This window comes from Zosterops lateralis, assembly GCF_965231275.1.
Source record: "Zosterops lateralis genome assembly, chromosome: 10".
NCBI classification, from domain to species: Eukaryota; Metazoa; Chordata; class Aves; order Passeriformes; family Zosteropidae; genus Zosterops; species Zosterops lateralis.
This window is the reverse complement of record NC_139770.1, coordinates 11,861,368-12,005,546: the sequence shown is the minus strand read 5'-3', so window position 1 is coordinate 12,005,546 and position 144,179 is coordinate 11,861,368. Positions and strand designations below refer to the sequence as shown.

At 43.9% G+C, this 144,179-nt stretch overlaps 2 protein-coding genes across 3 annotated transcripts in view; both read left to right on the top strand.

Moving 5' to 3' along the window:
- Positions 1-57,915: 57,915 nt before the first annotated feature.
- On the top strand, positions 57,916-116,916 carry MB21D2 (Mab-21 domain containing 2). Its single transcript, XM_083868661.1, has 2 exons — positions 57,916-58,988; positions 114,897-116,916. The coding sequence occupies exons 1-2, from the start codon at positions 58,778-58,780 to the stop codon at positions 116,159-116,161; spliced, it is 1,476 nt and encodes a 491-aa protein (XP_083724787.1). The 5' UTR covers positions 57,916-58,777; the 3' UTR covers positions 116,162-116,916.
- Positions 116,917-126,518: 9,602 nt separating this feature from the next.
- FGF12 (fibroblast growth factor 12) overlaps positions 126,519-144,179 on the top strand; it is a gene marked incomplete at its 5' end in the record, with an annotated part of 231,623 nt that continues 213,962 nt past the window's right edge. The window contains one exon of one of the 2 annotated variants that reach the window (XM_083868659.1): positions 126,519-126,577. Coding sequence is in view for 1 of the 2 variants with exons in the window: in XM_083868658.1 (XP_083724784.1) it covers positions 141,553-141,565 (13 nt within the window). Of the gene's footprint in view, positions 126,578-141,485; positions 141,566-144,179 lie in introns of those variants that run through there. The other variant, XM_083868658.1, reaches the window with a different exon arrangement.

Below are 144,179 nucleotides of genomic sequence, written 5' to 3'. Positions count from 1 at the left end.
GTGTGAATGTGCTCTCAGGGCCATGGCAGTTGTATGCTTTGGACTGGGACATGGCAACACCTCCAAAGGATTGCCACAGTCTGCACATGGCTCTGCAGATTTGGAGAACTCTCATCTTTGGCTTCTGGCAAAGCCAGGACCTCGTAACAGAGTCACAGACCCATTTGTCTTCCCCAGAGACCGACACGTCATCAAGCTGCGCATTACATTCTCCCCTGCATGGCAGGTCCTCGTCTGCTCTGGGGGGAGCACAAACTGATTGCCAGGGCTGGAAACCCTCCCATGTGTACCCTCTGGCCCTCAAGGACACTGGACAAACTGCTCTGGAGGAAGGCCAAGAAAGACGTGGTCTGTGTTCGCTGTTAGAAGTTTGTTGCCATCTTTGTGGGGACACCCCTCTGCCTGTGTCCGGATTGCCGTTCCTACCTCCTGTTGTGTGGTCAGAGGATGGGCCGGTATTTGGTGTGGGCGTTGGGCCTTTGTTCCTTATCCAGTTAAGGCTGCTGGAATCTGCCTGGACCCACCCACAGAAGTCCTTGTCGAATGTGCAGGCAAAATTGCAGTCTGTTGGTGGAGCTGAACATGGTGCAGAAAGGAAAGCAGACGTTGTAAAGTGAGGCTGGGGCCACCTTTTCCCCGTGTCCAGCAGGGCTCGGGTACATCCACGTACATCCATGGGATGCCCGTGGACAGGTGAGGGTGGCCAGCCAAGGGGAAGTGCTAAGCACAGCCACTAAAAAACACAGATAGGAGACAACAGTACCTGTGCTTGTCCCAGGTGATGGTGAGGTTGTTGTATGTGGAGGGCGTGTTGTAGTGACTGGTAAGGGGGCCGAGGTTGTAGGTGCTGGTGAATGAAAGAGAGTGACACAGTAGTGGAGAAGGTATGTGTGATAACAGATATTATGTTCCCAAATGGCGATGTTGCACACCTCCCATACACCCCCACACCATCGCCAATAAAGTGCAGGACGGGGATTCCACCGGTCTGGAAAATCTCTTCATTGAAGGGTTGGCCCGCCAAAGTGGTTTGTTATGTGGTACATGGCGTAATGTCTGCGCCATGTACTGCCCCCAGAACTGCCCCATCCCTTGTCTCTGAGAGCCAGGAAAATCAAAGGAGGTCAACAGGAGACTTACCACAGACAGTGCCAGCACTCCAGTCTCCCAGAGCAATGCCTGTCTCAGCACAGGCTGCAGCATAGGCTCCCAGGTCATTGCAGAGATGCTCTGTGCTGCCACCCGTGGCACACTGGTCATAGACACAGCTCTCAAAGTATGTCTTGGGTGGCAGAACTGCATGGCATGGCTGGAAGGGGCCGCCGAGGTGTGTGAGGATTGAACACTGCTTGTTAGCTGCCTCCTCTTCAGCAGGGGAGCAGGATGCAGGTGGTCTCAAAGCTGGGTCACACCTACAAATCAGACACACAGCCCTGAGTTCCTTGCAGCCTGTTGACAGCAGCCACTGCATTTCCTGACCTCCTGCCCAGCCAGAACCTCAGCGACTGCACTCCAGGTCCCCCACTAAGACAGGCCCCCAGGCTGTCACTTGAAAGGGTGGAACACCTGGCCCACAGGCAGCACTTCCCTCCCTGGTTAAGGGTGGACAGAAACAAACAACTGAGGCAGTTGCGATCCAAAGAGCTTAGGAAAAGCATCCTGCCCAGGATGTCCCTCAGAGCTGCCCTCTCCCACACTGCCTTCTGTCCTTCCTCTGCATGGAGGAACAAGGACTCACGGCCACTCATCATCCGGCACCATCCAGCTGGCTCCAAATTCGTTGAAGTCGGGTACAATCACGCCATCGGGTCGTGTGAAGTCGTCCTGCTGGCTGCCAGTGTACGTCCCACACAGCCCACAGAGTTTGCCCTTGTGCTTCTCAGACACCTTCACTAGCAGCTCATGGTCCCCATTGAACTGCAGCTGCAGGCCCAGCTCAGTGGAAACCTGCACGTAGGAACCGCTCAGGGAAACAGTCACACCGGGGGCAGGAGAAGCAGGCAGGGAGACCAGGGCACCGTTGATCTGGAGAAGGGGAACACACAGAGACAGAAGCATAAAGAGATGCTCCCCATGGACAGGTCACTGTTCCTCACCACAGTAGTGCCAGTGAGCCAGAATCTCTGCCCAGGCTTACAAGGGCAGCAGCAACTGTACCAATGGCACACTGGAAGCTCAGGAAAGTAGCCAAGAATCTGTGTCTACATGATTAGCCATATATGGCCCCATTCAGAGCCCCAACATGCTCTTCCACAAACATGCAGCAGGCTCAGGGAGTAGCAAGGTCTCCCTGGGGAGAGAGGGATGTTTTAAGGGTGTCCAGGGTGTCTGTTGTTCCCAGGTATATAAAGGAGAGGCTTACATAGACTGCCTTGTGCTTGTGCAGTGCAATGTGGAGGCCGTTGAGGGACAGTGCCACAGAGTTCAGAGCTGTCCAGCTCTGGCTGCTGCGATGTTCGTTGCGGGTGGTGACACTGAACCCAACAGAGGAGTTGTCACAGCCCGTCACCACGGTGTAGTTGCAGGAGCCCTGGAAGTGGTGGAGCTTCCCATCAAAGGTGCTGTAATGCGGGTCACCGTAGATGTGGCAGATGGCACTGCTGGCTGGGTAACAGCCCCTCTGGCCGTCCTGGACCTTGCAGACCTCGTCCTCGCCACAGGACAGGGCAGAGCAAACCATGTGGCCATTGGCTTCACACCGGCACTGGCGAGTGCAGTCCTCATTCACAGAGGATTCGCCTTCCTGCAGGCAGGGAAACACCAAACCTCAGTGTAAGAGGCAGGAAAGTAGAGGCAGAGGAGTGGCCTGGCAGGGATGCAAACCAGGGCAGGGTTTTCACTCACAGTGTAGTAGTTGCCCTCAAAGAGGCAGCCGCAGTTGGCCTCGGGCACACAGGTGTCTCCACTCAGGAGGAAGCCAGAGCTACATGCACAGCCCTCCACACAAGGCTTGGAGCAGTTCTGTGGGGCTTGTGGATCAGCACAGGTGGCAGGACAGCCGGTCATGCAGGGGTCATAGTAGCTGTTGGTGGGACACTGCAGGGCTGCAATGGGAAGGGGAAAATTAGAACGCTAATTGTGCAAGACTTGGACAGCCTTGGGGGAAGGGAAAGACCAAAGACTCGCATTGGCCAGAGGTTCAGAGCAGAGGGTGTGGCCCAATTCCCTTTCAGGCCATGGCCATGCAGGTACTCACGGCAGAATGTAGCATTCCTCCAGGGAAGAAGAGTCACACCAGCTGCCTGGCACGCATCAGCGTAGGCCTCCAGAGCAGCACACAGGAACTCCTGGCCACCGTTCAGGGCACACAGGTCATACAAGCAGGTGTCAAAGTAGTCCTGGGGGTTGATCACACTGTGGCACCTCTCAAAAGAGCTAGGCCTGGTGGTCAGTATGCCACAGAACTGGTCGGACTGGTAGAGCTTCTCCTCTTCTGCACTGCAGGGTGGTGAGGGGACGGGGACACCGCAGGAGGAGTCACTGTCTGTGACCTGCCAGCTCTCCCCCAGCGCATTGGAGTCAGCGGCTTGCTGCCCGTTGGGCATCATGTACTCGTCGTCTTTGCGGTTGTTGAAGTTGCCACACATGCCACAGGTCAGGTTGAAGTAGGTGGTGGGCACCTTCACCTCCACCGAGTGGTCAGCGTCGTAGGACACTCTGAGGCCGAAGTCTGTCTCCAGGATGATGTAGCGACCACTCTGGCTCACCGTGATGGCCCCTCCTGCAGCACTCACCGGCAACGTCTGCCGCACGTTGTTCACCTACGGCACACACACCAGAGTGGGCCCCGGGCCTGGCCCTGGCCTCCCTGGCTGCCTCGGCCCAGGGAGAGCAGCTGCCAGCCCAGGTATGACAAACAGCTGCCTGGGATGTCCTCACACCACAACACCCCTGGGGCTGACAGAGCTGCGTGCTGTGTTCTGCACTGTGCTCAACGCGGCCCAAGTTCCATATTTTCCTCTTCCTCCTCCACACCCTCCAGGAAGGGAAAACAAAGCAGTGCCCCCCCCGTGCCTTCAGAAGAACCCACCCATTCCTGGGACAAAGGAGGCATCTGGTATGTGCCAGGCCCCGCCAGCACAGCCAGCCCTGCCTGGCTGCTGCACCCCATGCTCATTCCAGCCTCACTGCATACCAGCACATGGCTCTTCTGCTGCTTGAGGATCACAATGCGCTGTCCGTACACCTCAACCGCAACTTCGCGCACGTAGGACACTCGGGTGCTCCCACGGTGCTCATTCTTGGCCTCCACATTGAAGTAGGGCAGGGAGGTGGTGTTGGAGCAGACTTTGGCCAGGGTGTAGGTGCAGTTGCCCATGAAGTTGTGCGTCACCTTGTCAAAGGTTTGGTAGTGGGGGTCGCCGTGGACGTGGCAGATGCCGTAGGAGTGTTCGAGGCACACAGGTTTCCCATTCTGCACCCCACAGTACTGGCCCGCAGGGCAGGAGGCATTGGAGCACTGGACTTTGCTTCCTTGTGCGGGACACGTGCACTTGGAGGAGCAGGTGTTGTCTGTCCAGAACTCAGAGCCCACGGGGTAGTGCTGCCCGTTGTGCCAGCAACCGCACTGCTGGCTGGGCACGCAGCGGTCGTTGTAGAGGAGGTACCCGCTGTTGCACACACAGCCCTCCACGCATGGCAGGCTGCAGCTATCGGGAGCCGTTGGGTCAACACAGGTGGCAGGGCAGGCTGCAGCACAGGGCTCGTAGTGACTGTTGGCTTCACATGCCAATGCTGTGTAAGAAAATATAATGATATGTATTAATATTTTTCAATTACTGAAGTATTGATATTTGTTTAATATAATTTTCCAATTTCTTTTCATATGTATGTGCACAACTTGGAATTAGCTGCATTTTCATGCATGCCTTTGTTTTCTTGCCACACTTGAATTTCTTTCGAGGTTTGCCTCTCTAAATTTCACTCAGAGAGTGCATTTCCTAGAACATGAAGATGATATCTTGATGTCTTGCATTGGACAGATGATATCAATGTCATGTTAGCTATTTATCCTAGACGTGCTATATTTAGTCTATTATTCTGGTATTTAATTCCAGAGATGTTTTAATGTCTTTATACTTTTATTTTTTAACTTCACAGAAGTCTTATATTTTATTAAATAGTCAGGATGTAAACGTACTCTATTCTATTCTTATATTTTGTTCCATGCATGACATATAACTACCCTTTATAATTAGCTGTTTTAAACACTGTCATATTCTGATCTGAGAAGGTCTGTCAACTGGAGCTTCCTGAGCAATCTCTTTTCAGCTTCCAGATATTTATCTGATATGAGAATTTCTAATGATATATTTTCTCATGTACTCTTTAGCCTACTTTTCTAAGGAGACAGGGATAATACAACGACCTTATTCTTTTCTCTGCCCATCCTCCTACTTAATTTGTCTTTGATGATCTACAGGAAATAAGTTGGTGAAGGCTGGCAGACAACAAAAATATATACAGGTTCATTAAAGGAAATACGTGCAAGGCAAGGAGGAGGGATCCTGCAAGCTCTTTCAGCAGAAAGAAGAGATGCAGAGACAGCTCACTCCTGCTTAGGAACCATAGAACCTCTAGGAAAGTAATCCTCAGTAACATCTTCAGCCTAGAAATTGCTCCAAATGGAGACTGAAGTCAAATGGGAAGCAAATTCAGACAAGAAATTAGGCTTCAGTAATTCCAGTGTTTTGAGACAAGCTTTTTAGTCTCCCCATCTCCTTCACCCCAGAAGGCACATGGGTCACTGAATTACTATGTCCTGTTCCTTTTATTGTTTCTAGTGGGAACAGATCTGTTGAACATTTCAGACAATAAAATAGTATTTAAATTCTGTTCTAAAAATAGTATGGATTGTTTCTTCTATAATATATGCCTAAATGCTTGAGAAATATTCTTTATTTACTCTTTACCAATACTCAAAAAAAAAAAAATCATTATTCCTACTTACCCCCTAGCACAGACATCTATTACTTCAATACTTGACAAATACAAGACAAATCTTTTGTCTTGTTCCTCTGTGTGTTTCTGTCTCTTCCACCTCTTCCCTACTCTCCCTGACTTCTCCACCCTGTAGTATTGTTACAATCTCCATTGTTTTACAACCTCTGTGCTTGCAATCTCCAACTACTTTTGACTTTAGTCCAGGTCTTTAATTCTAGGCTGGGTATCCTCTGTTGGCTCCTCTCTCATCTGAAACCACAAATGACTATGCCTATATGGGACACTGATGCTTTCCTACACATCCTATAGGAAAGAATGATCAGCACTCCCTACTCTTACACATATTGGAGTCTACCACTGATAGTGTTTACAACACTCTCCTCCCTTTATCCCAGATCTCCTGCTCAGCTTGTCAGAAGAGTTCCTCCTTCATCCTGCTCTTTTTGCAGAGAGGAATTCAAAGGAAAGGCCTCCAATTCTATTTTAAGATGGATTAGATGGAATTTTTTCCTTTCATTCAAAGCAATTGAGCTATTTTCACTAGCATTTTCCCAAAGGAATCAAACTGAGGAACTACATATAACTCTGAAATCTTTATCCTGATCAGTCAAGATTCTCAATGTTACATTACATGAATTCAAAACAGGGTTGTAAGGCTCTGTCTTCAGGAAATCCTCATTATACCCTCCTGACAAGTGGTAATTTTAGCAATCTTTGATACATACGGCAAAAGGTTGTATTTCTCCATGGTGCCAGCTGGACTCCTGCAGTTTGGCACACATCTGCATAAGCCTGTAGGCTTTCACAGAGGGCTGCATTGTCCAAGTGAAGTTCACAGAGATCATACTGGCAATCTTCAAAATAGCTCTGTGGATCAACTACTGAGTGGCACTTCTGGAATGGACCATTTGGGTCTGTGATCAGACCACAGTATGCATTGCTTTGGATTGTGTGTTTTTCATCATCAGTGCAGTTTGGAGTATGGCCATCATCTGGTGAGCACCTAATGTGGATGAAAAGAAAAGAGTTGCGGAAAAATTAATGGATCAACTTTGGATTCATTAGTACCCGAGATACTTTTGAAATCACATCTACCAAAACGACAGGTCTCATCCCAGACTAAACATGACATTATTTCCAGTCCCTCTATTTCAAACTCTTAGGATAGAAATTCAAATTTCAATATGATCTCAACCTGATAATATTTGAGAGGCTTGGGCGAAACCCAGATGTTTATTTTTGGCTTTCTGGTAAGTCAGGCTGTTTACATGGCAGGGGAATTAGAAAGTGAAAGCATTCAGAGCTCAACTACTCTCCTTAAATAACATACTGTGAAATAATTAGTAACGAGTCAAGTATCTCAGAAGAGTTGAAATAATGTCTTTGAGTATTAGCATTCATAAACCAAAACAATAACTGAAATCTTAGTGGGCACCTTCAGTGTTTTATTCAAATGCTAAAATGTACATTTAAATGTACAAAAGGAATTTAGCCAAGTCGGTGCTAAAACTCACAGATCACTCTCCCTATCTGGCCTGTGTTTGTATTTAACATACTCTTACTTTGTGTTTGCTCAAACAGCACTAGGGGACAAAAGAAGCCCCTGTGGCCTTTCTCTCCTATCAGCAAAGCAAAGCAAATGAGAAAGGCAGTGCCTCTCTTATGGGAGTGTTTGCTTGCAGCTGGGTGCCTGGGTTTCATAGGGTGGCTAAAGAGACCATTTATGGAGACATTACAAAATTCATATGTTTTTCTCATTTAATTAGCTGTTGTTCCTGAAAACCCCAATATGTAAGTAACCCTAAAACTCAGGCTCAGGGGTCCCTCCAGGTGTATGTAATGTGAAGATATGGGTGCTGTGTGTGCAGTGCCCAGCACCTGGCAGGATCCAGCCCTGAACAATAGGGACAAAGCACTTCCCCATGGTGAGGATACAGAGATGGTGCTGGCTCCCTGAGCCCAGCAGAAGCCTGAACTTTTCCTGAGGAATCATCATGATGTGAAGGAACAAAACCACTTCCTCCCTCCCTGCTCCAGCTGGACTCTGTTTGGACACAAAGTATATGTGAAGTAAGATTTGAAGGGGAAAGAAGGAAGGGATCAATCCCCTGTCCCTGGCACTGTTGAGGCCACACCTTGATTCCTGTGTTCAGTTTTGGGCCTCTCACTACTGGAAAGACATTGAATCGCTGAGCTGTATCTAGAGAAGGGCGGTGGAGCTGGTGAAGGGTCTGGAGCACAAGTCTTATGAGGAGTGGCAGAGGGAATTGAGGCTGTTAGGCCCTGGGAGGGGAAAGGCTCAGGGGAGACCTCACTCTCTGCAGCTCCCTGAAGGGAGCTTGTAGTGAGATGGGGAACAGTCTCTTTTCCAGGTGACAGGGTGAGAGGAAGTGGCCTCAAGTTGCACCAGGGAGGTTTAGATTAGATATTAGGAAAAATTTCTTCTCCAAAAGGTTTGTTGAGCATTGGAACAGGATGCCCAGGGAAGTGGTGGAGTCAAATCTCTGGAAGAATTGAGAAGATGCCTAAGTGTGGCATTTGGGGACATGGTTTGTTGGTGGATATAGTGCTGGGTTAAGTGTACTTGAGGACATTAAAGGTCTTTTCTAGCCTAAACAGTTCTAAGAGTCTAAGAAATTTTCTCTTTTTAAGCACAGTTAAATTTTCTGTGAAACTTTACCCAGATGCATTAAGTAAGACCACTGACAAGGATAGATTTTATCCCACATGTCAGACATTTTTGGCCTCCAAAGAAAAGTTGCATAAAACTGGTCATTGCGTAGCCAGCAGGTAAGACCCGACATCCTGGCAGGAGTCCTACCTGGAGTCGTTGTAAACCTGCCAACTGTTGCCAAGGCTGGTTGAGTTTGCTTCCATCTCTCCATCTGGGTTGAGGAAGTCATCTGCTTTTTGCCCGTTGTAATTTCCACATATTCCACAGACTTTAGACATATAGGTACTGGGAAGAGTGATTTCTGCTCTGTGATTTCCATCAAACTTGACTTGCAGCCCGAAGTCAGTTGTAACTACAACATATTGCCCACTGAGGGAAATATTGACACCTGGGACCAAGGTCACAGGGACCACCTGGCTGACCCCATTGACCTGCAGGCACAGAGAAGGACAAGTATTTTAAGCACTTGACAAGAAGCATTTAATAGTGACCCTCTTAGATTCCTATATTGACACAGTGAGCAGTAAGGACTCACTCTGTGCTAGTATATGTATGTATATGTGTATATGGCTGATGCAGTCTCAGTTCTTTCTACAGAAGTACTCCAATAGTTTGCATAATCTAGGGCTTGAGGCCATAACAGTGTGGCTACAACATAGCTTATAAGTGTGGTCTTGGTGAGTCAGACAGCTGGAAAAGTCCAAGACTGCAGCAACTGCCTACAGACCTACTCTTTTTTTATAATAAAAACAGTAAATAGAAAAAGGGGGAAAGGTATAAGAGAGAGGCTGTTGCACAAATGAGGGCATATCAGTTCTCTATGTCTCTAAAATCAGATGGGAAAGTTTCAGTGTACCTAAGAAGAGTTATGAAGAGTTAAGAAGTTATGAAGAGTTAAGAGTTATGAAGAGTTAAGAAAAGTGTACCTAAGAGTTATGAATGATAGACAGTGGCTTCCAATCATACCTTAACAGCTCTTTTTTGACCAAGGTTGATCCTGTAGCCGTAGACATCAATATCCACATACTGAACATAGGACACACGGGTGTTGCCTCGCCTGTGCTCATTGGCTGCTTCCACATTGAAGTAGGGCAGGGAGCTGTTGCTGTCACACAGCTTGGACAGGGTGTAGGTGCAGGTGCCCATGAAATCATGACGCTGCTTGTCAAAGGTGTTGTAGTGGGGATCTCCATGTATAGTGCAAATAGCTTCTGGAGACAGGAAAAAGGAATACATTCTCATTAACATACAGACACATCCCAAAAGCCCATCTTATTTTGTTCTCCCCTTCCACAATCACCCTAATTTTGTAGATTACACCTGGAAGAACTGAAACAGAAAGGGCTGATTTGTATGGCATAAAGCAACATCATAGCCAAATACCCATAGAAATTAACTGCAGCAAAGAAGCAGTACTGCCGGTAAAAAAAAGAAGGTGCCCTACAACCCATTGAGTATTATATGAGATTGGCTAAAATTACCTGTCACTGGAAATGGTGTAGGTTCTGTTGGTGTAGGTGTTGGTGGTACAGGTGTAGGGACAACCTCTGTTAGTGGAAAAGACAAAGCAATACAATGAGCTTTAACATTAGAGGGTGAACACTATCTACACATCGATATACAGGAATATTCACTTACTCTTCACCAGCATAAAGTTAGAAGTTCTTCAGTGAAGCAAGTAGAACTGCCTGTGTTTAAAACTGGGGATATGTGGGTCTTTTTAGCTCTTAGGAAAGGTCATCAGATTGTTTGTTAGATCACAGTGACTGAGCTTGGGCTCCTCTCGGGAGCTGGAAGTGTAGTTACAGTTGGGTGTGTGACTCCCTCTGGTGTGTGTTAAGATACATGAAGGTTTTACCGTCAGTGAGTGTTGGCAGGTGTGAGAGTGAGATCAACAGAGAAATTCTTATCTCTTGGAGTTACCTTTGTGCACCATCCAGTGGCTGAATCATGTGCTAATACAACTGGAAAAATGAAGAATTGCTCTCCCTAGCCCTCAAACAAAAAAAGGCTCCAAGTCTTTTTCATAGAATTTTAAATAAAATCATATGATCAGAGGATGTGGATCTGAAAGGAAATCTTTGTCACAGGTAGAGCAAATTTGAAACATGTTATGTCATTACCTTAGAAATATTTCACAGAGAGCAACACCTATTAAGACCTAATGAAACTTTCTATAAGTTTTTCAGAAAATTTCTTGGTCAATTCATATTCTGTATGTATTTCGTGCTTGTCAGCAAAAATGGATCCCAGCCATGCACAGCTTGTGCTACTCTTGGCTGATCTGTTACAAGGTCAGAGATCAAGCTCAAATTGCTGATTTGTAGTCAAAGCTGGTAGTGCAACTCAGTGTTATTGACTTGTTATTTCTTTTTGTGACATATGGTTGTACTGTGTATTTAATGAGCTTGCATGAACTGATATTTGCTGTAAAATGCCAAATAGAACATTTAATCTGGAATCCAAGACCAATGTGCATAGCCTTGTCTAGGTTTAGAGATGCACTTCAGACTTAGAAGTGAAGGTAAATTTTGCTGGACCTGGTGAAAAAGGTCACACTTGCAGAGAAAGAGATAGCTTGTCTTGGATGTTGGAGGTGATGAGGAAAGATTTAGAAAGAAATTACAGCAAAACACGTAACATTTGAAATGAAGTGAGGTGTGAAGTTTTTGCCATTTCTCTTTTACAGTTCAAAGTTCTGAAGGGTTGCTATATTGTGTATGGAGTAGAGTAATGAAAATTTGTGGTCAGCTTAAACAGAGAGAAGGAAGTAGCACAGACTTGGTTGCAAACACACTTACCACAGGGTCCATCCCTTACTCTCACATTGTCCAGTGCTGTATCCCCATACTCTGTCAGTCCTCGGATAGCCTCAAAAATTACCTAGACAGGACACAAAGTGATCCCTGCATCAGAGATGTTTAGGTAAACACAAGATAATTTCTCTTAGCATGTTTTCAAACTAATCTCTATGCTTTTTTGCTAAAAATAGCAATTGGGAAGATGAGGTTATAACAGTTCTCTTAGCTTCCTTCAGCTAAAGGAATATATATCCTGTAATAAAGTGAAGACTGCAGGAAACATCATCCTCTATTTCACTGACTTATAAATTATTTATGAGAATTAGTGGTCTGGATTCTTCAGACGAGTCCAATGCAGGTGGCATCCCAAAGTTCAAACCTTAAAACTCATGGCAGACAAACATGCATTTAATTACAACAGCTAAAGTCCTTGACTTCATGATAAAATTAAGGAAGAAAAGAAAAAAAAAGAGAAAATTAAATTGAATTTTATCCCTTAACTAACAGCACTAGTGAAACTAGGAGGTTGGTGGGTTCTTCTCTTAGTTCATTGACAGAAATCATAATGCCATTCTATTCACAAAATATAAACCAAGCAAATCTTGATTATATTTTCTAGTTTACATGTACAACGTTTTGCAGCCTGCCAGGGGAGAACAAGTGCTGAGATTGTACAAAGAAATATATTCTAAAAATATATTACCTTTATCTTTCTCTGTGTTGGAAAAGTGTGAGTGACGGCACCATATGTCCACAAGGAACTCTGGTTTCCCTTCCGTTGCCACACCACAGACTCCCCTGTGCCATCTTGGACAAGCACTCTCAGCTCATTCATCTCTTCTGATCCAAACATGTAGTACCAGAAGTCTATGCATATTTTTCCAGAAACTACAGTATCTGGGCTTTCCAGCCTGTTTGTGTCAAAGGGGATCAGATTACTCGCTTCTTGGTAGATGAAATAACCTTCTGCAGAGTGAAAAAACATCAAAATATTGTTGAAGCTTCTGATAACTTATTAGGTGTCATTTAAAACTGAAGTACAATCCAAATCTGGAAGAAATTAAGGCATCATTATCTGTGTAAATAAGCAAAGCAAAGGGAGTTTGGACTTCACATTACAATGGTTAACCTGTGTGGCTATACAAAGTAGAATGTGAGCCTGAGAGCAAAGCAAATATATTTCATCTCACAAGAACAGTTATTTTGGGGTCACAATTAAAGATGTAGGACCCTTTCAAGAGGCAGCACCTCCAGACTGATCCTCAGGCTGCCTCACTGATCTATGTTCAGTTTGCTCTTTGCTCAAAGTAAAATAAGGCAATCTTCTACACACTTTCTTTTGTGGGATGTATTTTTTCATAAATATTTTGGTCTCAAGATGAGTAAACCCCTGCCACAGGGAAAATTCTAAACTGTCAGCATTTTGTTTTGTCTCAAAATAGAAAGCAATGCCGATATTTCCTTGAAAGTATTTTTATATTTGACATTTTGATAATGTAGGAAATTTTTCAAAATTCAGAGACTTGCAGTACTTCTTTAGGATTCGAAATGCTTTAAGCTGATTGGTTCAATATGAAATCAGATTTTTCTTTACTAGGGCTAAAGTTTTTTGCTTCATGTGGGCTAAGATCAAAGTTACCTTTCCCCACTGCAGCTAAAGTCAAGTCTCTCCCATTTGACTATGGAAAAGAATCAAAAAAAAAAGAATGACCATTTCTGTATGGTGAAGTATGGCTCCACACATAGCATCTAACATTCAGTCATAGTTTTAAGTTGGCAAGAAAATCTAAGTCCCATTTAAAGTGATATGGTCTAGGTCAATTCAAAAAGCAGAACATTATTATTTATGTTTATCCAAGTAAAAAAAATTTCCATTTCTTCTTCCAACAGCTAATTTTAATTGTTATTATCAAAATAGTAAAAATGCAGAAAATTATTTAGCAACAATCCCAACTAACACTGTTCTAATCTGCTTACTGACTCTGACAGTAGCTGGCTTTTGTCTTGGGATAATTACAGGAAGCCATTTGACTGCAGACTGATCTCTCTAAATGGATCTGCTGGGGCAAAGATAGCGGTTCAAACACACAGAAATGGAGCCATAGATTGTTTGATACTGTGACCATGTTAGGCTCTAGTTTTTAAATCACTCATATCAGAGGTTTTGAAAAATACTCTTCAGTTTCAGACGTGGTTTTGTAACTAGCTGGTGTGAATTTTATATTGTGCCAGTGCAGTAATCATTACATTTGTTGCCATAAACTGTTATCAGTGGAATTTGGCCAGATGCCATCTCTTGAAAAATGATCTGTTCCATGTCACTATGTTCTCTATGAGGCCTTAAGCATGATGCAATTAGCTTTCTTTTACTTCCATGCACTGATAAAGATATCCAATCTATGATGGGCAAGCCAGTTTAATTCACTCCTGTCTGATATGATGAAAAGTCGAAGACAGGTGTCAGCATATAACAAACCAGCACATTTCAAAGGGCTTCATGAATCTCTTTTCTCTTTCAAAGAAGGAAGAATAAAGGTAGTTAATCTGCCTTCAAAAAAGGAAAATCAACAAGACCATGAATGAGCACTTACTTCCATCAGGATAGTCTCCATCAGGACCTGTTCCATCAGTTGGAGTGTCATGCTTGGTTCGTATCCACACTCCCTGGTTGACATTGCAAGGCTGGGTCCAGTCACAGAATGGCCTTGAATTATTGTTAAAATCACATCTGGTGAGGTAAGCTGAAATACAACACATTAAAGTGAGGAAGAGGAGCCAGCATGTCCAAAGTTTACCTTGGATGGTTACCAGCACTAATGCAAGCAGTTACCTGTTTCAGGATCCCATGTCCTCACGCCGCCTCTTGGTCTGTGTTTGAGCCTGTCAAGAGAAAAAAAAAGGAGTGAAGACCTTGTGAAATTAGTGACTAAAAAACTGTTTAAGAAAGAATGTTGGGACCTCAATTTATGCCTCTGGGTGTTTCATTGAATAACTGAATAGACCCAGGATTTCACCTATGTCTGAATTTCTCTTACCATATGGAAGTAACTCATTCATGGAAAATTCTGAGAGTGAGTCAAAAGTGAGAAGGACCCTCTGCTCTGTATCTCACTGAACTGGAATGATAGGAGTTCTACTGGGCACAGAGAGCTGCAGAGGAATGGATGGATGGATGGATGGATGGATGGATGGATGGATGGATGGATGGATACATCTCAGTTCAGACAGCACCAGGATAATAGCAAAGCCTTTCCAGGAACTTGCTCATGGCTTTATTATCCCCATTGTTGCTAAGCAAAGTGTATCAATGTCAGTAACTCAGTGCTCTGTGTAACTCAGTTAGTTGTTGGAAGGCTACATATATCCTTTAACCCATGCAAATCTCTCATGACACAAAGGTTCTACTTCATTCAGCTCTTCTAATTTACCCTGAAAATGCTGCAAAACAAAAGCAGTTACAAATGCACAGTCTTTGTGTGCTACAAAGTCCTGAAGAGATGAGTTGACACAAGACCAAAATCCCCCTGCAGATCACAAGATAAATGTCTCTGCTCTTTGGGTGTTTTGCATAGGGAAAGGATGGTCCCCAGTTTCTGGAGGCAGAGTTCTGTTCCAAACTCTGTGGTGTTCCCTCCTTAGTTATCCTTATTGTACTTGACACAGTATAGAGAATCTGTCCTTAAGGGAATGCAGTGCAAGAAATGTTTGCACTGCTCAAAATCCAAGCAGTGACATTCAGAAAACTAGGGAGATTAGGAGCAAATATCACAATTAATTTATTGTGAAGTGATGCAATGAACTTCAGCAAGCAACTGGAAAACAGACTGAGCTCAGGCTAAGGAGGAAAAAGGAATATGTAAAGACAGATAAAGTAAGAAAGTTTTCTTCATTGTTCTTGGATTTCTTCTTCCATGAGAAAGGGAAGCCATGACGAGTTGCCATTCAGTCTCTATTCAGTGTTATCTTTAAACAGTTACACATCAGGCAAATCCTAAAGCAAAGGTTACTGTAGGTATACTCAGAGTCAAGAGAGTTTTATATGTATTGTGGTTATTTGTCCAAATCTCTTCAGATGAGGCATTAGAAATCCACTTGTTACAGGTTTCTCTCTCAGACAGAAGCCAGAGCAGAATTAAGTAAACACAAATTGAAATTATTTCTTTTAAAAATTACATGGCTTAATTGTACAACATTCCACATTTCAAAAGGGAAGAAACACCCCACATTTTAGAAGTGAAGAACAGATATGTATCATTAACAGCTAAGCTTCCTGAATTAAACTACATTCAATAGTGTGCTACTTACCCTGTGGCATTCAGCACTGAAATACAAAGTAAAATTAAACTGTATTGTAAGTGCCAGGGGGTTCCCATGCTAGAAGACAGAGTTAAATCTTCTGTGTAGTGCAGTTTGCATAGTAATCCACCAGCTGTACTGAGCTGGTACAGCTCAGGAGAGAATGAGGATGACCTACGGTGAAGCAGGTGAATATATCGACAAGAGGGTGGAGGCGATTATAAAAATCTGTGCAACCACGTATCATGTTCCCTGGGCTGTCTACCTTGAGAAAGGCACCTATGAACTGGATACTCATACTCTGTGTCACTTTCTTTGACACCCTTAGCTGTTTGCTAGAGAAATTGATGTGATTTTGGAAATTTTTCTTGCTCTTGTATATTAATGGAGTCTGGAATCTTAAAGGGAATTTTTTTTCTGACATAGATAGCAAGATAATTTTTTTCCATTTTAAAACTCCTGCCCAACTTTTACCATTAGTCTAAGTGAGATTTCTCATTCTGACTGGATTTTGTCCCTTTCTGAAACTAGCAGTCAGCAGAGCAGATAACAAGATTTCAATTTACCCACAACAGTCAAGGTGTCAAGGGCATAATTCAGAAACTTGCTGAAATATTCCTGATATCATATCAGTCTTTTTAAAAATAAAGGTCAATTTTCTGGGCTTCCATGAAGTCTCTGTCAGTTGCTGGCAATACAGAAAAAGCAGGTGGATCATTCCCATTGATGCTTGGGGCTTTACTGTTCTGTTCTTTTGCAGCATTTCTTATACTGGAGTCTGCAACAAATAACTCAAAGGCAGACAAATTCCTACTCCACTTGGGTTTCATGAGTGATGAGAGTCAGAGGAGTACCATAAAATGCACAGTATTTCTTCGCACTGCCAAGAAATCCCAAACCATCTAAAAGGAGGATGTGTCTGGGAGTGGGCCTTTCTGTAAAAGTGGTCTCTTAGCTGCAACCACTTTCTCTTTTCTATTATATTCTGATAATTAAGATAGTTAAGCCTTCATAAATTAAGTCTAGAATTTCTTCAACTCCTTTTTGACTTCCTCATAAACAAATAACTAAGGAGGCAACTTACAGAAACAAGAGAAATAGGGGCAGATCAAAGGAGGCTAAGGAGAAATATAAAATATTTCAAGTTAGATATTAAGGGATGTGTTGACAATGGGTCTGCCACAATATCACGCCCCACACAAGCCCCTCCCAAGCAAGAGGGTAGATACTCATTTAACTGATAATAATCCCTCTCAAGTGCAAATATTTTCCTAGGGAAACGTGTGTACTTTTGCCAGCCAGTAAGGAGGGAAGAAAATTTCTGTGATTTAGAGACAAAAGAGGCTCATTACCTGCACAAAACCCTCGATCACACTTTCCAGTTCAGTTGAGGAGAGCTCAGTGAGAACACAAGTGACCACCAGATACAGATGCATTATGCACACTGTATTTTCAGCAAGGCTGAATGAATCCCTTTACCACCTGAGATGGTGGTCCAGCAGGTGGAAATGTGGGCAATAGAAATGCCTAGCACTGCAGTCGGGAGCAGGGGGCCTTCCATGTTCTCACACACTTTCCTTCTGCAGACCAAGGGTTTGCCTTGAAGCTGGTGCTGCTCTGTACAATTCTGACAAGATGTGAGCCCATCTTGGAAAGAAAGCAGCCCTCTGATAAACCCATCCATCCATTCACACATTCTTTGACCTCTCCTCATCCACAGCAGGTGTGAGGCCCTGCAGCACCATGAACATCTTCCCCGCTTTGCTATGTGACTTTTCCTGTGACTTTTCTGTCACTCCAAATTACTGCCATCTCAAGTATTCAGTGAGAGGTGAACTAGAATATGGATTAAGGCTTTTCAGTGAGGGACAAATATTAATAACCTCTTTTGCATGTGGAAAGGATGACAAGGAAATTACTTGCCATTTTATTCCAGTGGGATGTGAAAGTATCCCACATTCCTGACAGTCAAACTGATCACTTCACAGGCCTACTATTTCTCTCCTCTACTTGCATGCTTTGTGTTCTGAAGGATGCCTGGGACACACTGCCATTTGTATAAAAATACTGAACTGGACTGCTCAGAAACCTGAGGAAGAAATGCAACGTCTGTTCTTAATTGCTATTACAGTGAAGCTAAAAGTCTTTCTAAGGAAGGGCATTTGCAGGAAATCTCACCAACAGTTCATACTTTACTTCTGCCTTAAATCCAGGATACAAGTGCTGCACACCTGGTTGCTAATGCCTGTGACTGGCTTGCTAGTGCTTTGTACTGCTGTGTTTCATTCTGACAGCAGATTTCACTCCATCTGCAGCCAGCATTAGATACCTCACCTGCTGCCTGTTGACTGGGGCTGCTCATGGGTCTATTTGCCTTTAGGTGATACAAGACATTTTCCACATAAAATCTGCAGCAGGAGGTGAAATAATAGGGCTTGTCAATGATCGGTGTGACATACAACACCCTCAAAAAGACAGATAATACTGCATACAACTTTATTTCTGGCTGGTGGTCAGAAAGGAGCTCTTCAAGAGGCTCTCTTAATTTTTGCAGCATGAATTTATATCTCCCAGGAGACAGTATTAGCATTATATGCACACAGGGAGACAGCACAATGAAGATGATAACAAAAAAAAACCCAATCAAACAAAAGCTATACCAAAACCAAAAACAACATACAAAAAACCACCAAACCCCAAAACAAACACCCCCCCCCCAAAAAAAGCACATGTAAGATAAATCAAATAATAAAATAAGCAAACTCAGCAGTTTGCCCATTCTAGTGAGTGCTATCTAGTGCAGCTTTTGCTGCACAGTTACTCCAATACATGTAATTGTTCTCAAGTACCTAAATCTGGTTCCTCCCATTTTCTTGAATCTAAATGTTCTCTGATGAATAGCAATTGCAATTCGCTGTAGAGATAACACTCAGTCTGTGCTGTTTTAATCAGTTGACAGCTAGGAAGCTTGAAAAGCTTAAAGAATGGGGGAAATTACACAAAACCTCTTTCTCCTAAGGCATCAGTTTGAGGCCAGTTGAACCTCAAAGTGACACTACAGGAGGCTGCTACACTGCTACCTAGCACAAAGCAGAGAGGTGACTGCCTGATATGAAATGCTGCTGTCTTGTTGGGATGCACTTGCAGCATGTCTGTCTCAAGGCTTATTCTGTCTGAGGCTATAGCTAGAAAAAAGTTTAAATTAATTAACTAAATGGCTCTTAAATGGCAGAATTTTGTGCAGATTACCTTAATTTAGAAGACATTAGATTCTGTAGATTTGCATATAGAAACTAAAGATCTTTATCTGGTTTTCAGACAGTGTAATTGTATCTCATTGGACTTTGCACAGATCTAACTGCACTGGTTTTTTTACATCAATTTCAGTTTAATTGGTACAATTTGTGTAAGTAAAAGGATCCTCCTGTTGCTTCTATTCAGCTAATAATTTCTTCCTCTGTCCTCACGAATGACTGAGTCAGTTTTTGGAGCCTGTATTATCTCTGTCACTGTTTCTGGAATTCTCACTGACCTCTGGCTCCGTTCTGCCCTTACTGACGTTATGGGTGAGAAGGCACTGATAGATGTCCCATTCCTTTAGAGATCTCTCTATGCTGGACTCCTGTTGTAGTTACACTCAAGTCACAGCTCTGAAAAATGTTCACCAAGGAGTTATAAAGCAAACAATCAGCACCCATAAATCTATAAACAGATAAATTCAGGATATATAGAAGTGTAACTAAACTCGCTCTTGTACTGTTGAGTAATATATGGTGATAGGCTGATAGGACACAAAAAAATGTGTGTTATAACTGGATGTTTGTTTGATGAGTAAAGTAAAGTGTTTGTGTTCTGCTGAGCTGAGGCTGCTTTTTTAACTGCTGGCTCTCCCAAGTGAAGATTTAATTTGAAATTCATGCTGTCTCTTTCCTGGTCTGAAATCTGTAATAATTTTGGAAAAGAAATACAACATGCTAACTAGAGTACAGATGTCAGATTCAAATCTCATTCTCTTTCTTATGGTTTGAACAATGTAGGCATAACAGGAATAAAAAGATAGCAGTTTTTGGCCAGTATTTTCTGTTGTCAACTGCCTAGGGCCAAAATTCCTGAAGGCAAATAGTGCTCTTATACTGTGATCTAAAAGAAATGCATTTTCGAAGTAACATTCATGAGTTTATTCAGTGCTTACGAATGTGTATTATATGGATAATGTATAATTAGATCTGTAATTATTGTGGTCTTTCTTATATTTCAGCTGAAATACAACTCAATATATTTTATTTCCAGCGTACTGGGGCAAAGACCATAACATTCCTTCCAATTAATGCAATACAGAGGATTTGCTGGTATTCCAGTGGATATTTGAAGAAAGAAAAGACTGTAATAGGTAAAACTCTTCTTAGTTTGGGGGGGTCTACACTTATAATCATAGGATTACTAAATAAGTTCATAAAAGCCCAGAAATTTTCCAAGTCTGTCTCTTAATAATAGATAAGATGTAAAAGACAATTCTGAATGTGTGTTTTGGGAGTAGATCTCTGGCAGGAGGAAAGAGATGATATTTATCTCTTTAACTGCCTTCTTTATATACGGCTGGGGTTTTTTGGTTCAGTGATAATCTAAGCAACTGTGTCTGGTTCACTGGAGTTCAGTAATTTCATATTTGCACCTTTATACATTTTACATTTATTATTGCATCTACAGTACACAACAAACCCGTGGTAAGCAGAGACCACACCCTAATAACATTTGCTTTCAGAGGCTGAGTGCTGGTCATTATTTCTGTCCATGAGTTTGTAAATCCAAGTTACCTACAAAGACAAAGGTCTGATTCCACTATTGCACTCTTTCAACTTCAGTATTCTACTATTAAAGTTAGCGGTGCTGGTCCTAGTTCATTGTGATCTAAACAAATGGAGGTCCTGGCTCATTCTTTAAACATAACTTGTATTTCAGCAGCAGCTGTGTCTAAAATTAGCAGTCTCAGATTTGGCTTAATGAAGGCTGAGGTCTGAATTTTCAGCTCACCACTACATACTGCTTCGGTGCTGATGAAGCCTGCATTTGTCTCTTCTGTCATTAGCAGTCTGGCTTCAGCAAGCCTTTCACTTACTTGAACACAATTCTAAACAGCTCTCGGTGTCTATTTGACTACTTTTGCAACAGATCCCAAGTGAATTGGGATCTTTGCCTTCCAACCCAGCTCCTCATGAACTGAGTAATCCTGCAAGCCTCTTAACTCTTCTTGGTCATTTCACAAAGGATGACTTCTCCCTTCCCTTGTCTTCTGGATAAATCTGCTTCCTCTCAAGTTACAGTCCTAAGGTATGGTCACTTCTTACAGCCCTTTCTGTAAGACAGTGCTCTGAATATTAAAGGGTTCATGCAATTAAGCTATTATAATTTGTTACTATGATTGCTTCACAAAAAAATTCTAATACAATTTCAGTTGTATGTAAATTTATAGAGCTGTAAAATTATAAATTACTTAAAAATTAAGAAACCTTTCAAAATGTATTCATATGGCCTTTTCTGACCTAAATCCTACACTTCCCATGACTACTGGAGCTATTCAGTACTCTCCACAACCTTGATCACAGATAACTCCTGCCCACTCTACAGAAAAACACACTGAGAGATAATTGAGTTCAGCTAAGGAAAGTCTCAGTCCAGCAGCTCCTGCCACTTTTACAGTCAGAGAAACAGGAAAGTTAACCTGTTGCTCAGCCTGTCCACAGATCACGAGCCAAACCCACTCTGGATCCCAGCAAAGTATGAAGGTTGTGAAATGCGTTGCTACTTATACTTTGTTCTGCAAATTCTACACCTGGAATGAAAAAAATTGAAATGGAACTCGTGTCATTGATGGGTTCAGAGCAGAGTGATTCTGTTGTTTGTTTTGGAGTGAACTGTATGTACACAAGAATATTTGAGATTTGAGCTATGCAGGAAAACAAGGCTCATGTCCCTTGAAGTACACAAGGTTCCTTACCAGCAAGGCATTTACTACTCCAGGTGACACATGGGTGTGTTTACATGCACATAAAAACTCGTGGAACAAAGTTTAGGACATATAGCTGACCTCAGGAAAGAATTTTTTTTTAAAGTGAATGACTGTGATTGCCATTTTCAGAAACCAAAGACGGTTGGATGGCATTTTCTAATATTGAGTCCAGTCAAAGTGTGATGTTCTAGATAACATAGCTGTATTTTGATCAAGATAATATGTTTCAATTTGGGTTCTGCTGATCAGAATTCAAACTTTACATATTTCTTCTAATCTTCTCTGTTTACCACTGAATCTTAAAATCAAAGACATGTAGATAAAAGATGAAGAATGTCAATTACCATGATGTTGTAAATTGCAATGTTAATTATATATTTAAAAAAGCATATAAATTGCTTTTAAAAACTAGATAAAGAAATTATCTTTCAACCTTTAAATACAATATAATCTGTGGAGAAAGAGCGCCTAAAGCAGTGGGTATGGACCCAAGAGAGAAGCCAGAAAAGAAAGGGTTTGCAAAGCAGCATCTCACTGCTGAAAGAAAGAGCCTGAATGGAGGATGTGGGTTGTGAAATGAACATCAAACCACGGAAACAAATAGTTCTTGGAAACAAGGATGCCAAAGCCATGGCAATCAAGCCAGTGATTTATTACACACCTAGTTCTTGATAAGAATCACTGTGTTATATTCATAAGAGCAAGGGCATAAGAAGCTATTAACATCATTCAGAAAGATAAAATAATTTCTCCTTACAACAAAATCTTATATGATCTCAGAAATCTAGAAGCTTCTATAGAAATAACAAAATGCCACATGCTTTAATATGTAGAGCTGGAAAACTCTTTCACATGACACCTGCAGTGATGCCTCATTGAGAACAGATCTATCTACCATATACAATCTTCAGTCTTTCTTTTCTTGTGCATAAGAAAATAGAATAATAATACTACAGTTTGCAAAGCAGATCAATAGTTTCAGAATATGAAACCCTTATTTCAGGGTAGTATGCCCATATGAGTAATTGTATGAGTAAAATTACGGCAGTGTCTTGATTCATCTGGAATTCTACCAGTCAAGGTTCCCCAGTTGGGTAGGCCCATGGCAATGCAAATAAATTGCAGAATTATCAAAAAAAGAAGGAAGTTCTGAAAGTTACCTGGTTCACACCCTGCTTAAAGTCTAAGTAGTGCCAAAATTATATTAGGTTGGTCTGGCCCTTGTCCAATCAAGAAGGAAATACCACACCATATCTGGGTCCTTCTCTGATTCCTGTGTTTGACCATTCCCATTACAAAGACTTAAACATATAATTAGGAGTAGATACCTATCTTGAAATGAGCTTCTCTCCACACCTGCATTCAGCAATGTATGCAGAAGTGTCTATAAATGTGCTCTAGTCAGGAATGACAAATTACAGATCAGACAGATCTTTTTCTGATAGCCGAATCAGACAAGAGAGGACATGAGATTTATCTGGATAGTACATAGTTCTATACCTCTAAGTGTCCAAATTTTGTGTTTGTCTTCAGAAGTAATTGTGTGGTGGCTTAATAATCACAAAGCTCACAACTCTGCTTTTTCTTTAGTGCCCTAAGCTCTGAGCTTCCAGGTCACCATTGGGTTACATTTTCAAAGAAGTAGAATTATTCTCTCCCTTTTTGTTTGTTTGGATTTTTGTTTTGTTTGTTTGTTTGTTCTTAAGCAAAACGCCACCTGTAAACCAAAAACACTCACTTCATTTCACGATTTTCATTTTATGAAAATGGTTTCTTAAGACTAGGATAAAAATGGGAGAAGTAGCAAGGTTAGAGAAACATCCAAGTAAAGCTGGAAAACAGAAGCAGAGAAGACAATTTCCTTCTCACTGAAAATGTTGGTAGTGCACAGCTTTGGAGGAAAGTAAACCCATGAATTTTTCTTGCAGTTTTTAATAAGCCTTTTAGAGATGGAGTGTGTGACACCCTCAAGTCCTGGCAGGTTCTCTTTATTTCAGGCCTGCTATAGAAGCATAGCAGAGGATAATCTGTGAGAAAAGCTTTATGGAAAAAAACCCAAACCCTAAATAAAAATTAAACATACAAATCAGTTAAGATTTTACTATGGAAAATGACTTTCATTTTATCCTACAGTTACTCTGTTACTTTATGTTAACATGTAAATCCAGAAGAGAAATAAAATTAAGAAAATAATACATTAATATACTTAGAAAAATCTTTTAAGAAACCATAGGGTGTAAAATGTTGCTCTGGGCTGTCTTTGCATGTTGACATACAGAAACAGGTCTCTAAACCACTGTGCTCAAGGAACTAGGTGTAATAAATTACTGTAGTTCGTTTCACTCAGTGAAACCACATGGGGTTTCTCCTTATTTCTGATTTTTTTTCTTCAAGCTTATGTTTCAGAGCTGCTGCTTTGTTCCTGTTTTTCAGGGTGGAACAGTATGAGATAATAGAGCTTGCCTGACGTCACAGACTGGAAAGGAAACCTGGACTTTATCTCAAATATCTGGTCTGCAGGGTGAGTTCTTGTACCTTGGTCTCCTGCATCCCATGTGAGTCAGCCTAGATTTCTGGACTGGGGGCATTTAATTCCTCACAGGAAATGAGCAAGTCTATAGAGGAAAAGTGTGAGTGAAATTAACAGAGATTGGAGCACTGACATAATTTATAAAACATCTAGGTTTTACCAAAGTGAAACAGCGGCAGTGATGGAGCCTGTGGGCACATGAGAAGACTTCAGCCCTTAGGGCATTAAGGCGACCAAATTCCATTGTGATAGCCATCAAGGAAATGAAAACCTTTGTATTAGAAAGTGCAGTGAAAGGTGAGGCTTCTCTCCTTAAGGCAGGTGGCTGAGGCACTTCCAGGATTCCCTGGTTCTGGTAGGAGACGATGTGCTTTGGGAGATGGAATGGTCAATCACCCTGAGGACCACCACTGTGAGCCCCTGGGAGAGCTGGTCTTGCTCAGGACATTCCCTCTGCCTGCCAGTGAGCTGAGACACGTGCCAGAGATGCAGTAACAGAAGCTGGTGTTTACAGGGGGTAACAGAAGCAAGGAGTTGATTTTGGTACTCAAAACCTGAGCTAAAAAGGAGCCCAGCCTGAGGCCACTCTCTGGCCTTGCAGCAGCCCAGCCCTGCCTGGCTGTCGGCTGGATACTGGCTGCCACAGAGCCTCTGCTGTGTCCAGGCCTGGTTCTGCTCCCTGATCCCAGCTCCCCTCCCTGGTCCCAGTTCACCTCTCTGGTCCCAGCTCTCCTCCCTGGCCCCAGCTCCCCTCCCTGGTCCCAGGGATCACAGCTGGTGCATGAGGGGCCAGTGTGTGCTGCAGCCAACTGGGGTCTGTGGTGTGGTGCCCCCACTGACAGGGAAAAGGAAAGACCATGGATGGAGGCCATGGTGGGCAGGTCTCCAGCATGTCACACCACCTGTCTCCTCATAGGAAGAGACTTTCCAGGCTGAGGTGGTTTTACCTTTTACACAGTCCCCTGTAGGGCTTACACATCCAGGGCAGCCCCTGCAGTAATGCCATAGCAATTTTCTGTTCATGCCGTAGTTGCTCTTTAGTTTGGTTTCTCGTGTCTGGTCTAATTTTGATAAGTGTGAAATCCAGTTGCTGAGTAAGCTGATGGCATTGATTTCTTCCTTGAGTCCAAACTTCATTTTCACAATACCAGGTGTTAAAAGAAAGAGCTTTGTTGTGCACCGTGACAGCACAGCCTGGCACGTATCTGGCTGGGGTCCAGCATCTGTTCCTGTTTGTGTACCTGTGGAATTACTTCTTCATTGCAAGCCACCTTGTCTTTATGGCTGTACAAAGCTGTCAACTGATTTAATATCTGCAGATGAAATGAGGAAAATGAGGAAAGAATTGTTTCAGTTATCCCTCTAGATTTTAATGTTGGTATTAGATTTGCACAGGCCTGAAAATCTTGGGCTTTTTTGTTAAGTCGAATATCCAGCTACCATGGCCTTTGGCTTTTGATTAATTTCCTGAGATTAGATAAGATCATATTCATCTTTCAGACCAGTTCAATAAGAGTTTTAAGAACATCTTCTGGCAGGCCTATATTTTTCCCTATTGATCTTGATAAGCCTAGGAAAGGCCTCAGATCCTTTTGAGATTTCTTGGACATTTTGCAGACTCCAGACTTGGAATTCTATGAAACTGAGGCTAAACCTCCTCATTGTTTGGCAAACAATTTTTTTTCTTCACTTGCATATATCTTTAGGCACAGTCCTTTCTTCTGCTTCCTCTAAACTTTAGGGCTGAATTTCACAAATAATTCTCTCTCTGCACTAGATTGAAGCAAAACTCACAGAGTTAAACACCCTGGCACCAAAATTGTGGGCAATAACAGACGAAAGACAGTAATTTCTCCAATCTTGTTTGATGCTATTCCTGCTCATTTTGTCTCTATTATGTCCAGAGACCATCAGACACTGAGAAGGCTGCCTAAAATGAAGCAAGGGTGAAAGTGTGAGGAGAGGACAGGCATTAGGGCCAATTTGAACTAATGCTTGAATAATCCCTGTGCTCCACATCATGGCTGTGGTCAAACTGTGCTGTGGTCCTTTAATTAAAGACTTGCTGATGCCTTAGGCTGTAGAGATGTCTGAGGATGTTTTAAAAGAGAAAACATCTGTAGAATGGACATCTAAGATACCTCTGTGTGACGATTCACATGCTATGAATACCTGAGTAAACATGATAAGTAAAAATATTTTTACATGGTGTCTACCTGGCAGCCAGTACAGTTGGAAGTCAATGCAATTTTCTAGAAAAGCCATATCCAATGCACTGTGCTAAATGTTTTTGTGAGAATGTTTTAATTCTTGAGGAGTTCCTTTCCTGGCTGAATTATTTGCTAAACCCCAGTGGGTAACTGTAAACAAGAGATAATTTGAGTCTGGGTGTGGAGCTTTGGCTCATTTTCTTGGGTGTATGCTGTTTCATAGTCTGAGCAATGATGTGGAAGAAACCATAAAATCATGACTGATGGGGTGTTGAGATGAGACATTTATGGATATATTAGATAAGGCAACCCATAGAATGGTGCTACAGGGGTCTGTAGTGCTTGTAATCTACATGGATGTTCACTTAAGGGAAATACACAGCTCTGTTACCAAAATACAGGCTATAATTCAATGAGGTTAGCAAGGCTAAAGAAGTTTTCCAGTAGACAGGATATTCACAGTGTAAAATCAGCAGAATTCAATATCATAAACAGAAGGGCTGATCTGATTTGTGTCTGGGATTACTGAGTCAGCTGTCTCAGCTGTAATTAACTAAATGTTTTTGCTCATTGGAAACATGCTATTTAAATTTGGAGTCAAAGGTTCAAGAAACCTGCTGAAAATATTGAAATAATTTGGAAGGGAGCAGGTAGAAGAAGCTAAAAATATTGAAAAAATTATATTGTTGGATGAATAATATTCAAAAATGTTCTTAAATGGTATAATGCCTACAGAGAATGAGAGTACAGTGAAGGAACCAGCCTGAGTAGTTTTAAATTCTGTCATTATGAAATTACTTAATCTTGGATTCTATAAAGGCATGAGGTTTCCTTGGTTTGTTTTTGATTTTTTAAACAGTGTTTTTCATGTGATGAAATAATTTTCTTGTGTGTCATAATTTCCTCTCTTGTAAAAATTATCCTAAAAAGAGAAGTATTTCCTCAGCTTTGTAATGATACCTTAAAGTTACCAGTGACATGAGACTCACTAGCTCTGCTGCCTCATGGCATTAACTGGCTTTTATTAGTTCCTCACACTTTAGCTGTTTTAGTATTTGCAGATGATCTATTTGTTCTGCCACTGCTTTGGCCACTGCTTTCTAGGAGCAGAGCACAGCACTTTGTTCCACCTTCCTGAGCTGCCCTGCTGTTCCTGTCACTTTGACCAGGCTGTTGGCATTCTCCTACGTGTCTGTCCAGAGGTGTTGAGGCAGCAGCTTGATAGTGAAGAGAACTCAGGATACCAGATCTGGTTCCTAATAATTTACCTGTTTAATCCTTAGCAGCACTTTGGTGCCAGGTAAATGGGACTTTGTTCACATACAGCTGGTCTGGAGCTTGCTAAATGTACTTAAGGCAGCCAGAAGAGGAAATTCAGTTGCAGGAATCTGTCAAAACTGTAGTGAAGTTAAACAGATACGGTGTTAAAAAGCACAGTTCTGTTAAATACCCTTGTCTGCAAGCAAATTAGCATTACTTTTTAAAGAGAGGATGTACTATCATCTAACAAGAAAAAGGTCACTAGAATTTTAAAGCACGAGCCAAATGCAATTTTCGACTACTTTTGGTGCAGGCACTTTTAGATGACAAGTGTTCTGCTTGGAATACCCCAGAAAAGCCAAACCTGTGGCTTAGGTTCTCCTAAACTGTTCAGCTTGGCTATACCACTCATAAATAAAGACAGCAGAAGAGTTCTAATTTTAATTGCTCAAATTCTCAAAAGTAAGTGTTTGTTCTGACTGCCTGCATTTCAGGACTTTCAGCTGCTGAGTTGCTGATTGTCTCTGAAAACCAAGCTTCTTCAGGGTATTATTAACATACGCGGGAAAAATGAAGTATCCTGAAGACTCAACATGGTAAAATGGAAGATTATCAATTTCCACCAGTTATCTGTTGGTCTTTTAGGCTGCCCTTTACTGGAACTACAAATGTGTGTCTTTTAAATGTTTGTCCACATATAAAAATATTTTAACTCTTCACAGCTAACTAGCAATAATCTTTGGGACTTTGAAGATGCTGAAAGATGTGAACTCTTGTAATAGAAGTTCCATGTCTGGAAGCTGTATGTAGTCTCATTGTTTTTAATGACTTCTTTGAGTCAGAGGAACTTCCACTATGGGATGAATCAGTGGTAGCTGAAAATCTCTGCATTGCACTGCATTGTGTAGACATGTCTTGAGTCATGTTCTTTAATTGCCTCAGACTGTAGCTGTAAAAAGTACAAAGATGAGTGGAACACTCCAACAGGTGCCCTTTGACACTCCAGGACTGAGAGTGTTTCTATAAACAAAATCTTAGGAGTTGGCAGGTTCTCAGGTTAATGGTGCAGAGTAGAAGCTGAACAGGCCTGTAATCATTCCCATCTGAAAGTGATGAATGGTGCATCTTAGACAGCTTAATATTTTTAACATTTCCAGGTACAACAAGGTAGGGACCTTAGAAAGGAGCACCACAAATCACAAGCCCTTCCTGAAACCTGTGAGTAACAACTAGTCCCAGTACAGAAGAGACATACTCTGAGGTCTATATGGAGGAAAGATAATACCTAAAATACTCTGTAGGAGTATAACAGGAATCTATAAATGCTAATTAGGAAATTTCCTCAAATTTCTGAAAGTATTTTAAACAGAAAATTAACTTTTTCTTCAAGCTTGTTTCATCATCTCTATAGATTAGGATTCTTTGAGTGACTTATGGGGTGGTGGAGGACACTGAGCAATGAAATCTATCTATTTATCTATTTATCTATTTATCTTTTCTTAATGCTGCGGTTACTAAAGAAATACCACGGTTTTATTGTCCAGCTATTTCCAGCAGAAACCCTGAATCTTCCTCAGGCTGCAACAAGTGGATGGTGAAATGTGTGCAATTAGCTGCCCTCTGCCAACTCTTCAGCTTTGAAATACATGCCCTTTACTGAAGGCCAACTTGAAAGCTTCTTTTCAGTTAGATGTTGCAGTTAGGTACTAAACAGAAGACCCATGGTTAAATACTTGAAGCCTGTTCACATAGAGAAGGGTGGATGTTCCAGTGTACATCCAGATGCTGATTTTGCCATACTAAATCTGATACCAAAAAATGAACAAAACCTGGGGGCTGGAGAGCCAGAGTGGCTGTGCAATCACCAATCTAGTCTGGAAACAATCTAACTGTGCTCACAGAGTATAGATCTGGTAAGTCTGCTCCTAATTGTGCCATTCCAGTACCTGAAGGGAGTCTACAACAAAGGTGAAGAGAGACTTTTACAAGAGTGTGTAGTGACAGGACAAGGGGGAATGGATTCAAACTGACAGAGAGTAGATTGAGATATTAGGAACAAATTTTTGCTGTGAGGATGGCAAGGCACTAGAACAGCTTGCCCAGAGAAGCTGTGGACTCCCCATCCCTGGAAGTGTTCAAGGCCAGGCTGTATGGCATTTTGAGCAACCTGGTCTAGCGAAAGATGTCCCTGGCAGGAGGGTTGGAACTTGATTATCTTTAAGGACCCTTCCAACCCAGACTGTTTCATGATTCTGTGAAAACAGGATAAGAGTTGTCCCTACTCAAGGTAATGTTGAAGGGTGCTGCCTCCACCTTTCCAAATGATGATTTTTTAGTAAAGCCAAGTGTTACTGGTTCAGGGCCCTGAACAGTAATGTGCACTTTGGAGATCCTCCAATGCCTGCCTATAGCATAGAGACAAAAATCCTTTCTTTCTCTCATTTTCATCTGTCAGGACTCAAGGTCTTTCAGGCCCTGCCCATCTATCAATGCACTTTTGCACTACCCCATTTCTGACGTGAAGGCTGATCTTAGCAGGGACACAACCTGTGGGCGGCACTAAAACCTTGTCTAATTAATGTAATTTTCCTGTGTCCTGTCATGACTCAGTGAAATGCACAAGCCGAGCACTGACTTTGCTCTCAGAAAAATTTAGGTCCAGACCAATTCTGCCTTACAGAGCATCTATCTGCCAGTGTGTCATCAGAACAGAGATCAAGCAGAGTGTCTCCCCTAGACCCGCCCATTTGGGAACCAAAAGTATTTTACTGGGAGCCCTATCTTTGACTGTCACAGTCTCCCTTGATTAACAAGACTCTCTACATTGACAGGACAAAGAACACAAGTTATATTTTGGGTGAGACTTCTGTCTGTGGGTGGGATAGAGCACAGGTCATTGGGTGTGGGGAGCTTATTTTTGCAGACAAATAAATGTTAATATTTAAATTTGGCTTAGCTTGTTTCATGAATAGGAAAATGTTATACCCACAAGATGACTGAAATTTTCACTGTCTATCAAGAAATGATGCCAAGAGGAAAGGAGGAGATGAAAAAATTCATTGGCTAAAGATGAGCAAGGTACTCGGTGATTGCAGCTGAAGGTGCTGCCAGCTTCCACAAATCCTCTTTGCCCTGGAGCCATGCCAAACCAGAGAGCTGGAATGCACAGCGGAAAGAGCAGTTCCTTCCTAAAGAAAGTGATGCCAGATGAGGCAGGCAGAAATTGATTGCTACTGTGGGGCAGAGAGCTGTAGCTCTGTTATGGTTGTATTTCCATTCTGACAGCAACATGTGTGGTGGGACAGCTCGTGGCCACCTGTCTCTTTGCTGTAAGGATTCCTCAGGGATTTCTTGTGTGGTAACTTCTGAAAGAATTTTGCTGTCTGTTCAGAAACAAAAAACTTTACCATATGGCTGCTTTACAATAAATCAAGACACTTATCAATGTTATTTCTGTTGTCTGATGCTCACCGCCCCACAGTTCTTCCTTCGTCCATAATAGAATGAAAATATCTAAAAGTCTTACATCTTTAGGCTTCATTGACTTGGTCTTTTTTCAGATGGACTGGACAAAAGATGCATGTTAAACAAATTAGAAGTAACATCTGAGTGCACACAACTTAAACAGATTTGTTTTCCAAGTATAAGAGTTCTTTTATCACTGCTGGCACATATATTTCCAAAGTGTTATACTGCAGGAATTCTTATTCTAAGGCTTCTTTGTAGCAGTAGTTCAAGGATTAAAACCTGCTTCTTAGAATATATTTTTCTCTAAAAGAAATTTGTAACCATAAGAAGATACTGGCTGTATAAGCCTTTGACAGAGGTAGGCATTTTACAGACATTTGTGTAGTCAGGAAATCTCTCTCATGGGTCCCTGGTGGGAGACATCAACTCTCTCAACTAACCTCAGTTCTACAACCTTCCAGTTAATGACTGTTATGTAATAACAAGGAAACAAAAACACACCACCACATAAACGAGGCATATGACTATCCCAGCCTCAGCTGCGCCTGCTGATTCTGCAGTAAAGTTACATGATGTTGGATAGCACTGTGTCTATCACCCTGTAGAGGATAGGCCAGTGAGATTCATTCACTCACAGAGAAGTGGGGATACATGAACCAGCAATCTCCTCTGCATCAGTAGAGATGAATAGTCTCAGAGTAGGAGAAGAAGAAAATAAGATCGAGTCTCATAATAATAATGTGAAAGGGATTCAGCCCACTTCCAACTAGGCTCTGATCTCCCAGTATCCTGAACTGGCTCAGTGGGAATCTCTCCTGAAAATGCTGATGGATGCATCGTGAACAAAAGGAGTCTAAACTGTTTCCAGAATGTAGCAGGCCAGCACATTTTCCTGCAATAATGCTCAGAGACCAGCTATGAGAGATCCTTCACCAGACAGATTGTCCACACGTTTCACAGTGAGGTTGGGGAGTCTCACTTTCTGGAGATAATAAAAAACTGTCTGGATATAGCACTGAGTAACATATTCCAGGAGACCATAATTTAGCAGGGAGAGTGGACTAGACGACCTCCTGTGGCCCCTTCCAACCTCAACCATTCTGTGATAATGATTGTGACAGATGTAATAATTTTCATTTATCTCAGGCTGCAACAAAGCACATTCATTATCCTACAAAACCTGTTACTGTATCTCCTTCTGATTTTAATTTTAGACAAATAAAAGACCTTTCCACTGAAGAGGATTTATCCAAGATGATTTTAATGTTCTGGTGCATACTTGTTTGCCTCCACTATCTATGATTTAAGTTTAAGATGGACTGAAGTCTTTCCCCCAGACCCCCAAGAGCAATCAAACCATGGCCCCTGCTCAGCTGCACTGGGAGGTGACAGTGTGTAATCCCTGCTGACTGGGCTGGGACTGGTCACCACAGACCATGGGGCTGCCATGAGAAATAGCAGCCCTGCAGTTCATATCCTCTGAAAGACAACTCCCACAACAACAGACAAACAACCCTTTTTTACAAGAACTTTAGAGCTTTACAAGCTTGTAAATCACTATTGTATTTAGCTGGAAGATAACAATATTACTAAACTACTATATAGCTTCACCTTTGCACCTGCAATACTAGAGACTGACATTTTCACCAGCTGTAAAGTCAGTCTATTCAGTCACAGCTAAATTTAATTTTTAATAATAATAAAAAATTAAAATGCTCAAAAAGTTATGGACCTTTTTATAGAGCAGAATGAATTCTGAGCTCAGCCCAGTGAAAAAAAGTATTTTTCTGGCTTTTTCTAAGTCATAGGCTTCCAGTACACCACCCTGGGATGCACACTGACTACTCTGATGCATTCGTAAGAAACAAACAGAGCACAAAAAATCTGAATGCAAATGAGACTTAGCAGAGCAGATTGAATGGTGTCTCAGTCAAGACTTGTGATTCACACAAGATACAGTATTTGCAGAATGTTGCCAAGAATGCAGGAGTAGGTTTTGGACACCCACTGCTACAATTATGGAAATGTAGGTTCAGTTTTCCAAATCTCATTTTTTTCTCAGCAACAGAAAAAGAAACAGTGGTGTGGAGGGAGCCCCAAAGTGACCAAATCCTCTGCAATCTCAGTCTCTCTGCAATCACAGGAACTAAGGAACCATTGAGATACCAGTGTCCGTGTCCATTGTGTCCTATGCTAGGAAACAGAGAAAAAAAGGAATCACTTTTTCATCAAAGAGAAATCTCACTCAACTAAGTCAGCTTCCTCTGACTTGGGCACCATTCAGGCTGTTAAGAGAATGCCAGGGCAGTTTGTTACTACGTTTTGTGATTAGAACTAATTGGGACATGGGAGGGAGAAGCAACAGGGGAGGGCTTCTTCCTTGGCCAGAGGAAGGTAAAACCTCCCACAAATATTTTTGGTGTATGTAAGTGTTTATCTTTTAATGAAAAATATTCCCTTTATCTTCATTGAAACCACAAATGAAGTCCATCATTTAGTACTTTGGGAATGGCCAACTTCCCTTTCTTAAGGGTAAGGAGAGAGCTGATCACAATTTGTCAGAGGAAAGGAAGAACCTTATTCATGGGAAATTCTGAAGAGAATTTCTGTGTGAAAGTGTGTGAAGGGAAATGCTCCTATTCCTCTGCTCCTACAAATCACAGTGAGGTGTTCTCTTCCAGCATTTTAGAAGAAATAGAGCAGTTCATACTAGGCCTGCAGTAGATTTGTGCCTATCTGTTCCAAACACTTTCTACATAAAATTTCCTGTCACAGGGCATAATACAGTGTACATTTATTTCTCCTCAACAATATCCTACTGGAATTTGAAGTAGAAATGGCTAATGATTCTAATCATTCTAGCATTCTAGTCCCATGCTCTGAGAAATAAGCATGCTCATCCCAGAAGAGCTTGTGTTTTTTCCTCATGCTGCTATTTCCTGGTGAAGTAATTGACTTTGCATATCTTACTCAGCATCTCCTTGGCAACCTGGAACAGACTCATCTTGTCTTTGTATTACTAAGGCAGGCGCTGCCACACTCAGTAGCGGGAGCAGCGAGGAGAGAAGATGTGTCTGTAGAGGAGAGCGAGAGTGCCTCCCAAAGCCAGAGGTGCAAACAGCACCTGGAGAGGAGCCAGCACAAAATCCTCCTCACAAAGTCCTGGTGCTGCTCGTGACCACAGCAAACACTGCAGGAGACTGGATACTGAGCTCCATGCAAGCTGGCTACTTAATCAGAAGGCAGCCTGAGCTTTGAACACTGGTGAGGTAGACACAAAGAGTAAAAAAATGTAGGGCTTGAGCACCTCTCCTATGAAAACAAGATAAGAGAGCTGGAGTAGTTCTGCTTGGAGAAGGAAAGGTTCCAGGGAGACCTTACTGCAGCCTTCCAGTACCTTAAGAGGACTTTTAAAAAGAGAAGAATGTCTTTTTACACAGCCAGATAGTGTCAGGGAGGGGAAATGGTTTTAAAACAAAAGAAGAGAAATTTGGATTAGATGTCAGAACTAAGTTCTTTTATTCTTTACTCATAGGGTGGTGAGGTGCTGGCACAGGCTGCCCAGAGAAGCTGTGGATGCCCCATCCCTGGCAGCACTCAAGGCCAGGTTTGATGGGACCCTGAACAGTCTGGTCCAGGGGCTCACTTCCCTGCCCATGGCAGAGGGACTGGTACTAGATGATCTTTAAGGTCACTTCCAACCCAAGTCTTTCTACTATTATGTTTAAATACATTTGTAAGCATCAGTAGAACTCAATAATAGGGAAGAACATGGTTCTGTAGGAGATGGTTTTGGCACACTGCCTCTCTCCTTGCTCCAAACCCCTGGCAGCAGGCTGCCTGGGTTACTTGAAGTGGAATTTGTGTATGGCCTGCCAGCCAGAGCTCTGCTACTTTGCTAGACTGCACAATGTGAGTGTGTCAGAACAAGTTCACTGCAAGGGAAACTCTACTGAAGTCAAGAGAGTTGTACTAAGAACAAATCCAGCCCATCATTAGGCTTTTTTTCCTGGGTGAATCAAGTGCTGATGCAAGCAGGCACTGGTCCCACTGCAGTTGGCAGCAGTCTTTTGAGAGACTCAGGCCTGTCTATTCAATGCTGCCCTGCTCTAGGACCAGCAAAATCCTTTGGTGTTTCTTGCCATATGACGTTCCTTCTGCAGGGAGAGGTACTGTTAATTACAGGTATCACAAATGCTCATAGCTGTGGGGAAAACTTCAGAAATATGTCACTATGTTGATTAAAAATATTTTTATCACATAGTGATATTTTTATCGCTATGTTGATGAAAAAACGACTTTCCTGATATGACAAACAGTGTGGGAAACCAGTTTTGAGACATCCATATGCATTTATCAAAACAAAGTTACTACAGTTACTACCACAGCAGTCCATTTTGCCACTGATCAAATTACAGAACCATCCAGCTTATTTATTTATCTCATTCCAAATTGCCAAATTCTGTGGCAGCCTGGCAAGCAGTTATTGTCTTTCCCTTCCCACTGCTCCCACTGTCTCCAGCTGGAACAGCTTCTGGACTCCCATGCTGAGCTACTAGCATGGAGATCAGAGCAAATGGAGCTGAATACATGAGGTAGAGTCCAGGGAAATTTGATTTAAAATAAATAAATAGATAGATACATAGATAGATAGATAAATATTCTTTAGTGAAGAAATTCTTCTGGATGGCCAGCCTGAACCTGAACCTCTCCTGGTGCAACATGAGGCCATTTCCTCTTGTCCTATCAAAGGACTTTTCCAAACATCCTTTGTGGTGATACATTATAGAGGAGAAACCTCCAGCTTCCAAAGATATCTGCTAATAAGTTTTCAGTTGATAAGAGGTAGAAATCAGAGGGAGTGGGCAAAATAGATACTTAAGGTACTCTATGAGCTCCTCAGCAGCATCTCATGCTTTTGGAAATTGTCTTCTTAGCTTATTTTCTAAGATTTTCCCCTGGTTTTCTTCTGTTTTGCAAAACACTGGCTGAGGCAAATTCTGCAGAACCAGCCCCAGTACAGGATCTCTGTTGTCTGATATACCAGCAGAACTGCACTGCATCTCCTGGGACAGCAGGAACCAGCTCCAGGCAAATGGTAAAAATGACAGGCATGGTAGAAATGGGGATACCATTGGAATGGCTTTTTTTCTAGATTCCAGTGATAAATTTGGCTTTAGTATCTTCAGTGGTGATGGCCATGACGTTTTCCTGAAGATTAGTAATGCAAGAAGGAGTTTCTGTCCTTTGGTAATTATAAACCTGAAATATGGCTCACAAAACATGGGAAAAAACCCTTATATTTCCTGCTTTACAAAATCTATGGGACTTCTCATGCAAATATAAGTTAGAAATTATACCCATGGGCTGCACAAACCTCTTGTTTACAGGCAAGCTCACCCCTTGGCAGCAGTATCTCTAGGATAGACCCTCTGCAGTTATGTGGGGCTGTCACTACTGTCACACTACTCCAATTTTTTAAGAGCAAGAAATATATATGTAAATATTACTTTGTAAACAGCAATGATATATCAGAGATGGGAAAAATCATTGATGTGTATGTGTGAATGGCTGAGATTGTACAGGCTGATGTGCAGTCTTTGGCATTTGGGATTTCTGAGAGAATGTTGTTAAAAAGGGAACCTATAATTCAAACTAACTGTTCCTTCAGAGAGCAGGACAGAGGGAGTGGGAGTGTTCTCTGAATGCAGGGAAATTCAGAGTGTGTAATGGAGAGACTGCAAGGGGAACCCAGCCAGGTTTGATTATTCTGGTTCAGAACAACACAAAAGAATCAGTGACCTGCTGGATTTAAATGGTCAGTTTCAGTGGCCTGATTCTACCTTTTATGTTAAATCCCATCAATGCTTCTTTTACGCCACTTTACAAACCCTTTGCCTGATTGAGGCCATAGAGAGGAAGCCAAGCATGCACTGTGACTCAGGAGACACAACACTGATGATGTAAGGGAAACTCTGCCCACTCTCTCCAGGGCTGGTTTTGGCCCCAGACATCCAGATCAGTCCTGGGAAGTGGCAGCTTTCAAATATGTGCCAATTAATGTGTAAGCATCTCTCTTACCTATCTGCAGCCCTGATCAGCTGTTATACTAAGGGGCATGTGGAGGTAGGAAGCAAAGGAAATAGCCAATTGAAATACATTTTTTTATACATTTGAGTATACAGTGCCCAGCATGGGAGGAGTCCACGCAGCTCCAGCTGCAGGGACTGATAGGACAGGCTTGTGGGACACTGAGACCTGTTCTGCATGGTCACAGACAGGTTGTATGGCCACAGACAGATTGCTTCACTTTGCTTTTTCATATTTTTGCCCACCTGTAAAATGAGGTGTCTGCGCTCCAGCTGTGGGAAATTAGGGCTAAGAGCATCCCCTGAGTGAATGGGTACAGCTCCCCATAAAGCTGACAGAATTAGCTTCACACCAGCTTGAGTAAGGACTTCATCTTCCAGGAATTCCATTGCTCCATGCACTTCCCTTGACTCAGGCTCTGCATGGATAGGGGATTTGGAGTTTGCATTATTCTCTGGCTTCTTTTTTATTTTATTCACTTACATGAAATTTTATTCCATGTTTGTACATGTGATGATGTAAGTAAAGAACAAGAAATATAGTAGCATAAAATAGTAATTTCAAAGGACTAATAATTTAAATAAAGACAGGACAGCTGGTCTCAGAGGCAGAAACAAGACTTTGACTCAAGAGGCTTAGGCTGAGTTCCTAATTCTGCTGAGATCTATAGAGAGGCTGTGTTTTTAACTTTTTTTCTCATACTGTCTGGCCTCAAACAATCCAGCATTTCCAAGGCTGCTTTTATGAAATCTATTAATAAATGTATTAATTCACCTACTTCACTAAGTCTAGGATAATTAATTCCCAATGAGCTAGAGGAAACAACTTAGGTGTAAGTCGCTTTGCTGCTAAGAGGCTTAGAGAGACATGAATTTACTTGCAGATTTCTATATATGCATAAATACAGATACATTCAACTTCTGCTCACAACACAGGAGGAAAGGATGTGGCATAAATGCATTTTCTTGAAAAAGGATGAAGACTTTTGTTTAAGCTTTCCATAAATAAACTGAAAGCAAAGAAAAAAAAACACCAGAATTTCATTATTAAAAGGATTAATTTTCTAAATCTCTAAGGGAAAAAATGGAATTGTTCTAGACATGGGAATGACTTTTTTTGCTATTATACTTGCTACATTAAGTGTAATTGGATCAGTATGATAGGCTCATAAATATATACAGTTCTTGACTGTGTCTTTTTACATTTAATTATTTTTTGCTTTGTCATGTTTTGAATGCAAATATATGGCCAGATACACAGCTAATGGTGGTTATTTGTTGGTTTCAAAAGCAAGAGAAAGTATTTCCCTTGTATCTAAGTTATGGCTGAGTGGGTTAGAAGGATCCCCAGTTTATGAATGTCCCCTAAGTGTAGATCTCCCAGCAGCCTTTCTATTCATGAAATCTGTCTTTGTCACAAATAGCAAATCTTGGGCTGTAGAATATCACAATCTCATTATGGGATGTCATCCCATGGCACAAATACATTATTCTCAGTGGATTTACAAACATCATAGCCAACATTGCCACCTGGATGTGACAGATGTACTGGGTATATTTACACTGAGACATGATTTACACTTGTCAGGACAGTGGCAAGAATAGGCTGCAGAGAAGACTAGAAATACTGTTGGGAGAGTTTCTCCTTCATGGTTCCTTAGACACCATAATCCCTGTACTGAAGCATGGGGTGGGGGAGGGAGCAGCTCTCCCTTGCTTTTTAAGTTACAGCTGGATGTGGGGGAGTAATACTCAGCTCAGTGTTTCTGCCTGGAGGGCCTGAGCTGTGCCTTCCAGCTGTGGGAGCAGTGTTACCACTTACCTGTAAAAGGAACTTGTAGCATCTTTGTCAGCCCAGCCCATGGATCCTCCAGATGTATCTCAGGAGCTGAGGGATAATATGTGTGCCTGACCCAGCTGCAGGAGAGCTCAAATTGTACTGTGTGGAGTGTGCCTCAGTACCACCCTTCACTCCCAGGGGAACATCCCTCAGTGGCTCTCCAGGCACCCCTTGTGTGCCAAGGCAAACCGCCCTTGGCCACACTGTCTGCTCCCTACTTGAAGGCTGAACTATTGGCTTTGTTGATGCTTGAAACCCACCCTCCAGCTTTAGCTTTGTAGGACGTTACAATCCAGACCAGAGCTGCACAGGGAACTGTCCTCACAGCACAAGTGTCTGCATGGTTTGGGTACCTTTCCAGACACTTGTAGGTTACTGATGGAGACAGGGTATCCATCTTCCCTGTGAGTAAGGAGCAAAATGCTGACAACAAAAGTACTACCAGTAAGAACATGTTGGCTCAATACTGGCCTCTCTAAGAAGGAGAAAATATATGTCTATGAATGAAGGTAAATCAAACTGAAACAGGCAAACCAGAGCCAAAAATAGATGTGAGCAAACCTCCAGGGTTCTATGAGATGAGACAAATGAGAGAGGAAATGATCCACTTAGAGCTAGAGAAGTCCAGATAACATATTAGCCTGAGGGAATGTCTGCAGAGCTCTGTCACCCACAGAACCAGCAGGACTGATGGCACTCAGAATCATGGCAGTCTGTAAGGCCAGCAGGGACTCACTGTTTCAAGGGCACAGAGAGGAGACTTTCACTTCTTCTTAATGAAGGAGGTACTCAGAACATCCTTGCACATGCATATGGGGCAGGGGTGTGGAGTGCTGCTGCAAAGAGGACACACTCCGCTTTCTGGAGATAGGAGGAGTAGTGAGTGCTGCTCTGAGGGAGTAGGGAACAAAACAGCTTGGCTGGGATATAAGCAGGATGTGGAGAGGAGTGTGAGTTGTGAAGCTTCCCCCTGCCATCTCAGACAGGATCTGGTCCCTAAAAAGTGGGTTATCTTCAACCTTTGCCTGGGCTATGGACTACTACAATCCCTAAAACATGGTGCCCTTTCACAAGAACAGCAGGACACAGTGAAGTGCTGAAGAGAGCTCTCCGTCCAAAGCCAAGGCCACACTGGACCAATGATCCTCTAGCCAAGCAAATTGGAAGCATAGCAGAACAAAGCTGGCTTATCTCCAACCAACAACTTGCAACCTAATTTCCATTTCTCGACTATGGGCATTTCAAGCCCAAAGCCTTTCTGAGTAAAGTGTCTGTGAAAATTAGGGCCTTTACAATCCAGAGGGCTTGTTTATGGCTCAGGTCTGCATGAGTCTAGTGCTTGAATTTCCCATCTGTGAAATTTTAATGGGAGAGCTGTAGAAAGAAGAGAGTTCTGCATGGTTTTACAGTAAAATAACAGACTTATGTTTTAAATATGAGATATCCACAGAGCAAAATTACAGTCAAGTACAAAGTAAGTAAACTAAGAAATGAAAAGAAAATGAAAATTAAATTAAAAAAAAAGAACCCTGCACAAAAGTAAAAACCTGTTGACAGTTTACAGTTGTGCTCTTTTGGTCACCAGTGCAACTAGTCTGACTCCTTGAGCAGAAGTTAGGAAGATAAATGGTCACCTGTCTATTAATTTCTACTGGGGATGTCTCTATTTTTTTTCAAAGTTTGTGCTAACACTGATTAATTCTGGACTTGAAGTATAAATGAAAGTGACTCGACGTTTTGAAATGAAAATTCACACAGAAGAGAAATTGATACTGTTTCCTGTGCAATGGCAATGTGACATCCATTCAAAAATTATGCATATCAGACCCTGCTTCTCAGAGCAGATTTGAATTCAGTGTATAATTATGTTATTTTCCTAACCCAGGGAAATGGGAAATCACATGCCCACCTAGGAAATGAGCACCTCTAATGACAAGGCAGCTGCAGAAGCCTCACACAGACACTTCTACATCTCATTAGGTCAGACTTGTAGGGGAAGTTCTCAAAATTAACCTTCTGCAGCCAGTGTTGCAGCATGACTGTTACAGATCTCAGCACAGGGAAAAAAGTGGAGCTCCCATCCAGTCAGTCCCCAGTTCACAACTCCCCATTTGCCATCTGCTTATGCCAGCACAAGGCTGCTGTGCTGGGGCCTTGTCGCTGTGAACTTCATGACTGCATCCTCCCACACAACTTGGAAATTTATCTTGACCTGTTTCTCTTGACAGATGAATAAAATTGTTTCTGAATGCAAAGACACACAAGATATAGCTGTGAATAACAGCTACCCTTGATACCAGCATTTCACCTCATTGCCTAATCAGTCAGAAAGAGAAGTAGGGACTGTCTTCATGGTTAAGGCACTGAAATATTGATTCAATGCTGAATTCACACTTCTCCATAGCCTGTGTCTGATTCTAGGCAATTCTGCTCATCCAAAATATACTGACATTTACCTTCTCAAATCCATTAATCTTTAACTGTCCATGGGAACTCTACCTCTGAAAATTCGGGTGATTAAATTAGATATCCAAGCATGAGCATCTTTTGATTTGGTTTCATAATAAGGTTCAGGGTTGCTCAGAAGGAAACATTCTGCTTTTGGATTACTAGCACTTCCTTATTGGGTGAATCTAAAATGGCTTTTCCATTTTCACTCTGCAACTTACTGTGTTGCAGGCTGCCTTTCAAAATTTCACTGATCAGCAAGGCCTAAGGTTTCATACTACATTGCTGCCATAATAAGGGCAAAGATCCAGAGCAGGGAAAAAGTCCTGTGAAACTGCTTGTCACAAAGCTGAAAGAAATTACTGCTCCACTGCTCAAGGTTATCCTGCCTGCAGTGATTTCCAGGAGTCCTATGTATCCCCTTCTGTTAATCATAACATTCTGTTACTTCATCCTGGTCTATTTATCATGAGAATCCATCCATGGTAGAGTGCAGCCAATAAATGAATTTACCTTGACATCTTCAGGGGGTGTTGGATCAGCTCCAAAATGTACTGGTGGTTCTTCCTAAATAACGTGTCTTAACTTTGACAAGCAACTTTTCCAAGTGTCTCTGGTTAGTTAGTCTTCTAAAGCCTCCTTTTGGCATGTGACTAATGCACCAGAGCTTTCTGAGACCTTTAGCTGATTGAGGGTAGTGGCACTGCAGCCATGCCTCCAAGTTTCCAAGTTTCAAAATACACATTTTGTTTGGAGCAGGAAACTGTTGGTCTGAATTTGTTTGCACCAGGAACAGAAGTTTGACTATGAGGTTTATTGTCTGTAATATAAGGAAATGTTGTATTTATTTATGGGTTATAGACCTGTGAATAAATACATCATTAATGTCCATAATCTCAACAGTTATTTCTGCTCTACAATATAAGTGAAGCATTTAATGACAGAAATATGGCAAGGTGAGTATTGGCCTTCCATGACTCTGGTAAACTTCCTAAAGCTTTAACTCTGTGTGTATGTGTGTGTTTTCACTGTCTGTGGACAAAGCCTGGCTCTGTTTCCATACTTTTTAGTACTTGTCACTGAGAAGAGATGAGAATAATGTCTGCAAAGTTACCCAGCTTGGTCAAGGGTAATCAGACTCAGATATGGTGAGGCTGCATGACAATATCTAGCATGTCCCTGGTGCCTTGAGTTTCACAACAAAATGTTTGGAAATGTTGAATGTCACTGAAACCATGCCAATGAGCCTGAACGGGTGATACAGCCCTCATATTTCTATAGACCTTCCACATTAAAGGAGAAAAATAAAATAAACCTGTAATTTTCACTTTTCTGAAAGTCTCCTTTCCTGCAATACTAGGAATGTGATGCTGGGAGAATGTGGCTGCAGAATCCTCCATCTGTCATGCTGGACAGTACTATCTTGTTTCTGTGTTTCTTCACAGCCTCAAGCCTGTGTGAGAGCTCTCTGAGGCAGAGGCCCTTTTTTCTTTTTTTTTTCGGCACAGCATCTGACATGATAAAGTTTGAATTCATGACCAGCTGTCCTGAACTAGCACTAAACATTATGAGCAGTAGTACTGGTGGAATATGGGAAGCAGCATGGCTGTTAAACACTTAATACACTGAAACATGGTCTGGAAGTGATACTTTGGACCCTTGTCTTCCTTCCAGTTTCTCTTTCACTCCGTCAAAGTAATAAAATCTCCTGCCTGCTTATTAGGAGCAAGCTGTCTCTGCTGTTAGGGAAGATGTTGGTTAGGAGAGAGTAGAAGCTCTGAACTGATGTTCATTACCTGAATTGACAGAGCTGTGAATCTGGGTCCAGAGGGAGTGGTCAGGCCAGAACAGGCGAGGCCAGGCCAGGGGTGTTGCAAGGCTGTTTCAGTGCTCACTTAGCTGCTCTGCTTCACAAGCACTGATCTACTTGCTTTTTCCTTCATCTCATGCAGAGCACAGAGTGCAAGGGGACAGGTGCTCTGATTCTTGTGATGTGCTGAAGCTGATGACTCCATTTGCTCATCTGTGCAGCAAAGAAATCAGTCAGCTGAGGTAACATGCTAACATGCAGTTTGGCCCAAAGCCTCTCCAGCTAGCGTTGTGAGAATGGTTTTTGTTCTGCCACAATAGAGAGGAGAATTCTCATGTATATTTTAAACAGCATGCTGAAAGTAAGGCCTGATCTTTCTTGCTAAAATCAGGGAAATTTTATTGAACTCAGTGTAAATTGCATCTGAAATCCCTCAGCAATAACAGGATCAGGTCTTGCAAGCACTGTTATGCCTATAGAGTTAATTTCCATTAGCAAATTAATTTTCTTTTGCTTTTGTCTAAATGAGCCATGAGAATCCAGCCACCATTACAAATCAGTATACTAACACTGGTAGCATTGTGTTTTTCTGTCTACTGCTTCTCTCCCATCCTGAGTTGATTTGGACAGAAGTGACATCAGTCACATCTGGAGAGATTGCAGCCAGGGTAAGTGGATGTGGCAGAGGAAGGAAATTACAGAGGTACTGACCCAGCAGTGAAGCAGAGAGATACTGCCATCAACCAGTCCAAGAGAGAACTGTGCCCATCTGTAAATCTAGAGGGAGGGATGTGATTTTATGGTTTCATTTGTGATGCAAGAGGCTGTAAATTCATCTATAATCTAAAATAGACTAAAAATTTCAGCAGACTGTTAAGGGAGGATATGTCACTCATCCAATGTGCACATCCCATGCTCACATTAACTACAGAATATCTGATGGCTCCTGGGTGTGAATAAGACTGGCACGTGCTCTTGTGTTGTCATGGTCTACTTCATCATTATAACTACAGTTCATCCTATCCCTAATTTTGGTAACTAGGCAGGTAAAAATTCTTGCATCTGCAAGGGTTTGCATACACAAAATTGTGTTTTAAATTTGGAGGCCTCTTTTCACCCTCTGCTTTCACTGGAGAATGCATAGTTATTTACTGTTTCCTTCTGGGATGGAGGGCCCTCAAGTAGACAGATAAACACCTTTAAAACTTTTTTATTCTTGCAGGCTCACATAGATCTGCTTGAGGAAGCCACACTGCATGGGATGCCCCAGTATATTGTAGGCTGGTTAGAAAAGGCAAACTGATGTAGTTAGGGAAATCTGCTAGCAAGAAAATGAAATTTAACTTACCCATGACACTTTCACTGCAGGGATCTATATGGGGAAAACTGGTGACAGCTCTCCAAATTTTACAGTAAAACATGCTGGTGTTACAGAGATGGACAGAAGCTAACTGGCTGCTGACCAAACTTTTGATTTTAATACACAGTCTACAGTTCTTGGCATGCTGCAGACACAGCTTCTATTACTCCTTTCCTGCTGGAACTTGAGTAAATATACTTAAAACAAAGCAAACCAAAAAGTTTCAGTTCACTGACAGTAACTGAGAAAGGATAGCTTGAAGATCCAGGAGCTAAATTACCTGCAGAGAGCATGGATAGGCAGAGACACCAGCCACTGTGCATTGCAGCCAAAACATGGTCAGCCAGCTGCCTATCCAGTTCCATAACACCTCTGCATTATGGATCTGCCCACATCTGCTTGTCTCTTACAGACAATGCAGTGGGGGACAACTCAATACCTGGGCTAGGTTGGCTGAAAGGATGACTTGTTGTAGTTTTACCCATAATATTTTTCTGGTTTTTTGTGTCTATTTTACTCATTCCTCAGCAGCTGTTAGAGCCTTTCTTCTTCCTACTTAAAGTCTTTATTTTCTTCTCCTCTAGCAGCATGTTGTTTACATGCTCTGATCAGAGTAATCAAAGGAAGTTGTGAGATGCCTGATTCCTGCAGTTTGACTTTCTGCCCAAAGGTAGGCTTTTTCTTGAAGCCTTGAAGTAATGTTATACAGGCTTCCTCAAATCTTTTCCCCATAAAATGAAGAAGCTAGTTTTACTAAGCTCAAAATGGTGTTTGAAGTCAGATTGTAGCTGTTCAAACATCAGTGGGAAACACAAGCCTCTGCACTGAATTGATCACACTGGGCTCACAGCCAGTGTCTGGTGTCATCCACCTGCTTCACCTACTTCAGTTCAGAGCTCTGGGGATAAGAAATAAGTCTTTGGAAAAACCTCCTGCATGAGCATTTCCCCCCTTCCCCATCTGCAATATAAACACCTACCTGGACTTCTCAGCCCTAGAGTTGAGCACAAAGGAGAAAAAGGGCACACATTTTTAGACATCCCATTTTCCCCTACACTCCTGGCTTGAATAAAGCTTGTAAAAAAACCTCCTCTTGCTAAAGCAACAGAGAACCAGATTATGAAAGCCACAACATCACACTAGAGAGGAGTTGTGGACAAGTATTTGCCTTGCATGAAGGGGATAGGAAATTTCATTCTTAGCTTGCAACTTCTCTCCTACCCTTACTGGTAGTCTTGCCTGGTGCTTTACAGTGCTTCACAGGTGGACAAGCTTATAATTTCCTCTCCAAACTACATCATATGACTTGAGACACCACTTAAGGACAGGCATGAGCCAACCCACTACAGACCCACATGGGGTCTGTGCCAGACACTGCAATGCTTTTGTGTGCTAATATCCCATGTCTTCAGCTCAGGACTTAATCCAAGGAGGAATTCTTATGTTCTAATACCAGGAAATAGAGTGTAAACCCACAAATATAATTAATACTTCTCTGAGATATGTTGTGCAAATCCACATGGAGAGGACAACACTGTAATCTCTTTTGGTGTTATTGTACCCTAGTGCCCATAAGGAAAAGCAAATATCAACTTCAAATTAACTGTGATACACAGTGAAAGCTAAGTGGAGTGAATGAGGAGAGCCCAGAGATAAAACAGGCTGCTCTCCAGATATTATTCTGAAAATTAAAATGAGTGGATGGAAGATATACATCACAAAAATATTCTATTATACTCAGTGTACTAGAGCAGAACTTTCACCCCTTTAAACTCTCATTAAAATGCAGCCATTTTTGTTTCAAAGGATTAACATTCTGGCTCTAAAGAGAGAAGAAAAATGTGATTCATGGTGTGCTTGGAATTAGATATTGTTAATTGAAAATAACCCTAGGCACTTACACAGTGCTTTTCAGCTCAGAATCTTGGAACTATTTTGTTTGTATAAAATTCATTCATACAAAGGGACTGCTAAAAGACTAGTGCAGCAAAAATCTCATCAAAAAAGTACTGAGGGAGCTCTTGTATGCTTCACTGTACACTAAGGCAAACATCACTTATGGACAGAAGGTTTTTGAAAATGTGGGGACTCACTGTCACATAGGAACAAAATACCTGTCTGCAAAAATAGCAGGAAATTATTTATGATGGTTTGGCTACAGCTGAATAGGTATCTGTACAGCTAGATAAAATAACTCCCCTGAAAACTCTAGAAAAAAAGACACTGGCATAGTTTGACTTCTGTCTCTCTGAACAGGGAAAATATTCATTGTGAAGTAAGGACTTTGTAGCCTTGTGCAAACTCCTAATCAAAGCTAATGTAGAAAATAAATTATTTGTGATGGATTTTGGACACACTGAATTTTTTGAATGGTCTGAATCCTCCAGTTTAGCAGGGAGGTTCAGAGCACCCTTAACTCCACCATGGTCAAAAGCCACACCAAGATTCCCCAGAAGACTTCCACAAGAACTCCAAAGGCAGGCAGACTATTAAGGGACTTTATGAATGAAGGTCAGTGACTCTTAAGTCAGCTTCATCACAAACGTTCCTGCTTGGCAAGTGGGGGATCAGGCCCCCACAGTGCAGGTGCTTGTGTAAGGTCAGAGAACCTCTTAGTCTGGAGGAAATGAAAACCTCAAACCTCTTCAGTCATGTCCTTTTCCCCACTCTCACAGTATCAAATGAAGAAGAAGGGCCATTCATGAATTACAGCAATTTTATAAAATATCAAGCAAAAGCCATTAAATTTATCAAAAGCAGAATCAGCTAATTCAGAGAGTGGTCTATTTCCTTTGGTCTCTGGAGTAGTGCAGTGACTTTCTGTGGTGGTGCTCTGAAGATTTATGGTTTACTTGCTTGTGCATTACTGGCACTGATCACAGAATCACTAGGCTGGGAGAGACCTTCAAGATCACTGAGTCCAACCCATGCCCTAAGACCTCAACTAAACCATGGCACCGAGTGCCACATCCAGTCTTTTTTTAAACACATCCAGGGATTGTGACTCCACCACGTCCCCAGGCAGACAATTCCAGTGCTTTATCACTCTTACTGTAAAAAACTTTTTGCTAATATCCAACCTATGTTCCCCTTGGCTCTGTGAGAGAGCACCACACACTGAAAGGAAAGATCTGTTTGAAGTGGAGACAGCAGGATGACAATTTTCATGTGGTTAATTGATGCAGTAATTCCAGCAGGAAGTCTTGTAACTGGTGAGTGTATCCAACACCTCCAAATGCCCGCTGGGAAGCAGAGCTGATGAACATCTTTGATAAGCCATTTTCTGCAGGCTTTCATTCTTTGCTAAGGTAAGGGATGGTTTCTCACACACCTACTAGCCCAAATGACCTTTTTGTATTATCAGTTGGGGCCAGCCATTGCTCCTGGAAACAGGAATCGCTTCCTTTCACACTGTGTCTGGGAGGCAGCTAATGAGATAGGGAAAGATACAGGTACAAGACTTAGTGAAGACAACTAAATCCAAAGTGCTATATTCTGTACCCAGCTTTGGCTCTGGTTTCTCCAAGGAAGAACAAGCTGCATGTAAAAGGCCAGGGCTATTAAAGTACCTGGCTCTGAAAGGATCTGGGAATGAGAAATACCATACAGTAGAAGCTATTACTGCTGTCATTTTACTGTGGGCAGTTCACTGTCAGCCTCAAAGAGTGGTGGAGGAGAAGGATGGAGTGGAGGAAGCTGGAAGAAAAGCCATTAGGATGGGCAGAGAGGGCACTTCCTGGATCAAACTTATGATAGAACTATGGACAAATCTCTCACACCAGAAACCCAGAAAAGTCAGTGAAAAGGCTCTTCTTGTTGTTATCAAGGTCAGGATTTCATAGAGGTCTGACCTCAGCTTTATATAGTCCAAAGTACAGGTCACAGTCTCACAAAGGGAGCACCAACAAGGCATGGCACTGGAGTGATTTTTGCTTTTAAGCTCTTTGATATGTCACCATGGCTTTTATGTCTTATTCTACTCTCCTATGTGTGACCTCTTCCTAAGGCTCTGCATTGAGCTCCCTGCAGAGGTCATTAGTGCCTCTCCTGGGGCAGCAAATGTGGAGACAAGGGCTAAAACAACCACATGGGCTTCACAAGAACTACATTCTAGAAACACTGTCTCTGTCCTCAGATAGCTTTCCAAGCACATGATGGGGAAAACACGAGTGGTGTTTCAACTAGCACTCTGCAGCTCCCCAGATGTACCAGGGTTCTCAGAGCCCCAAGTTCACAGCTACACTGAGCCTCCCAGTGTTAATGGAATGGCACCTGCTGTTGTGTGCAATGCCTCCACAGAGCACACCTTCCCTGCCAGCCCAAAGGGAAGATGTGGCAAAATCACTGACACTCTGACTAGCAAAAGTTGGAGTTTGATGTCCTGTTATAAAATTACATACAGGGAGCCTAATCCTTGGCCCTCATTATCTCCCAAAATTAAGTGAATTTCCCACAGAAATGCAAGAAAAATCTATCTTAATAAACCTTAAGTATTTACTGGCTTTACTTTGCTTAAGTAACCAGGGGGAATTTAAACTGATCATTTGTTTTCCTCTGGAAAAATCCCATGCACTGTAATAGAGGAGATCTTGAAAGGCTTTTATCTTAATTACTGCAGAAAATTACAGAGAATTAGATCCTTTGTAATGGTTTTCTGAATCATCCTTTGGGATTTGATAGCAGGAATATAATTCGCTATTGAATCGTATAGACTAGTGGAATAACAATGGCTCTAGAAAAGTGTTCACTATCTATTAATGCCTATAGGGCTTCCCTATAAAAGATTTCTAAAAGCCTTTTATTTACAAATATTTCCAGGGGGTTTTATTATGCTGTTCACCTTTGTTTACAATGCACACTCATTAGAGAAAGAATAGCAAAAATAGACAGCAGAGACCAGTGATGTGGTTTCTGGTTAAAAGGACAGCATGAAATCACAGAAGACCATCTTCGTAACACTGTGAAAATGCATCACATAGCCAAGGAAGGCAGAAAAAAGCTAAGATTTTCATCCTGCTTAGAGTTACTGCTGGCAGACCCTTGTTCCCACATGAACCCTGCAGCTTCAGGGAGTTGCAAAGAACTTTACTTTGGATTACAGCTCCATAAACTAGCACAGTAAGTTGATAGAGGAATTTGATCACACTCTGGAAGTTTGCATGCAAGAATCCATGACTGCATGCGTAATACAGCAATAATTGATCAATTCCTTGTTTGCTTCCTTCAGCTGACCCTCAGCTGGGTCTTTCAGCTGCAATCACAGCTCTCTCCTGAGCAGACTGTGCTGTACACAGCCTGTTTCTTCCTCCCATAGTACTTGTTGCACTGACAGAAAAGGACTCCCTGAACCCTGTTCTGCACCCTCACTTCCACCTCACAGACATCAATACTGTAACCTAGAGAAAACTGGGTCTTACTTGTGCAGTGGTTTGCCACACAGATCTGGTCTCATTGTTAACATGCTCAAGTGTCTGAGGAATGCTTGCAATGGCAATGTGGTGGGGCACTGTCAGGTGCTTTGTGCATTTAGGGGCAATACCAAGCTCCTCTTCCTTCCCTCTGGTCAGCAGTAAGAGCTACACTTTGGGAGTTTTCCATTTCTGATGGGCATTTCTGTTCCTTTTTTGGTTTATGCTAACTGCTTTTGCTCTTCTCTTATATGTCTTGGAGGAAAAGACCTTGCTGAGTGTAGTTGTGTGCTTTTCAACAGATTTGTTATTTCACCACCTGATGGGGAACACACTGAATGGTCCCTGACTCCACATGTACTGCCAGAGTTACCCTGGGTTTAAGCAGTACAGCTAAGGCTGCCACGTGCAAGTGTTTGCAAATCTGGGAACGAGAGAAGTCACGGAAAAAGTCTTGGCATCTATCCTGAATTGCCCCTTAAAAGTGCCCAGCAGGGTAAATGGAAGAAGGATGTCAACAGCAACTTCAGAATTTGCTTGTTTCTGCAAAAAAAAGGTGAGGATAGAAGAGGAAACACAGTGAATTTATGTGACTTTCCAGGAGACAACATGCCAAGCTTTCACACAGGAGTCACAGAGGGATTTTAACTCTGAAGGATACCAAGGGGTTTTTTTGAGAGAAATTAGGAAAATGTTACAAAGGTATCCCAACACTGCACATCCATGCATTGAAAGTCCACATGACAAAAGGTGTTTGATAATGTCAAGCTAAAAGGTGCTTTTCATTTTCCAGGGACCCATTTATATTGCAGATATTCATATGCCAGCTCCTAACACAAAACACTTAAGAGTAAATAGAGATCATTCCAAAAAGCAGAAAATAGCATGCTCAGCACTGAAAGTGGAAAACAGATTATGTTAGTTATTAGATTTGTAAGTTGACCTAAAGCTAGAAAAAACATTCATGTGTGTTGTAGTTCTGAACAAGTCCTGGCTCACTAACAAGTTTCATGAAAAGCACAATTACCTTGATTTTCCATATATTTCTTTCCCTCCTCTCCCATTTTTTCATTATTTTTCATTTGCAATTGTCTGTCTTGGCAGACAGACAAGTCCTGTGTTCAGGACACAAACTCCTACTCATTATTACAGATCTCTAAAATATTTTATCTAACACATTTTCAGGCTGTCACAAGAATTACAGGAGAAATTTTTTTTGTTATTATAGATAACAAAAGATTGTTCCTGCTTTTTATTTATCCATCTCAGATTTTCCCTTTCTCAGATATGAACCCATGCACCAGCCAAAGCTGTGCTGAAAGCTGCTTCTCAGCAATACAAAAAAATGAGCTCTTAAAAATCTGTCTGCAGTGGCCAGATGCTGAGAGGTTTTTTAGTGAAGCAGGGCAGTTAAATACAGTACAGAGCTCGGGCCTTCTGGATTTCATTTTATGTTAATGTATTTTTATAGAAAGACATGAAAAAAATCTCTTAGATCTTCATACTAATGAAAAGAAAATTGATATATAAGACAGTGTGGTTTGAAAATCATTTACAGATTGGGGTATTCTAAAAGGAAGCATAATACTGGGAAAGGCAGAAGAAAGGAACTATTGGCTTTAAACATGTGAGCAAAGGACTGTTTCTTCTTTGTGTAGATGCTGCCACAGGGAATTGTAGCATTTCCTGCAAACCTCCATTTTCCCACACCTTTATGACAACTAGTAAGAAGTGTATTCTTCACAGTCTGCGTGTTGGAGTGTTTCTTGTTTTCAAGCTCAGAAAAATATCCATCTTTTACAGCTACAGCCATTTTACAGCTGTGGCACTACACAATGACCTGGAGAACTGAGCCATCTGTGAACTCCATGTGGGATTTGAACTAAGAATCAGTGCTGAGACTGGTACATTACAAGGATCCAAAAAGGTGGCAGGTATATCTAAATCACAGTTGCTATTTTACTGAGTTTGCTTGTAAAGTGCTGTGTTGGAATCTGCTCAAGAGCTGCAGAGTACAATGTGAAAGTTAAACTGCTGCTGACAGTCACCTTGTGAGCAGAGGGGTGGCTCGAGAAATGGTGTAATTAGGTCTTGTGGGTCTGTACATCACTGCAGGCACACACCCACTGGTAACACTTTTAAGCTCCTGGATGGGAAGAGAGTCTTTGAGTGAGGTCTCTGAGCATACAAGGAAATGAAACAGAAGTGCTAATGACCACTTCTTCATCGTGTTTATATCTGGTTTCCAGTACAATAGGGCCCTGATTATAATTTGTGGCTTTTGATATTATTGTAATACAAGCAATTAGCTACAAATGAACAACAATGACTAGACAAGCTATACATAATGCATAGAGATGTGTAAGGGAGCATGTCAAACTGCTTGTGTTCCCCAAAATGCCCCACCAAAATTTATTTATTACATATGGAACCAAACCCAAACACCAAATCTGTAACCTCTCCGTGTAGGAGAAATTTGCACATGGATGAGGGATTTAAAGTTCTGGTTTAATATCCCTGTACCAAAGCATTAACTCCAGTGCAGCACTGCAATGCTCACACTGCTCAGATACGAATCCAAATTTTACTGCTTGAGAAAATCTCAATATCAAAATAAATCTAATGACAGAAAATTAACAGGAATCCAGGAAATAAGCAGCAGAAATCTATACAAGCATTGCTTACAGAGGTCCTGAGCCAGCCCACTTAGAGACTGGTTGAGAATCAGGAGCTTGCTTCTTAGAACTTTACTTGAAAGCATCTGCTCTTCTTTTAGAAAATGTTTTAAGCATCCTGAGTATGGGTACTTTGAGGCTGGCTATGACAGATGCAATGTTATTGTTTCAAAAAATTTTAATGAGCACAGCTCCACTGCCATGTGGATGGCTCGATGCTGTGTTCTACTGACAGGATGCAGATCACAACTCTTCACAGGGGAAGGCTTTTTTTTTTTTTTTTTTTTTTTTTTTTTTTTTTTTTTTTTTTTAATGAAAAGAAGTTCAAGTCTGTCAAGGAACCAGTACACACCTTTTTAAAACTGTCTGAAGATTGTGGTGTGTGCTGGATTGGTCTGACATAATCCTTGGCATATTGAGATTGTGCCTGTAAATCATCTAGATTTTTAGCTACAGACACAAAATCTGTGGCTGGAGGGAGAATGAGGAGGGAGTAGATCTTGTCATTGTGTCTGGGAGACACCTGGGGGACACTAGGTGTTTAGAGGGGGACACAGTTGAGTATAATCCATGCTGGTTTGGCTAGCAAATTTAACAGTTGTGACCACACATGTCCCATGGGGACACAGCTCCAGGTGGTGAAACTAATGGAGTTCATGGGTCAGAATAGAGCTGATTTTACCATAAAAATGGGGGAAATCAAGAAGGAACTGTGAATACAAAACAGGAGCCCAATTCCTTGCCAGTTCCTGATCTCCAGAGTCTGTAAGTGTTGATGGGGCCCTGTGACTGCAGTTCCTCCAAGCCTTGCCCCTTTGAAGCATGTAAACTTGACTAGCAGAACCAGGGAAACATCATGAGTCCAGAGCTCATCTGAAAGACTCTGTGTGCCCTGAGTCTGGCTAAATCCAGCCTTTGCAGTTCCCAGCCTTGTGGAACCTGAAAACTGCTATCTGAAAGTGCTGTTTTGAAGATATTTTTGGCGTGTATGAAATACAGGCAAACTTTCTGGCATCAGAAGTAAGGGAAGACCTGATGCAAAGAAGCACAAGGAGTGCTATGGTGACATCATGGCATTCTGTGACATTCCAGTTCTGTCCAGGAATCCCAAAATGCCTTGCTACAGAACCAGACTAGGAACTGCTAATGGAGGGAAAGACCTGAAGAGCAGTGAAGCAGCTGAAGTACACTAGGATATCACCAGCCCAATGAAAGTGAGGTCCTGATTAATGTGGAACTAGGTTTGGTGCTTCTCTGGGCTCCCTCTTACTGGGACTGGTGCAGACCTGGGAATCAAGGTCCCACAGAGATAGAGTACAGGCAGAAGAAAAGGGAGAAATCTTGGCCAGGATTCAGCTGTCAATGGGAAGAGCACAGTTGACTGCAAAGCCAGTGAAGGAGAGGGAGGAGGATGGCACAGCAGGATCCTTGCCCTGCCAGTGAGCAACTCTCTCCATGTGAGCAGCTCATTTCCCTGTTCTGTCACTCTTCTTATCTGCACAGACAGCTTGTTCCACAGGCCAGGACCAGGTTTCTGCAATGCAAGGCACAAAGGACTCTTGAACAGCTTAGAAGGTCCTGCAATAATACAAAGCAGAAATTGCAGCCAGCAGATGGAGAAAATAGAGCACTTCCAGTCAGCAATTTTGTTCCTGGTAAAGTCCCATGCCACATGAAGCTTTGAGCTACAGCTGCTGCAGTGCTAAGTACAGAAAAGGGAGGTCTTTCTGGAGCCTACTTTTAAATTTTAAAAACTGGGTACAATTTCCATGAAATGAGGGATGAATTTAGCTCATTTTGCATCATGCTCTAATTACCAACTGCAGTGAAATATTCTAAGATGATGTATCTCAGGCTCCATCTTATTTCTGGATCTTGCTCCAATTAATTCTCTCTACCAGTCTACAGCAGCTAAATGAAATGCAGTGAGCATCAGGCCATGAGTTGCCTGGACTTTCTTTCTTGGTACCCTGGGCCAGTTGCTCTTCATAGCTACTGCAGTACTGTTTTGCCAGTCTTAGGTTGATTGTATTAATACTTACTTGCTATCCAGCAGTTTTTTGAGACAGCCTATTCAAATGTGAAAAGCTTTTTGAGGTCCCAGGTCATGCTACAGAAGTGAGAACAGTGATTTCTTCTCTTTCACATCATTTCTCTGTGGCCTGTTCTATTTCTGAATGCTGGAAGTGGCACTGAAAAGAGGATATCTGTTCTGCAAGAAAAAAGGAAGAGGAAGTCTTATTTTGAATGAGGAAAAGAGGAAGGCTGTTTGAAGGAAAGAGAGAACACATGGGAGAAAGGAAGGGTGAATGTGAGAGGGAGAGCACAGATTCTAGCACAGGTGATAAACAGTTTAGTAATCCAGGTTTTCAATCCCTATCCTCAATAAGGTGAATGTCCTCATTGGCAAGTCTTGGGGCTAGCAAAGCAGAGGCCAAAGGTTCTTTCCAGGTCCCAAATAACGCTCACAAGAGGGGCTTTGAGGATGCTGCATTTTTTCCACAAAGAGTTCAATTTCAGAAAGAAGAAAGATTTGGTAGAAAACTCTGGGCCAACCCTATTTGCAATCTCATTCTCATTTATTTGCTCAAGTAATCCCCAGTGCTTGATTTACGTAAGACTTGAATTAACTGTGTATTTATTCAGAGATCTCAAATTACACTGATGTGATGAGGTAAAATTGCAAGCTGATGCAGTTTCAAGGGTATTAACAAGCACATGATGGTGAGGCAGATCCCACTTGCCACTGAGGAATCCAAGCCCATTCAAAGGATTCTAGAGAAGGTGGTAAGAAGGACCTTTTACAAGTAAAACTGCTTTTCATGAAGGAAATTTTCTCTTAGCACTGAGGTTAGGTAGAGAGGTGCAGTACCTGTCAGAGACTTTTGAAGAAAATGAAAACTGCTTGCTTGATGCTGCTCTTGGTGAACAGTCTTGGTTTGAGCTCAGACATGGAATGAAGCAAATTTTTGGATCTGAGCAATTTTTGAATAATGCATGGTACGAGGAACAAAATAAATTCAGATGAGCAAGAAGCATGGAGCAGTTATGACCCTGATCTAATGGAATTTTTCTCTAAATATGAAGATGATTATATCTTCAAGCAGAGGTGCCATTAAAAGAGACAAACTGAAATTGCCACTGCTTCTGGTGTTAGCTGTTTCTGAAGTGTTTCTTGTTTCCGATAAGTGTCTAGTGAATTCAGGCAATGAAAGCTAGCTACGAAGATGGCACTGAATGGGATTTAAACCTGTTAAATGAAGAGGGAGGAAAATGATAACATTAGTCTACAGTTGATGTTGGTGGAGAGTTGATGTGACCCTTTGAAGGTCCACTGAAAGACTGAATCTGAGACAAAATGCTCAAAAATAAATGACTGGAAGTTCCAATACTGAAATCTGATGCAGCAAATAAGATGTGTTTATGAAAGAAAGCTATGTGGTCCATGAAGATTGTGGAGATCATCAGCTTGAAAAAGATGAGGCAAGAGAATTGGGGATGAAAACGAACTGGTAGAAAAAGGTCTGCCTGCTTTGCCTAAGTGGTGCCAGTGATGCATGCAGCAGACCTGGTGGTTTGCACTGCATGAAAGGGAAACAAGGATACCCACACAGCTAAAAATGGTTATGACAGGCACATAGGAGACTTAGAGGTGTTCAGAGATGGACAGGGCAGGTCTTGAAGTGTGTTGGGGTTCAGGAGCTACGGTGACTTCTGTGGCAGCAGCATCATCACAAGAGGGAGCTGTCCGCCTGTACGAGATTGTCACCCCGGCCAGAAACACTTCAGGCGTTTCTCAAACCCTGGCAGGGGCAGGAGGCAAAGGGTCCCGAGTGCTCAGACGGGCAGTGACCACAGCAGCCCCGCGTGGGAGGGCCCGAGCTGAGCCGGGCTAGCAGAACTGATCCCCCAGGGCAGGCCACCAGTGCTCACCGCTAATTGCTCTTCTGCAAGCCAGGTCCTGCATTGCGCTGCTGCTATCAGTTAATTGTTTTTTGTTTTTCTGTAGGCTTTGCTGGGGAGGGAGAAAAAGGAGAATGCTTGGTCAAAGTCAGGCAAGGTGCTAGTCAAAGGCTCATGTGACAAGGCAGCTGATCAGCAAGGCTCCGATGGTGAATGAAGCCGATGTGTGTCAGTGGGCTGTGAGCAGTGTCTGAGCACAACAGGGCCCGTGCACCCAGCAGAGGGCATGTGCACACACACACACACACACACACACACACGCACTTTCTATCTCCTGCTTTTACCTCTGGGACATCATTTCTTAGATAATGAGCATATCAGTGCCCAAAACGGTGTAAGTGGCTACAGGACAAAGCCAGAGGCTTCAGGGATTCTGCTTGAATGGCTTGTTATTTCTGTTACAGGGTCCAAACCTAGTCTTCTGCTGAACTTCCACTTCTGATCAAGGTAATAGTTCAAAGCAACATCCCTAAACTCAGGTTTAAAAACTGGCATCTGTATTTACAATGTATCAGGCAAAACAGCCTGTAACCTCTTCACGCTAAGCTCAGTTTCATCTTCCAATTATCTATCTGAATGCTCACACCCGATTTTGGTAGACACATTTTACCATAGTCTGAAACTGACCTGAAACCTTTGTTTCCTCCAAGAATCTTACCCATGCAGTTTGCATCAGTGGCATAGCATCTAAGTGCCCTACAGAAGACAAACACAACGTGTTTGTACATTCCCTGTGCAGGGAGACAGACAGTTCTTCCAGTGGATGCACTAAGATATGTAATGGATGGTGCTGTATACATTGAATGATGGGTCAAGGTACAGAAGATCAGGCTAAAGGGGAAAACCATTGCAGGTTGAAAAGTTTGAAGGCATTACAATTACGTATAGAACAAAAAGGTGTAGTCTTGTCGATGGGAGAAGCGGATGAAGATCAGAGGTCTGGGCTCCTTGCCACGGGCTACTTGACCTCAGACAAGTCTTCCGAGATCCCATTTCCCTTCCTACCCTTTGTCTGTGTGGCTCCCAGGAGCTTCCAGGCAGGGTTGGTCTCAAGAGCAACTGTTCCTTATCTTGCTCATTTTTCCTAAGTCATACGATAAAATAACTTCTTATATATATATGTATATGTATGTATGTATATATATGTATGTGTGTATATATAAAGCAACCTTCGATATAGTATAAGAAGCTAAAAAGGAATAAACACAGAATGCCTTGGGAACGTGTGGGAGGAACAGAGTTCACAGCCAGTTATTAATCCTCTTTCAGGACAAGGCTTTTGCTGAAGTTTAAAAAATCAATTTAAATTAAAAAAAAAAAAAAAAAAAAAAAAAAAAAAAAGATTTCACCCCGAGCCAGCGGTGTGGCTGCAGCCTCAGCACCCGCCCGCCGTGACGCCGGCAGCAGAGCACCCCCCCTGGGCGCCGGCCGGGCGCGGGCGGCCCCGCTGTGCTGTGCGCTGTGCTGTGCGCTGTGCGCTGTGCTGTGCGCTGTGCTGTGCGCTGTGTACTGCTCCGCGCTCCTCCCGGCGGGGCGGGCGGGCGGCTCGGCGGTGCTGTGCGCTGTATGCTGTGTGTACTGCCCCGCGCTCCCCCCGGCTCGGCGGTGCTGTGCTGTGCTGTGCGGTGCCGCGGGCGGCTCGGCGGTGCTGTGCTGTGCGCTGTATGCTGTGTGTACTGCCCCGCTCTCCCCCCGGCTCGGCGGTGCTGTGCTGTGCGCTGTATGCTGTGTATGCTGTGTGCACTGCCCCGCTCTCCCCCCGGCTCGGCGGTGCCGCGGGCGCGGCGCGGGCGGGGGCTGAGCCCGGCGGCCGCTTGTTGATCGCGGCGGCGGCGGCGCTCCGGGCCAGCCCCGCGCCCGGGCTTGCCACTACACCGCCGCTCGCCTTCTTCCATTGCAACAGTACAAACCCCTCCTTTCCCCCCTCTCCCTTTCTTTCCTCTTTTTTTTTTTTTTTTTTTTTTTTTTTTTTTTTTTTTTTTTTTTTCCTTTTGCATGAAGATGGCGGCGCCTCTCGCCAGCAAGGCAGGGTCCGCCGGCACCACCAGCAAGCCTCCCTTCCCGGAGCTGGATTTCCGATCGGGAGCCAGGGTGGAAGAATTAAATAAACTCATCCAGGAATTCACCAAGCACGATCAGAGGGAGTACGACGACCAGCGGGCCCTGGAGATCCACACGGCGAAGGACTTCATCTTCTCCATGCTGGGTAGGGCAGGGGCCGTGCGGGGCGGGGCGGGGGCGATGCCGGGGCCGGTGCCGGCCGGGGACCCCCGGGCAGGGCTCCCCCGGTGCCGCACCAGCCGACCCTTCCTCCGCGCCGGAGGGGCCCCGGGCGCAGGGCGGCTCTCAGCCCCCGGAAACTAATTTTCCCTGTCCTATCCAACTCGCCTTTGCCAGCGATGTATTCATAAGCACAGAGGAAAGGCTGGGTCGCAGAGCTGACCGGTGCCCGAGGAACACGCCGAGCCGGCAGGGCTGCAGGCGAGACTAGCCCGACCCTTTATTGTTGTTTCCCCCAACTACCGAGGCATGGGAAACACAGTTTGTTTGGGTTTTTTTGGTTGTGTTTTATTTATTTTTTCTGGACCGCTTATTTTGGTTATGAGAGCGGCGGATGCTTGTGCAAGAGCATCTCCCGAACTGCCTTTCTTGCCGGATTGTGGCGGGGAGTCTTCATCCCTGGGAAACTTTGGATCGCGGGCAGGGATCCTCAAACCAGGGTGAAGTGTGTGTTGGCCCTTGCGGAAATCAGCTAGGCTCTAGCATGACTAAGGCTTCTTAAGAGTAACAGTGGAATGACTAACAGCTCTGATTCTCCAGGTAGTCAGTTTCTGATAAATATATACCTTGAATTAACTAAGAAATCATTCAGACGAATAAGAGCCTTCAGGATACAAAAGGATGCTCTTTAACATGCAGATTAGACCTTGGAATCAGTCATCCAAGTTTCAATCACTGTCTTAAACATTCTCACAAACATTTTTGTGTAAACAGCTGCTGTGGCCAGTGAATGGTTCTTTGTAGCTCGGGGGTGCACATACACCCTTAAAGCACACTTGGCACAAACCAAGTGTATGGTCTGCATGTACACTCTGAATAACCTACATCACTTTTCTCATCCAGAAAACCAGAGCTCTCCTATTGCAATAATTATTATTTTCTGTATCAAAGGGTTGTCACTGTAATAGACCACTTCCTCTATAGCCATGAACATACCTACACCCTGTAATGAGAATCTACCTGTCCCGCTGGTTGTCTTGTAAGGTACCTGGATAAGTATGATTGCCCATTGTATGGGATTTGCACAATTTCATGTGTGTGTTGCTTTTTCACCAAGGGCTGGACAGGATATAGCAGACTAAATTTAGCCTGAGAACAAGGACAACAAGTTGAAAAGTCAGTAGTATGTATATTTATAGTTGCAGTTATAAATATTTTTTCCCTTCCCATTTAAACAACAACAAAAAAGATGTGGTGAAGCCATGGTTGCATCAAAGCCTGTAGGATTTTTGTTCTTGAAAACCTGATCTGGTGGAAGTCATCCAGTATTATGATCTGATACATTTTTCAATCAGGGCTTTAAATGACTGACTGAGGAAGCACGGCTGGATGGGATGGAGCAAAGAGGAGTGGAAAGAAAACAGCTATAGCTGCTGGGTGGCTAGCAAGTAGAGAAAGCTTTGTATGATCCTGTTTAAGCATTAATAGTCTTTACAGGGTACAGGGATCACAGAATTTCTTCCTGCCTCGTGTGGGAGAAGCCAGTAGAAAAAAGACAGAAGAATGAACTGGAGCATACCTTGTATTTCTGCAAATGCACCCTAATGCCTTGTTGCTCATGAAACAGGGAGCCTTAGGCTGTTTAGAAGTAACATAAATTGATGTGGTTGCCTTTGTTAATATAATGACTGTGAGATGAGTGTTCTTCAGTTTTAAATGTATAGCTAAACCCTTGGTTTCAACAAAAGCTGTATTTCTGTCTAAGTTGTACCTGATAATTTTCAGTAAGTCTTGTTTCTGAATAAGAGACTTGAGGACTAAGCCCAGGACAACAATGGAGATGGAATGTCTGATTTGTCTGCATTAGACTGAGAAGTTGTGTTCGTGGATCAGATCCTTCTTAGGGAGAGAAGCTCTTAAATCTAAAAGGATTTAACTTATTAATAAATAGCTCTTTCCCCTGTGCCTGATCCCTCCCATACGTACTGCTCTTATCTCGTCGGGTGATGATAGGAAAATTAAACATAGCTTTCCTGATTTAATTACACTGGCGTGTAATTGGTGGATGAATGATAGGTGAGGAGACCTTGTGAAGATTCTCAGATGTTTGTACTCTGCGTGGCTTTCCCTCTAGGTCAGACTTTGCTTTTAATTTGCATTAACTCTTTTTCATCTGTGTTGTCTTGCCCTGGCTATAAACAACTGAACTCTGGGAGATCTAGAGTTGGACTGGGAGAAAATTAGGGAGAGGTACTACTTGTGGTGTGTTTGTACAAAATCTTGTGCTCCAAGCATTAGAAGAGGACTGCAAATGACTTACCTCTCTGGCGGGGGAAGTGAGTATTTTCTGAATGTGGGTAGTTCCTGGACATTCACAGTCCCTTTCACAGTCACCAAGACCATATGGTCTTGCCAACACCCTACACCAAAACAACAGGTGTATTTTGGTGCCTTTGTTGGGTAAATTCCTCTACTCACACTGAGCTGATAAATGCTTGTTTCTTTGATTCAAGTATAATTGAGCTTCCGAGGAGGGAAAGACTGTAGGAACCAAGAAAAAGTGGAGAAAAGACAGTCTTGTGTGATGGGCAGAGGGCTGGCTAAGAGAGGCTGAGAGACCAAGTCTCTGCCTGCTAGTCATGGAAGGAGCTAATTACTTATTCCCCTGATGACTCAGTTTTGGGGGGTTTAGTGCTTAAAGAGTGATAGAGGAGTATTTTTATCAAATGATGATAGTACAGTCAATGATATTTTGATTTTTAAAGCACTTGCTGCCATTGTGATGGGAGGTGCATAGCCGTCACATTAAAAACCTTTTAAGGGTACCTGACCTAGAGAGTATTGTTCTTGCAGTACAAGGACTTTCAGGGAATTCTTTAATAAACACTACCTGTCTCTTTCTGTACAGCACCTAAGTAAAAAGTGCTTTAATGCACAGATGTGGTAGGCTTAAAAAACCCATATATTATGCTCTTGGGAACTAGAACATTGCATATAAAATAACTCCTTGAAATTTCTAGTGCCTATTGCTGCCTCAAACCAGCTCATGTTATTTGGAATACTGACTCTAGAATTTTATATAGTAATAAGAGAAAGGAAAAAAAATGTATAAATAAGTACAAACTATATAGAGCTATATTCTCCACTCTAGGTACACTTCAGGGTTCAGTCTTCTAGACCAGTTTTCAGATTCTTTGGGTTGATGTTTTGTTTCTGTTTCCTACTATAAGACTTCTCCACAGAGCCAGAAGACGGATACTTAGGACATTTCATGCCATTCTCCTGAGAGATCAAATCAGAGAAAGGACTAGTTTAAGCTGGTGCTAAAGTGGCCTTTTTGGGTTTTAAGGCCTCTAGTGTATCTTTTTGTCACTTCAGTGGTTACTACTGTGGGAAGTGCCCACCAGGACAGGTCATACTTGGAGCATTTGCAGCCAGCTACAACTTAGAGCTGTTGACAAGACCTCTAGAGAGCTTGTCTCAGCACTTGATACAGGAGAGGTAGTGATCCTATTCTGAGATCATTTCCTAATTCTCTGGTGTCTGCCTGGTGCTGCACTGGGTGTGCTAGCAAGTGTTTGTGATAGAGGCAAGTCTCAGAGTGGAAGCAGGGCTGGCTGGCATCAGCAAACGATTTCTGGTGCCAATACCAGCTTCCCAAATGGAGGGAGCTGCCCTGCTGAGCCTCTGCATCTGTAGGAAGGTTTCCAGCTGTTTCTTGGACTGGTGGGCCCCTAAAATGTGTGCTGTGGAGGTGCAGATTGCTGTGCTGGCAGCACAGGTGTCCTCACAATAGCTTGCTTTTATCAGCAGCTTCTACAAGGAAAGAATTTTCCAGTCTCCCCCTGTAGCTGAGGTCTGTGTAGCAGAACAGCACTGGCAGTGTGACTCTTGTGTGGGTTTGTGTGGCATTTTTTTTTCTCCCCTTCCCTACATGCCATAACTTGCTGATAAAATCTATTGTAGATTAGATTTCAGGCATTGTTTGAAGTGTTACCTGTTTGTCTAGGATACATCATGGAAATTCTCTGGTTCCTGTTGTAGTGTGGAGCTGATGAAATAGCAACAGGATTGGAGTGATCTCTCTAGGGTTAAGTCTTTTGTGTGTGTGCGCCTTCTCTCAAGAGAAGCCAATCATGACAGGAGCACACTGTACTCTGAGGCCTATGTTAATAAAGGCTCTCTGCTGGCATTCCCTGTGCTGCTGAATGCATAATGCACAGCTGTTAAACACAGCCTTACTCTATCGCAGATTTCATTTCTGCCTTCACTTGTGTTTCCTCTCCCTGCAGACCACGTGTTTCTGTATTTGCATTTCAGGCTGTGGGGGTTTCTTGGTGGTTTTTATTTTTCTTAATTGGGGGACAGTGTACTAAACAGGTAAGGTAAGCCTACGAAGCATTGGTAGCTTCTATTTGGTTGTAGCTGTCAGAAATCAACCAATTTCATCTCATTGGGGATTAGTTAAAAAAGTTTGGTGGCCTCTGTCCCTTTGTTCAGAGGGATTGCTGGTCCATATATGGGTCATCAGTGAAAATAGATTGAAAATCTTTGTCTCAGTTTGTTTTAAGATGCTGGAATTTTACTTGCTGAACTACTGTTTTGAAACATTACTCTGTGATGCAAAGTATTTAGTTTAATAGCCAGGAACATGTCCTAAGGGCACAAATTCTCATGGCAGGCTTGTCAGGCTGCCCACCGCCTGTTCCTTCAGACTGTGGAAATATTTGTAAAAGGTTTGGGTGAATACTTGCCAAGCCCAATTATGCAATTATGTTTTAAGGGCAATTTTATAATTACAGTGGAGGATGGTAACCAGGATACAGGAGTTGTTGAGGTTTTGACTTTTCCTTTTTTTTTTTCCTATGTGACTTTGTGTGAATGCTAAAATATTCGGGGCAATTCTAGTTAGAAACCAGTAGTTCAACTTTCTTTTAAGCAGCTGGCTACTTTTATAGGTGAAGCTAAATTAAAGATGATTCCAACATTGCTCAGGAAGGCTGGAGGATGTATTTTATTATAGCTTTAGTAATCTGCACATTGGATGTGTACTCAGAGATCTAGAATAGTCCATAGACAATGTCCAGTCTAGAGGAAACTCAGAGGGTAAAAGTCCTGCCTGGACTTCTCAAAGAGAATCTCCAAGCTGGTCAAATTTTTTGGACAGTTGGTATTATCTCTGGTAATTTTTATTTGACAAATGCCAGGTTTCTGCTTTGTCTCCTGCGCAGCTGTAACTTTTTCAGCTTTACTTTGGCCTTGACATGTGCACTTTTTCATATAGGGGCACCTTTAGGTGCATATCCCAGTCCTTTTGCTGCAAACATGGTTTTCCCAGGCACATATCTGGGATCTTCTTCTGTCCAGGTCAGACCCTGTTTGTACTCTGCAGGATCAGTTAGGTGAGAAAGTTCCAGGAAGAGATGTGCTTAAGGCCAAGATTGCCTTTCACCTCCAGACGAGGGGTCTTCAGTTGCAAGGGTTGCTTCAGCATGACACTGTGAACAGTGATTGAGATGGCAAATTGCACTTCCAAACATATCTGTATGAAACCCTGTGGTAGCAGCTGCAGGTGGAGGCTCTGGAATAGGCCTGTCAGGTTTCTGTGAGTGTAAGAAAAATGAGCTGCCATTGAGTCCATCAGCTTTGTCTGGGTGATGCTGATGTATGAAGTTCACTTGAGAAGCAAGAGCTGTAGATCTTTTGCTGTGAAAAGAGAGGCTTAAGAGTTGAGTGCATTATATAAGATACATATCTCCTGGGTTTTCCCAGCAACAGCTGAGGTGGGTTAAGTTCCATGTGCTAAAAGAAAACCTTTAATTCTGCCCATTGGTACCTTGGCCTGCTATCCTCTGAAGAAGGAGAAAATTCTTGGAGAGTGACAGTCCCTTCACGTGTACAACATACTGTGTTACATTTAGACTGTCTAATTTGTTTGCCTTTGGGGTATGAAACAAGCAGTAGAGTAGGTGGAATTCTGGGGAAGCAAAGAGGAGTATCTGTCCTGTTTTTTTCCCTTGGAAAAGCAGAGGACCTATCATTGGAGCAAAGCAGAAAGCAGCTTTGGAGGTTGAATTCACAGAATGTCCTTTTTTGGGAAAAGAGCAGTGAGCCTGTGTGGGAGCAAGGGTGAGAGAGCTGAAAAATGACCTCTAGCTGCATGTATCAAATTATTGGTCTGAGTCTTGTCCTGACAACTCCTAGAGTGGTGTGAGTTCATGAGCTGAACAGTAGCTTTATTGGAATTTACAACCGTATTTCATAGGTTCCCCATCTTTACTATGGATTTTATATTCTGTGAAGTTTTATGACTTCTGCTAACACAAACCTCTCTTACTGTCTGACTAAAATACAGGAGTCGGCTTTTCTTGGTTTTGTTTTTTGTTTGGTTTTCTTTTATTTTTTTTTTTTTTTTGGGGGTGGGGGGGTGGTTTTTTGTTGTTTTTTTTTTTGCAAATGGAACCAGAAGGCAGCTTATGAGACATTCAAAATAAATCTTTCAGCAGCAGCTGATGTTCCAATTGACAGATGCAGCTATGGATTTTGCTGTGTTTCATTAAGAGAACTCCACAGTTTGCTTTCATTTCTACCATTCTGTTGCATTCCCTTTTACTGCAAATAGCAATTGTCCTGGACAGAGTGGATTGATCTGTGCCTTAGTACTTCAGCCAAAAGGACAGGTCTCTGAATCATGTACTTCTGCATTAGATAAACTTTCTGCAGTTCTTTCAAAGTTCTATTTCAGTGACCATGTGGTTGTATAGGAATCATTCAGTTTGGAGCAGATATATTCCCTACTCTCCAACATATTTGACTTTTGAGCTTCTAATAAACACTTGATGCTAAGAAAGTTACAACAATCTTATTAATGCATTGTGTTTCAACTGTCAGACAGTTTGATTTTAACCTAATTTAAAGCATTTAGTTAGAAGGTTGTTAATGTATTTTGTTATGGTCAGGGTGGTGTCTAAAGGACAAATACCATTGAGTGGGGGTGATTGGTTGCTCTAAGGTTCATAATATCCATGTCTTTGACACAGCAGTGGTAGCTACTGCCACCCACTCATGTTTAGGGCTGTGGGCAGACATTTTCACAGCATTGGGTGGCTTCAGCTGGTAGAACAGGAGGTGGGTGGCATCTATTTCAACCTAAGAAAATCATTCTGTGGGTGAAACACTGAGTCAGAATAAGGACACCCTAGACCTCTGTTCTGAACTGCCCCCAAATTTATACAGATCTCTGCAAGTTTCTGAATATAATGATGTGTAGTAGGGCCTTGGTACTATGAGAAGCCTTCCTTGTCTCCTGTGCCTCAGCAGTCTGTGAAAGGTGGGGTGGTACTGGAAGAGTGGAACATTGCGGTGCTGCAGTTCTTCGTGGCAGGATGGTTTAATCATGCAGCTCTCCCATGTAAAGGGAAGTCTGGTTCTGAGAGTCTTGCCATGGAAAGTATTTCAATAATGAAGGAAAATAGTTGCCTTATCATTGGGTGTTGATCTAGTGGCTTTGAGATCAAGTAGAATTCAACCTCTATGAGAGAGGTTACAACCTGACCCAGTTCTAGCAAGTAATCTTATTTTGTACTGAACAGATCCCAAAGCACAACTGGGACGAAGTAATTTAAAGAATGCATCCTGTCCATAGTGTGCATACTGATGCAATTTGGCAGTGTCAGTCAACGTCTCTCAGTAGAAGGCAGCAGTTTGGGACAGAAGGCAAGGGAAAAATACAAGACATGGCCAAAACTAGAAATCCTGCCTGGATAGCCGTTAGCAGTGAAAATTGTTTGTTTGTTTGTTTGTTTGTTTGTTTGTTTGTTTGTTTTTGGTCCCATGACACATTTTAAAGGTCATAATTTAGGGGAAAAGTAGAGTTTATGTGTGTATGTCACTGATCTGCCAAGACATGGCTTGCAGTCAGACCATACAGAATTTCTTCCACCTGCTGATGGAATAAGAGTTCACAAATCATTTGGCCCAGAACTGCTGAGCAGCTAGAAAACACTTCGAGTTTCATCTGGTAATAATGAAGTCAATTCTTGCTTTACTGCATAATCTGCTAGGCAGTGTGCTTTTTTTTGTTCTAAAATGTCTTATCAACTCTTCTGTTCCTGTTCGTGGGATCTTTTGGCACTGCTCCACAACCCTCTCTCAAGGATGGATGTTTTTATTCAGTGGTGCATATTTGACCTGGTTTAGAAAATCAGATGCTGAGGTTGTGAAGGAGTGGTATTAAACATCTATCAAAAATGCTAAGACAAACATTGCAATTAGCTTCTGTGCATTCCGCTTCAGCATTTCTACTCTTTGCATTTTAATAGCCTGAAGAGCTGTGTCTTTGTGGTGCTTTGGGTGACTCCTCTTGGAAATGAATCCTGTGCTAATAGCTCTGCCTGTGTCCGATCCACAGGCACGTGCTTGGAGATATTTCATGTTTGTTTTGTACCTCACTAATTAATGTATAAGTTAGTGGTAGAACAGCAGGAAAGCTGCGTTTGCTGACACTTCATGAAATAATGATTTAATCCTTTGTGACACATTCCTGCTGAGTGTCAAAGCTGATAACTCTAATCTCTGTCCTGAGCTCAGAGCAACAGGAACCTGTTCTAGAGGGCATTTTGCATGATCTTGCAAGCTCTTGTAGGTACTTTGTGATCAATTCATGTAAACTTTTTTTGTACATTGCCACTCTTGAGTGTGGTTGTACAGGGTTGTCTGGCGCACTGAGGAATTTGGAGTTGAGAGCAAACAAAGGAGTCTGCTGCAAATGAAATAAGGGTTGTCCTGTCAAATAACATTTGTCTGCTTCAAATGAAATAAAGGTTGTCCTGTGAGCAGTGGGGAAATACCCTCATTTCCTTCTAAATGCACCTCTTCCTTTGCCAGCATTCAGAGCAAGGCATGGTTCTGTTGATCCAGAGGTGTTCCTTGACAGAGCTATAAACTAGTTTGGAAGGGGGAATGATGGACCAGGGGGGTCTCAATTCCCTGAGCTGGAGGACCATGACTGAGAGAATGATCAACTCCCGGTCAACCATGAAATTGTGTGGGATCTGCAGCTCCAGCTGGATCCTTACAAATCTCTGTGGCCTGATGGGATTCATCCAAGGATTTTTAAAGACCTGTTGATGTTATCACAAAACCTCTTTTAATGGCTTTTGAGTGGTCTTGGGAATCCAGAGAAGTCCTAGCTGTCTGGAAGCTGGCAGACATTCCTGATTTTCAAGGAGGGTGAGAAAGAGGACTGCAGAAACTACAGGTCTGTCAGGTCTCACTTCAGTGTTTGGTAAAGTTATGGAGAAGATTATTCTGGGAGGTATTGAAAAACACTTTGAAGACAACAAAGTCTTTGATCACAGCCAGCACAGCTGAGAGGAAAATCTTGCTTTTTGAATCTGATTTCTTTTTATGACAAGGTAACAACCTAATTACCTTTCTATCAGGTACAGCATCACCGGCCGGGCAAGGAAGGGGATTGTCCCCTCTGCTCTGCACTGGGGCAGCCTCACCTCCAGTGCTGGGGACAGTTTTGGGCACCACAGTAAGAAAGACACCAAACTATTAGAGAGCACCCAAAGGAGGGCTGTGAGTGGTGAAGGACCTTGAGGGGAAACTGTGAGGAGTGGCTGAGGGCACTTGGTCTGTTCAGCCTGGAGGAGACTGAGGGGAGTCCTCAGTGCAGGTACAGCTTCCTCCTGAGGGGAAGAGGAGGGGCAGGCACTGATCTCTGCCCTGTGCTGACCTGTGACAGGGCCTGAGGGAGTGGCCTGAGGATGTGTCAGGGGAGGTTTAGGTTGGATCTTAGGAAAAGGTTCTGCCCCCAGAGGGTGGTTGGGCACTGGAACAGCTCCCCAGGGCCGTGGTCACAGCACCAAGACTGGCAGAGCTCAAGAAGTGTTTGGACAGTGCTCTCAGGCACATGTGTGACTCTTGGGGATGGTGCTGAGCAGGGCCAGGAGCTGGACTTGATGATCCTTGTGGTCCAATTCAAACTCAAAAGATTCTGTGATTATGTGAAACCCACTCCCCTTCATTCTATGTGATTCTGAATCCTGAGTGTGGAAGCAAATCTGTATGCAGGGATAGCTGAGAAACTGCTCTGCAGTAGTTAGTCCTTGAGATACAACCAGCAAAGCTTGCTTCTGTTCTAGCATGGACTGTGAATTGCTGTTTAAAATAAACTTTCGGTTTAATGGTATTAAACAAAAAATGTGCAGCTCTGCAAATAGAGAAAGGAATGTCACTGTAACAACACTTCAGGGCCTCTGAAACTCATCTTTTGCAGTTGCAATACAGTGTGCTGAATGGCAGATCAGGTATTGATATTGGCCCCTTGATATAAGGCCCTTAAAGCTTGAGTTGCTGAAATATCTGTATTTCATAGACAGTAGGGCAACCATGTGCTAAGCAATCAGTAACTTGAGGAAAATAAGAGGAATGCAAGTCTCTCTGCCAGCACAGCATGTCTCTGACAAGCTGAATTAAATGCACATGTTTTTTTCCAATGAGCAAGCTGTAATGCACATCTAAGTGCATTATTGAGAAAAAGGAACCATTACAATTTGATTGAGCATCTCTCAGAGGCTTGCATTATGTAATAAGTTGTCTGTAGAAGTTTGACCCTGAACCTGCATTTTCTCTCAATATCCTGTAAATTTTTGTGGATATGTGAAATTTACAATTGAGGCAACAATGTTAGAGTGAAAATAATGCCTTTGACACAAGCTTATAACATGAAAGAAGGACTGTTTCTGTGCAGTTATTTTAATTGTTTTGGGGAGAGATTCATATATGCTATATAAGCACTTAGCAAAACTATTTTCACATTATCAGAGCTGCAGAGTTAAGTTACAAGCTAGTCTGGAAAATTAAAATTTAAAAATTATTTTGATCCTCTTAAACCTGAATTCTGGCTCTGAACTAGGGCACTCATGAGTTACTTTAAAAACTAGACAAACCCTCTCACTCCTTCACTCAAATCTCCTACAGGAGATCTGGAATAATCTTTTTGTTAAGCTGCTTCTTAAAAATTCAGATAAAGAAATCAGTGTTTAAAAATCTGCTCTTATACTGAGACCAGTCTTGTAAGACATTGCTTGTATATATATGAATCACTCTATTGTTCTGTGTATGTCATTGAGTTCTCAACTTTTAAGTAACTCTTTCTTTACCTTAAAATGTGTATATGCCTTTGTTTTATTCTATGTGGAGGTCTCACCCCCTCCCAACAGAGCTGTTCCAGTGTGACAGGCTTCACTGGGCCAAGGCCATCACTGCTTGGCGAGGACTGTAGGAGTCCTGTGGAAGAGATTTCTGTCTGAGGGAGACAGGAGCGAGGGAGACAAATGAAGAAAATCCCCAGACCCACAGCATGTCGATGGACCTCCTGTTGTTCTTAATTCGTGTCTGTAAATGGCTCCGGTTTCCGCTGTTGTGCACCAAGACAATAATAAATAACGATCCTTAGCATTTATATACCACAATTTTCAGTGTGTTCAACACACATTAACTAATTCAGCTGAGATGCACATATTCTGTGAGCAAAACTACTCTTCTTGCTGCCCAGGGGAACCTTTTTTACAGCTGGGACAAAGCTTTTCTTTTTACTCTTAACTGGAGCTGTTGGGAGGAATGTTCCAGGCAGGCCTGTGTCTTTCTTTCTGAAGGTTTTAAGCATTTGCATGTACCCCTGTTTGCACAGCAATTAGACCACTCCCAAGTCATATGTGATACTGTGGAAAAGATATGCAGGAGACTTGTCTTTGTATTTTGTGCCGCAAATGTGCAGACTCAGGGTTGATAGATTTGTGGTTTCAGAAGTCATTGAGTTAGCAAAGATGTGGCTACATTAAGTGTATCTTTCTGGGCTTTCATTTGGCCTTCAGGGAACAGCATCTCCACTGGTCCTTGAGGCTCAGGAAGAGAATAAGTCTCTATCAGTTCTGACTACATTGGATCATCACACCATGTGCTGAAGAGAATTGAGGATACCTGGTGATTTTGGTGCACTAGGTCTGGCATGGCTGCTAGGGCACCAGCCTGTCTTTTGGGGTAGGAGAAAGCTCAACAGAAACCTATTGCCAGGTAAGAGGTGTTTTGCAGGCAATTAAAGACATTATGCCCTATTATTTATAAACCTGAATCCCAAACATGTTGTTTTGAGTCCCAGACATGCACTGGCATGAATCTAATCTGTCTGGCATTTGACTCGTTTTCTGCCTTGGCATTTTGCATTTGCTCCCTAGTGAGAGGGAGTTTGATGCATCCCTGTTTGCATCTTCCAGCTGGGCAGGATTGCTTCCACATTTTCTTTCCAAGAATAGCACCATTTTAGCATTCCATTAGGGTGACTAGAGGATAAGCATCTTATTTTATCAGATCTTAAAATGTGGGATTAATGGTTTACCTTGGAAATAACTGTTTTGTAGTCTTTGTAAATTGATGCCTGGCATTTCAGAATGGCTTTACAGTTGTAACTCTTTTTCTGATCTGAATGGTTTAGTTAGAGCCAGTGGGCACACTTCTGGATTATCTCTATGTCTAATCTTTTAGTAACCTTCTGGTTTACAAGTGCTACCTGCAGGTTTGACCTGGTACCTGCAGGTTTGGCCTGAAACTGATTCTGCAAGACCATCAAGCATAGACTATAATTTTCCTATAAATGGTTGTATGAACCAGGAACACCATTAGCCTTTTAGTGACCTAATTACGCAGGCAGGTAGCAGTGCATTTTGAGATCAGAACCCTCACCTTGCTACAGCTCTTCCTTCAGTGCATAAGAGAGGAACAGCATGTTTCTTGCAGGTGATGATTTCTCTTTCAGTGGCTTTGATATCCTCATTTTGTGTTTGAAGGTAATGTGCAGATTGCTGGGTGGCGTCACTCAAAGTGACTGAGCTGCTCTAGCAGCATGTGAAGATGTCTCCAAGACAACTGATTTCCTGGTCAAACAGCCCATTGGCTTCTGCCACAAGACATTTTAAGGGAGCTGGTGAGCTGAAGGAGCAAAATATTTTTACAGTTAATTATTAGCACTGTAGCTGCCAAATGCAGCTCAGAGTCTAATGCTGAGAATGTACCTATTAAACACTGCAAATGAATAACTTTAAAAAAAGGGATTGTGTTATTTGATTAGCAAACTGATTTATCAGAAAACTTCTACCAAATAACAGGAATTAATTCCCTCCTTCACAGTTCTTTTCCTCCAGTTGCTATATGTGGAATTTAGGGACCTTCTTTTACTCTCACTTTTCATTGTTCTATGTCCCTGCTACCTTTCAACTTTGCTTTTTAAGTATTAGTGTGCCATATTTTTTCTAAAATATAAAAAAAAAAAAAAATCAAATGTTTGTTTTCATTTTCCTTCTGCTCTAAAACTCAGAAAGGTTTAGTGACTCCATTCAGTTCTAAAGTTAGGATAATAAAAGCTTGAAGCACTGGATTTCTTTCCCTGTGTTATCCCCTGCTCCCAGACCCCTTTGTCTCCAGAGAAGCAGTGTTACTGCACAGATGTAGAGCATTTTGAATTTTTTCTTCTGCATTTCAAATTTTAAACTCTTCTTCTGAAAATATTCCTATGCCCATCCTGTTTCAAAGTACTTGGTCCAAACCAAAATCAAAAATACCCACGTTTTTTCCTGCCCTCCTTGCAAGGCTTGGCTGTTCTGCTCAGCTGAACAAACCCCACGTTTGTCTTCGCTTTGGAATAAGAAACAAACAGGCTTGTTGATTTCTGCTGCATTATTACTCTCCTCCCTCACAGAGATGTAGTGGTTATCAGGGGTAGGGTGGGAGCTGCTGGCTTCTGTTTCCATGAGATCTCCAGGAGGCTGCTCCCGTGTATCTCCAGCCTCAGAGACAGCACAGGCTGAAGGAACATGAGCAAAATACACTTTGTGCAATGGTGGTAGTGAGAGCACAGAGAGTGCTGAGAACGCTTGAAGATTTTCAGATGAATGTGCAGGAGAGACAGGGGGTGTATCCCTGCCCTGACCTCTGTCCCATGGCACATCTGAACCTGAATCCTCAGTTAATAACCCCTAAGCTGCCTTCTCTGAGCGTGCCTGCATTCGCTGGGGAATTTTAGGAATGCGGATTTCAGCACAGTGTTGCTGCTGCTCACCCTCTGTTCAGCTAAGAGCTTTAGGAGCTGGTGTGGGGTTGGTATTGCCAGGATAAAACACCATTGTGGTTTGCAGTATTCTTTAACTAAAGATTTATTTTCCTGGGTAAGGTTCCATTTAGAACAGCAGGAGTCAACATCAAAGAGCTGGAGAAAGGCCTCTTCCCTTTCCCTGACACAGCACAGCTTCAACCCTCTCCCTTCACTATCCCCTCTCCTAATTCCTTTGTTTTTAAGGCATTACAACGACTGGAATGTTGAAGAGATTGTAGTTAATGTTGTATTGCTCACAATTACAGGGGCAATTGATCTAAGGAGGTAAGAGGAGAAAGCCCGTGGGAGGGTAGAGCTGGTATCACTGATGCAAACATCTCTCTTCTGATGTCCCCTCCATGCTGATGGCACTCTTTAGCCTCCAGCCACTTACACTGTTCCTGTTGGAGGATGTGGGAGATGTCTTGACCCATATGGGAGGAAGTTAGGAAACTGGTCATATAGGCCCCACCATCTGCTTGGCTTTGTGCACAGCTCTGTGAATTGTGTGCCTTTTGCTGCATGCGTGTCTTGCACAGCAAGGCAGCATGAATCTATGGGTTTGTTTTGTAGCAGATACGGTAACAAGGACACTCCTTAGTCAATCCCTGTCTCTGTTTCTGGTGGATAGTTGAAGGTCCTTCTATTTGAAAAGCAGCTGACAAAGGAAGGCAAAGCAATTTGTGTCCTCAGCAGGGCAGAATAACTGTGTGACCAGCATCTCTGACAGATCTCAACAGTGCATCTTGGAGTCTCATCCACGCTGTTAATGCAGAATTCCTACACATGCAGGCATTCAGTGCCACACTTGATAACTAGGCAGTGATTCAAGCTATTTGATATCCTACATGCAGTATGAGAAGCAGCCCAGACCAAAATGAAAACTGAGGGTGATTCTGGAGGAAAATATAAGGTTATTTTTAGGGTTGTTGCTATTCTGTTGTGCACCAAGGAAGACAGTGCCCCAGCTTTGCATTGCAGTTCAGCATTGTTCTGCCTCATTCCTCATTTCTTGGCCCCATCACTTTTAATTGGCAAATATTGGTTGCTTGAGCACCTCCTTTTGTGACCCGGTATCTACTCATGTAGATGCTGAACAAAGCAGGAGTTTGAAGCAATCCAGGGCTTGTGTTCTGTATAAAAAGTATTTAAATTTGTTCCTGGTCATCTTGCAGCAAAGCTATTTGTGCCCTGTCTATGTCCTGGCTTGCAAGCTGCAAATGTCTGGATAGGATTTATTGTCTCTGATCATAAAATTTTAAACTGCTGTTAATGGTAGATGCTAAATCACTGCTGCCCCAATTCCAATCTCTCTGCAGAATTTCTGAGTTCCTAGGAAGCCATTTTCTCTGCCAGTAACCTTTGGTTTCTGAGAACAGAGGCAAGTTACAGGGCTGTTCACAGGATGATGAAGCACTAGTTTGGTGAGGGATCTGTGTGCTGGCCAATGTCCAGGCACCTGTCTGGCTCCAGGGAGCAGAGCCAGGCAGACCTGGTACAGCTGTGATGTGACTGAGGGGTGCTTGTTTTGGTGTCTGGGTGCAGACACTCTGCTGGGACACAAGGACTGAGTGTCTCTGCTCTTGGCTGTGTTTCTCCCTGATTGAAATATCTTTGACACAGCAAGAAAACTGGAATTCAGTGTTTCAGCACTGAGCTGCTTACAACAAGCTATTTTATTTTTGTACATGTCTAATAAATACTGAACTGTTCAGTGTTGTCACTCAATGTGGCTTTGTCCCTTGCTGCTGGGAGTCTCTGCATAGATTTCTCTTGAGACTGGTGAAATGCTTCCTCCAGGATGGCATGAGATGCATACTGTTCTAGCTGAGACTGTTTGTCACCTTTGCATAGAGAGCAGTGGCAGCTCTAAAACAGAATCTAATGTTTTTCAAATCAATTAATAGTCTTAAAGCCCTTTTCATGAACATGAAAGACAGCTGTGGCAGGTGGGCAGGAGATGTTTTCCTTGCCAAGGAGGGGGAGATGTTTTCTGTGCTGTGTTTGCAAGGGGTGCAGAGAGCCACCCAGGGCTTCCCACTCTCAGGCCTATGCACTTTACACTGCTTCATCTTCCTCATGGCAACCTACCTTTCCATTTCATCAGCAGGAGTACCATTTAGTGTGATTTGCTTTAACCCAAAGCTGGACATCATAGAAAATAATCATCCAAGACTAGGCTGGTAGGAATTTTTTGACATCAGCATATCAGAAAAGCTGCAAAAACTTACAGTATGCTGTGGCAGAGTTTTGTACTTGTGCTTGATTGAAGCAGGATAAGTCCTGTCCCCAATATGGTGTTTAAAACCACTTTTCATAGCAGTGCCTGCAGTGATGGCAGTTGGAAGCAATCTTCTGGACCGGAGTAACCAAAATCTTAAGAACATCTAATATTTGATAATTTTCTTCTGGAAGATCTATCCTGTCTAACTCAGGAGTTATTTTACTTCCTTTATGGTGGGAAAGACAGGTTATCATCATTAGTGACTGGTAATCCTGGACCAGGGTTTAAGCAAAACCACTTTCAGCAAGAATGCTTTCCACAAATGGTTCTGCCTGTCTGAAGTTTAAAGGAGACTCTGACTTTTCTTCTGCTCATTCTCACACCTCTAAAGGTTGAGCAGTCCATTTTAACAGTGCTGCCGTATGGCTTCTTCCCATATTAGAAAGGAAGTTGCTGAATATGGGCATCCCAGGGTGCCTGCGTCTGTCTGTCTGGACCTGTCCCATCAATTAAACAGGAGCTGACGTCATATTTGAAGGTCAGCTGTTTTATAACCTAATATTATCATTTTTTTTTTCCCTCTGGGTTTATTATCTCTCTCCAACCTGCAGCTCAGCACCATCTGGTGCAGGCACACAAGGGAGAAAGATTAGAGAAAGTAAAGCAGCTTTGTTCGCTTCCCCCATTGCTTCCGATGTACAGAGGAGTCGGCAGTCTCTGGCAATATTGAATTTTAAGTGGTGGGAAGGGCTGGATCCTGTTCACTATCTGAGAGAGGAAAAAATAGTCTATGCTTACCAGTGATCTGTCAGGAAGTGTCTCAGGATTCCTTACTGTGGCCACAAAGTGCACTTTGCTGACATTTTATTTTACATTTAAATAGTCTTGGTTTTTTATGACCTGTTATTCCCAGCACACATATTTTCCTTACCTGTAAATTGCCAGAAGCACTCCTAAATGAGGTACAGTGCAGTAATGACCCTGACTAGAGTCTGCTTTGGAGGTGAAGATCTCTGAACCCCTGAAGTGCATTTACAGTGTCACACCACAGGCATGTTCTGCCACACAGAGATAATTCCATCTTCCCTGGTGGCACCTTTCTGCAGACCAGGGAAGTGAATATTTACTTATCCAGCCTGCAGGGAAGACACAACAGTTGTTTTCATTTCATAGGCAGAGTTGGGTTGCACACAGGCTTCACCCTCTCTCCCATCCTCCCTCTTTCTTTTTCTCTGTCCATCTAGAGGTGTGTTTGCTTTCTGTCCAAACTGCATGAGGATTGTTTTCTGTAAAGGCAAAAAGCTCTTTTCTTTCCAGTAATAAAATACTTAAAGGATGCTGATCTCCTCGGCCAGCAGGCATAGAGTTGCAAACTAGTATCTTGTTGCTTTTCTTCAATGTTGCAAAACTTGCATTTGGCTATTTTGAAACAAACTTTCTTTAGCAAATAGTTATTGTTTTTTGCTATTGGGAAAGGATAGGTAATTGTGGAAGACAAATAAGTTTAATTATGAAAACAATTGGCTGACTGTGATTCATGGCATGCGCATGGCACTGTACCATAAGACATAGAGACTCTTTTTTGTCCACCTTTCCTTTGGTGCTGTGTAGCCTTCTCCTAAACTGTGATTTTATCAGGTCAAGGACACTTCATACAAATTCCTAATTTTTGGAGATGAGCTCAGGAGGGTTTTGTGGAGGTTTAGTTTTACTCTTTTAAGAAAAAATTATATTAGTTTCCAGCTTCTCCCATTATATAAAGAATCTTGAACAAAAGACAGTAGAATTTCAAAAGAGGAAAATTTATTTGGAAACAAAGAGGGAGTTCTGGTTTTTCCAGTGCTTTAAGTTTAGCTCCAATTTGTAACAGAAAGGGGTTTGTCTCCTTTCATACATTCCAATGCAATTCTTTCCACTGTGAAGTATTTAAGGTTGGGATTGAACCTTTTCCTCTCCTAAATCAGTATAATGTATAATGTTTCTTCAATATTTGATTCATCTTTTTCTGTCCCCAGCATCTTGATTTACACAAGGTTCTCCCTATGGAAGATCCACAGTAAATGGAGCAATGGTTCCCGCATTTATTGACAGGTTTTTAGGTTTGTCAAGTGTACTTTTCCAAATACTAAGACAAACTGAAGTCTTCACGCATGACAGTGAAAACTTGAGAAAACAGATGCACACAATGGAGGGCCTGACTGTGTCACCACAGTCTTCCTAGTGTGAATCTTCATCACCTTGAAGTGAGCTTGAAAATGGTGCTATGGATTCTCATTTGCAATTTAACTTTGAAACCAGTTGTTGTATATCCTGTTAATATTTTTAAGACCGTTTTCGAAGTAATTTTAGTTACTCACAGCAGTTTACAACACATTTATTTCCAGTCCAGACTGACTCCATTTTCTCTATACTTGAGTACTATATAAGTAAAAAACCCAAAGCCTTCTTTGTGCTGTCTTGCCATGAGGGAAGACTAGATCTAGGAGATACTGAATTAGGGTTTGAGGAGAGAGAAGGGAAGTGCATGAAAGGTTTGACACCTTTTTGCAAGTTTGCTTAGTTGTTTTTAATGCCCAAAAGAAAACGGAGAGATGCATTTTTTTATTATTATTCAGGCCATAATGTGGCCTTTGCAAACTAAAATGCTCCTAGACATATTGATTTTGTACTTCTAGTGCTCTTTCCAAAAAGATCTCTCACTTCTCTTTTCAAGGACAGTACAAGACAGCAGTGCTTGGCTTGGATCACTGTGAAATCCCCTTATCTGCCTGTTCTCACTTTATTTTTCTTCCAGCTCTTACGGTGTCTTCACTGGCACTGAAAACATTCAGCCAAGGTTGATGAGGGCAAAACTTAAGCTTTACCTTAACTTCTATCTTAACTCTTTGCAGCGTTTTTTCGAGGACTGTGAGTGAGCAAAGCCATTAAATCCTTTTTTTGTTGTTTTTCCTGTCCCAATGCAGCAAGTAGTTTTAATCTGCCTTTTAAAGAGCTGGGAGTTCAGTCTCTGACCTAGAATGGTGTACTGTGCCTGGGGATGCTGTGCCCTTTGCAAGGAGCTTGGGTTCCTCCATCTCTTTAGTTTTTTTATTCTGGACACCAGAGGATGCATACACATTACTATTACTGCAGACGAGATTGTACTTGCCAGATTGGCAAATGTCAGGCTTCAGAAAAGAGGCAGCATGATAGCTGGCTTTGCTACTCAAGATTTCTGTCCCAGAAGAGGATCTTGCTGACAGACATCTTCATGTGGCTCCTGGTGCTGGGTCAGTGAGGCACCCACACTGTCTGATGGTGTCTTGGCAGGGAATGAACCAGCAGGACTGTTCCATCTGATACACGTCCAGCAGAGCCATCCCACAATGGTCAGGTTAGTGGAAGACAATAATACTTAAAGCAGCTTTTCATGCTGAAATAGAGATTTTTGGTTTATATTGCCAGCACCTCTAGGACTTCTTGGTTGGGGACAGAGCCCCTTTGTACTCCAGTCTCTGCAAAGATCAGTTGAAAAGAGTAACCTTTGCTTTGAAGACATTTTCAGGAAATAAGTAGCAGAAGCATTTTAAGTAGTCTTGTGCCTTCTGCTGCTTTGTTAACTTGCACTTTCATTGGGTTGTATTAACCATTGACTGGACTGTTTGCAGTTGCTTGGTGTTTTGATTTTTTCTCTTTGCATGTCAGCAAAAATCCCTGCTGACAGTCTCTCAGGGTTTGTCTTGTTTCTGGAAGTTCCTCTGTACAGGGGTTTGGCAGGGGTTTGCTTATTGTCTCTAGTAATAATTGAGGTGGTTGAGTGAGTTATGAAGAATAAGCTGGGTTGATTTCCCTTTTGCAATCAGGACTAGAAAAGCTGATTGCCTTGGTGTGCAGCATGTTCAAGGCTGTAAGCCAAGCTGCTATCAATTTTACCTTCTCCTCCTGTGAAATTACTAAAGAAAAGATGTTTTCCAGATCATGCATGTGGAACAGATGTGGCTTATATTGCTAGATGATTCAGCTAAGACTGGTGCCAAAACATTTCCAGAATTCTCAGCTGGTAGTTGGGCTGAGAGAAGGAATAACTTGATAGAAGTGCTGGACTGGCTCTGCCCTCTATGTCTGCAGCCATGTCAGGTACAGTTGCCTTTGATGTAGCAAAGATCTAACAGAGTGATGGGATGAGGGGTGCCCACAGAGCTCTTGTGCCATGAGGCCAGGGAGGCATGGGAGAAGTATGTCCTGAACTGGGTGCTGCCAGCCTGGGATCCTGTGAGAAATACAGAAATGCATGTGTGATAGGCTTGGTTAATGTGTGGAGGTGCTTGCACACAGCCCATGTGTGCTTCTCCCATGTGTGTTCCTTTATAGTCAAATACCATCAGCATAGAGATCACTGGGGTCCTCTTGGCCGAATTTATTTCCTTCCACCTTCTGCTGAGATAGAGAAAATTCTGTTTTCATGAATAGGAATGTGATTAGCTCACCTATTTTTCCCTTTGCAGTCACACTTGGCAGTCTCCCAGAAAGTCACTGGAATGAGCTTTCCTAAGGCTGTATGTACACATGGAATCATGCCAGAGATGGGACTGGGCAGTTGCCTGAAAGTCTGGCACAGTAAACACACGTTTGTTTGTTTAAAACTTTTACTTATATGTAGACTGAGGGGTGCAGAGAATGAGCAGAAGTGCTTAACCAAATTCAGTCTGTATGTTTTACCAACGTGGCTCCTTGGACTTTACTGCTAAGGTTATAAATTGGAGCACTTTAACCCCGAACCTGGTTAAACGTTTATGCATGGGTGAAGTCCAAGGGAGGTGTTCTGATGGTGCTGCCTGGGGACTACAGCCGGAAGAGGAGAAACTGGTTATTTTGTAACCTGTAATAGGGCAGTCATAATCAGAACTGATGAACAAGACATGTTTTTTTACTGCTCACAGGGCATTTATGGGGAATACAGTGTAGCAAGTCTTGGCACTGGGGAGTGTGGAGTGTATATTCTTGTGCCTATGACTGTCAAAGAAGATGTTTGTGCAAAATGTTTGCAGGGTACGAGCAGCCTCCACCCGCCAGAATATGGGGTACTAGTGGCCTCACTCATAAATGCATCAGAGGAAGGAAATGTCCACAAGGGATGGTGGGAATTCTCTCTTCTCTATGTTGCCAGAAAAAACTTCAGTTCTGTCAGACTTCTGCTGAAATATATACTACATTCTGCCTTAATAAAGAGAACTGTAGGGAGAACTGTGGTTTTCTTCTGCAACTGCTGAGTCAGGAGGGGGTGGAGATGAGAAACTCAGGGTTGTCATTCTGGTCCCATGGGAAAGCAGTTTGCAACTTGGCACAATAGTTTCTTTCAATATCTGTCCTCTGGGAGCTCACTCTATGGTTTAGCAACCCTGTCTACCTTCCATTAGAAATTCGGATACCTCGTTAGCGCTGTTTGATTCTTGACTGTGGTCTATAAACCAGATCTCCTGTGGCAGTGAGCAGAGCAGCCAAAAAGCAGCCTCTACCCGATGCCACTGCTACAGCTTCTGGTAATTTGGAAGAGGTCGAGTGTGGCAGTCTGGGGCTACTGCACACTATTGTGGGTAGCCTTGGTATTCTGTGGGAGATGGTGATTCTTTGAACAGTGGGTGTGCTCCCCACGCTCTGTAGCTGCCAGGGGAGGGGACAGTGTTTGCACACTCTGCCATGCCTCTTTCTATGTAATTATTAAATAAGGCAGTTGGGGTCCCAGCTGTGCTCTGGCTTCTTTTGTGCTTAAAATGTCTGTTCCCTATCCAGCCACAGGAGATTTTCATGCAGCTCAAAGTGCAGGAGCTGGTGCTTTCAAAGCAGGAGGCTTGATGTCCTTTCAGGTTAGTAAGGGCAGGCTCTGTCAGCAAAATCTTGCCAAGGTTCTTTCACTTTTCCCAGGAAGGCTCTTTCCTACCTTTCCCTGTGTCTGAGCAAAAGGCGGCACCAAGTGGCAAAGAGGCTGGGCTTGTGCTGCAGGGCTTTAATGGCAATTCAGTTGCATCTCTTGCATTTTTTGGTGATGTTGATGGAAGAGCTTGCACTAGGGGCTGGGTTAATAGTGCTTTTGTGTTGTTACCGAATTCTTTTTGATGATAGAGTACTTTGCAGCCCCTGGAATTTCACTCAGAAGTGCATGCATGCTTTGGTCCTAAGCAGTAAAATGCTGCATATTATAGACTAAGGTGTGCCTTGATAGGTGAAAAACTACCCAGTAACTACAAACCCAATCCCAGCTGGATACAAAGATGAAGTAAAATGTCTTTGCCAAGTTTTTATTACTTTTACTACAAAGATATGGGATTAAAGCATGGGTGCTATTTGGATAAGAGGCTGTTTCATGTATTCCAAGTGTGAAAGTTTTTAGTCACACTCTGAATAAGTTGCTGCAATATCAGAAGTTGGCAGTTTCCTCCCTAGCTCTGTAACCATTGAATAGTGGAGAGGATAGAGTAAGCAAAAAATATTCTTTGGAGGAAACTAATTTCTCTCTGCTCCACCTCTTCCTGTGAGCAAAAGGAGGGGGAAGGCACAATGAAGACATCTGTTCCTTTGAACCCACTCGCAGACTTGCTTGGTAATAAAGCTCCTCTTGGGGAGAGGAGGAGAAGATATTGGTGCTGTTCAAGTGATTGCTAATCGCTTTGAGTACAGAGGGGGTGAGCTTTTATCACGTTGACCTTCTTAGGAGATATTGAAAAGAAGCTGGCACTGACCTCTGCCAGGATTTAAATCCAGGAGACTCAGAATCCCTTTGTGCCCCTTTCAAAGAGGAGACAAATCTCTGTGGTAGCCACGCTTTCCCCTTGCCTCGGGGTAGGCACCTCAGCTGTACTGACCCAGATATTGTGCTCTGGTCTCCTGGATGAGCCCTTCACTGCCTGTGTATCACCATGATCAGGGCTGCAGCAAACTAAACGGGAGTCCTGCAGATAAAAAATCATCCTGTGCCCTGGACTCAAATGCCCTGCCTCCCATCCACACTTTGCTCTTGTTATGTGTGGTGCTTAAAATCATGTGTCTGTAACACAGAGCTGCAGGGTCCTCCCCATCCCCCCACTCCTGCCTAATCTCGTTGTGCTGCTTAGTCACAGCAAAGACCCCTCTAATGGGTTTAAGTGGCCCTGCTCCTGGCTGGCTGTGCTGTGCTTTCTGTCCAGCCTGGGACAGTGTGTGTAAGTAAGAGATGAGGCTGCACACATTTACTGCCTTCAAGTCCTCCTAAATGTCAGCAGGTGCCTGCATGAAGATCAGGTTTCCCTCTAAGAGTCATATCTGGAAACAAAACACTGTTAAAAAATGGCAAGGGGGTGATACATTATTCTCAAACTAATAAAATGTGGCTGAGAACATTTCTATGAACTCAGCCACAGAAGGCAGGAGCAGGTGGTTCCTTACGACCCCTTTCCAGGCCTTTAAAAGTGTTTTAAGGCATAAACCAGTGAATGTGGCACACCCTGGCACTGGTAAGGTTGATGAGGGACATTCTTCAGCTGTGTATTTCGAGTCTTCTTTGTATTCTTCCATGACATTCTCCCTTAGCTAGTGAGGAGCTCTCAGAGAAGGGCCATCTGGGAGCTGGTGTAAAGTGTATAAGCCTGGAATGTTTGTTCAGAGTGGGAATGGTTCTGCCTTAACCAAAGGTAACAAGCAGGCAGCTGCTAAGGAGAAGAAAGATGGCTTTGTGTGGTGATGCAAGGAGCAAGTTTGCCAAACCAACAGAGTGGAGGAGAAATAGGGACCTTGTTACTGTAGGCGGCATTGGAGCATGATGATGTGATTTAAAGTTATGGGGTTCTCTAATTTGTGGCTAGTAACCATAGGAACATATGTAATTGAGGTGAGAAAGATCTACAGGAGCCCCCCAAATACCTCTCTAAACTGTAATTGGTGACATAACAATAAGGTAAGAGAGAGCACCACGTCATAACAGTGCGTAGAGTGTAAAGCTGAGCAAGGCTAGGGCTAGGGCTAGGCTGCTGCAGGGGCTTGAAAAAGAACAAGCCAAACATTGACAGAAGAGAGGCAAGTGAGGCTGATAAAGCAATAGGCAAGAGCAGAGGCTGGTACTGAATTAATCTTGTGAGCTGAATAGGAGTTTATTTCAGAATTATCATTTGAAATATTAAGCAATGGAGACCAAGGTATTAAATGCAGGGTTCCTAATAGGCACAGTTGTCCCACACCCCAGGGACCCTCTGACTGCAGGACTGGAAAAAATAACCACCAGAAAGAACCCTGTGTTTCTCTATGTGGTGTTTTGATCTGCCTTCTCTCACTTATGGCATGGAGCATCTTGGGGTGATGCAAAGAGACTTTGGAGACAGATTCACCCTTAGCAAGAAGATTAGGTGGGAAAACCCAGCACTCCTACATCACTAAGCTCCAGAGAAAGAGGCAAGTGCCTCTAAACAATAAAAGACTGCTCGATGCCTGCACAAAAGCATCCAATGCATGCAAGAGCTTATCAAGGGAGAGGGGCTCAAATAGAAGGATGTAAGTGATGGCAGACAGCCCTCAAAAACATCATGTGTGTACTTGTCTGCTGGTAGAGTGAGCAGCAGAGTGGGAGAACCTTGCTTCAAGGAAACCTCCTGAGGTTGGGAATGGAGCTGCTCTGTCATTAAATACCTGACAGCACCACAAGCTGGTGTGATTATGCAGATGGCCACTGTAGCACTATGTTTTCTTAGCTTAAAAAGCAAAGCTAAAAGCAGAGACAAGCAGGACAGAAGGAAGGAAATTAAGGTCAAAGTAAGTTCCTTTATAATAAATGCATTATGGTGGTTAAAGGGGAGTGGGAGATCTCTCAGTAAGAAGTTGCAGCACATTCCCTAGGCTGGGTTGCTTTTAGTTTCAGCGAGAGATAGAAAACAGAGCAGAGCAAAGAACAGGTTAGATTAAAAAGGATACTCTGCCTACCCAATGAGTGAGACTTCAGGCCGATGGGCTTTACTGGGCCGTCTGGGAAAGGTTGGATCATATATGCTAACTTCAGGAGCTTTCCTCAACCTTGAAACACATTGAGGTACTGGAGCATCTACAGAGAAGGGCAGTGGAGCTCGGGGAGGGGTCTGGAGCAGAAGTCTTATGAGGAGTGGCTGATGGAATTGGGGTTGTTTAACTGGAGAAAGGGAGGCTGAAGGGAGACATTATTGTTCTCTATCACTGCTGAAAGGTTGTAGCCAGGTAGAGGTCAGTCTCTTCTCCCTGGTAACAAGCAAAAGTCCAAGAGGAAGTGGCCTCAGGGAAGGTTTATATTGGATATTAGGGAAAATTTCTTCATAGGAAGGTCTGTCAAGCACTGGAACAGGCTGCCCAGGGAAGTGGTTGAGTCACCATACATGGACATAATTAAAAGATTGTACATATGGTCCTCAGGAACACAGTTTAGTGACAGACTTGATAGCGACAGGTTAACAGTTGCACTTGATGATCTTAAAGGTCTTTTTAAACCTAAATGATTCTGTGAACACTGGGAATGCAACCTGTACTGAGAGTTTGTCTTGAAATAGGCCAGGCTTATTCCTTCTTTCCTCTGTCAATCTCTGGACAATGCCAAGTTAATATTTGTATGCAGCACTAGTAAGTTTGGACTCTTCTGTGTGCTGGGACTTAGAGAACTCTTGAAAGAAAAGGCTGGAGAACAGAACCTGTGAAGTATTGTTCTCCTTTGTCCTTTGGTGAAGTGCTAGCCTTGGGCCTGAAATGTCCTGGATGGAAACATTGCTTTGAATGACTGATTATGCTGCTGACTTCGTAGAAGTTAAATCTCTGTGCAACACTGCTCTCCTTTCTCATTGCATTTCAAGACAGAGCTTGGTGCAGATCCATGTGGTGCTTCTAAGAAGAGCAAACAAAGGGTTGCAGGAGTGTCCTGGAAGCTGCTGCCTGGCCCACAGGCCTCTCTAGTTAGGGGTGGAGTCCAGCCTTGGGAGCTTGCACCCAGATTCCCTGTGAGACCCCCATCAGATGGGTCCTCAGCAATGTGAGCAGCTGCTGTCCTCCACAAAGCATAAGGTCCCAGGCACCATGCAGGGAAGCACAGAGCTGTTGGCACTGCCTTGGAGGACACTGGTGCTCAGTGCTGCTGACAGGCTGCCTGGGATCCAGGGTGGAAGCAAGTTCTGAGAAGTGCCACCTCACAGGTGTGAGGAATAACCCTCTTCTGTCTTGTGGTAGCACAGTTAGGAGAAACCTCAGTGTCTTCCATCCTCTCCTGAAACAGCCAGCCCAGCTGGCTTTACAGGCAGAAGGTGGGCTCAGTAGACCATTGCTTCTCTGAGGTGATTGTAGCTCTAGTCTGACTGATACATGGCAGGGTGGGATGGACAGGGAAAGTGGTTTTTACTGTCAATTTCCCTTATCTTCCCTTTAGTCCTGACAATATTTTTCTATTACAGCTCTTCTTACAAATCTCCCATACATCAACTTTAATTTAGCAATGCACAAGCCAGACATAGTTTGTCAGTTCTTTCCCCTGGAGCAGTGTTTGTTAGCCAGCAGTGCCAGAAGGGATGTGTGTGCCCTGGTGCCTTCCTCCCTTTGCCCCAGTCTCTGTTCTTCTGCAGTGGGACTTGTCTGGACTGATAATACTCATGCCATTTAGAGAAGCACTTTGCCCAGACTTGTCATTGCCTGGTAGGGAAGATTTTTTTCTGATCATCAGGCCTGGATCAGAACATGATCCTTTTCTTCCTTGTAAAGCAGCCATAGAGCAGCCCTAACTGTTAAAATACTCTTTTAGGAAAGAAACAGCTTAGAATAATGAACTGATTCATGGCATTTGGGACTGCAACCTAAAAGGAGTCTCCCCTATGTGCTTTACTTGTTTTTTTCCCTGAAAGGAATGACAGAGAATTGGGTGGAAAGGGTGATATGATATGAACTTTGATCATCTTCCACGCTGCAGAAGAATTACAGGCACCAATAAACTTAGCAGGTAGCCACTGAAATGCAAGCATTTCTCATGACCCGGAGTTGCAGCACTTGTTGCCCTGTTGACACATGAAGGTTAAAATACAAATGTGTTTAAAAGGAGTTGTGCAAATTCGTGGACAATTTGCCTGCCAAAGTGACTACTTAGCATTTACAAGGCTTCATGTAGAAACCTCTAAGCCATGCAGTGCTGAAAGCTGGGGAAGGTGTGTCAGAGGAGATATTGCTGTAGGCTACTCTGTCTTTTCACACTTGTCCCTGAAGTTTCTACTCCTTGTCACTGTCAGACAGTCCATGGTCGATGAAAAGACCCAGGATTGTTTTCTAGTGTTGTTGAACACTGACTGTTTCTCTCCCACAATGGCTCTCTCACCCTGTCATTTTTGCCTATTGCACAGACTTGTCGCACTGGCATCTCAAGTCAGAGCCTGCTTGTGTGAGGCATCACCCTAATGAATGCTGGAGCTCACAAGTTCCTTTTTCACACAAGCAGGGCAGCTGCTCTAGTGTGGCTGAGAGAGGAAAAGTAGATGCAAGTATCATGAGCAATAACAGTGTTTAAAAATAAAAGGCGCAGCCGTTCAGTTGTGCAGGCAGATCAGCTGCTCGGCTTTTTTCACATGTGAGCTTCAATGTGGCTGCCATTGTATTTTGCAGCTTGACACCTTCTCATTCCTTCTTCATTTGCCTAGCCCTTTTCTCCAGCACTTCGACTAAAAGAATCTCCAAGTATGTTAAAGAGATAAATGCATGCTTCCTGGCTTCTTAAACAACTCTTACTCATAGCAGTGGAATTTAAAGTGTATTATCCACCCCCTTTTCAGACCTTCATTTTTAAGGGGTTTGGGTATGGAACTCAAGAGTTCTGCTAACGGGGAGGTAATACTGCTGTTTGACCAGTGTCTGAATGAGTGGCTTGTACACACAGATCCCTCTCTCTCAGACCAGCCAGGGATGTGCTCTGTAGCAGACTGTGGGGCGCAGTCTTTCTTAAGGATTTTGATCCAAAACACGTAATTCATAAAGCTTGCTGGAACGAACATTATAACCAAACATTAACAGCTTTTAGTTTGTGGGCCTGATTGCTTGTATGCTTCCCTACCTTCCCCTCCTCCACCCACTATCCTCTCTGCTAATCGCTTTTTATCAGTTTTATCTAATACTTATCAGTAGACAGGAATATCATCAGCCATCATTAGATTTCTGTTGAAATGGCTTTTTCCATGGCAGGAGGTTCAGGCTCTGGTGTCCATTCTGTAAAACCTCAGGGTGGAAATAGACTTCCCACACTGGAAATCTGCTGCAGTTGGATATCTTTTGGCCAGGATTGTTAGGCAAAGGCCTCCTTACAATGTTCAGTGCTGGCTTTTTTCCTCCCACTCGACTCTCCCACACAACACACACACACACACACACACACACACACGCTGCTGGGTTTCTATTCCAATTCTATTTCTGATGCCCCAACCCTTGCTCTGCCCCTCTTGCCTTAGCACCCACCACGGGGCTTTGAGTGAGACTTTCTAAGACACACTGGGTCAGCTGCTTCACCTCCAGCAGCAGGTGACACAGATGGCTGGGCTCATTTTTAAGGCCATACATATGTGTTAGGTTGCCTTAGTGTGTTTCTGTGACTTTAGAAGCCTGTGTGCTCACAGGTCATGCAATATTAGTCTATACACTACAAAAACTTGCCACTTAAATCTCTTTAAGAACTGTTGCATTCTGCCAATACTGCTTCTATATATCATCTAAATTCTCTTCTCAAAACATCACATTAGCATGTGACTGTCCTCAAAAGCTGCATACATGACCTTTGTGGCATATGCAAAAATGACCTTTGTGGCATATGGAAAAGTGGTGCTATTGATTTTACCTTACCTTTATTCCTTAGATGGTCATGAGTTCATGTATTAATTCCTATTTGTTTATTTTTTGCAATGCCCAGCTATGTTACCTCATTACCTACTCCATTCTGTGATCAGCACTTCCCTTCTACTAGGAAAGAAAATAAGCACATGCATTCTGCATTACAATTCACTGTGTGCTGGTGTATCTCAGCATTGTGGAGCTGTTCTGTACATCTGTGTCTTGTGAAAGCTCACTGAGTAAATGTTTTATAGGATCCCACCCAGTTCCCACTTAATGGAAAAAAAATCTTATTGGTTTCAGTGGTATATGGATCAGTCTTCTAATCCTATGAAGGAATGTAGCTATATTCTTCTGTGGATTTTAGCATGACTGTATGCTGAATGCCATAATGACTGCTGCAATATTAGCCTGCATATTTTCCATCGAGGTGTGAAATCATCTTGATGTTTGGAACTGCTCAGATATTTTTCTAACCCACTGCTTATCTCTGCATGAGAGCAGCGTGCTGTAATAGCCTTAGGACTTACTGAATATTGCATGCTACTGGACTATGAGTTTTCCCTTAATCCAGGGGATTCCTGCAGTCTTTCTGAAAACAAGAATAGGAAAAGGGGAGAAGGATGTGAGAAAGATTTTAAAAGGAATTTGTAATGAACCTTTGCAGACTAGCAGTTAGGTATTACAGGTCTGTTACTGTGGTGTTCTGTATAAACTGACTGATGTCTTACTTTGAAGTCACGCTGTAGATTTCCATCGTGTTTCTAATCTTTGAAGCATTATTGAAGTGTAGCTAAATACTACCAAGAAATTTTCCCTAACATGTAATATGTGCTGTCTCTGACAATATTTCAACATAATAGTTAAATATTTTTGGCAGGATTTTTGCTTCATTTAGACAGTGGTTTAGAAAAGCATTTAAAAAATAATTTTTGTGTGTTATTAACACCTCCTGTATCAAGACCCAAAGTAAAATTCTGTGTGGTGGATTTCCTTTCTTTATGCTGTCAGGTTGAACTTGCTGCACTGGATTCACCCTGAAGAGTTCACAGAAACTGGTTGCTTTTTCTGCTTCTGCACTGGGCCTGTTGCTTTCATGCAATGCCAAAATAGTGACTCCACATACTAACGTCATGTTTCCTATAAAGAACAGCCTTAATAAAACCAAGACGATGCAAGTTCCCCTTCCCTTTCCTCTGGATATAGCTTTTCTTTTTCTGTCTGGGCAATTTTTGACCTTGTTTAGTTTTCCTTGGAACTGACAGCTCCCACTACCAATATGGCATTTCACTCAAACAGCTTTGGAAATAATTTCCTTTACATGGCAGAGTGGTTGCATGTCCCTTCAGGGTGGTGGAGGGCACAAGTTACAGTATGCTGGCTGCCTTGTTTCGGTTCCTGTTTCAGAGGGATTTTTTTGCTGTAATGTTGCATTTCTGCAGACCACTTGTCAATCCTCTGGTATCCTTTTGCATTGCAGTGGGAGAGCTAAATGCCACTGAGTCAGAGGGTTGAACAGATTGTGAGGATCAGCTGCAATGGCTGAGTGGGGCAGCTGAAGACCGTGGCTGAAAATTTGGTACCCTGAAGTTTTAGTGACCTTGTCTAGCACTACAACAACTGCTTTTCAGATCTAAACATACCTTTGACTTTTTCCTATGGTGACACAGAGTTCCTTTCATGGACTCATCCCAGAACACTGATGGCATCAGGACAGCAAGATGTATTAATAGTGTCTTCCCAGGTCTGGCTGGTAAATGGGAGCAGACCTTCCTTAAGCAGCTCCTGTTTTTCTGGGTTTTCTTGCTCTGTGACCCATGTACCCATCTATGGCAATGAGCTATAGAGCCCTGCCATTTGTCCCCTGTGTGTGTGTGGAAATAGCAGCTTCCAGGCCACCGATGGTGACAGCCTGGGGAGAATTGTCTTGGCACTAGGAGTGCAGAAGTGCTTCACTCGCATTTGGTGCCAGATGTCTACTTATTTCTGACTGCTGGAGTAATGCCAGCTCTGGGGTGGGTGTGGAAAAGGGATTTGGGCAGTTAAATGCGGGAAGGGGAAGAGAGGTCAGGCCTGGAAGCTCCTCAGTGCCTTACAGGATCTTCTTACAGCAGAAGCTTTAAGGGACTGTCTTGCTGCAAGACCCATGGGCAGCCCTATGATCTGTCCCCAAACTCATTCCTGACTACTCTCCCTTTTAAATAAGTGTGTGAAATATATGGGAGTCTGGCCTCACACGTGCTTGGCATGAACAGAGCCAAAACCTTGCCATGGGAATCACACTTATCCTGGGAAGTCTGGCCAGCAGCACAATTGAAGCAAGTCAGATATGGATCACAGGGTCAGGATAACGATTAGTCCTACCCTTCCCCCTAGTTGTAATTAGCTGTGGTGATGTCACCCTCTGTTCTGACTTTTCACTGGCATTAATTACAGAGCTGCAAATTTCCTGCCTTTCTCTTCTAATTGCTCTCTGGGAAACTCAGAGTTTACACCCTCTGTTCAATGTCTGCCAGCAACCTTCCACATGACCTGCTCCAGGGCCTAACCTCTGGCCTGTAGAGCTGTCTGGAAATGGGCTTGTTTGGGATGCTTGCTCAGATGTATTTCTGAATGTGAACACTTCCGGTTAGGAATGTCCCTTCTGCTTCTCTTGAGCTTTGCCCTTTCATCCCATTTCATTTTTGATTCAGTCCTGAGGAGCAAAAGGTGTTCAAATCCTGCAATGAAGCTAACCTTCCCTTTAAGGGAATTCTGTCCTTTACTAGATTACCCTGTTTCTGATGGAGGTAAATTCTCTGCTGGTGAGACAGGCTTTGGGAAATCTGAACTGGTGCAGTTCTACATGGCTTGAGTGGCCTGGAATGTGTTCTGGTCCTGTGAGGACTCTACACCCTTGGCTTGGACTCCACCTGCTTGAGGGGCCGTGGCTTGAACCCAACCAGTAGTGGCTTGTAGTTTGTCTCTTGTAACCCATGGACTCTCATGAGCTCTGTGCAGCCTCTAATCATTAGGGTGCAATGGAAAGAGTAAGTGTGTACTGGTAGAGGGATGAGGGAAGGAGATGACAGTGATTGGACTAAGAATTATCAGGGGAGAGAAAGATCTCACTTGTTGAAGGCAAGTGAGATTGTGAGGGACAGGAATGTGTCAGCATGAACTGGCTGGATCCCCACCAGTCCAGAGTGGGCAGTCCTGGTTAGATGCTGATGCTCCAGGTCTGCTGTGTCAACCCCTGAGCCAGGCTGGTGCTGGGAGAAGGAAAGCAGCTTGTCTCCTGTGTCAGGGTGCCCCTCTGAGTGTGTGGGTGAGCAAGGCTGCCTGTACCCCCAAACAGGTTCCCCAGGCAGCTTCTGTGCTCTGTGTAGAAGCTCATATGCTGTAGAACCAAGGTTCTACAGTTATACTTCCCTATTTAGAGAAGATCATAAAAATTGATCCTGTCTGTGGAGGATCCTGTTCTGAGGAAGCTAAATCCAGAGCATCCATGCCCCTGATCTTCATACTTGTTTTGCAGTCATTTATTTTCCTGGATGATTTTTCAGCCTTGTGCATTTTGCTCTGCACAGACCTCAGCAAGGTGGCCTCGTGTCTTCTTCAATCAAGCATCTCCCAGTCAATCCTCCTTTTATTTTGGGTGCCACTCCCCTTTCAAGTGGGGTGCGTTTATGACAATAAACATCATCATTAACATGAGGGGGAACATATCTCGTAATCAGGAACCTTCTGTTTAGAGAGAAGTGTTTATTATACACAACTTGTTAGGGAGTGTCAATCAACCAGGCTCCCTTTGTTACTCCATAATGCATCATTAATGATGGCTGCTGCTGTGCATTTAATTTCATTGCACACAAGGGCCTTGTCTCTGTCTCCTCACCCCCTTCCCCCTCTTTATAATCACCAGCACAGAGGAAATTAATAAATCAATCCAGGATAGGAGAGCTACAGACTTGCTATAGGCTATCTTTGGTGTCCTTGTACCTTACTCGTGGAGAAATCTTCTGGATGTCAGTGGAGCTGTTTTGGGATTACTTCTTGCTCTGCATCTTGAGAAAAGAGACTGGTGTCTGCCCTCATATGTACATGAGCATGGATAACTGGCCATGGAAGTATCTCACAAAAGTGATCTGTTGAGTCCTGGGGATAGATATGTCACATCCTTTTCAGCTCTTCATTTCTGCCCCACCCCTCTGGATCTTTGAGCCCCGAGAACATGCTGATTGATGCTTTGCTGACTGACATCTTGCTCATTCAGCCCAACTCAATTAATTTTAAAAAAAGAATATTCAACTGCTCCAGGGTTTGTGAAAGGTGGATGGGAGAAACAAGCTTACTGGAGGCTATATATTCAGTCAGCATCTACCTTGGAATTTTTTAGGAAACTACAAAGAGTTAAAAAAAAAAAAAAAACAAACTGGAAAATCCCCACTTAGCAGTGATAAGAGAAAATGCTAGCTGTAGTATATCTTGTTTGTTAAATAAATCTAACTATGTGGTTTGGGACCCGCCTGTTGGAAGCCCTGGAGCTGATTTTTTCCTACTGTCAAAGTTTCCAGCCTTCATCTGCAGCTGAAATTCAGCATGCCAGTAATGGCAAGGATAATTCTGCCTTCTGGCTGGAGTCTGCTAATTGGTTTTGGTTGATCTCTCTGTCTCGTTTCTATCTGTTTGAGTATCTCTAGGACTTTTTTTTGAGCAAAGGGGGCCAAGTCCTGGTGTGAACTGTGGGTACCAAACTCTCTGGTTTTGTTGTACTTTCCCAGATTAGAAATTACTTATTCCTTTGGGTCCTTTCCCACTCCGAAAAATCCAGTCCTGTTTTGTGGTCCCAAACTAGCTGCTTGGTGTCCATCTTGGCACCAAATCTTTCCTAAGTCCTTATGTGGTGTTCCTGCTCACATATGTCACTTGGGTGCACAAGACACTGGCATTTTTTTGTGTGGAAACAGTGGTTTGTGTGGTCATTTGTCATTAAAGCAAGGAGTGGCTTGTGTTGAGAGTGAGAAACCCTCACAAATACTTTCTCCTGGGTTTTTCCAAAGGAGCTCCACTTCTTATCCTGACATCTTTTCCACAGAAAGACCCCATCAGTCCTGAGGACACTGCACAGCAATTGGAGGAGAAGGAAATTCCGGCAACTTTAGATGGACTTCTTTAATTCTCTGTCCTCACATCCTTGGCTCCAGGCCATAGTCTTTTGGGATTTCCCTCTGGCACAGAGCTTTGGCAGAGTGCTCCAGGCTGGGTTCCAGCTTGTTTTCCTTTGTCCTGTGCACGTTGGGGCAGGCCTGGCCATGGGGTTCTGCTGCTGCCCGATGGAATCCAGCTCCTGTCCCTTGGGCACACACGTGTCCTCTGTGGTCACCACAAGGAAAATTCACCTCTGCTGCTCTTGGCCAACAGTTTGGCCTCTCAGTCCAGAGCATCCTGCTCTGGGAAGCAAAGGGCACGAGTGAAGCTGTTTTAAACACCTGATAAGCAGAGCTGTAGCAAAAAACCTTTGATCATTTTCCATCTTTTACCCTCACAAGACTGCATTGCCCTGATTTTCTGTGGTAAAGGAAAAATAATGATATTTGATGTTTCTTTTCTGGAACACAGCACCTGAAGTTTTTGAAATGTTTTGTGTATTTTCTGTTTGCAGTTACTGTACCTAAGTACCTGAAATATTTTTAGATTTTTCCTCTTGTGGATAATTTTAGCAGTTTTATGTCCTTTGTTTCAACTCCAAAGGAAGTCAAATTTTAGAATCTTTCAATCTTGGCTGTAGTGGATTTCTGTCCTCTGTACTGCTCTGTGGATTTATTTGATATTTTAAAAAACCCCACAGAATTCAGCACAGAGGAGGACAAATTTTTCCCTTTTTTTTCCATTTTTTTTAAGACCCACTGTTTCACTGGAGACATTATTTCTGGAGTTGCTGTTTCCCCTCTGAGGTTACTTTCTCCCTCTACTCAGCATTAATTCTAGGGCCCTCCAGTGGCCCAATAAGGGACTAAATGGTCCTTTGGTGCTGGGCTGTGAACCTGTTTTCCCAGGATAAAAATGCACTACTTAAGTTAAGGGAGTCACCATGCATTCACCATGGTGCTGAGGACATAGAGGGCCTCTCAGTGTGATAATTTTTAGAGTTTATATAAATTCACAGTAAATGCACATTACTGAGAAGAAAGTATGAAAATCTAGTGAACTCCTGGAAAAAAAAAAAAAAAAAAAGAGAAAAGAAATTCAGTGCTTAAAATTTTATTGTATTCTTTACAATATTATTCTTTTTTGATCTCATATTCCCTGTATTCAGTCTGAATTCAGATTTCAATAAATGCATATAGTAAAAAGAATTTACCTGTTAATAGTTTCTGCTCTTTTAGTGAGAAGTTCTTCAGAGAAGACTTTGCCATGTGATAATTTGGTGCTGAATTTCATCTCTAGACAAACTGCGTAAGAAGCTTAAATGCCTAGGTCTTTGCTATGGTAGGAGACTGAGCAAAAACTTGGTATGGAATTAAGCTCTCAACTTCATATTTGAAGTTCTTTGCTAAATTTTGTTCCTTTACATCCAGTGCATTTTCAGGCTTGTTATATCTTGAAGATGGAATTATAACCTGTGATACTTCCCCTCTCATTCATGGCCAGTGTAGAGCAAAGAATTAATTATGAGGTCTTTAATCCCCGCTTGAAGCCATAACAGCAGATCATCATTGCCCCTAAATGTCTCTGGCACAAGCTCAGTATCTCTGATTTTCATGTCTCACCAGTTGCTATTTTTACGTGTTTTGTACGGAAGAGGCTGCACCAAATAAAGCTCAGTGTTGTAGTAAGTGATTGAAGACCTTAAAATGGCTCCCACTCTGTTATGTGCCTTATAACCTGAATTCCCAGCTCAGCTTTTTCCCCGTGCCAGGAAATATCTCCTACCTTTGAAACTCCTCTCCAGAGATGTAAGATTAGCTTTATGCTGTCAGGAGCTGTCATTTCAGGCAATTAGAAATAGATCAGCTGACACCTGGTAGTTTTGCAAATGCTTTTCTTTCCTGCAACTGCTTCATTTCTGGCTGATTTTAAAGATTACGTGCAGGGTAACTCTTCCCTATTTCCCACATGCACTCTTTGTTCTTGCCTGCTGTTCTCTGGCTGCCTTTTCAGTGTTGGTGAAGTTATTGGTAGCTCGTAATGCTGCTGTGAGGGAGCTTTATTTGCAGTGTAAGAGGGGTGGAAGTGGCAGATTTCTCCCTCTTAGCTAACCCAGTGTCTGAAGAAGGAGACAGAGAAAATAGGAATTGTTATTGCTAAAGGCAGAGGCAAATAAAAAAGGAGCTTTTATTGCTGTAGAGATCTGTCCTCTACCAAGACTGGGAGGAAACATGCAGTGGGAGCTAGAAAACTGCATCCACAGAGTGAAACTCTGTATGCCCTTCGGCTACATCTTTCATTAGGCGCCTGCCAGCCCTCTGCTCAACACCATCCCAACCCACCTGTCTGGTCTTGTGCTCTCCCTGTGCAGCTGCCGCTGCTTTCATTTGTTTCTAGGTTAAATATTGCCACCTGAAATATGCAGTTCCCAGAGGAGACACAGTCAATGTTAGTGAAAGGCTAGGATCTGTTTCTTTGCATTTTGGCTTGAATTTGGATTATAAAATCAGTGTAAGAGAGTGAGGGGGAGGCTGAGCCATGACACTAGGAGGAGCACAGCTCTCTTTGGTGACCTTGCATTGCCTCCAGAGAATCCTGTATGTATGTGAAATTATGAACTCTGAGACTTGGTTATGCTGCCAACTTAATTTTGATCTTCTTTCTCTCTCTGAGGCTGTGTTTTAACTGAGGCAGAGCTACCAGGCAGTTAACCCCAGTGCTCCACGGTGGAGATGTGCTACCCTAGATAATAACATCGTTTCTATCAAACTGTTGTTTGAAAGTGGTCTCCTTGACAACTAAGTTTCTTGGCAGGGATCTGTTATCTCTGGGTAGAAGCTAAACAGAGAGCCTGAAAGGTAACCAAATGCCAGGCGCTGGCCTGTCTGCTATGTCAGACATCCTCAATGGCAGAGGCAGAGGAGGGTCTGCCCACATCCAGAAATAGCGAGGGAGTGAGGCTCTTGGCTCCCTGTGTGCACACAGATGGGGGAAAGATAAAAATGAGTGGTCTCAAGGAGCATGGTGTTCAAAACTTTGTCTCTGTGAGACCCTGGGGAGCCCCTTGGGAGGTGTCTGATGGGTGGAAGGCCCTGGGGCTGAGCTGCTGTGCCCAAGGATCGTCAGATGGGTGCTGAAAAAGGCCAGGACTTGGACAGATGGAGTAACGGAGATTGGAGGCGGGGGAGGGGGGGGCTGGCCTTGTGCCAGGCTGTGGCCTGGGGTGGGCAGATCACAGAGAGGAGCTGCAGGGGGGTCAGAGGAGGATAATCCCCCGGCGGCGATGAAGGGTGCAGCTGTTGGTGTTAGAGTGTGGCATTGCAGAGGTTTGCTGCTGCTGCTGGGATCTGGGTATCAGCAGAGGTCTGGCAGTCCTGGGGGCTGGGCAAAGTGAGGTCCTGACAGGCTTGTCCCCTTCCTTTGGTCAGTCCCAGGGGATGTTCTGGGACATCAGCTGGAGGTGGAGAAGCCTGGAGGTGTGCAGAGCCCTGGAGAGAGCCTCACATGGTCTGGGGTGGGGTTGTGAGAGCTATGGCAGTAGCTGGAAGGGAAGGCAGGGGCTGATTTTTGGATATGCTGGTGTGTGTTGCCTTAGAAGAACTGCTGAACTCGCTTTTCTGTCCTCCTTTGCACCATGTCACAGCACTGCCTTGTGTGAAAGTTTCTTCCAGATGCCCCAGTGAGGCAAGCATCATGCTCTGGTGTGAATTATTAATTCACGCTGAGCAGGGAAGCAAGCAAGGAGCCCAGCAGTAAAGCTGGTGAGCAAGTGAGGGCTCTCTGAGCTCCTGGAAGCCTCTTGCTATTGTCCCTGGTAGAGGCATCCAAATTGTGCTGCACTGCAGGACCTGGCAGGAACTGGTCCCTGGAGTAGAGCCTTTCTTCCCTTCAAACTGTGGTGTTTCTAACACTTCCAGTACAAGTGTACATTGCTGTGTTTAGCTTTGGGTCTGAAGGGAGTTTGCCTGCGTGGAAGAACTCTGAAGGGATATTAGAAATCCAGCAGAGTTTGTGATGTGAAAGTGGGCAGTTAGAGGATCACAGCAAGACAGGGATCAGTAGGTCCTGGGGAAGGATGTACTGCACTCCTGCACTCCAGAGGAGGAAGCTCTCTGACCAGAGAAGAATATACCCTGCCATCCCTAGGGCTGCAGGCAGATTCTTTTTGGAGTGTTTTTCCCAGGACATCACTCTTTTTTTTTTCCCAGGGATCCCTCTGTCCCTTTCCTCAGTGCCATCTCTCCATCCCCCTATATGAGACCTAATGGGTTTTACTTCACCATTTTTTTTTAACTCAATACATGTGTAGAGAGAGCTGATGCCAGCCATCCAAAGGAAAGCTTAGATAGAATAGCAGTGAGCTGGTTTGCTAAACTCGAGGCATTCAGAAGCTGAGTTGGACTCTAAAATTAAAATACTCTTGGAGTATTTTTATTTCTGTTCTGTTTTCTTCTACTTTTAAGTGAGACTCATCTCCTCCAGGGTATTTTTGGTTATTTGCAGCTGTGATGGATAGGAATTGCTCATTTCTTTTCATAAATTTAAGCTGAGCCTTTTGCCCTGCCTTAGGACTCCAGAAATTTGGATCTTTTTCAGGAAAAGACAGAAGACAAGAATTGGCAATATGACCCAATGACAAATACTGAACATTTGTCAAGCACCTCCAGCACATCTTTGCCGAGTGCCTGAACTGGAATCCAATACAAATACTTGTTTGCGGCTCAGGATTTGGAGACTTAGGGAGGAACAGCTCTAGATATTTGTTAGGTTGGTACATGGAAGTGATGGATGAGAATGGATCTTCTTGTGTGTCCTATCCAAAAATGGTTTGTAACAAAACATAACAGTTATTTCTGTCCAGCTGGCAGGGACTGTTGAGATCTACTGTCTCAAAAGTGCAGACAGATCTCTATTTTCCTTTCTCTGTTCAGTGGGAAGTTTGAGATGGGGCTCTGGCAGCAATTCTGTGTGAAAGCTGTTGAAGCCCAGCCCCACTTTTCTCATGCTGCAACTTTGGATGCGCTGGAGCAGGCACATCAAATAGTTACAAAGGGTGTGATTAAGCCCTGGGAAAGAGCAAGCCGGCAGCTTGTTTTATGTTTCCTCCCCTGTGTTTGTATGAGTCACAGAACTGGCGGCGGTCCTGCTTTCACCTCACAGAGAGCAGAAATAAGTGTGTAAGAGCTCCACACTAATTTGCTGAAAATAGCCAAAAGCCAGGCTCTTAAGATACCCAGAAGAGATTGCAACTCCTCCGTTTATTGATTCCTTTTCTCTCTGCTTCAAGTTAACAGCTTTTTAAAAGACATCAAATGGGAAGAGCATCCATACTGCCAGCAGTGTGGTTGTCTGTCCCAGCTTTTGCCTCAATGGCACACTTGTGTGACCTTGAAGGGAAGACAGTGGGATGGCCTGTGGAGACACACATTTGAAGCAATAGAGAAGAGGTAAAAAGTATCTTCCTCTGTTACCCTGGAGGCTGCTGGTATGTCCATGCCACTGCCAGGGCAGCAGAGAGGCTGGCTCTCACCATCACACACCAACTCTGCCCTGAGCAATCAGGGGCCAAGGGTGTTTACACCTGAGCTGTGTTTGTGCAAGTCTCCGGTGGTTGGACTCGCCCCTGCGTTCTCCAGTGCAAGAGGCAAAATACCACCTGGGCACCTTGCAGTGGTGCCAACTCAGAATGACATTTTTTGTTTCTCTTTCTAATCAAGTATGATACTAAATTTTATGCTGTCATTAAAGCTCCAGCTTCTGGAGCCAGTAGATGATGCTGTGAGAATTCCAGTTTTGTTTCTGAGCAGGGGAAGGAAGTCAGGAAGGCAGCCTGGCAGCTTGTAGCTTGGAGACAAACAATGGATCTTGTGTTCTTTCCATGTTTCCATGAGCTAAGTCCATGTTCCAGGTTTTGAGCACAAGGGTTGGTTGAGCAGCCTCTGATCCTAACTGACGTGATGGGAAAAGCAGGAAAAGTGCTTCAGCTTGCAAGGGATACAAGGCTTGCGTGATGATCACAAATTCAGCTGAGCTTAGTTGAGCAGGATGGGAAATAGGTGAGAGAGGCTGCTCTCACTTCATCCACCGGTTTGGGAATGCATCTGTGGTTTGGGGCTCACTGAGCCAGGGTTGTTTGTGTGCTAAGCATCTCAAGCAGGCAGGAGACTGAGACATCTCCCAGCATTTGTCCTTCGTGCAATCAAGCGATGGCTCTTTAGCAATGCAGGCTCCCCCGAAGCCCAGTTCCTGCATTTCCTCCCTGCTGTAAGCACTCTTTGCTTCACTTGTTTCCACATTTGTTTTTTCTGTTACACAAACTCTGGTCTCAGGCCTCTGAGCTGAAATACTCTGGGCTTTCAAAAGCATGACTCTGAATTGCAGAGTCTCTGGCCTCTCTTCTCCAGGCCTAGCTCATCTACCCTTGGCAGAGTGAGCACCAAAGCCAAGAAGCTCTAGTGAGTGTTGCTGTTTAATGCTTAAAACCTGTGTGTGTCTTCTGAACTGCCACAATTTTGCTTTAAACCCAGACCACATCCCATTGAATTTGACACGTATTCCTCATGTAATCTGGAAGTTTTATGGCCCTATGAGGGCTCTGTTTGCCACTTCATTCACTTTTTCTGCTTCCTCTGCTGTTTTCGAGATGTGTTCCTTTTGTCGTCCCTGCTACCTTGACTTGCCCACTGGAGAGAATTTTCTCCCATGATCCTTAAACTGGACATCCACTCAGCCCCTTGCAAAAAATGCCTTGTCCTTCACACTGACTGCTGAGACTGGGGCCTTTTCCTTTCTTCCAATGGGAAAATAGGCATGAAGACTTAGAATTATCTACTCACCTCCCTTTTTCTAGACTCTTGACTGAAAATGGGGCTGGGGGCAAGGGGGAAAGAACATGAGAGGACATCCTGCATCACTGTCCAATACTTGGAAATCAGTTCTAGGGCTTGAAATGGGCTTGGTGGTGGGTTGCTTCTGGATATGCATGTCTGGAGCCAGCAAGAGAGGTATCCCAGCAGTGTCTTCTATGATAGTGACTGAGCAGTGTTCAAAGGGTGGGGAGTGTTCTGGGGCAGAGAAATACGTGTTTGTGTCCTCCATTAAGGTTTTCGCAGGCCTACAGCTACAGTGTGGGTGTGACAATAACTATTTACTGCAGCTTCAGAAGTGTCTGTAGGAGATACCCAGCTCCCCTGGGAGCTGAGGCTGTTGCTGGGCACGGTGCTGTAGTTCATGCAGTGGCAGCATTACCAACACAGTGCTTGTGGTGGTAGTTTGCTATTTCTGTAAACTCAAAGGATGCTTGGGTTTGTTCCTTTGATGTTGCCTCATCCCGGATGTGTTAAGTTGCCAGCACTGTCAGAGCACACACATCTGAGTCTGCATTAAATGTACCCACTTCCCACTCTGGATTTGTTCCTTCGCTGACCCATAACTCAGCTGGCCCGTGGACAGTTTGATGGATCTTGGTCCTAGAGGTGGAGTCATGCTGTAACCTCCTACCTTTTCTGCAGCACATCTGTCATAGAGGAGGGTCTGGATTTTACATCTCTAGAAGTCACAATGACAGAATAGAAATACAGTTCCATTGACTAAGAAGCTGGTTTTGGCTTCCTTTGTCTCTGTTATTTAGGTGCATTTTAAATTGATTTAGATTAGAAATTTTATGCACTGGATTAAAACATGCAAACACAACTTTACAGCACAGGTGTTTTTTTTTTTTTTTTTTTTTTTTTTTCTTAATTCTGCTTGTCCCCCATTTTCAGATAGACTATATTGCCCTGAAACAGTTCCAAAATCCCAGCCCTGCTCTTCCAATACTCATGGGTGTATGTGCATTCTTAGATGATCCCCTTTGCATTTAATTTTGAATGCTCCTAGATTACTTTTTTTGTATTCATTTTGTTCTGAGGAGGAAAATAAATAAGGGAAACTGATTAGTTAGATGTTGACTTCACCTTTAATCCGATTCTCTGGAGGGCTCTGTCCTTAAACTAAAGTACGTGGTTCCACTGAACACAAGAACTGCTCCTGGGCAGCTCTGTGCTTGCTGAGAACCTACTTGGTTTTTGATGAAGAAATAGAAAATCTAATTTTTGAACTAAATTTACCTGCAATGATTCATTCTTTTTTCATAACTTATCAAGATGCATTAGCAATAAATTCTTGACAGTGCTTCTATAAACAGCAGTTGTTCTCCTTTGAAGCCGCGGTGCTCACTGCCTGCTCAGTTGTGCTGCTGTGCAAAGTGGCATAAATACTCAAAGAGAAACCACACAAAAGGAGCTGTGTACAGATGGCTTAGACAAAATGCTGGGCCTTTCCCTTCAGTCGTCACAAGCTGGAAATCTGGCATTAAATAGGATTTGTAGGCAGGTTTGGTGTCTATCTTCTGGCTTATCCCCTCTTAAAGTCGCATCTCGCTCCCACCCCGTACATTGTTTGCTGCCGGGGGACTCCTGGCGTGCACCCGGCGAAAAGGATGGAGCCGATGCGGTTTGTAGCCTGGTGCCGCTCTCAGAGCTATGATTGTGTCAGAGCTGGCTTGCTGTCCCCGGTAAGCCCCGTCAGGCGGTGGGGAGAGATGTCAGGAGTGTGTGTGTGTGTGTGTGTGTCCGTGCCTTGTCGCGGGGCGGCGGGAGAGCGTTCCCGGAGTGTCCCGGGCGGGCGCGGCTCCGGCTCCGCTCCCCGGTGCGCTCCTGCCATCTGCTGCCGGCACAGAGCACCGCACGTACCGCTGCTGCCGCTGCTGCTGCCGCTGCTGCCGCTGCTGCTGCCGCTGCTGCTGCCGCTGCTGCTGCTGGTGGTGCTGCTGGTGGTGCTGCTGGTGGTGCTGCTGGTGGTGCTGCTGGTGCTGCTGGTGCTGCTGCCACTGCTGCCGCTGCTGCTGCTGCTGCTGGTGGTGGTGGTGCTGCTGCTGGTGCTGCCGCCGGCGCTGGCGCAGCTTCCCCGGGACCTTTGGCACGGCAGGACAATCACCGTGTCCGCAGCAAGGCAGAATGTTTCCTGCCTTCTCCTTAAGGCGGCTGGGTAACTGCCAGTAAAGTTTGAAGTAAGATTTGTCGGGAAAATTAATGCACAAACACTGAAGGTTTATGTCCAAAAAGGAGACAGAGGGGTCCTGTAACTTTTGAATCAAGGGAGAGGCCATGGAGCCCATTCCCCTGGGGTCTCTCAGATTTTTGGAGGACATGGCCTTCTTTTAATCCTAATTTCCCAGCCATATGTTCTTCTATCTTTCCCCATTGTCTGAGGTACTTGAGAGGTACAGACTACCCTGAACGCCTGATTCCTAAGACCTCCCTTCTAATGTACACCTCCCCTTTTCTTTTCCTTGTGTCAATCGGTGGAACTCCTATGGAATTTGTGGTTCTTCCTATTGTTTCTTTCATCTCTAAGTGTCTGACTTTATTTATCAGCAGACCTACAGTTTGTTTGTAAAGACAAATCCCTCTCTCCTTTCGTCAGTTAGTGGAATCCTTCCCATTGTTTCTTTTATCTCTCAGTGTCTAGCTTTATTTAGCAGCAGACCCACAGATTTTTTGTAAAGACAAGTCCCTCATTCCTTTCAGATTTAAAGCTCAATTTGGTGATCTAAAGAATCAGCGGCAAAGTAGAATGAAGCATTGTGATTTCATGAGCCATCTCTCTGGGAAGGGGTAAAGTGCTGCTTCTCCCTCAACCACAAAGTTGTGTGGAATATTTCTTACTTAATTTCTTAATTTCAGAATATAATTTGGAGAAGGGAGTTGTGTCTTAGCAACAAAAATATTGCAGGGTCCTCCTAGTGGTGTTCCTGCCTATAGGCAGAGGATACTAGTGGCTGGGAACTGACACTTTTGCCCTCCTCTGGGCTATGCCTGTGGTAAGAGCTGGCTGATCCCTGAGCTTAACTAGGAAGTGCCCCAAACCCCATCAAGTTGGGAAGGAAATCTGAAAGCTCTTTTTACACTGCTCCCTGTGGGTTATTTGTGAGCCAAGGAGAATAGAGCAGTTCAGGGGCCTCAGATCTTGGCCCAGCCCATGATCCAAGGTGGGTCTCTCTGGGCACAAGTAGAACAATACCAGGCAGAGCAGCAGTGCAGCTCAGTGTGTGATTTGTGCTTTGGTGATGATTGGCTTTAGCCACAAACCAGTATTTTTCTGTCATGCCTCTGCCAGCCCTTTCCTAAAGTGCAGCCAGGAACAAACAAGTAGAATTGTGCTCAGATTACTGCTGGGTATGAGCTGTATATCAGCTCTGTCTGACTTCAGGGACAAGCATCCCTGTTACAGGACCAGCTCACACCCTTGTACTCCTGCTTCTACCTCATCCAATTAATTCTGAAGGCTGTGTTAGCAAATTTAGGAGGTCTGTAATCTTCTTTCTTTGTCTGTTAATCACAGTGTGGGGACCAGCTGTCAGTGGGAAACCAGCAAACACTGTTATTCGTTGCTTTCTGTGTAGCAGGACTGTATTCAAACAATATCCATCTCTGTTGTGCTGGGAAGTGTTCTCATGCAAGGGATAGCAAGCCTTGCAGGAGCTGAATATCCACAGGGAAATTTTACAAAGTATTTTCACAGCAACATCTATAAAATACAGGTGAGATTTCTAATTACTGAATCCATTTGAAGGATCTGTATTCTCCATGTGCCTGCCTCTTCTAAGCATAATTTCTTTATCATCATTCATGAGCAAAGCTTTTTAGCATTTTTCATTATTGTATCTATAAGGGAACTTTTAGGATTAAACTTCCAGATTATGCACTGTGTAAGACAATAAACAAGGTAGTTTAATTTTTGAAAGAAACACTGAATGCAGGTAGGAAAATTCTACCAATATACTGTGGTTTTTCCTTAAGGCATCCTACTGGAGTTATATGAGGTTCTCTGTTAAATAGAATGTGAACCAAGCATTTCTAGTTCTCACATTTTCAGGGGATAGCTAAGTGAGCTAACTGAATTTTCAATTCTATTGAATTCTATTTCTATTGGATTTTGAGCAGTAATTGCCTTTCCTCTGTCCTCACAAAAATGGCTGGAGAAAATTAAACTGGGAAGACATTGTTGTGATTTCATGGCCTATCTTTATCTATATTTGGGCTGGGGACACTGCTTCCTAAAACATGGGGGCATTGGTGAATGGGATTCTGCTCACCTGAGCTTTCAGAGTCAGGAAGGTGAAGCAGCCCTGATAGCAGATGAGATTTGAAGAATGAGTTTTGATTGTCATCAGCTTTCCAATACAAGAAAACTTTGAGATCCTACTTCGTGAGGTCTTTTGCATATATTTATGACAGTTTCTGGACCCAAATCTTGCTCATGTCATTATTCCATTAGATTTTTAGATGAGACATTACTTTGGGACTAGGCTATTGGCGGGGACAACTTCCTGGAACGTACTTCGCGAATTTTATATTTGATCAGCAACAATTTTGCTTTCTCCTCCCTCCTTCACCTTGCAATGTAGCTTTCATCCTGATGAGCCAAGAGATCACCAGGCCTTTCTTTAAATAAATGTGTGTGTGAGGCTTTATTTCATTCCAGGTAAGCACAAAAAGTCTTTGCAACCAATGTGATTGTTCTCTTGGAATTTCTCCTGAGTGAGCAGAGTGGGTAAAACACGATGAGAGTTCTGTGCAAAGGGCATTTCAAGCCCTGGTAACAGAGAATTGCACCAAAAATACAGCCCTTATCTTGCTGCAAATGCTTCCAGGGCATTGTCCAGTGAGGACTGCCAGCTCCACCAGCACCTCCTTCCTACCAGCCAGTCCACACCTTACACTGGATGGAGGGCAGTTGCAATACCTTGATCTTTCAGGGCCTCCTGGCAATATGACTTCTTACTGTTGTCTTCTTAAGGTGGCTGCGTTTCACCTTTGCTGTCCTGTGCCAAAATGACGGTGGCATTTTACTGCGTACCTTCAAACAAGGTGGTCCAGCTTCTACCCTGCTGTAGCAATGGTTGCTCTTTCCTTTCTCTTTTACTCTAATTGTTCAGTTCTATGCTTCCTGGCTACTGCCTGTGCTGTAGGGATAAGAGATCCTTGACAGCTGCTGGGGCTGTGGGCTTGGTGCTTGATGGAGGTCAAATCCACACAGTGCTTCCTGCTGTGCTCTTTGACAGATGACAGTGCTCAGCTGCAAAAAAAATGGCTGTAAATTATGAGATTTTGGTTAGAAACTTTTGCTGGCTTTTGTGTACTGTCAGGTATGACCTCTGAAGGTGAAGATGGAGCAAGAGTGTAGGAGCAATGGAGATGGACAGCCAAGTTTGGAGAGCTTAGGTTTTCCTCTGCCTGTCTCCCATGGAAAGCAAGGAGAAATGCTCTTGAAATTTCCATGCACCTCAGGAGAGCTGCTCTGTTTTCTGCCAGCAACAAATTTGGCCTGTATCAACTTCTCCTGGTGATGTGGATGAAGAGGAATTTTGCTTGAATGTCAAAGCCAACCAGCAGTTTTCATACAGCTGATGCTGTAGATGGGGCTTTGGCAAAAGCATCTCCTGTAGATGACTTGATCCAGCTCCACATGGCTTTGGCCATGTTCTCAGCGGTGGGTAGGAACTTGGTTCATACTCCAGGAAAGCTTGCTCTTAGCTTCACGATCTCAGACACAGCTGTATTGTTTAAGCCTTTTTGATTTCAGCACTCTCAGACAAGGTTCTGCATTCCCTACATCATCTTGCTAGTCCAATCCATGCTCACGTACAAGAGAAAAATTATATTGTGCTTCTGGCATTGGTTGTCTCAGCCATGTTTGGCCTGTCTTGTCTTGTCTTCTCTCCGTGTTTGGATACCAGATTTGTCAAAGAGGCCAGATCAGGTCTGTACAGATAGAGTGCAGTGAATTATAAGGGCTGGAGAGAAGATTCTGTTCACATAATTTTCTTCACTGCATGCCTCAGAAAGGCTTCTGAAGACACCTGCTTTCCTTCTGTACTCAGAGAACTCAGGATTTCCAGCACTCTTTTCGTACTTTGGTTAGTTTCCTGGAATCATCCTTCATTCCCTCTCTTTCTGACCTGTCCCTTTGCATAAACCTAAATAGATTTTGTTATTGGCAGATTAAGAGAATGAAAGCAATTGAAAGGGATGCAATTCTGATCATGTCACTGACCCCAGGAGCCAAGTTTGGTGGATTTTAAGGGAAAATCAAGGACATGAATTACAGTTGTGGTTATTCATCAACTCCTTGATGGCTGTTAGTCATCATGTGTGCTCCACATGTAAGCTTAGCTTTTCTGGATTATGTAGTGAAGAATTGTTGAGTCAAGGACAAATCTGCTGCTCTGCAGTGAGGTAAAGCTGTTATTACAGAAAAGACAGGCCCTGAGGATGAGCTGTGATAGCTCAGGCCCAGTTCATAACAAATGGTGCTGTGATTGGTCTTGGCTGTGACTTACCTTGTAGAAAACAACTACTAAAGGAACTGGTAAAAAGCAAGCTGGTAATTTAGCAGCTGGGGAGAGAATTTGTGGTGTGTTGGATAACTGTAAGCAAGAGGCTTGGTATAACAGCTCAAAGTGCATTTACACTGGAGGCTCTTATGTTATTTAGAGGATGTGAGTGTGTGGTGGCATTCCTCTGTGCACAGCCCACTGGCACCAGAACACAAAGTGGTGTGGCAACTTAACCCGTTCAGGATGGGCAAAAAATGCCAGACAGTAGCTGAGAACACAAAACCATCCCAGAGGAGCCCAAAGTGATTTTGTAGCCTTGGAGTCAAGTTCTGCCTGATATGTATTTGTGCCCCTGTGGCTGACTGGAGTGAGAGGAGAATGTGTTCCCAGGTCTGGAAGGGAATGGCTTTGCTCATCAGTGGAGAGCTGCCACGTGTTTTCTGTGAGGCACCTGGCGCTGACTCATCAGATTGGGATGAGAGCCTGAGGGAGGCTGGGGACTTTGTTCTTCCGTGCAGTCTCCAAAACCTTACCCTGTCCTACTTCCACAGTTCTTTTGCCATGTCAGCAACACCCCTTGTAAAATAATGGGATGGTTGTTTGCTTTTGCAAGGGGAACATCCTGAAGGTGAAATTAAATTTTGGGGAGGAGGACTGTGTTACATTGAGCAAACCTGCAGTGGAGTGGGGCTAATGTAGCAAGCAAGGCTGCTGAGGCATTTCCCAGAGGACTGTGAAGGTGTTCACCCAGAATTCACCTTTTCATGTGTCATGCACATGTTGACCAACTCATTTCACTTGAGTGTAGCAATACCAGGGCCCACACAATTGCAGATCAGGACAATCAGCTAAACAAAATTTAAATAAGTTGTCCTTTTCAGTGTGGAAGAAAGATGGGTGATGAAGCTGTGTGAGATTTTCAGTGATCTATGGGAGGTGCCATGGTTAGGTGATTTTCTTAATTTCCTAGCAAGCTAGCAAAAGGAAGTACTTTTGACACATGTGCTTTGTGAAACACAGTGCTGCAAGGCACTGACTATAACAAAAATATAACTGATTTACAAAGCAGTGAGAGACATTCCAAGCAGATAAGTCTGTCAGTGCTATTAAAGACAAAGCTGCAAAGACTGCCTCTAGTTTGAGAAATTGCAAAGCCAGGGAATGCTTGGAGATTGCAGAGGGAAAGTTATTATGCTCTATTTTCCTCACTCTTAATGCTTTTCCCCTGAAAGCCTTCAGCAGCAGTTGCCTGAGCCAGGATGCTACAGTAGATGGGCATGCTGTGTACCACACTGAGGTTGTTGTGCTCTTGTAAAGATCTCAGGAACAGTGAAGGGACTAGGAAAAACAAGGGCAGAACAGCCTCTCCTGCAAGCTGCATGTTTGCACTCAAGATGCTCAACCTGGTTTGTGCCCACTGCTGTTACCTTGTAAGCAGATCCAAGACAGGAATCCTGGTGAGTCTCCCCCAGCGTGACATCTTGCCAAATACTTAGCAGTGCCCATAGGGGTGTGAGCAGAAATGGCCCATCTAGACCCTGTGTAGCCCTTGCCAAATGTGCACTCTCAGTCCCAGAGGGTGGAACTGTTAAAACAATCTGTCCCCTGGCATATTTTTTCTCTGGGATTGCAGTTCCAGGGTAGATGGCATTTTGTGCCATTTCCAAAGGGAATTTCATGTCTTATGCACATTTGAAAATATGGGCACCGTATGGACAGAGTGTGCAGTGTTAACTGGGGTGCAGCAGAAAGTTGTTCTTATAGCTATCCTCTCTGTCCCCTCTTCCTTCTGTTCTGCTTGTCAGCTGCTCTCAGACCTCATCACCCACATTTTTCAAAACTTAGAGCACCTCTTTGACTTGCACTTCATATTCCATGTAGGCTTTCACCTTTCATCACTCCTATCTGAGTTTGTCTAATATGACTCTGGAGATAAGACTCTTGAATAAGCAGGCTGGCATAATGGAAACCCAGCATCAGTTTGGAACTGACTCTCAAACCCTTCCTGCCCAGAGCAGAGGTGCACAGCAATGCAGAGACTTCATCTGAAAATGCTGGTTCCAGCTCTGGGAGCAATCTGCTCCTGCCGTTGTGGTCTCTGAGCCCTGACTGGTTTAGCCAAGTAGATAACTACAGAAACACTGCTGCTGGTTTTGGTGCCAGAGTGGATTTAGATGTTTATGACAGCACCACTCTTCACTGTACAGGCTCACCCTTTCAATCTGAGCTCTTTCTTTCTTTCCCTTTTATTTTTCCCTGCTTGCACCATGAAGCACCCCTTTCTATTACCAAGCAGGATTTCAGCGAGGTGGGTGGCTTCCACCAGGACACATGAAAACTGGAAAAAAACCTGGGACACCACTTTTAAGATTGTTTTTAAAGAAGACTTTGGAGAAAGAAGCTCATTTATTTTACGAGGGGGTGCTGTCTCCCTGCAGTGTGTTCTGTCACCATGTCACAAGATTTCTAAAAGGAGCAGAATCAGTAGGACACTGGTGTATCAGTCTGCAAGGAGCAGCTTCCTTCGCTCACGTCCCATATTTGACAAAACTGGTATCACATGGTTCAGTCTCCCCACTCTTCTCCCACCCCCTGCCTGCTTCCGCCAACAGTCCTCTCAAAATGTGCTTTGTAACTAAAGACTCCCCTAAAGAGCTGACTCTTCCAGTTCTCCTGCGTAACAAAAACTTGTGCTGCTCATAAATAGATTTGCAATTACCAAGGGAAACAGAAGAATCTGCGCAGTCCAGATGCATCAGAGCAGCCTCCCATCCTGTCTTAAGGAAGCCTCTGAAATTCAACACACATTGCTCAGGCATAACTGGGAGACCTCTGCAGAAATCCTTCTTTTGAGCAGCATTCTTGTACTGCAGGATCTGCTGTTTGCAGCAGAATCGCCAAGGAACCTCAGAGTCCTTGTCTAGTGTCTTTACAAAAAATGACAAAAGCTCTTTGTATTTTTGACTAGCCTAGACATTCATGTATTTCTTATAGCAGTCAAGGCTAAGAATTGCCTGGCCAGCATTAGAGATCCTGAGCTTACAAATTAGTTTTCTGCCAATATCGTCTAGTGTGTGGTTAGTGCCGTCTGAGCAATTCCAGCCACAGTCTGATCATCCAGGAGGTCAGTCTTCCTTAGGTCTTGGGACTTAAAGGATGGCAATGATTTAATATAGAAAAAAAAAAAAAAAAAGGCATTCTCAAGGTTATGCATCAAACAGGTTGAACCTGTGAGGAAAAATCAAGAGCCTTGGCTATGTTTAGTCGTGTGGAAGGATTAAGCAGTAGAAAAGAGGGAGGCAGTGGGACATGTGAGTGATCCTTAGCTTTCCCTGTAGAACAGGTCACATATATAAGGAAGATCCCTTCTATATATCTTCTCCCTAGGCTGCCAGGGAACTCAAGGGGGGCATGCACCAGTTAGTGCCTGGGTCTGGCTTGGCTCCCAGAAGAATTCCTGTGATAGGCTTCTTCTGTATGTGAGGTTCTGCTGATTCTCCTCTGTGGAATCTTTTTGAGCACCCCATTGCTCTTTGACCTCTCTCTAGTTCCCATACAGCAGAAGCTTCCCTGAATTTAGTGACTGCTCTGAACATCACCCCATTTGGTTTGATGAGACCAAGTCAGACTAACCAAACAGCATCTTGTTTTGCCTGTGTTTCCTTTTGGTGGCAATGGTTGCACATCTAAAGCATCAGGAAGAAAGACTTCAAGAAGGAACCTAAAATTAGGAAATGCATATGTTAGAAATAAGTTTTTATGTAATTTTTTTCTTGTGATCAGTTTCTTCAAAGACAAATCTATGTGTTCCTCCTTATTTACATAAAGCTAGCAGTGGGTCCCAGCACACACTGCAATGGTCATGAAATCAGTTCATCTGAAATTCTGTAATGGATGGGAGAGCATCTCCGCATTGCCTTTTTTTTGTTTTTAATGGGAAGAATATTCTCTGTGTCATCTGCATCAGAGTCACAGTTCATTCAAGGATGTGTCCCAAATGTAGGTGTTATATAAAGTAAAATATCTTATCTCTGTTTTTATTCTCTTTGTATCTTAGTGATTGAAGTAGAAATAATCTTTTTTTTTTTTTTTTTTTTTTTTTTTTTTTTTTCTGGCACTGAAGAAACAACAAAGGAATGAAGTTCTGTTGGTAGAACTCGTTCACCTGTGAATTCACCTCTGAATTCATGTTTAGTAAACGAACCAGCAAGCCTGGCCTACAGGTGGTGCTCCTGAGTCTTAAAATCATTGCCTTTCTCATGCTTGCAAGCATAGTTACCTGTTAGAATGCCAAATTTAATAGCTTAGGAAGATCTTAATTTGCTTACTTGTCTAGAAAAACAGAACTCCTTTAAGGTGCTTTAGAAGGAAGTCGTAACTGTACACTAGTCTCTCACTTAGCTTTGCCAAACAACCTTTTCAGTGTCACACAAAGTACTACTGCAAATTATGTGTTTTTCCTAGAAGCAGCAAGAGGATTCTTAAGTATCAGTGAACCTGCTTTGATACCATGAGAGCTGGTCCTTCAGCTAAAAAAATTTTTGTGTGTTTGACCCTACAAATTCTGGTTTGGTCTTTACAGACAACTCCGCAGGGCTTTTATAAATGTCATTAGTTTTTCTGTAACCCCTATTGCCTCTTCCTCCCAGGTGGTCCTGGGACTGAGATGAAAAGAACAGAGCTCAAATGGCCCACTTGTGCTATTATGTATTTGGTTGAGTACAAGTCTTGGTGTGTGTCTTTGTATTTGCACTTACATGCACTTACTTCCTGAACTGGAGTGCCTACTTCTGTTGGACAGGCATGGGCTCTAGAAACTTGGGATGAAAGCTTTGTGACAAGGTAGTGTGATGGGATTCCTTGAAATCCTTTCACATTTTAAATAGATTTGTGAGCAAGGGGGGCAGTTTGGAGACACTGCAAACCCCTAAAGCCTTAGGTAATCCTGAATTTGGCCAGCTCAACTATTTATAGAACACTCTATGCCTATTCTAAATATACTTTCCTCAAGGGGACCTTATCTCAATTCCCTGCTCCACCACTTCAGTTGGATCAGCAATGCTGCTGTGATCTGTTAGCAAAAATTCCTTCTCTTGTTCTGTGGCAGAGCTGCAGATGTTGCTGGTTTGGGACTTGAAGGGGAAATTTTGTGCCAAGCAGATCTCAAGGCTTTGAATTTAAACTGCATCCAGCCAGGTAGAAAGATATTGATGGTATATTATATCACTTTCTGTAACCATTTCCTTACTATTTTTCAATATTTCTCTTCTGTTGGTAGGTCTAGAGCTCTGGAGAGGGGAAATCAAGTGACTCATTTACAGTGTACGGAAGGCAGGGTTTGAGTCCCACTTGCTGTTTGTTGAATGGGGTTAGACTATCAACTCCATTGCTCCCATGTAAGGACAAGGGATCTCTTCAAGCCAAGGAGAGCAACTCATCCAACAGCAGATTCCGTAGTGGGGAATCTCTTTAGAAAAATTGCGATTTTCAGTTGAAGGCTCTGAGATTAAAATTTTGGTGCAAAGGGCCCACTGCAGAGCATTTTTCATCCTTCAAGTTTAAAAATATTTAGAAAAATGCATCCTTTATTGAATGCTATAGGTCTGAAGATTTTCTTCTCTAGGATAGTTATATTCTGTCTGCCTGTGTCAGGAACATCTGCAGGTCTGCATGGCAGATGCTGCAGATCACCGTCCTGAGTGGGAAATTTCAGGTGAGTGTAGAGGCAGGATGGGCCGTCAGAATCCTCCATATCCTGAACAGCTGTGCTTCCCCACAGTAAGGGCCACTTTAATCTTTGGGAAAAGTAGCACTTTAATCTTTGGGAAAAAAAATAATTTCTCCCTGTCCCTATGATGTGATTGATCCAGACTCTACTTCGTGGATACTGGACTCAACTTACAAGAGAGGTGTGAAGCACTAAGGCTCCTTGCAGTGGTTCAAGGACAGGATTCAGAGGCAGTGTGTCAGTAGTGTCTGCAGAAGTCACATCAATTTAGGTGCCCATTAGAAAACCCCTTCTGGATACAGCAAAAGAGTGACTGCTACTTATTTGGCCTCTGGGATAGAGAAGCCTGTGCAAGACTTTGCCGCTCCACAGATCAGGCTCACTGTGTGTCTAAGCCTCAGAAAATGTTTTTGAGGTTGACAGAAGCTTTTCTTAGTTATTACCCTTTAAGGATGAACAGGGCAGCGTGTGGCAAGATCGCAGAATGGGATTAGCTCAGGATTTAGCAGGAAGAATTTCTTAGCACTCCTTTAGAGCTATTTCCTTCTATTGCAGCCCCTGGAGCTGCATGAAATGGAAGGGGTTATGTCCTTGCCTGCCTGGCAGGAAAATCATCCCAGCTCATTGCAGCAAAATGGGCTGGGTCCAGTGCTCTTGGAGGGAACGAAACAGGTAAAGTGTATTTAACAAGGAATTTCACATGAGGGGTTTCAGGTGACTGAATATTGCCCCAAGATACATTCTGCTTCACACGGAGGCATTTTCCTACAGTCTTCTTGGCATTTCCAAGGAATCCGTGTCCACAGAACTTTAGATTTTGTTCTGGTCATGGCTTAGCTATATGCATGAAGATGCCATTTCCTTGTTGCTGTCCTAGCATGCAGGAAAGGACAGGTGAGTCCCTCTGAAAGCACTGCAGTGCCACTCAGCCTAGTGCAGCCCTCAGTGCCTTGGGGTGCTGCTGCTGCTGCTCTGTGCTAGGGTGACCCACTCAGTACAGGCAGTGTCTCTGATCCTACAGGGGTGCATTGACTCAGGAAAGGCTCTGCAGTCACTGGGACTATGACAGGATGGGTGCTCAGACTGTAGTGCTGATCATTTGTGTTTCAGTAAAAAACATTCCTAATGTGTCTGCCTGTGATTTCTGGGCTGACAGAGTGACTGGCAGCTTTCTGGCTCACTCTGTTATGCCTCTGGCTAGTTATTCCCACTGCTGTTTCTCTGGGACTGGCTTCCTTTTAATGGAAGTTGTCCATTTGACCATTCTTGATATAAACAAGCCATATTGCCTTTCAGAACTGGGAGTCAGAAATGCATGCCAGCAGAAATTAGTGCATTTATACTTGTAAGGGGTAAATATCTATCCCTTTTGCAGTGCTTATAACAGCTTCAGCATCTCCATTCAAAACCACTGGCCTTTGTTCCCTCATGGCTGAGGTGTGGTGACTGAATTGAGGCTGGGAAGCAACCAAAAGCATTGAACCACAAGAGGAACACCAGTAGTGAAACAGCCCAGAAAGCAGGAGCAGACTGCAGAGCAGTTGAAGTGCAGAGCTCAATTTTAAGCCTAATTTGAACACTGAATGAGGTGCTAATATCTCAGCTGCTGTGTAGAGTCTCTTCTCAGTCTGCCGTTCATGTTCTATGGATGCAATATAGTGGAGTGTATATGTAGAATTCCTGGTGAAAAGCTGGCTTTATACAACTGGTATGGGCACTGCAGGGTGAATGTCGTGTCTGGTTTTGGTGCTGAAAATAAAAATCTGTCTTCATGTCTGTGTTCTGGGGAGCTGATCAGATATTTTATGTCATTGCAGTCTTGAAGAGCCAGTTTCAGAGCTGGCTTCTCTAATTGCCTGATCATTTAACCTGCTCCATTCACCCTTAAGAGAAGGATTCATTTCTTTTGCTCATGTTGCCTTGTTCATCAGTAAATGTAAAGCAGATTGTAAAATCAGACTTGCTTGAACTAACATTTGTAGCTATTCATTCCCTCATGAACAAACCAACTCCCTGATGCTGGTCCAGCTTTTTTCTACACCAGAGAGAAAATAAGAACAGCAAGTCAATTAATATTCTCTTTTCTCTGTGGAGTGTTGGTGAAACATTTGGATACCATGGAAATGAATGTCAATATGGTGAAAAACTGGTTTAGAAGGTGTTTGAAAAGTTAAATTTATTCCTGGGAGTAGCTTTGCTGTGTTTCACCAGAGGCTTCTGCTTTTTTCCATTACTCACAGTGTGATGTTCAGGATGGACTTCACACATCCCCAGGAATGCAGGGAAGGCCCTGCCTTGAGTCAGGTGAGACCAAAGGTTGTCTGAGTGCTGGGCCTGATGTATATTTTTGCCACACCAAAAGTGATAGATATGTCTGCTTACATTTTTTTCCCTGCTGGGCACAGAATGGGTTTTAATCCTGGATCAGTTTGCCTTTTTTGAGAGGACTTCTCTTTCTGTCTTTTTCAGGCATGGTTCAGAAACTCGACCAGAAGCTGCCTGTAGCCAACGAGTATCTGCTACTGTCAGGCGGTGTGCGGGAAGGTGTGGTGGACATAGACCTGGACGAGCTGAATGTTTATGCCCGGGGCACAGACTATGACATGGACTTCACCCTGCTGGTGCCCGCGCTGAAGCTGCACGACCGCAACCAGCCGGTGACGCTGGACATGCGCCACTCGGCCCTGTGCCACTCCTGGCTCAGCCTGCGCCTCTTCGACGAAGGAACCATCAGCAAATGGAAGGACTGCTGCACAATCGTGGACCATATCAATGGAGCTACCAATTACTTCTTCTCCCCAACAAAAGTGGCAGACTGGTTCTATGAATCCATTAGCATTGTTCTCTCTGAGATCCAGAAGAAGCCCCAGCGAGGGATGCCAAAGGTGGAGAAGGTAGAAAAGAATGGGACTATCATATCCATTATTTTGGGAGTGGGCAGCAGCCGCATGCTGTATGACATTGTCCCTGTGGTGTCCTTCAAAGGCTGGCCAGCTGTGGCACAGAGCTGGCTGATGGAGAACCACTTCTGGGATGGGAAGATCACGGAGGAGGAAGTCATAAGTGGGTTTTACTTAGTGCCTGCGTGTTCCTACAAGGGGAAGAAGGACAATGAATGGAGGCTGTCATTTGCCAGGAGTGAAGTGCAGCTGAAAAAATGCATTTCCAGCAGCCTCATGCAAGCCTACCAGGCCTGCAAAGCCATCATCATCAAACTGCTGTCCCGCCCCAAAGCCATTAGTCCATATCACCTGCGGAGCATGATGCTGTGGGCTTGTGACAGGCTGCCAGCCAGCTACCTGGCCCAGGAGGATTACGCAGCCCATTTCCTCCTGGGTCTCATTGATGACCTCCAGCATTGCTTGGTCAACAAGATGTGCCCTAACTACTTCATCCCGCAGTGCAACATGCTGGAGCACCTGTCCGAAGACACCGTCATGCTCCATGCGCGGAAGCTGTCGTCGGTGCGCTCCGACCCTGCCGAGCACCTCCGGACTGCCATCGAGCACGTCAAGGCAGCCAACAGGCTCACCCTGGAGCTGCAGAGGAGGGGCAGCACCACCAGCATCCCCTCCCCGCAGTCCGATGGAGGGGACCCCAACCAGCCCGATGACCGGTTAGCCAAAAAGTTGCAACAGCTAGTGACTGAGAACCCTGGGAAGTCCATCTCTGTCTTCATTAATCCAGATGATGTCACAAGGCCCCACTTCAGAATTGATGACAAATTTTTCTGAGCTTTCATCAGTGTTTCTTGGGATTTTAATTGGTTTTGTTTTTTAAAACTCTTGCAGTGCGCAGGTTTTTTCATTTGGTTTTCCTTGATGACTTAGTCTCTTGGTTTTTACATATCCAGCATAGATTGGATCTGTTGAGAACAATCTGAATAAATTATAGTTCCTGGTTCTGCAGGACGGTGCAGATTTCAGAACAGTATATTACTATTTCATATGCTGCTTTGTTTTTTTTCCACCCACCCTGCCCCATTATCCGTGAGTAGTTTCTAAAGGAGGACATGCATCATAAACACAAGCCACAGTGTAATGTAGGGTTTTTTTCCAAGCTTCCATAGTTTATGTACATTGTTGGGCCAGGAGGAGGACAATTCACCTTCCGTTGCTTCAGAAATTCACTTCTTTTTCCATGAGCTTCCATCACCCTAAAGAAATGAGGAGAGACTGGGCTGGAAAGCACTACTGGTAATTTGATGAGGCCAAATCTACTGGGCTGGAGCCCAATTTATCTGTTCTTCACATTTCTGATACTAGGGGAGAAAGCTGACTTTAAAGATGATGATGCAGCTTTTTGGGGAAAGAGGTGTTTCTGTTTTGATCTACATTTGAATGTAATTGTTCATAATTGGACCTTGTACAGTCCAGAGGGTTGTTTCTGCTGCTTTTCCATGCGGAATAAGGTTATGGAATGTTAGTTTTAGTGTGTGTAATTATTCAAAGCCTTATTTAAATTCTATTAAAGAACATACCATTTTAAATGTAATTGCACTAATGAAATCTCTGCCATTACCTCAGTCCCACTGTTTGTGTTTCTTTCATGAATTAGCATCTGTTATTAGGTCTCAATATTGCTGATTGCTTGAGACCCCTCAGGTCTCATGGTTTCAGGTGATTTCTTGATTGTCTTTTGTAAAAGACTTCCTTGTTAGCCCGGCTATGTGTGAGCAGTCAGAGTTTTGCATTGGCATATTTCTTTGGATGCGTATTGTGTGTTGCAGTGCATATTGCATTAATATGTATTGCATGTTGTTGAAACAGGTTTACCATTAGATAAGGATGTAATGCTAAAGCAGTGGTATGTGCAAAGTGAATCAGCCAGACCTCAAGCAAAGGAGCTACCTTGCTTCTCTAATGCATGTATTAGGCCTGATCCTTTCTGGCAGTTACCATTCCCTGGACTCCTGAGAACTTTCTGACTCACCCTGGGATATGGGAGATCTTACTCTGGTCTCATGTTTGCAAAAAGTTGTGTTTGTATGTAAACTTGTGGTGCAACAGTAGCCTTGAAAAACACATACACTTTTCTTCTGTGTGTAGGGTAAGATGTATGGTAACAAGGGTTAGTCTGAGCCAAAAATAATTCCAAGAGTTCAAGGATAGAGTGACTTATTGTGGCTGGCTGGCCAGTGACTGATATTTAGGCCTTAAATCAGCAATTTGGGCTTACTGATTATCCCAGAGATGCTGTTCTGATCCAAACTTGATGCATGTGTTAAAATGTGATTATTAGAGCAGGTTGAAGTATTTTTTAAATATTTGACAGACAAATGAGGTGCATATCTAGTAAATTCTAACTGATAAAAATTGTGTATGAAAAATGTGTCACTTTTTCAGCCCAGCCTTTGTGGTAAAGAAACCAGGCTGGTGGAGCAGCACACCAACAGCTTTGGCAACTGCTTTATTAGATGGCAAGGAGGTTTCAATACCTGATCTAGTGCCCAAGTCATGTCTTAAAACAGAACTTTAGCTCCTCCATCTCTTGGGCATAATTGAAAACTTCACCCCATTACTATAGCCAAGATGTTCTCATTTACCTGAATTTACTGGTACACACTTACAAGAAGCTCTCAGAAGTTGCTGGCCTGATGGAGTGGACAAGGATTTAACCTTAAAGCACAATTGGCTCTTGATCATGAGCCCTGGTGCAGCTGCGGTTTGGTCTGGGGAAAGACATGGATTGACTTCAGCAGAAGCAGAACCGGGTCCTATCTGTGTGGCTATTGCCAAAGATGAGTCTCCATATAACCTGTGTTTGTAACCTGCTTGGGGGAGGCAGGAAAAACGATGGGGAATCCTCTCCAGAAGTGCTTGAAAAATGCAGATTTATTGAAATGGTTTCTTCCCCAGTCTGTGGGACTTCTGTTTGTTGAAAGAAGAGTCTGGGCTGCAGAATGAAGTTTCCCATCATCACATGAGAAATGCTCAGCACAAAGCAGCAGTAGCCTAGCAGGCAGAGTACTCTCCCAGGAGTTCCATTGTCTGTGCCACTGCTCCTGAGATATGCAGAAACACAGCCTTCCTCATGCCAGTTCAATGTCCTGGTGACCAGCAGTTTGACTAGCCCATGTCAAGCTCTGGTGTGTGCTCCTTTTTTTGGTTTTAATTAAAAAACATTTTAAAAAGTATCCACCTTGTTCTTCCTGCATTCTGTGTGTTGGGTTGTTGGTGTTTTTTTGGTATTGTTGTTGTGGTTTTTTTGTTGGTTTTCTTTTGGAGGAGAGGGGGGCAGAATGGAGGCTTGACATTCTACTGAACTGAAAAGCAGTTTTCCAGATAGGTTTGTGAGAACGTTTTGTCCTTTACCTGGATCATCTGTCTTCCAGGGAGACAGAATCCTAATCTGCAGTAGGTTTGTATCTGTCTAGTATTTGTTTCTCTCCACGTACTATACTTAATGAAGCAGGCTGCCAGCCCAGAAAGGTGACAAGTGTTTTGTATATCAGAGAACACAAAAGACTATTTTCTTCCTTTTCTATTGTCCCCTCTTGTCTTTGAGTATATGCTGGCACAGAATTGTGAAGTGCAGAAGTCTCTATGTAGGATTTTAAAGTAGTCTGTGGGTTTAGATACCAATGACCTTTTCCTCTTCACTTCTCTCTGCAAGTTTCAAGGAAACCATGGTGCTTTTCCTATTAGGGAGTTCTTGAAAGTCATTCACACAAGCATTTTAGAGCACTCAGCCCCATGGGGTTAGAGACTTGGCCAATCTGAGAAACACTGGAATAAGAGGGAACTTGCTTTAAACTAACAATGTATGCATCTTCCCTGCTGATGTCAAGAAGAGACAAGTCACTGTTGTAAGCCAGTGTCCCCACGAGAGCTTCAGTTCTGCACCCACTGTTATGGCAGATAACGTTTCTATTTTTCTTTTCCTTTTGCCCATTAACCACCTTTCTGCTGGCTTCTCTCTGTCCTTAGTGATGTTGCAAAAGGACTGGGACAGTTTGGGAGGGGCTGGTGGCATGTAGGATGAATCCTTTGTGAGTCTGTGAGTTACTGACTCCTACAGAGTTAAAAAGGAGAGAGTCCCAGCCAAGAGGGTCTGGCTTTGAGGCATCAGAAAGGTGGGGAGGAAGGAATCATGCCCTTCAAGAGGCTCCACTTCCACTTCCCAGTGCAATCTACCTTGGGCATCCTGGCTCTGGTCCTACTCTTGGAACATGCTTTTGCCTTTGCTCTTTCCATAGGGTTTCTCACCAGTATGACAGTGGGAGAAGCAGCTAATTTGACTGGTTCCAGTTTTTGCAAGTTCTGGGAGATGCTGAAAAAGCTGTCACTTCTTCAGAGGGACACCTGAGTTGCTGCAGAGGTGACAGAACCACCAGCTAATGGGGTTACTCTGTGCTCTGTTGGGAGAGCAAAATGTTGCTCATTTTAAGGTAGAAGGGAACAAGAGACGAAGAGCTTTGTATAAGCCTGCAGTCTCTGCTCCTTCAGGCATGTTATGTGAAGCCTCAGTCACTCTTGTCTGGCTGTGATAAATTGGTTTCTGCACATATTCCAACACTTTAGCCTGGAGAAGTGTTGGTGCTCTAACCAGAAAACTACATCTGGGCATCAGAGTCACTCTGCAGCAAAATACCAGCAGGACTTGAACCATGCACTGACTAAATTAAAAGCCAGTCCTCAAAGGCTTCTGAAAGAGCTGGCTTTTAGTAGTCCGTCTTCTCTATTGTCATTGTTACAAAAAGCACTAATTTTGATACAGAGTTTTGGACTTTCCCTGATTGCCTTGTTCCAGTGGAGAGCAACCTTCTTTTGGCAGCTGTAGTGGTTCTGGGCTGGACACCTGAGCTCTGTGCCCTCCCACTGCTTGGTCTCCTCATGGAGGGCTGTGAAACAGGCTTGTGTCTGCTAAAAATTGAAACAGGCACTGAAAGGTGGCAGTCACAATAAATTCTATTGGGAGACTTGAAAATATGCTTAAAACAAAGTATGTGTACTTAGCTGGATAAAAACTGATTGTGGTCACACCAGAAGTAAGCATTTATCATATTTTATTAACCCATGCATGGTACAAGTGGCCATGCACAATGCAAGTGACTGTGGCACAAGGAAAGGAAGATAGATTTTGCTGATGATTATTTCTCATGAAAATTTTTTTAGAAGGTGTGCATTGTCAGCACCTAGAATTGCTTAAAAACATCCATCTGTCCCTTTTTGTGGGTTCAGTGCTGGATGCATTTTGCCACTTTGTCTTGTACTAAAGTGTTTGAAAGGTCGCTGGGCAGCTGAATGTAATAATGTTCACATTCTCCTGGCATTGCTCAGTGATTAGAAGTATTCAGCATGCAAATAGCTTGTTCAACTTCAGCAAGTTCATCATCTCCCTCCTGCCAGCCTTGCTTGGGGTGAGCTAATGGACTTTTAACATTATACAGCTTAGAGAGCACTGTCTCTAATAGCTCCTGATTAAGCTCTCCAGAAAGGCAAATAACCGTCATGGGGCAAAGGCTAAACCAGGGGAGGGGGGAAGAAGAACACTCTGACCAAGGGACTCTTGCTGACATGTTTTGGGTTTAGGGACATTCAACATTATATTTAGCACATTTTGGTTTTCGAGAACTGTCAAGTGAATCCAAATTTATTTCCTCTAAATGCTTTTAGAATAGTGATAAAATAGCCCTCACTCCTTTCTCCTCCCCTTTTGCCATTTATAATCTATTATTTTAGGAGTGCTCTGAGGAACTATTGTGTTTTCCTATTATCATTGTCCCTGGCTCAGCACTGTGCTTCCAGGCTGAATGTAGGCTTTTGGGGGTTATTTTTATCTCACTGGCCTTCTGTGGTAGAGGAACACACTCTCATTCAGTCTCCAGACAGCCTGATTCACCAGGCAGAGATGTGGGTGCATATCGGGGGCATCAGGCGCTCTTCAAACTGACTCAGCTCTGTCTTTCCCTCAGTTTTTGTGTGTTAGAAATATCAGTATGAAAGACATGACTGAGGTCTTGCTAAGCACACAGAAGACACGATATGTGATTCTGAAGTCAAGCAAACTCCAGTGCAAAGTGAAAATTGAGCCTAAAAAGCCACTTTTCTCCCTGATTCTCAACCCCTCTGACTCCTTTGTTTTACCTTTATTTTGGGGAGGTGGAGAGAGATGATCTGCTTTCATCCACTTCAGTGGGTACAAATCATAGCTTTGGCCTAGGATGTTAGGCACTTCACTCATTAATGGCTTTGTCTCCAGGGCTCCTATTGCTTATGCCCTACCATGACATTGACAGGATGGGAGAGGCTTTTATGATTTGTTCAGCACTGTGCAAAGAAAGAAATGGGTGTTTTTCATGAAGGGCTGGTGACCTATTGTGTCCTTCTCCTGCCTCCTGCATGCCAAGGCTTACGCACACAGTATATTAATTGCCACTTTTGAGGGCTGCAGCTGATCACAGAATAAATGCCAAGATGCTTCTGTGCAAACCAGTCTTCAACCTTCAGCATCCCTTGCAGGGTAAGTCTGTTCCTGACTGAAGTCTGTGCTCTCAGAACAGACTTTGGTTGTGTTTGAAGGGTACAGGCTGGGTCTGTGAACACTGATGATGGCAGGCCAGGCTCCCTACAGCTGACACAAAACAGGTAACTCCACTTGTCTGATCTGAAAGACCACAGAGAAGATAATCCTTCCTGCAGGGAGGCCACTGCAAAGTCTAACCTTTCCAGCACCATGACTTGTGAAGAAGCAGTCTCCATGGCTTGTGCCACCATAGAGACACCCTTGTGTCTCAGAGCTTATGAGTGTCATGTAGCAGCCACAGTTACTATGGCTCTTCTGCCTTATGCCACCATGAGGGATGGAGATCAGAACTGTCTCTGGTGGTTTTGATGTTTAGGCTCCAGAGCTCATCTGGTCCACCTCCAGACCCACACTTTTTAGCACCCGATAACAGGCAAAAGAGCTGTAATGAAAAAAATCAAAGCTGCAACCTTCATTTAGCTTCTCTATGAGGTGTCCCCTATTTTCTAATTGTTCTGGCTGATCTTGCTTGAGGTGCACAGTGCTATATTCATTAGATTATTTTGTTAATCAGTGGTGGCAAAACTGGGATTGGCAAGTGTCGTATTTAACCCCTGAAGTGCTGTGGGCACATATAGATGTTGTCTTGTGGAATACTTGAGCTGGTTGCATTAACATCATATCTGCTACTGATTAAAATGGATGGAGCAATGGTGGGAAGTTGCTACAGAAGGTTTCTAGAAAAGAGTACAAGCCCACCAGTTAAAGGAGATTCTAGAAATGGAACTCAGCTGTTCTGGGTCCCAACAGCCCATTGTGACTTAGGTCCACCAAGGCCTATGTCACCAGGTCAGTAGCACAAAACCAGTTCCTCAGTTGTTCTTTCCCCAAGGCATGGCTCTTTTCACATCAAAGCCCACTGAAGGCAGAATGTGAAATCCAGTGCAGCAGGAGGTATGGAAAGAAATGTTGTAACTGTTTCCTCTGGTCTGTTTTGTCACTGCACCCAGCCTGCCCCATTCCACTCTCCATCTTTAAATGAACTCTTCAGAGGCTTTCTGCTACACAGTAATTAACTCAAATGAAATGAAATGCTGCTGAATGGAGCTGCATTAATGACTTATTATAACATATTTTGTTATAATCACCTGGTGTGACTTCATTGTCTATGTCATCTGTCTCGCCACCTTACTCGTGGAGCAGCACGCACTGTGGAGACTGGGCAGAAAAGGAAGAGAAAGGAAGAGAAAGTTCATTTGAGTTGGAGTAAATAATTCAGAGGCACTGGTTGTTGTTCTGACACACAGAGCTGCCCAAGCTGCCAGGGCATACTGATCCAGCACGCACAGAAATCACGCACTCCCAAGGAATAGCCAAATATGGAGGAAACTGAACAAACCCTCCAGCCTGTTACCTTCCAGCTCACTGAGCAGGTTGAAATTCAGCAATGTGGCTGTGTGGAAGGGTGGAGCAAGGCTGCAGGGTGTGGGAGCAGTCCCTGCACACTGGCACCTGTGATTGCAGTACTGTGCTTCATTGTGAAACTGATTGAATACAGTCAGTGCTTCAGTTTGAAAGTATTTCTGAATAATAGCTCAAGAGTAAAAGGGTGGGAAAAAAACCCCAAAACACCTAAGAAGCAGTACATTGTGCACAACCCTTCCAGAGAGCAGAGGAAAGAGTGAAAAGGAGCTCCACATGATCAGTTTTAATGTTGTGGTAGGCTTAGATTTCCTGCCTAGCTGCCATCTCACAAGGAATCTTACTTTGTTGTGCCCTGCTTGGAAGGGGTTTTGCTCTGGCAATACAGCTATGATAACTTTGGGAAGATGCAGTTTTGGAGACAAACACAAACCCATGTGTAACTGCTCCATTGAGCAGCAAGCACAGCTGTGGTTTGTGTGTGGCTGCATATTGAACTCTTAGTCTTCCAACTTCTTGCTGTATCAGTGTCTTAAAAGTTCTCCTGAAAAGTGAAGTGCTTCTTACCTCGATAATTTGGTCTCAAATTAAAGGGAAGTCAGTGCAGTGCAACAGTGTGAGGATGAAGCATGTTCAGTAACTCCCATGCAATGTGGCAGGAGATCTGCATGATGTTTGCAGCCCAGATCCTGCCTGGCTTGCCTTTCCTGCTCCCCCAATTCCTTCACACCCAGGCTCAGGCAGGAGAGGTCTCAGGTGTGGTCTGGAGGTGTTGGGGACAGCTACAGCCACCAGTCCCTGTGATGGGCTCTGGGTTCAGCCCAGCAGAGCAGTCAGTAGGTTGGAGGTGTTGTGTCTCTGTGGCTCACAGCTGTCCCATATCCTGTTGACTGCTCACCTTTCCTTTCAGCCATGAATAACTGCAGCTGTGCAGCTGCACCTGCCTTGGTGAATGGAATGTATCTTGGCACAAAGCTGAGGGGGTTATGAACTGCCATGGTTTATGACTGGGGTGGGATTTATTTATCACAAAGAACCGAGTTAATGTGACTATCTGTATAAACAGATCTGAGATCTAAGGGACCAGTGAGGTATTTAGACATCTGAGTCACGCCCCAGCACTGCTGGTGCTTGTGGGGACAGCCCTGGTCCCTCAGGGACCTGTTTAATGCCACTGTCATATAATAACTCACCCTAGGGGCTGCCTGAGCCCAGAGTAACCACATGTATTCCTCTGGCCTGGCTGCAGAAAAGTCCTTTAGATCCAAATGCCATTTCTCCTTCAATAGTTACCACTCTCTCACTGAGCACTTCCCTTGACAAGGCACCCTGTGAACCCAAGGAGCTCCGTCTGGGAGCCAAGGGCCATTGGCAGCCAGGAGGGGATGGGCTGTGTCTGCCTCCCCTCCCAGCCCTCTGTGCTTGGCTTAGAGACAACACCTGGATCTTTTCCTGGAGACATTGAGCACCTGAAGAGCACAGCCCCACACGGGACCAGCCCAGGTTTTCCAGGTAAGGCAGCCCTGTACTGACCTGCTCTCTCCTTCCACAGCATTAACCGAGACCACAAGTAGCTCCCATTTCTGGGAAGAGCTCTTTTAGAGCCAGCTTGGGTATCTCTCAACTGCATGGCATTTGCCACATAGGAAACATCCACTCTGCTAGCAAAGCTAGGTAATGTCTCACAGCAGAGTTGCAGCCTCACAGTTCTTACTGGAAATAACCTTCTCATCTCATCTGCCTATAGTCTTGTCCCTTCACACATCTGGCAGGAAAAGGCGTTATTTTGAGATCAGGATGATGATGGGGAGGAGATCTGCTGTCGTCAATTTTACATGTAGTACTTCAGCAAATGTCCACATTTGCCAACCTGAATTGAAAAGATGAAGAGAGGAGCATGAGGACAGAATAGCAACATGAATTAATGAATGTGTTTGTAAAATAATCTCCTGTATGCATAACTCACTTTTAGTGCCTGATTTTCAGTCTAGTCACAGAGAGGCTATGTTGGTTTGCACTTCTGCTACCCCTGAAATTCCTTTGCAGTCAGTTAGAGACAGGACTTTCTGTTAAATATGTATAGTACTTCTCCAGGTTCATTCAAAGAGAGTGATAATATATCATTGCTCCCAGTAGGGACATAGCTGCCTCATAGCTTATGTCTGCTGTCAGGCATTAAAGCTGGGCTTGAATGGTGCCAATCGATAGTGCAAATGCAGCAGCTGAAACTGTTAAGTGCGGCTTTAATGTTCCTTATGCAAACCCTACCTCTCACCAGAGAGCACACCTGCTCAAACAAGCAAAGGAACAGGAGTCCACTATTTCCTAAATAATTCCCAATATTTCCCCTATTTTTTGTGGTTTGTGTATCTTATGGGGAAAAAATAGAGTTTCTGAATCTGGAGAGAATAGTTGCAGCCAAAATTAAGAAAAGAGCACCTCTTTTTTTGGGATAAATATCTGTTGCTCACACACTCGAGGACAGATGAGCTATCCTGGGCTATCTTCAAGCCTCTCAGGACACTGTTCACTGGGTTCTACCCCCTCATCTGCTTAGTGCATTCCAGTTCCTCTCTTGATTCTGACCAAAGCAGGTACATGTCCCCAACTCAGCTCTGGGCAGAACTAGTGCATTGGCTGTTACATCTCCTCCTGTGTAGCTCCTAAGCCCTGCCACACTGCACCCAGCATTGCCAGCCACTAACCAGCCCCTCAGCCTGGAACTGGACCTGACTGCTCATGGAGCCAAGAACCTGCTGCTCACATCAGCCTAACTGGAGCTGCATGTCTTCAGGAGTGCCAGTGTCTGGATCTGGAATGTGCTCATGCTGAAAACCAATTCATCTGCTCTGAACACACTGGTGACACGTGGAGGGAGACCACTGTTATGACAGGCAGGCCCTGAGGGTCTGGGATCACCATCTTATTCCATCTGTAAGATGGAACAATTGAAGTACTGACCTCCTTCTCCCTCTGTCACACACAGAAAAGTGGATTAGAAGGAGAAAAAAACCCTTAGTTTTCTTATTTCTTTCTGCAGGGCAGCCCTGACCTTCATGGCACACCTGGTTCACCCTTCCCAGCTGGAGCTGGTCCCAGCACAGGGCAGGGATTGCTCAGCAAGGCTGGGCACAGCAGCAGCCCAGGTGAGGGGCATTAGCAAGGTTATAAAGAAGAAAAGAGGGGTATTAGGAAGGCCCTGTTGGGGGAAGGTCTCTGTGCTGTGAAGGTGAGTGGCTGAGGGCTGCAGTCAGAGGAAGGTCAGTGATGGATGGGGAAGTAAGTGAGCTTTTATGTAGTACTGGTGTGAGTCTGTGCACAGTGTAAAAAGCAGCTCTGTGTCCTGAGTCTGGTCTCTGAGCTTCAGGCAGACATTGTGGTCTTAGAGGGGATAGATCTTGAGCTGTGAAATGGTGGAAAAGGTGAACTCTCATTTTGGTAGAGGCATGTGCTTGCCTTTCTTCTCCATTTCCTCTTATCTAGAGATTACAGCAAAGCTGTGAGCAACCTTGTGAGCTGAGTGAGATGAAAGGCCAGGGATTGCTTGTGTATGCTAGGAGCTGGGGTGCCTAGAGAGCCTGAGGCAATGTTCTGGGAATTTGAAGCAGTAACTGTCCTGCTGCCTGCCCTTTCCTTAGGAAATGATAAAGGAAACAGAACAAGAAGTTAGTGTGATTGCCTTCCAGATGTGCTCTCTGGAGAAGTCTGGTTTGGGGAGAGCTGAGCAGGAGTGAGTTGTTTGAAGGCAAGAAGCCTTCGAAAAGCCTGCTGGGCTTGAGTTGTCTGAAGGTGTTGGTTCCCTGTGTGGTTACACTGCTCAGCCTGCAGACTTCCCTGTGTGGGAATTGTGTGGTCAGAATGGAAAGAAAGAAATATCCTGGCACACAGTCAGCTTTGTTTGCTGCTATCACTAGTAAGTTAGACATTAGTAGGTGCTTATAAGTGGTTGTAAATCCTTGTGAGGTGTCACAGAGAGAAGGTAAAGTGTTCCCTTGACTTATGTTTCAAATTGCTGTTAAGGTGCATTCTTTGACAGTGTCAGCTGAGGGAGCCTGCAAAGTGTTGTGGTCCATGTGCTTTGCATTTGTCCTCCAGAGGCTCACTCAGTGCAGTTTGGGTGCAGGTGTGTCTGTGAGCCCTGTTTCTGCTCAGAATGGGTGCTTGAGGTGAGGGCTGTTTGCCTTGCAGGGTGCCTGCTGTGAAGCATAGGGTTTGCCCAGCTGGGCCCTAAGATCTCTTGATCAAGTAAACTCAGTAGCTTGTTTATTTCCTTACTTGAGGACTGTGCTGCCTGCAGGTTGACTTTGGATTGCCCCTGCCTGAAATGCCTGCAGGAGTGACTTCACTGACCCAAGCAACGTGAGAGTTCTCAGCAGACTACGGGTGTACTTTTTAATGGTAATGCGTAAGTGTCCCAGGCTATATTATCAGAGCCCTTACTTCACGATGTCTTCAGATTTTTTAAAAGCAGAAACTGTGCAATGCAGCCTGATTTTCGCTTGTTGTATTTTAAAGGCTATAATTCCTCAGCATGCTAAACGACCTCATTTCTCTACCTTTCTTAAAGAAAAAAAAAAAAAAAAAAGAATGGCCTGAGAAAACTAAGTCCTGTTCTGTGGAAGTGTTGTTTATACCACAATTCCTATCCTGTTGTTCCAGCTCTCCTTGCCTGTGGGCATAGCTAAGGGGTCTGGTTATACTGTCTATCTCAGCTGATTCTAGACATGGAGATGAGAGAAGCTGCTGTCTCATTTCTTAGTGAAACCCTCATGTGACTTATCTTGAGGGTGTGGAGCCAAGGGAAAGCTTCCCTATGGGTAACTTGCTAAAAATGTAAACAAAACTCCAAAGAAACAAATCCACCAAGTGCTTGCAGCTTGAGAGGCTCATTCTGTTTGCCCTGAAGTAAGAATTTCAGGTGGTAGGTTCATTGTTGTTTCTCTCTGCATAGCCTGAGTAGTACATCAGTGGAAATGGGCAGAAGTCAGAGTTCTCAATTTTGGAATTTTAATCATAGAGTTTGAAAAGAAAAGCCACCACCTTCTTTTGCCTCTGCTGTCCCTCCTACAAGGCTCTGACAACTGCCTTTTCCTACCGTTTTCCATTACAGATGGTAGAATGGGAGTTTCTCTTTTCTCTATATTCCAACCTCTGGCTGAATGTGAACACTGAATGGGAAGGGTGTTTCTTTATCTACTTTTGTTTTACCTGGGGGGTATAAGTGCATGATGAACATTCTCACCATAAATGTGCTTCCTTCTGGGTGTCTGACTCAGCCAGTTGCTGTTCCTGTTTCCTATCCCTGATGCTTAGTGAATGAGAGCTGTTGATTTCTGTGTGGAGATGAGCTAAATCAGCAGTGATGCTTTAGATCTTGGGTATTTTTGTAATTGCTGTAGGATGTGGCTATCCTGGGTAAAAAGTCATCATCCCTTATGGGAGATAAGGTTGTTTCATGCAGCCATTTTTATTCTTGAAATGATAGTATCCTTTTACCTTTGAGATTTTTAACAATGCAGGGAGATAGTATTGCATGACCTTGCTTTTGGCAGTGAATATGAACTGAAGGCAGCTAGCAATGCTTTCATTTGTTCTCAGCTCAACTTCTTCCTTCCCAGTCCTCTTTTTCCTATTTGCCCTTGTAATTGGAGATAAGATGGACGCACACAGTTATGCAGCATCAGAAATGTAATCTAGACATCTCTTCCATGAAGCACGTTTCTAATGTGCCCTTCAAACACAAGTCAGATACCTACAGTCTGTTTTCTGTGAGCTGCTTGGAAAAAATCTGAGCTGGAACTATTGAGGGATACATGTTTGAGGGACACCTGGAGGTGTGTGATGTTCTCACAAAAACAGCACAATACTTCACTGAAAAGCAGCTTTGCTCAAGGACAGCTTTATCCTCTTCCTAAAAGGAGATCAAACTCTTCATAGGAGGGCAGGCAGGGGCCACCAGGGACTTTGATAAGGTGATGAAAGCCTCAAAGTGTTTCATTTTTTGAGCAGAACAGGAGTTCAGGCTGTGCAGATCATCAGAAGAGATTTTAAAATACCCTCTCATGCTGTCTGTGAACAATGGAGGACTAGGTGAAAGATCAGGTTCAGTTTCTGTCTTTGTGCCCTGTCCAGGCCATTTTGTTACTGAACAAAAACCCTGCTTGCTGTGCAATGAGAGCCAAGTGAGTTCAGATTCCCAAAGCTGAATCTTTTTTTTTCAGAACATCACTAAGGTCCTACCTTCTGTTCCAGAATGAGAAACTTGTAGAACCACAGGGAGGAAAGTCTTGGCTGAGGGGAAGTGAGACTGTGGGTGAACAATTATATGCAGGTGATAAGTAAGAAATTTTGACAATTGTAATATCAAAATCCTCAAAGTATAAGACAATTCTTATTTCCAGAACTTGTCCCTATCCTCAGGATACCACTCTCAGGAGGTTTCATGGTTGCCTACAAGCACATATGTTATTTGGCAAGGCTAAGGCCAAGGAAATGGAAAACCTGGAGGAGGGTCAAGGGGAGGCATCCAGACCAAAAAAAGCTATTTGGACAGTGCCATTGCTTTGAGACAGATGAAGCTGCATGTAGCTGCTCCTAACAGATGGGTTGACAACTTGAGGCTTTATTAAAAACTCAAAGGTGTAGATTCTGAAGCTTGTAAATACACAGTGTGTTGTTCAGATAAGTGACTTCTCTGAAATCCTGGTTCTGGGAGTTCTTGGAAATATAGCAGTTATCCAAACACTACTGCATTTGACTGAAATTGTGATTATGTTCCTTAGCTTTCCCCTCTGCACAAGTCTCTGGGGTGTTTTGAATCCTTTAAGTGGTGAAAATGAGATGTAATGCTCTGGAATGCCCTGGCTGGGTGGTCAGTGAAATCCTGTGTCGTTAGGCCCAGTAATGCTGGGTTATCCAGATTAGACACTGCAACTGATTATCCTGCTGATAATCCTGCCCTCAGTAATTTAATCAGGATGGGGATTGCAAGGCTAGGATCAGGCAGAAATAATGGGTGATTGCCCCCTCGTGCATCTGTAGCACTTGGAACTCCTTGTTTGTGGCAATATCTCTAATGCAGTTAAATAAATAAACATGTGTGGTTGTGCTCTGTTGTCACTGACATTGCAATGGGAGTCTCCTGGTGTTTCTCACAATTTGTAAGTGAGAAGTTGGTTATCAAGCAGTTTGGGGGCTACAGAGATCCTTGCATTTGCTTTCTTTGAATTCTCACCAAGTGCATGTGTGAGGGAGCTGTTATGTGCTGCCAACTTAAACAAATTGAGATGGTAAAGGGAATGATCCAGTCCAATAAGAGGAGCAGATGATTTCAGCTGAGGCAGGACTCCTTGCCTGCTGCTGCAGGAGAGCTGGGTGAAATGATCCATGTCCTGATCCCATCTCTGGCAAAGGTTCTCTCATGGTGTGTTGGGAAAGAAGCTGCCTGGGCATGTGTTGGTAGTAGTGCCTAAAAGAGAGGCTGTGTGCTTGTTACTGAATTTGGGCTAAAAGGCAGGGATTTAGGTTCCTGACACCTGGAGCACCAGGTCCTACAGAGGAACTGGTACCCAGTTTACTTAGCTCCCCCACCAGAAATTAATTGTGAGACCCACCCAAAGATGCATGTGGAAATACGAACTTCTAAATGGAAAATAAACAAGCAACTTTCTCCGTGTACTGAATGAGCTTGGCTCTAGTAGCTAAGCAGATTCTTACCGAGGGATAATTGCACCTTAGGATTTGGGATAATGGGTGTGCTTGGAGCAGCTCCATGCACAGCCGAGTGTCACAATTTACCACGGTGCCTGTATGTGATTTATCGGAAAGGCATTTGAGAAGTGCCAATACGCATTTAGAGCACCCGGAGGAGGTATCGGCTCTGTGCCCTGGGCAGCCCCGCGGCTCTCGGGGGCTGTCGAGGCGAGGCTGGGGATCCTCGGTGCGGATCTGCCGCCGGGCCCGGGAATTCCCGATCCCGCCGGGAGAGGGCGGCGACGCGTGCGGCCTCGGGAGCCCGCGGGGGCTGAGGGCTCTTTTCCCTTCCCTTCCCTTTCCTTCTCTTCCCTCGGGGCCGGCCCGGGGAGCTGCGGGCTCCCTTCCCTTCCCTCAGGCTGAGCTGGGGCACTGCGGATTCTTTTCCCTTCCCTCAGGCTGAGCTGGGGCACTGCGGGTTCTTTTCCCTTCCCTCAGGGCCGGACCGGGGCGCTGCGGGCTCTTTACCCTTCCCTCAGGCTGGGCTGGGGCACTGAGGGCTCCCTTCCCTCAGGCTGGGCTGGGGCACTGAGGGCTCCCTTCCCTCAGGCTGGGCTGGGGCACTGAGGGCTCCCTTCCCTCAGGCTGGGCTGGGGCACTGAGGGCTCCCTTCCCTCCGGCTGGGCTGGGGCACTGAGGGCTCCCTTCCCTCAGGCCAGGCCGGGGCACTGCGGGCTGCCTTTCCTTCCCTTGGGGCCGGAGCACTGCGGGCTCCCTTCCCTCAGGCCGGACTGGGGCGCTGAGGGCTCCCTTCTCTTCCCTCGGGTCCGGACTGGGGCGCTGAGGGCTCCCTTCCCTCAGGTCGGGCTGGGGCGCTGAGGGCTCCCTTCCTCTCCCTCGGGCCGGGCTCGGTCGCTCCAGGTCCCGCCGTGGCGCCCCAGGGCGCTCTGCTGTGCCTGGCGGCTCCGGAGGCTCTGCAGCGGTGGAAAACGCAGGGGGGGTAGGAGGAGTAGGAGGGGGGAAACAAAAAAAAAAAAAAAAAAAAAAAAAAAAAAAAAAACAAAAACCCCAAGAAACAAAACAGAAATGAATGGGTGCTGCGGGAAGGGGAGGAATAGCAGGTGGCAGCGGGCAGGGAGATGAGCCTTCCCTTCATGTGGCAAATGTGGCTCGTGTCTTTGTGCAGATGCCAGAATTGCAGCGCTTCGTGCACGTAGGAGGGCTGCAGCCGGGGAACGGGGGAGACTGCTTGGCTGGAGCACGCAGCCTGGGATCTGCCTCGGGAGGAAGGAGCCTGCACGCACTGGCCCGGGGAGTTCAGCGTCACTCCTGCCCGGGGCTGGCACCTTAGAGTGGGGCTCTGACCCCTGCACTGAGGATGCTATTTTGTTGCTGACATACTCATGATGTGGGAAATCGTCAGGATCAAGCATGGTTTCTAGCAAATGCTTTTAATTTGGAACCCTTTGATAGTGCTTTCTTGATGCTGACAGGAAAGCAATTCCATTGCTCTTCTGCTTTTCCCACTTGCTAACTTTATTTTTTTTTTCCTGCCCCCCATTTGGTGGCACATCCCATCACTTTCTAGTGTTTCTAGTGTTCTCAGCCTCGACATTGCATCTTCTTGTTTCCTTGCCGTCGGTCTTGTTTGCTGCAGCTGATCTCCTCTCATCCTGAACCTCTTGTCTTCTCCACTGTAGTGTGGCACTTGTTGGTTCCCACTCCTTGTTCACTCTAATCTGGGCTTCTGCTGCTGTTACTTGAAGGGTCTCAAACCATATTGCCATGTTGAGTATGCTAAACTTTTTCAGTTTTGCCACCTTGCTGACTAAATAGCTTTCCTTCTCTAACTTTCTTGTTGGCATGGGATTCAGTCACAACTGGCTTCCTGCCACCTTGAGTCAGTTCAAACCGTCCTCCTCTGCCTTCATTTATTTTTCTGACCAAAATCTTTTCTACTTCTTTTACATTTAAAAAGAAATGCAAGATGATATGCTCTTCTTTCTTGTCCTTGTCTTTTGGGTGTGAGCACCAGCACCTTCTCCCATCTTCCAGACTCCTTATATCTATTCCTATCCATGCTGTTATTCTTTCCCTTCAGCCCACCCTCTCTTCTGGCAGCTTTTCCTTAAAAAACAAACTTGCTATTCAAACCCCCACATGTTTCTCTAAATACTGCACCTTGACTTGCAAAGTGCCTTCATCAGCCAGCCCTTCTTTCCTCTCATGTCCTTACTCTTATCACTTGGGATGTTACTCCTCTGTTCTTCCCTTCCTAGGCTGTTATCCACAAAGTTCCTTGGAGGATGCTGTCTTTCCCTTTGGCCTTTTCCAATCTAAATTTGTTCAAGTGTCCTATATCACTCTGTCCTTGGGCTCTTTCTCTTCTCCCTTTACATCGTATTTGACTGATCTAATCCAAGCAGTAAATTGCCTTTGTGGTTGCCTTGTCCCCTCTCCTTAGTCTGAAAACAGGAGGCGAGAGGAAGATCTGGAAGGTCCCTATGTAGATCCAGGTATTTGCTTCAATCAGAGCTTTTCAGTGTCCCTTCACCTCCACTCCATTCCTGCTTTTCCAGTGTCACTGTACGGCCCTCAGTGTGTGTGTCGCACAACTTGAAAATGGCACTGGATTCTCAGGTCACAGCTATTTTAATGCATACTTCTCCTACACCCCACAAACCTTTTTCTCTTACTGACACAGTTTTTCCTTCTTGGTGACAGTGATCTCAGGTTTCTTTGTCTCTGCTGAGTGCTGATTTCAAGGTAATCCTTTCCCTAGCCCAGAAGAAATATCTCTTGGAGTTGGTGTTCTACAAACCTGACCCCTAATGCAGCAAATACTATAAACATGCCCAAGGGATTTCTGTTTGGTTTTTTTCTCATTATTCAGTATCTGTGCAGCTGGTCCTCTGACAAGAGAGGAATGTCCTCTTAGCACTGTTTGCTGAAGCTGCTGCTTAGTTCTGATATTTAAGTTTTAAAGGGTAACCACTTTGACTAAGAAACAGAAATACTTTTTCCTCATCAGTCAGCTAAGAAATGCTGGGCAGAAAAGGCTAATTTTATGTACAGTAGAAAATGAGATTCTGGGAAAGGGCAATAGTGATTCCATTCTGACCCTCCTGGAACCAAAGGATATCAGCTTTGGGCATGGCTGGGATGGGCAGTGGCAGGAACTGTGCTCCTGGACAGTGTGGCTTAGCTGTTATGGCTGGCTCTGGTCTGCATGGCAGGTGTGTTCTAGTACTGACAGCTAAAAAACTGCAATTCCAAGGCTTCTGGGCCACAGCAGGATCTTCAGAGGCAAGGGTGGAAGATGGGCAGAGAGATAGGAGCCTTTCGGATCTCACCTAGGCGTAGAGTGCTTTCAAGTCTTGGTTCTTGAAAATGCCTCTCAAACCTTTGGACATCTCTCCTTGATGGGAAAATCAACCTCTCATACTTGACATGTGTTAAGCTCTGTAGAATAAGGGAAGACTCTTCCCAGGAGCATGCGGCTCTTCAGACTCAGAGCTACACTTGCTGCAGTCTATTTGAACATCGAACAGGCAGCAGGTTACAAATGCTGCTCATTATCTCAGTCTCGCTTCCTCCTTTGCTGAACGGTCTGCAAAAGAGCAGAGAACAGGGGAACTGCTGTAGAATGAACAGGATTGAAGTTACTTGCTGGCTACATTGTATGCAATTCCAGATTCTTTCTTGAGTTTCCATGATTTTTTACATTTATATTTAAGTGTTACTTTGAAAGTGCTGCTGCAATGTTTAGAAAGGAGAGTTATACTTGCTGAGCTCCTTCTAAGCAGTCATGCTTTGCAAGGCTTGGCTTAAAGGCATGAGGTTTGGTTGTACAGATGGGTGAGGCAGCTGAACTCCCCAGTGAAGAGCTTCACTCCTAAAGACTCTTCTTGCTATTCTTTCAAGTGAGAGTTTGTTTATTTAGGATTGCCCTCTGCTTTTGTCATTTTCCCTCCTTCACTCCTCTTTGCCTTTTCTATTGTGCTTCTCACTTTTGTTTGAATTTTGTTTCTCACTATTTTTCATGACACAGGCCAAGAGGAGTTTAAGCTCTGAACTGGTCCAGCCAAAAGGCTGTCAGTGGCGCTGGTTTCAAGCAGTGCTCATTTGTCTCTTGTATTTGAACAAACTGAGTTTCAGCCTGAAATATCACAGACATCCAAGTCCCTGAGGCATGGAAAAGCTGCACTATGAATACACTGATGATAATAGCCCTGGCTCTGCGGGTTTTATTGCATTTGTTATTTTCTAACATTCTGGAAAACATAGCATTAAAATGAACAGGGTAAACACAGACAAATGGAAAAAGATGTTGGAACTGGATAGGAGATGACTCTTTATGCTCAGGGCTCTGTTGTCCCTTACAGCAGGGTCACTGGAGCAGTCTGACACATGCTTAGGATTTTGGGGGTTGTCAGTTGGCATTGAATAGCCACTTTTGGGGATATCTCAGGACTGTGGTATCTGAGGGCAGAGATCCATGAATGGATCTTCTAGAAATGGCTCCTATGGGATAGGAATTGCTTTCTGGGCCGTGGCAGAGGTCAGCTCTCCATGATTTCTTGAAATAGCAGATAAAGAATGTGAATGCTACTCAATGCTGATGGCTGTAGATTAGCAATGAGCAAAGCTAATAGTATTTTTTTTCCTAATTGTAGGAAATAGACATAGCTGAACAGGATTTTAAGGTGAATAGTCTATTGTCTGCAGGCATCCAAGCACCTGGCTCTTAGGAGGGCTGCGCTGTCAGCAGGAAGCTCTTTCCTGCCTCTGCCCTGTAAAGATTTTTACCTTGCGTAAATTCCAAATGCATGTAATTACCTTTTCTAATCAAGTCAAAAAGAGACTAGAGCTTAAGGAGCTCCATTCAGCAGCTAATTTTCATGTTTTATCTACTTACATGAAATTCTTAAGCTTTCATAATGATAGAACAACCTGACTTCAGACCTTCCTTCCTGTCCCATCTGGTGGAATAGCTGACAAAGTTATTTACTATACTGAGTTACCAGAAACCTGGACTGGGGCTCAGAGGATCTGAGAGTTAGCCCTGAAAACACAAAGCATTTTGCTGCAAGGACTGAGAACAACTTCCGCCTTCCATAGATTTTGGTGAGCTTGGGGTGCTCAGAACCTCACAGAAAACTAAAATTGGGAATTGAGCTCTCTGTGTCAGATTTAACCATTAAAATCAACATCAATGGTCTTGTTAGTGTAAATGGGTCCATACTGATGGTTATGAAGAATAGTAGCAGAAGAAAGCTGGTGCTCAAAAGGAACTTTCTCCATGTCAGTAACAGGATGGTTTTCTCATCTATGATTATCTTCCATAGTAACTTTTGACTTACTAGCAAGTAATTGCAAACCCTCTCCTTTGTTTTGGTACTTTTGTGACATTAGTGCTTTTTCCTTTATTAATATAACACTGACTGATTAATCTCAACAACATTTAATCAATAATTTTATGTAATTAAACTCTGAGCTAGCTCAAAGGTTGTGGCTTACTTTGGTCTTTATTTCACACACCAGCTCCTAATGCACTTGCTCTGCTTCTAGCAACTACTTGGGTGATGTAAGGAGGTGACATCAGCTGATGATGCAGTAATCATTTGGGTTTTGCTCATAATCAGAAGTCATATACCTCATTCTCAGGATAATGGATTACAGCTTGTAGAATTTTTTTTGTATTTTTCTCTACCTATATTATTAAAAACTTCTGGTCTGTGTTTACTCTTCTTTCCCTGCATTGTGTTCTTTGTTTCTCAGTAGTGTTAGAGGTCCTTCCTGCTGCTGCTGTGTCATGGCCTACTTTCTTGGAACCTGCTGCTCTGGCTTGTGCTTATCTGAGCACAGCTCATGGCACGTGAACGTCTTCTGAGCATGGTGTGGTACAGAGCTGTTTTTTCTCTGTCCTTAAGGAATCTGCTCTGCTGGCTAATGATGGCAGCCAGCTAACAATGCCCATTGGTGGTTTTGGATAGATGCTTCAGAGGTCAAAAAAGGACTTCCAGAAGCACTTAGCTGAGTCTTGCTCCCCATTGCAGCTGGCTTTGAGGTTAGACTTGCACAGAACATCAAGGTTAATAGTTACTTCTCCCCCTGGGCCAGAACTCAGTGTAGTTCCTCTTTGATTTAGCTGTTCATCATATTTAAGAAACACTGTCTTTAAACATTGTGTAGGACAAATGCTATTTTGTTGTCTGCAGTGAGAGCAGCTGTCTCTGGCTGGGAACTCTTACCTGGGTGCTGAAGTTGGCCTCTGGACAGGCTGAGACACTGGCATCTCAATTTGCAGTCTCTTGAAATGAAAGTGAAGCTGGTTTTGTGCAGAGCTTGGTATAGAAGCCAGTAAGTCCCTGGCCCTTGGAATTGTGCCTCTTTGCCTGACTTTGTTTCCATTTTGGATGGCCATCACCAGAAACTGGCACTAGGAAGATGATATCCCAGCGCTGACAATCTGCACCCTCCTGGCTCTTCCAGGCTCATGCAGAAGTGCCCCATGTAGGCATGGCAACATGTGTGGCTATGTGCACAATCTTGCAGGCTGGCTGGTGTCTCTGCCCTCGTGAATGGAGGTTCCCTCCTAGAGAAGAGGCTCTGTGCCAGGGTAGCAGATGGGCAGGAGCAGCAGCAGCTGGGAGACCATGTATGATCATCATGTGGGCTTACAGTCTGCAGCAATGCCAAAACAGCCACTTGGCCTTTATCCTGTCTGTGGTCAGGGCTGTTTATAACCCAGCAGCTCATGGAACAGTACAGGGGCAGGCAGTGGGCTGTGCCCAGCCTTCACCACGATGGGAAGCAGCAGGTTCCTCAAGGGCTGAAGGCAAACGAAACACTTGTTTCTGTCTGGAGCACCCTGTGAGAGGAGCCAAGCTGAGCCCTTGCTTTTCTCTCTCACCTGTACAGGCTGAGCTCCATCAAGTAGATTCTTGCCTCCACCAGTAAGATGTTACACGTTGTTCTGTCACTCCTGGCAGGAGGGGCAGCTCTCTGCTCTTCAGAGTGAGTCAGTCTGGTGGAGTGGGCAGGTCTTCAGCAGCACAGGCTGAGGAAACAACAGTGCAGGTAGCCATGAAGAACCCCTGTGTTTGCAGCCCCCCAAAAACCACTCAGGACTAACATCAAGAGGGAATAACTTTGCCTTTCCCAAATAGCCATCTCCTTGCCATGACAGGGGCCAAGGATGTGCTGAGGCATTTTGGGAAAGCACAGTCTGCACAGGGTGGTTTGTGCTTGGATTGAGCCACTTTCTTAACTGTACCATAATTCCACCTTACTCCCAAAGCTTGAACATGCAAAGGAAGCAACCCTGGCAACCCTGTGGACTTGGATACAGCAGAGCAGTGCTTCAATGATTCTTCTTCCATCTGGCTAAAGGGTGTGAGTAGGAAGGATTCCAGGCTCAGCACATCTGCAGCTCCTGAGTGCTGCAATGCTTTCTCTGGCTGTGGTTTGGGGAAGAACTTGATGCACTACTGAGATGCCATTAGTGTGTGTGGTGTTATTTGATGCTGGATACTTGCAAAGCCAGAGTAGGCTCAGACTTTCCTGAGGGAGTAAAGAAGAAACAGTGATCTAACTTGAGCTGGTCCAGCTTGCTTGATACTTTAATGCAGGATGTACTTTATTGTAGAATAGAGCACAGACAGTATTATATTTCTTTCTATTGATAAGTAATTTGAAAGATGACCTGTAAATGGCAAGGGACAGAAAATATTCACTGGATTTATTCCCTTAAATTTACTTCTTTACTTTGAGGAGAGAAGCCTTGAAAGGAGCAAAGGAGACTTCTCTCTTCAAGCTGGCTTTTTAAGAACATGAATCTTCAGGGCATGTGATGGTTTCATGATTTGGAAGAGAAATTGTGATGTCCCAGATGTGACCTAGAAAGCTCTGATAAATTGTGACTGAAAATTGGATGTGTGGATTAGTGGGTTTGGGTGTTTTGTTTGATCTATGTTTCTACCCTCTGTTACCTCAAAGGAAGAAATACTTCACATCTCAAAAGCAAAACAAAAAAATAAATGTTAATTTTGCCTTACTCTCCAAGAGTGAGACCTCTGAACAGCTAATTCATGTCCCCTTCCTTTGACAGGACCCCCACAAAAACCCCAAACCTTAACCTACCTTTGCCAGTGGGGAGCACATGATGGCTGATCCTGTCAGAACACTGGAAAAATACATTTCCTATGTATTTTTGGTCTTGATGTTTCTCATGGCAGTGGGGCTCAGTTTGATGCCTTCAGCTAGGAACTGCTTCCCAGCTTTTTCTGTGAAGCTGAGTTATTGATGGCTGTAAGCTTTCCAGGGAGTATACAGCTTTGAAATGAGGCTCTTATTTCATTGGTCCAGTGCCTGCTATTACAAATGATTCCTCAGATTGCGTTCTTGGTGAACTGCCTGGCTGTACCTTAAAAGTTAGGGTGGTTTTTTGCAACTCTTCTTTCTGCTGAAAGTTGTTCTTGAACTTAGATGCCAGGAACTTTAATGTCCTTTGAGATTTTGCCTGATTTTAATCTGTGGGAGTTAGTAACTTGAGTCCAAGAGTTATAAAAAATTGGCTGAGGAACTGTGGAGCACTCTCATGTATAATCTGATTGTGTTTTGTAATATTAGTGAGGACTAATAGACCTTGAATGAGTCATTGTTTCATTGCTTTTCAGAAAAAGCACGCAGATTGACTCTGGAAGTGTAGTTGAGTCAGTTTGGCATTGATGGTGGGTAAAGATATAGCAACAGGGAAATAGGATCCCACATCAGTCAAAGAAAAGATTGATGATTTGACTAGAAGGTCAAAGAAAATGTCTGTTGCTTCTTCACTTTCTAACTCTGCTTCATCGGCTCTCTATAGCATAGTTGGACTCACAGCTTGCCTACAGTACCTGACTCTTCAGTCCTGAAATTAAAAAAACCCCTATTGTCATTCTTCACAATAGTGTAGGACCTAATAAATGGATAGGAGTCAGTTAAAATGTGAATTTTATGTGCTGGGTCTTCATCCTGGGTTGTTTCTAGTTGATTCTTTTGCACTAATAGGCCATCTCTAACTGAAGTTCCCTGGCACCTTGTGGGGGTGGCAGCTGAGATTGGAGCAGGTGCTGCTCTGAACTGCCTGAGCTGTGTGCTAAGGTGGAATGATGTGTGTAGTTCACCTCCATAACCAAATTCAGGGTTTGGCTTTGGGATGTGAATGCCCATAGGTAGTGTCTGTGGGATGGTTTGCAGTAGCTCAGAATGAAAAGCATGAAAGAGACCTGGTAATTACTCAGTGTTTTGCCAGTCCTAGGTAAGAAGGGAAGATATGAACAACAGGATGTATAAAGGAACAGTAAAAGAGAGGAGTTACTGTTCCTGTATTTACAGGAACTTACATTGTGCTGGAGCCATCTATCCTCTATTTGTGCAGCTCCCAGTGCAGTGGATATTGTGAGCTGCTTTTTCAGTAGCACAAATCAAAAAAAAAAAAACCCATCGAACTGTGTTTTACCATCCTCATTGCACCAAAGTTAAAAATCTGAAAAAATCTTGAGGTAATTCCAGTGTAGAGAAACTTTCTAACGGGGTGAATTCTCCGTTCTCCAAAAAAAGTGACTTGATCCTGGTTATGAATGTTTTATCAACTTCTTATTAGCAGGAGACTGCTTATTTTATTAATGAGTTAGAGTGAAATCCAGTGGCTGGATGCAAAGGGAAAAGCATAAACTAGCCATGAGGTGGATGTTTTATGAATCAGCATAATTAATCTTGAAACAGCATATCCAAGGAAGGCCTGAAGCTGAGACTGGGCATCTCCTGAGAGCTGCTCTCCGGGTCTGCAGGTGCGCGGGCTCAGCGCGGCGCGCAGGATCCGGGGAGGCTGGGGGCGAGCGGAGCGCTCTCCCTGACCCGGCCGGGGCGGGAGTTGTGGTCTGGGGGTCTGCGGGGCACCCGCGGGACCGGCCGCGCTCCTGCAGCAGCGGGGCCGTGGGGCGCTCGGCTGCGGGGTCCCGGCCCGGCGAGCTCCCGCGGGGCTTCCATCGGTGCCGCCCGTGCCGAACAGCCGAGCGCTGCCGCTCGCCGGGCGCGGGACGGAGCGGGGCGGCCGGAGCCGCCGCCGCTGCCCGGGTGCCGCGCTCGGTGCGCGGCGCGGATCCCGCAGCCGGGCCCGGCGGTGCCGCGGTGCGGGGGCGGGGCGCGGGCGGGGCGCGCATGCGGGCGGTGCCAGGCAGCGCGGCGGGCCGCGGAGCCACTCGCCCCCGCAGCACCGCTCGGCCAGGGACAGCTCCCGCCGGCGCCCAGGTAACGCGCGCTCCCCCCCGGCCGCGCCCCGCTCCGCGCCGCTCCCCGACCCGCGGGGGCTGCGGGGGGCCCGGCGGCTCACGCCAGTCCCCCCCCTCCCGCCGCTTGCTTGCTTGCAGCTCCGGGGCTGTGACAGCGCCGTCCCCACCGCGGAGCGAGGCAGCGGCCGCCGGCTCTGCCCGCCGGGCTCTCGGCTGAGGAGGGTGCGCGTCTTCCCGCAACTTGCCGGCGCTCGCAAGGCTCCGCGATGGAAGGGAAAGGTGGGTCGGGCGCGGGGGGGCGGCGGCGGAAGGACCGCAGTGGCCGGGCTGGTGCGGGGCCGGGCGGCCGAGGCTGCCGCTGTGCTGGGGACATTGCAGCACCGGCGGGGAGCGGGCGGGAGGCGCGTCCTGCCCATCCCGCGGGGTGCTCGGCCCGCTGCGCAGGGAGCCAGGGAAGGGTGGCCGGTTTTTTAATTTATCTTCCTTTAGGGCGAGACAGATGTTAGTTGGTGATTTGTTTTCTTAATGCTAAGGATTTGCATAATAAATACGAGGTCTGTCCCGTGTTTTTCAGCCAGTCAGCGATGGGGAGTTTTTTTAACAGATGAAAAGCATTTTATGATTAGAATGGGTTTTAAAAAAAAAAAATCTTTTTTTATTTTTCCTGAAACGAGATCAAGGCTATAGAGCTCTGCTCTCGTTACATTGCATATTTAATACATCAGAACATCCTGATAGATTGGAAGAAATGCAATGAGTATTGTGCTATTGAACTGTCCACCCTAGAAAGAGGAGATAATTAAATCCTGCCTGGCTAGCTTGTGTGTTTGCTCACTGAGATATCTCATCCACGTATATCCCTTCAGGTTGAGCATATGCATTTTGTTCCCATACACAGCTGTGTGGTCCTGCACACTTATTTACCTATCCACTTCTACAATTGCATTGGAAATCACGCATTCAACTGGTATGTGAACTCAAAACCTGTACGTGTTAATTGCCAATGAAATACTGATGGTAAGTCAGTCCATGCAGAGGAAAGGCGAGTTGCCATTCCCACCCAACGTAGCTGTCAGCTCCCCTGTATAACACAAATCTGTGAGCAGTTTAATTGATAGCGATCAAGGCAGTGGGGCAATATGGACTATATTAATTCAAGGAAAATTATGGTAGACTTGTATAACACAATACTACATACCTTCCAGGGAGACGAGCAAGCTATATTTAAACCCCAGGTTTATTTTTGTAACTATCTTGTCAATCAGGGCTATAGTTCTCCTGTGTGGGAATATCTGATTATATGCTGATTAAGGAAGGAAGCTGTTTCAATCATAAGGAGGCAGTATCTCCTATAAAGTACAGTTTCTTATGGGCAGTGATCAATAGACATACCAGGGCTTGGGGACAGGTAAGTACCTCTTAAGAAAGCGTATCTGTGAAGACTTTTACTTAAATTAAAAAGCTCACAGCAGTCATGTTAGTCTTAAATATATTCTTTTAATATTCATGCTGTTTTCACAGTTAACCTGAGATGGGCCACCTTTGCCTTTTGAATGTCTTGTTGGTACTTGCCTTGATGTGAAAAAATGGACTGTGACTTTAGTATAACACACTGCGTGCCTTGTGCACTACGCAAGCAGGCAAAAGGCTCTCCGTGGAACTTCAGGTGGAGCTCGTGTAGCTGGAGCTGCGCAGGGAGCAGGAAGGAAACATCTGCAATAAAACAAGGGTCCAGGTAGCTGGTGACAAAAGCACCTCCAGAAGGAGGGCTGCCCAACTCCTATCCTGTGCAAACAGTGACTGTTACGCTGCAGTTGCTGCCTGAATTGGCAGTGAGTGTCTGATGAGGCAGATTTTGGGGCTGCTGGTACTTGTGTTTATTAGTTGCAAGATGGGCTCCACAGCAGTCCATGTTTCCAGGTGCTTGGCTTTGGTGGAAGGGATAGTGGGAATGAGGCAAGCACAAGAGTAACTACTTGTTTTTATGCCAAAAAATTCTGAGCAGTTTGCTGTTACTAGAAATTTTCCTTTATGGGGTAGAGGAAGGGAACAAATACTCTCTGGGTTTCCTCTATCGACATAAAAAGAAGGCCTGTTGAGAGCAAACCCAGCAGAAAACAAGGTACTGATATGGGACAGGTCCAAAGCAGGGATGACCTTAAAGGAAATATACAAGGAACTTTGGCATCTCAATGAAGAAATGAGAAGGCAAAGGAAGTCTTCTCACGGCAGGGATCCAGTTGTGTTGGCACTGAAGTAATTTTTGTGACTTGGATAGTGTTGGAGTGGCATGAGAAGGCCTGTGGTGCATGGGTCTCATGGAGCAGTTTTGTGTAGGTGTACAGTGAGGCACAATGCAGGACATCTCCTCAGAGAAAAGGTATGAGCTAGACTAAACTCTTCACATCTTCAGCTTTTGAGACTAATCCTGGATGGATTTGCAGCTGCACTGTCTGACTAGGCACTGGTTTACATTTTGTTTTCATTATTAACCAGGCCTCTGCATTGCGAGTCCTCTGTTAGGAGATTGTTGCTTGCAGATGATGTTTCTCCAAAGTCATCTCTTGCTTTTAAGTGCTTCCTCCTGCAGCTTTTCTCCCACCCATCCAGTCTTCCTCAGTGCAAATCTCAGAACATCTCCAACTCAGTGTTGTGCAGATACTGGGGAAGAGTGTGTGCTATAATAAGCAACATAAAGTCTGTTTAAGAAAACCTGCCGTCTGGTCCCTGAATTCAGCTATCCCTGATGAATGCTGTGGACATTTCTGCATAGGATTTGCCATCAGTATAACTTGGTTGTCTGAATATGGCTGGAGCTGCTGCTTTGCAAAGCCTGCAGTCTGCTGTAAAAAATGGGCTAAAGAACCATCTCTGGCACTGCTCAGAGCAGCCA

Excerpts from the sequence above, each read along its gene's own strand:
- MB21D2 (XM_083868661.1), top strand. The coding sequence starts at position 58,778 with ATGAAGATGGCGGCGCCTCTCGCCAGCAAGGCAGGGTCCGCCGGCACC. Across the intron at positions 58,989-114,896 it reads CTTCATCTTCTCCATGCTGG|GCATGGTTCAGAAACTCGAC; the intron begins GTAGGGCAGGGG and ends TGTCTTTTTCAG.